The following is a 132,844-nucleotide window of genomic DNA, read 5'->3' as shown; positions in this document are numbered from 1 at the left end:
TTAGAATGTTCTTATCTTTGCTCAGGGTGCGTAAGTCCATTCACAGACCACGTGACTGACTATAAACATGCTAGCTTGTGCTGACCAACCATGCATACACGAAAATACAGATTACATATTTTGGATTTTAGTATGAACTGGCCTAATTAGCTAACAATCTACTAGGTAGTCCATACCCATAAAGCTTGGATTGAAAAGCAGGAAATATTTTTTGAATTTTAGTTCTGCTCTTCATTTTGGATAAATTATTCATTCCCTGGTGCACCTTTGTAAGAGACAATGGCTGATGATTGTGTTTATCTTTACATACACATCACAGAGCTAATTTGAACCATTTAGCCTAAAACTACTGAAACCTTTTTTAGTGCTTCAATTAAGACGTATCGATATAATGGCATAGTGTGCAAAAACTAACCTAAAGATTCTGTTGTTCTCTTTAAAGGAGAAAACGTCATGATATTCCCATTAAACACATGCATGAAATTACCCATATAATATTCTATATCATTCATGTATATGCCTATATATGACATATAGCATCCTCTGAGCATAAAGAAGTCTATGTAGTTGACTAGCAATATTGAAACACTGCAAAACTGAGTGCTTTTCTTACCTGCCATTAGTTCACATTTACTTTCATTGAATTTGTGGGGCAGTGGCATCACTGGACATGCCGATTTTCACTGACCACAACTTCAGCAAACACAGGTCCTGTCCTGCTGGTGTGTCTCTTAAACTCCGGGCTTCTGTGAAACTCCCGCTCAAGCCTGGATGCGCATGGGTTGAGGACAACTAGTTCCATTGACCAGGGTCTGGTTTCCTCTGCTTTGTTTGACCTGGGCATGCTTAGCTTCCATCTGTCTGTCATCCTAGAGCAGTATCCAAAGCCAGCCCATGTGGTATCTCTTGGGCAGGAAGGTTAAGTCCCCTGGCATGAACTGCATTCAGCGACTGAATAAATAAGACAGCTTGGAGATGGGCTTTTATTCATAGGAAACCAGATAGCCTTTCTGATGATAAAATATTTATTCCCTATTATCTTGTTGTTGCCAAGACTACTATGGACAGCACATTTCTTAAAAGGAGCTAGAGTGCTAAAGAGGCTTTAGTAGGTAAATTTTAGGGTATTAGTAGAATACATTTTATTTTGAAAAATATCTCGAATGACATTCTATTGCCCAGAACTGAGTGTGATTTACCACTTAATGTTGATTGAGATAATACCATGTCCCACTTGAAGTCAATACTTTTTCTTTTTTTTAATCATTGCTTTCCTCTAAGAAAGAACTTCACTTTATCCCTTCAGAAAGTGAGGCCAAACATGTGGTCATTTTAAGGCAGCTAAGTAAATTAAGCAGTGTGAATTTATATTAGAGTTTAGAAAAATCTAACTTCTTCAAATGAACATTTTGTAATAACTTTGTTTTACACACTTTACTTATCTTAACTATTTACAAAGTACCAGCTAAGCCTCGTGGGGGATCCAAAGATGTCAGACAGGATCTCTGACCTCCAGGATCATTGTTTAGTGGGGTTCACTGCATACGAATACAGATGGTGCTACACCAGGGCAGACTCTGACAAGCACTGTTTTAGAAGTATGAAGTACTAGAGGGGTATGAAATGCTGGGTGGGGTTTCCAAGAAGACTCTGAGGAAATGTTGCCTTTGAGTTGGACCTTGACAAATAATAAAAGTAGGTAACGTTTATTGAGTGCCTCCTAAATGTTAGCACTGTTCAAAGTATTTTAAACTTATTAATTCTTTAGTTCTTGTGATTAACCTTATAAGCCAAGTTTTGTTATAATTCCCATTTTATAGTTGCATAAACTGACATGGACCCAAGAGAGACCACAGATATATAATTCACTGACAGATGTGATTCGATATTAGGGTGAGGGTTTCAATGGCTTCAGGTTTTGAGCCTGAAGAGGTAAAAAGGAAGCAACCCCATTAACCACTATGGTAAAAGAGTGGAAGCTGGAGGAAGAGAAGGATTAATGAGGGCCCGGAAACAGGAAGAAATTCCCATAAGCACGCAGGCTTTGGGATCTAAAAGCCTTGGGTTTGAACCACAGATGAGCCAATTATCAAACCTGTGTGACAAGTTACTTAATTGCTCCAGCTTCAGTTGTCTTACGTGTAAAATGACAAATGATTTGGTAATGATAAGGATTAAGGGAGATGAGAGAGGTAAATGCTTACTACATTGGGATCATGCAATAAATATTATCACCACTCTCTCTTATAATTATCACTATAACAATAGCAATATAATAATAACAATATCTCTTGGCATGTGGTTTCTTGATATTCATTATTACTAAGATAATAATGTTCTGGTTATTAGTTCCTTTTAAATAAGGCTTACAATGATATTAACTCAGGTTTTAGATTCAACACTCCTTTTTATTACACTTAATCATCAAAACAAACGAAATTATTTATGTACTTTTCCCATATTACAGATAAATCAACTGAGGCTGAGACGGGTGGCATGCCCTTTGTAGCCTCCCTGGAAGAGCCAGGACTCACACCCAAATCTGATTTACTCCAAATAATTCTGAACTCTTTCCCAACTAGTCACTTGTAGCATTAAAAACACCTTTGTATCACTGTCAGTTTTCTGGGATCTATGCTGAGTAAATAAATTATGTTTTATAAAAATGTTATTAGCAAACCACCACATGGTTTTCATAGTGTGAAATCATGTGTCTCTCGGAACTTTCTAGTGGACAGTGTTCTGCTCAAGGCCTGTCTTTGGAGGAGATGAAGAGAGGTCTCCAGTTCTCACCCGTTGACAAATATGGTAAGTATATAGATTGTTCAGACTGATTAAGGGACCTGCCCCTAAGAAGGTGATATTTATTTGATAACAAGGGAGAAAAGATTCTGTTTTATATAATGCCGAGAAATGATGGATGCTTTAAAAGTACTATATTATAAAAGTAAGAACTTTGATCTTATAAGTCTTATATAACTCTGCATTTACCTTTGAGTTTAGTAATGTGTATGGATAAGCGTGTATTTGTACAAGTATATCAGAGTGTGTGTGTACGTGGAAGAAGATACAACTCTCCTCATGAAAACAATCACCTGCGTCTTGTGATACTCCAAACACCTTGTTGCCGCCTTACTGAGTTCACTACCTCTAAGCCCCACATCGCAGGTAGGTCAGGAGGACAAAAACAAGAGAGGAGTCTCCACAATTGCATCATATGCTGGGGGAGCTCTTCCCCTTTAACACGTACCCAAGGGTAAAACGTAAACCCAGCCATCCCCTCAAAAAGCTAGAGAGGAGGTGAAGGTATCATTGATAGTTTCCATTTTGCACAGGACTACTGTAGAAGGAATTAATAAAGCTCTTTGAAATAGTTAACACAGTTCTGTGCAGCCCCTGGAAGCCAGAGGCTGGGTAATCACCCTTATCACCAGCTGCCATATTAATGTGCCAGGCCTGTAATGTCCTTTTTCCAACCTCTAAGCCTGAGAGGCTCTATATTTAATTGGAATTTTAGCACAATGGGCTCATTTATTCACGGGAACTTTTCCTGACAATATGGAGGACTGAAAAAAAATGTATGTCAGTTAAAGAGATCAGATTTATTACAAGAACTGGGTTTAGGGAAGAATAAATTGGATGATGCGTTCCCGGTTCTCTGATTTAGATGGCAATAGACCTTGGAAGCCCTCAGCTTCGGGATCTTCACCAATGCCCCTTGTTTGCCGACATATTATTACCTAAGGCATTAGAAAGCCTTTAAGAAATGAAGAAAAAAAAAATTGTTCTGGATAGATGCAGACAAACTACTTGGGAACATTAAAGAAAGGAAACTTTGTGCTCTGACTCCCAGGACGTGTGTAGAATGCAGCCGAGTGCTTTTTATCATCAGCTTTACAACATAATTGGCCAGTCTGGTAACAGGGGAAAATGTGCTCTAAGTGTCACATCATCACATTTTTTATAGAGATCATATCGTTTTTTCAAACTTTTACAGATGTGAGCACACAACCACAAAACATAGGGCACCCTTTGAAATGTGTGCCTTGACCAGAAGTCTTTCCTTTCATATTGGAGGAAGCATTTCAAGAGGAAGCATTTCATTAACGATCTGTTTCTTAAAGGAATAAGACTTTGAGTAGCATTCCCCAAGATGAAGACAGAAGTGATGCAGAAATGCAGAAGTTGGGTTTTCTCCTGCATGTGTGTACCAGGGGTGGAAGAAAACATTAGGGTGTTTGGATGGAGCAAGAGCCCCAACAGGCAAAAGAGATAGATTTACTATCCCCCTCTAGGAACATCACCCGGTACAAGAAAGAACCTTTAATTGCCCTCCATTTTCATCGCATAAGCCAGTTGTGGTAAAACAGCTACTTTAGGACCTGTTTCTTCCTCTCCGCCCCCAAAGAGCAGGGCTAGGGAATGAAGATAGAATTACAGGCATAGCAATTCTCTCTGTACTTGAGGCCTTTCACCCTAAAGTAACAAAACGTGCGGACATGGTTCTTTTCCTATAACCTATGGTCAAATTTCACATGGGTCCCTCTTCAGTGGAGCAGCCACCCAAGTGCCTGTCGTCCAACTCCGGCAATGATGCATGAATAAAAATGTGAGCACCCACGCCCCACTGACTCTGCCGCCCATCCCCATCCCCAAAGGAGAGGCACCCGCACTGAGGGACGAGCACTCCCAAGGCCATTTCCCCTGGAGTCCCATGGGGAGACGGGCAGGCAGGAGCCTCACAGGCCGGTAAAATCGCATGTGGTACATTAGAAGGTTGATGATAGGAATAAAAGGATCAAGGCTTATTAAAACATCTGTCTGTGCCTGGAATAAAGGTGCAGTTTCAGGCTGGACAAGAGGAAATGTAGATTTTATGTAAGTCCACCCAAAATTAGGAATCAGTGATGTGTATCCTGATCCTGCCTCCCCTCATCTCAGCACCCCTGACCACACCCTCCTCTCTGACCCGGGCCAGCCCCCCCCCCCCCCGTCCCCACGGTCAGCTGCAGTCCCGGGATCTCCGCATAGGGGAGTGTGTGTGCCGCCTAACAGACTTTGACAGAGACCCTTCTTATGAAAATAAATAAACCTATCCAACTGCATACTGCTAGATGCCTTGATGAAATTGTAGATGGCTGAGCTGGTTCTGAAAACTCAGCTATCAAAGGGGAGCAGAAGCGGCAATAGCTGTTGACAAATGTGCCCATTTTCACCGATGCGATGAACGGATGGCTTCCTTACTTGCAGGGGAAAAGGAACTGCTTACCTGCTCGGGTCCTGCGTTCTCTGGGGCAGTGGCCTGATCCTGAGCCCCGAGTTGTGTTCTCTGGACACAGCAGGGGCTGTAGCTTCAATGAGCATCAAATACCACTGGTATTTGGACCTGAGCTTTGATGGCCACTGAAAAACGGGCGCTCAGGGAGGAAAAACAAAACAAAACCTAACCAGAGGCAACCTGCGGTCGCGAGTGGTTCTTTCCTTTTGCTCTGTGCTTAGCTCCCCATTCTTTTTATCACCGCCATTTGCTTAACTCTCACGGTGTCTCACACTATCCGGATGGATGGTCTGATGTATGTTACCAACCTTATGAATTAATGTCCTATTTACAGATGAAGACACCGAGGCTTAAAAATGTTAAGTGGACAAATATCACAGAACCAGTAAGTAGTGGAGCCGGGGTTTAAAGCCAGACTTGCCTGACATGAAAGCCCATTTAGCCGTCACCAATACACCACCTTCTTGAACTGACCCCTTCTTGACTGCAGTCTTGGCCGGCTTGGGTCCCAATCACCATTTGTGTTCCTCCGGTCTCAGCTCTCTGTTTGCATTTTAAATTTTGCCTTTGTTTTACAACTGCTTGCCAGCAACCTCAGCCCAGACTCTGCCCAGGAGCCAGGAGAAGCTGCCTGGCAGCTCTGTGGTGCACTGGGTGAGGCTGGTTAAGAAAAAAATGGCAAGATGGACCGCAAGGCAGGTAAGTAACAGCTGAACTTCTATTCCGATGCAGGCTACGTGTCTGATCCCATGAGCCCGCTGCATTTTCATTCCTGCCGCAATAGCGGCAGCTCTGAGGACAGTGGCTGACAGCACTCCGCGGATACCTAAGGAGAGTTTTCCCCCAGACTGACAGCAACAGTTCCAACCGTGGCAGGCTTGCTTCCAATTATAATATTTTACCCTCTAAGGTCTCCTTAAATTGGCTTGTTGATTCTGGTCCTATTCAATTCCCTACCACAAGCTGGGCTTTGGATTTGTGGCTAAGGGATGAAATGCAAAAGAACCAAGACAGAATGTATTTAAAGAATTGGTTTGAATTTTGTAACTGAAAGAACAAATTTATATCGTTACTTGGAGATAGGGCCTAAGTCTGTGGTGGGCACTTAACAATTGTTATGTTTTCCTAGACGGAATTATCTAGACTTGTGTTTGAGAACTGTGGGTTTGATTTTTTAGAATATTGTTCATTTTCTTATGTTATTATGTTACCTCTAGTGTCCAGCTCTGTGATTAAAGATTCTTTGTTGGCACACAAAATGGATTCAAGAGTGTATTTCGTTCCAACAAGACGTCTTCTGAGTATACCTTCTCTAAGACATATTGGTAATGACCTTCGGATCAAGACGCTTGCAAAATATTGTGCTTAGTTATTTAGCCTCCTTTCTACATCATACCAAGTGCTCCGTGCTTTGTTTGGGCCTCTTGTTGCAGTCAGAACCAAGGTGTCATAGATGCTCTTGGTGTGGGTATGACACTGGCCCACAGATGCGAACCTGCTATTTATACCAGAGTCTGGCACAGTGCACGGGCAGGATACTGAGGTACCAGTGTCCTTCAAACAATGAGAAATCTGGGGGTGCCCGGCTGGCTCAGTCAGTAAAGCCTGTGACTCTGGATCTCAGGGTTGTGAGTTTAAGACCCACGTCAGGGGTAGAGTTTACTTAAAAAGAAAAAGAGAGAAAAACCTGCTCTCCATGCTCATTCTAACCAGGGAGACAGGAATACTTCCGCCGAACAAAATAGTCCTGCCATTGAAAGGCAGATTTGGGGGGAAAAAACAGGCAGGAAACCATGTAAATTCAGTATGATGATTACTGCTTTTAACCTCAGTAAGAGGAAAAAAATTAGTAAAGCAAGATGGGGGAGCCTCTAAATCAAGGTTTCCAGATCTCAACGCTGTTGAGGTATTGGAGGGAATTATCTTTGTGGGTGCTGTCCTGTGCACAGTGGGATGGTCAACGGCTTCCCGGCCTCCACTCCCAGATGCCAGTAACAGCTCCCGGAAAAAGTCGCCAGACATTTCTAAACGTACCCTGGGGGACAAATCTGCCCCAGGTTGAGAACCACTGCTGTCAACCCAGAGAGGACACTGGGGGCTTGAAGAGCAATGGAAGGAATATAGAGCCTGGTTGTGACTGTGTTTAGGCAACTCTGCTTTCTTCTCGTGAGTAATGTGGGCTCATGCACAACTGGAACTAAATGGGGAAAGTGCCGATTGTTCTTTCATGTCTGTGGTGAGCTCCTCCGTCCTCCCCTCTCCTCCTCCTGATTAGAAATTAGGTTTCTTGAGGGCAATTTCTATCAGAACAGCAACCTCACCTCTAAAACCCTTCCGAGCCTTTTCTGATGATCTGTGGTTGCAAAGTCGAAAGTCCTCTGAACAGCCTAGTGATAGCCCAGTGCCAGTCCAGTAGAAGTTAAAAGCATGATACTTCCACTCAGAGTCGCTCTTTTTTAGCTCCCAGCCTCTTCATTTCCCCACCAAATCATTCTGGAGTCATAGGTGCTCTTTCCCACCCAGCAAGTTGCCAAGGCTCTTTCGAATAAGCAGGAACAAGGAGCCTGAAGTGGCCATACAAGGATAAAGCTTTCTGGTAAGGGGGTGGCTAAGAGCACCTGTCTCTCCAGCTCTGTCCTAGGCCTCTGTTCCGGCAGCTGTGGGGAATGAGCCAGCACCGAGCCTGGGGTTCTTCAGGCCTTAAGCCTTTTATGAGCTAGGTTGAAAGGAATACCTTAGAGAGTAAAAAAAATAAAAATAAATAAATAAAAAATAATTAAAAATAATTAAGTAAGTAAATAACCAGTTTTACTAAAAGATTGACAGTAGACGTAATGCCGATTGTATGTATAATCAGGACAGTGCTGGGGTAAGCCAGGCGTCCTCCCAGTTTCCCAAGGAATGGAGGTCCTATCCAGAGGAAGGACAGTTTGCTTCTGAAATACCCCTTTTAGAGGGAGATTTTCGAGAACAAATGTGTGACGCTCCCTTTCTTTGTTTCCTTTAATTAACCACCTCCTCTCTCCACAATGTATCTCCTTAGGTTACTGCTTCCCTCTGGCTCTTGTCTTGTCAAGGATCTGCAAATAATGAGACTAATGTGTCTTGATTCCTGAGAAGGGGAACCTTTTCACAGATGCCAACCTGTAGCTCACCAACCTTTTTCATTATTGCACCTTTAATGGGGCCCAAGGATCATCTTAGAGCTTGTCTTGAGATCATGAGGTTTTGTGTGTGTGCGTGTGTCTTTTCTCCTTGCTGAAAAATGTCTCACTAATTGCTTTCTTTTTCTGCTGGTAAAAATGAACTTCTGTGATCATGTTTTTGCATGCTTAGCACATTAAATTTTTTTTCTATGTGCATGCAGCACTGAGTCGCTTCGAAGATGTTCAATTAGCTATAATTGTAAGCCAAATTACAGCAGCACCAAGAGAGAGTTATTCCAACAGAGTGATTATTTAGGTTAAATTATTTCCAAAGCTGACATTTCCCTGGGAAGGAGGGTAAAAATGGGTGCTGGTGGTAGGAAAAAAGGCTAGTTCTAGATAATCCATCTGAAATGAAAGACCTGATTTCTTTCTCTCCCTCTCTTGTTCCCTGTCTTTACTTAATTTCTTTTCCTTTTTCCTTCCTTCTTCCCTCCCCCTCTCCCTCCCTCCCTTCCTCTCTTCCTTCCTTCCCTCTCTCCCTCAAACAATAACCACTGGCTTTGGAGTCACTCAGACCTTCTTTAGTATTTGTGTGACCTTGGACAAGTCACTTAACCTATCTGAGCTCCAATTTATTATCTGCAGATGGTAATAATAGCATTTCTCTTGAAGAGTTACTGTAAGAATTACAAATAATATAAAATTCATTATGTAGTTCCTGACACACAATAGCAGATATTGTTGTAAATGTTGTTGTTCTTTATTTATTTTTTTTAAAGATTTTATTTATTTATTTGAGAGAGAGATAATGAGAGACAGAGAGCACGAGAGGGAAGAGGATCAGAGGGAGAAGCAGACCCCCTGCTGAGCAGGGAGCCCGATGCGGGACTCGATCCTGGGACTCCAGGATCATGACCTGAGCCAAAGGCAGTCGCTTAACCAACTGAGCCACCCAGGCACCCTGTTGTTGTTCTTTATTTTTGCTGTTATATCGCCATGCAGCCAAAGAGCTCTACTACAAGAGGAGGGTGTGAGAAGAATGGACATTTTTCTCTCTCCTGTGAAAATAACCATCAATGACCCTAAGACCTCACCTCTGCGAACGGTGAGCTTCTGAGCTTACACTTCTGAGACAGTATGAGCCAAGATCCAGCAACCTTAGGATTGGCCCATTTGGTGATATCTTATTTATACCTGAAATCAAATCAGAAGAGAAATCAAATCCTTTAAATCAAATACAAGAACCAAGATGCATTCCCCAACAAGGGGGATGCTAAGTAAAAATAGCAAGAAAAACCGATGTATTGAGCACCTATTATGTGGCAGGAATAGTTTCAGACGATTTTAAATGCAATTATGTCACTTAGTTCTCCAAATAACTCTGGAACGGGAGAATTTTTTTTTCCTTGCTTGCTCAAGTGGATAATGAATCTAAGCTAGCACAGAATGGAACCAGGTTTCAAAACTAGGTTTGCCTGGCGCAAGTACCCAGGATCTGTTCACTACACAGTACTGCCTCTATTGTGTGGAGAAAGAGGAAAACAAATAGCCAAGGTTCACAATCCAGAGTCGTGGTAAAAGCCAACAAATCTGCAGTTCTGCGGTCCTGAAGAAAATTTGAGAATTAGCCCAGGAGAAGTTTCAGGGACCGGAAAGACAAACCTTTCCTGATTGCTGTGGCTCATTATTGCAAAGTAAAACCAAAAATATAATCATCATCATTCTCTCTGTTTTAATTATGGAAAAGAAGGGGCTGGAATAATCTCAAGGCTCAAAAAGTACACATTGTTATTTTCTAGGCAGAATGAACCAGAAATGATTGACAGAAGCAAGACTCTCACCGTGATAAGCAGGAACAAAAAAGCTACGAGGGCAAAGCACAGCAATTAGGGAAGCCAAGGAGTTGCACGTTTTCCTCTCCTCATTAGCACGCTGGATAGGGAAAGCAAGGAGAGACAGCGGAGGCATTACCAGTAGGGTCTAAATGCCTTCTTCCTTCCTAGCTTTGTGGTGCGTGCAGTTACTCAAGGATGCCGACGGAGGAGCTCCCCCTGATCACTTCCCTTCCATAGTTCAAGAGCCACGAGGGCAAAGAGGAGCCATTTGACACCGGCAATCCCTTCCCCAGAATCTGCTGAAGGCTCAGGTGCCCAAATAACAGACTGTGGTCCGAGACTGTCAGCTCAATTAGCACCGCATGCAAAACATGATGGAGAAGCAAAGTTCCTCTCCCTCCTTGGACATCCTGCCTTTTATGAGGCTAACTAGAAATAAAAAGAGCAGGGGTTGCACATTTCTCCTCAGGCCAGAGATCCAAGGCAGCACAGCAGCCGACCTGGTGGCAGGGTGCTAATTAAATTAGGCTTCTTGAGTTAAAACAGTGCCATGGGTGCCAGGCCCTGCTACGAGGACACGTCTCCAAAGCACTCTCGGCCGAGCTTTATGTTTAATTAGTGAGCTCAAAAGAATATTATCTCAAGTATCTGTCTTTGAAGCAATAGGCTCCTATGCAGAAGAAAGGTATCTTCACCATCTTTAAAAAAGGTTTCGGAGCTCACTAATTTCACTAACCTCCATCTCCTCTTTTATCTCAACTAATCAGTACAGGGTAAGATTCCAGCAAGACCATGAAATGCAATAAAAATAGTTTGAATGCTGGTTTGCCCTTCAGTTTTCTACTCATAATAATTGATGGTCTGCTTAACACCACTTCAAAAATTAATCCACAGTGAAGAATATCAGGTTCTTTCAGGGTTTTTTTTTTTTTTTCCTTTCCCGAAACTCAAATTAGTCCAAGGGGAGAAAAAAAATCAATGTCAAGATTGAGGATAATTTGAAGTAATCAGAATAAAAATGAACGGGACACTAGCTGACGTATGTTTATCCTATACCAAGTAGGAGACCGTAGGAAGCAAAATAGCATCAAGCGGTTCTTGAGCGTCAACCCATGTCAGGATTACTAGAGGATTTTTTTTTTAAAGATTTTTTTATTTATTCACACGAGACACAGAGATACAGAGAGAGAGAGAACATGAGCAGGGGGAGATGCAGAGGGAGAGGGAGAAGCAGGCCCCCCGCTGAGCAGGGAGCCCCATGCGGGGCTCCATCCCAGGACCCTGGGATCATGACCTGAGCCGAAGGCAGACGCTTAACCATCTGAGCCACCCAGGTGCCCCTAGAGGGTTTATTAAAACAGACTTCTGGGCCTTCATCCCAGGGTTTTAGAATTGGAAGCTTTAGAGTGGGGCCCAAGAATTTGCATTTCCCACAAGCTCCCAGGGGATGCTGATGCCGCTGGTTCTGGGACCACACTTTGAGAGGCACTGGCAGAGTGGTTCAGGCTGTGAGCTTTCGAGTCAGACTTGAGTGAAGTTCTGTTTTCCCCCCCCCCATTATGGGACCTCGCATGGGCAGGTTACTTTGTCTCTCTGATCCTCAGATTCCCCGCCTGTAAAGTGGATAGATTGATTCTTACCTCACAGAGAAGACTAAGAAAAACAACGCATGGAAAGCACATATCCTGGTGCCAGGCACATGATAAATGTTCCATAACAATTGGCCATGCTTGATATAACATGACTGAGAGAGGAATCAAGCAAGTACCAAGGGCTAATCATTTATTTCCTGGACTCTAATGAAAGGATCTTGGCTGAGAAAATTTAAGTGTTTGTAAGACAGCCCCAAGTTCAGGTCCTGCAACTGAGGCTAGGTAACAAAAAGATAGCGAGAATAACACAAAAGGCACAACGTGGATAAAATTATAACCAGATTTGCAATGCAGTTAAACAGAAGCACCAGGGTCTCCAAGGACCAAGTCTCAGATGCCTCCTGAGTGTCATTTCAGATCTTCTTGCCATTTGCCAGTGAGTCACCCACCATGGAGACAACCAACTTCTTCTTCTTCTTCTTCTTCTTCTTCTTCTTCTTCTTCTTTTTGTTAGGGAATAACAAGTATTATTATTTTTTTAAATTTTATTATGTTATGTTAGTCATCATACATCATTGTTTTTTGATGTGGTGTTCCACGATCCATTGTTTTCGCATAACACCCAGTGCTCCATGCAGAAGGTGCCCTCCTCAATACCCATCACCAGGCTAACCAATTCCCCCCTCCCCTCTAAAACTCTGTTTCTCAGTCCAAAGTCATGACAACCAACTTCTTGACCACACCTTACCTCCTGTCAGGCCGAGAGGCTCCCTACTGCCCCACACCTCCCAGATCACCGCTATGAAACTCCCTTACTGCTCGAGGAGAGATGCCTCTGGCTCTCTAGGCCTTTGCAGCCTAACCTGGCTATTAACTAACACCTATGCAAATGTGGAGGAAACCTTTGACCAATGGGAGATCAGAAGCAGGAAATACATTCTCCTTTCTCCATCACAATCCCTTGTCCTGAGGCACAGTCATTCTTAGTGCTTCAGAAGTCAGTTTGGTGAGACTGACAAAGAAGTCGCCCTTGGTACTAAACAGCATCCAGCTCAATACCACACTGTAGGGGGTGGTCTCCCTCCTTCCCTCCACGTTCCTCCTACTTGCCTCCTTCCTGCTTCCAGAGATTGCATTACTGAAGAAGTAAGCAGCCTGTGAGCTTTTGCCCAGGGTCTGCTTTCTGGTAAAACCAAACTACGATAGACAGTATGCAAATGACTTGAATTTTGACCACTAGTTCCTCCTTAGTAAGGAATGGTTTGTAGAATGAAGGAATAGGTGGTTGAAGAATAATTCAGTTAGTATAAGAATGAATTCACAAAGGACTGGGGGGTTCAGGAGGCTGCCAGGCTAAGATCACCATTTCAGCCTTGTTTCTTTCAGCACCTTCTGAGTATCCTGTTGTCCCTACTGTTAAAAGATAAAGTGAGGCACATTAAAAATGTTAAGGGTTTCTCTGAGCGAAAATCTATTCCAATAGGGCAGCAGCAAACCAGAAGTGGTCAGGAGTGCTCCACCGACAGGAAATAGGAGCAAGACTTTTATAGAAAAGACACCGAAGCAAAGCAAGGAAATTATTTGATTGGCTACAGCTTAAGCAGTTGCCTTATTTGGAAAAGCTTAGTTGGCTGTTTGTGATTAGTTGTTCTTAGGTTTTGATTTCTTACCCTTGAGACATTGGTAGGCTTAGGTTTTGGTTTGCTCATATAAGGTGCTGAGGTATTAGAACCATGTCAAGCTCGTGGCCTCCTTTTGTAATTAACCTAACACCGTTTTCACTCTCAGTCTGTTACACATGAGACGTACTGAGCACTACTGTGTTTGATCATGCCCTTCGTAAGTACCCCTACCACGAGTAAAAGTAGCACTAGTACCCGGTGTTTGCTATCCAAGCTCTAGATTTCTGTAAGCTGATCTTTTTCCTCTTCCTTTTTGATTCTTGTGAGTTCTTTCATTCCACCAATCCGCTTACTCATTTTCCTACTGTATTAGTATGTACCCATTTAGCCATCTCATCATTGTCGGCCATTATTTTACTCCCTTGTGTTCAGTGTCTCTCTGCAAGTTGGAAATGACTTTTTACCTGCCTTTCAGGAAGGTCTATCATTTGCATAAAAATGACTGGCTTCCTGGCATTGGCGGGAGAACACTAACCCCCCAAACAAGTTCCATCTCTATGGTACTTCTCACTCTTTCAGTTTAAGCATGCCTCACCCCCAGGAAGGTCTAATGAACAAAATGCTTTTTTACTGCTTTTTGCTTTTAACTTTTCAACGCTCATTAAATATGAGCTTCATGTACCTTTTAGTACCAGTCCCAAAAGAATAAGGGAGCAAACCCTCAAGTTTTGTCATAATAGGGCCCCGCCTACTACAATATAGCTCCTCCTTGTCCGTCAAGCCAGGGTTCTTCACAAAGAGAACAAGGAAACTGAATTAATTCATTAACAAGGAACGGTCTGGATTGGAAAGGCACCAAGTTAAAGGTAGAGAAGAGGATGAAAAGCAATAGTGTTATCAACACAAGATTGTTAGTCTACTGCTCTGCAGAACCCCAAAATTCTAAAAGTTTTTTTGGCATCCATATATTCACCTAAAACCTTCCACCTTCTAGAATACAAATTCAGGGCATCTGGGGGGCAAGTTCAACTGGTCAAACCTATGCAAAGCAAGCACATTTTTTAAAAATTCTAATAATTAAAATAATTGGCTAGCTTAGAAAAGACTGTCCTAGTTAATTGGTCTCCACTGAAGAAATATTAGGCTTTAGGGAAAATGCATGTTTAATAGAAGTAATAAGTTATTAATACAAATGGAAATTCTGCAAAACGTAAAGTGAGTGGTGGAGAATGTTCAAATTGCTTGCTAAAGCTTAAGTAGTTTGTTCCTGTCTCCCACCCTATCCATTAAGCTGTTAATTGATTTAAAATATTAATACAGCTCAAGAATCACAGAGAGACACCTCCTTATTTGCAATTTTCCTATCAAATGTCTTACTATTGTATTGAAAATGATTCCTCATAAGATAAGCATACACTGCAATTCATCAGAACCACAACCAACAGGAGAGCTTACAAACATTTATAAATGTTATTTATGTTCTTAGCCTGGTTAAAAACAGGTCCTCCTTTACTCCCTTATAATTTTAAACAATATGCCTTAAAAGGCATGCTTCCTCCTTTTTTATAGACTCATGGAGTTCATTTTTCCCCGTGGTGCTAATTTATGGTGTTTATTTTGTAAACATGATGTTAATAACTATCAAAATAACAGTTGAAGGGAGCCACTAGTAGGGTCTCCAAGAAGATGACAGGTTTCTGCACCTTCATGGGGGGGGGTGCTTGTCACCCCACAAAGTCACTCAGGGATCTCACAGCCAGCAAATGATGTTTGCTATCCCGAGTTAGGGCTCTGGCCCCCGATGCCTTTGGAGAACTAGAATAAACCATGAGTGTGCCACAAGGAGTTCCCTTTTCCCACTCTTTTAAGGCCTGGTCAGAGACAGGTCTCCACTGAAGAAATATTAGACTTTAGGGAAAATGCACCTCTTCCTTTACACCCCCTTGCCTCTAGGCCTTACTCTAGTTTGCCGTCTGCTATATTTTTGCTTAACTTTTTATTTTAGATAATGGTCAATTCACAGGAATTTGTAAAAATCAAGTACAGGGAGGTCCTATGTATTCTTCACCTAGCTTTCTCCAGTGGAACATCTTATACTTAACTATAGGACAGTGTCAAAACCCAGTAATTGACATTGGCCTTATCCCCTCTTTATAGGGGTCTGTTACTCACTTCTAAGTAGAAAGAGGCTGGAGCCCTTATTCTACCAGCCTCAGTGGACAAGATACAAGAGAGTGAACACAAATGAAAAATGAGGTACTCAGAAGATAGAATATGTAAATCCTCCGCTGCTCTAAAGTTTCATACGACCTAGTTGTTTCCATGACCCCTGTGTGAACTCTTCCTTGGAGCTGAAAGATGGGAAGAAATACCACCAAGAGTATTAGTTTTAAATGCCACTAAAAAGAGTGCTACAATGTTAAATGCCAATAACAAGAGCACTGCAATTTTAAAATCTCTTCCCAATCATTTTAAGACAGTTGTGTTAAACCATCATTTCAGAAGCTTTAGTTGTTGAAAAGTTTAGTCTCAATTGCTGGTATCTTCATAGTCAATCCAAACCTTATTTTGGGGAACTTGTGCCTATGAATATTTGAAAAAATTTGGTGTTTATTGTGCACCTTTACTCTTACTTTATAATTAAATGATGTAATTATTTTGAAGACTCGATGCCTAAAGAGACTTCCCGCTACAATACAAGTAGATCCTGCATAAAACTTAATTTTGGGGACACCTGGGTGGCTCAGTTGGTTAAGGCGTCTGCCTTCAGCTTGGGTCATGATCCTGGGGTGCTGGGATCGAGCCCCACATCCTGCTCCCTGCTCAGCGGGGAGCCTGTTTCTCCCTCTCCCTCTGCCTCTCTCTCGCTCTCTTGCGTGCTCTCTCTTGCTCTGTCAAATAAATAAAATCTTTAAAAAAAAATAAAAAGTGAGCTAAAACCATCAGTGATCTGGGTAAGCACAAGGGAAGAGCAAGGTTGCCATGATAGCAATGGAATATTAGAACTGAAATTGGAGATTAAGCCTCGAGCCCACATGAGGGGAAGATTTATTAAAGACTGGCACATTAAACTGGATCCTGAGAGAATTATTCACAAATTAAGATTAACTCAATATTCGCAAACAAATGAGAAACAAACCAGTATGAATGAAAGTCAACAGAAATATCAATCTATAGATCCAGAGTGCCAGGGATGCTAGATATTAGAAGAATCTATTTCAGAATAGAAAATAACTACATATAAAATGGTTAAATTTTAAAAACAAAATGACATGAAGTAGGAAAAATTTAACAAGCAGCATGTGATCATCGAAAATGAACAGGTAGATTTGGATTAAAGACTAAATACAACGTTAAGAAATGACAAAATTGTTGAAAGCACAAGCTCAGTGATGCATTAGGCAGAAGATTAGACAGATAAATAAAAGAGAGAATTGTCAGGTAGCTCTGAAGAAATTACACAGAATGCCACACTTAGGAACAGAAAAGTTGAAAAATTTCAGAGCTTTTTGCTCCTCTGTAAAATAGGAATTAAAATACCTGCCCTATTTTCTTCTGTTTGCTACTAGATTCTACTTCATGAGAACAATGCAAGCTCTGTGTGATAATGACCTATAAGTGCAAACTATTATGTACCAACAAGGTGTAATCCAGACTCCCTCTCTTTCCATGTCTTTCCCTCAGGCTACCCTTATCTCATTTCTTTTTTTGTCATTGGTTTTCTTCAAACCATTCTTGTTTATTGTACTCTGACTTTCCCTGGACATAACTTTTGGGAGGCAGGGTGATCTGGCCCTTGCCCAACCCCTTAGGATCAGCTGAAGTACTTGTTTTTTTTTTTTTCCAGGTGTGGACTGGACAAGCGTGAAGCTCTCTATCATACTGATTAGAGGTGCTCAGAATAGTGGTGATCCCTTGGCTTGGGTGGCTCAGGGTGCAAAACCATCTCACACTGAGTCTTAGGAGAGGCATCGGCTAGATTTGGCCATGAGTACCAGCTCTCTCGGTTGAGAGAGGGCACCTAACATGCAATGGCTGACCAGAAGCTAAGCTGGCCACAAATGTCCCCGGACTCAGCTTCACAGATCTGACAGTTTGCAAAGGGAGATTACGATTTGAAAACAACAGCATCTAACAATTAAAGGAGAAGCCGTCTCCTCTGGAAGAGGCCTCTGTGATGAAGGGAAAGACATTTATAAGCATCTTGGGGCCTAAGAGAGTAGGACTCAAATATTGCCTCTCAGATGGCAGAGAAATGATCCCAGGATTATTCTTGGTTTTTTTTTTAAGTTTTTATTTTGATGCCAGTTAGTTAACAGAGTGTTGTATTAGTTTCAGGTGTACAATACAGTGAATCGACACTTCCATACATCAGCGGGGGGCCCACCACGACCAGCATTATTCCTGTAACTGTAGTAGTACAGTGTTCTGGAAGCCCTCATTTCCACATAGAGGGCAGGATATGATGTTGCAGCTAGGTGAGTAGACTGTAAAGCAGTGATTCTCTACCCTAGCTGCACGGGGAGCTTTAAAAAAAGACTGGTCTTGGGTCCTACTCCCCGGAGATGCTAATGGTCTGGGGGTGCAGCCTGGCATCAGGACTTTTCCAAGCTTCCCAGTAGATCCTAATGTGCCGCCCGAGCTAAGAACCTTTAAGAACAGGGGTCCCTCACATTTCTGTGTGCATCTGTTATCACCTGCCTGGCAGGCTTTCGAAAACACAGTTTGAACTGCACATTCTCAGAGTCTGGTCCCCAGCCCAGCAACATCAGCATCATATGGGGACTTGTTAGAAATACAAACTCTCAGGTGCCCTGCAACCTTAATGAATGGGAAACTCTAGCAAATTCTAATTTAATCAGCCGTCCAGGGATTCTAATGCAAGATAAATGTTAAGAATTCCCACTGCAGATGGAGCCATTTCCTTCTGGGTTCAATCCCAGCAGAGACACTTCCTAGCTCTGTGACTTGAATATGTTACTTCACCTTTTTGCTTCTCAGTCTCAACATCTATTAACATGGGGCTAATAGTACCTTCCTCACAGCGTTGCAAGGCTTAATGAGCAAAAGAGTAAAATGAGTAAAATAGTAAAAGCAAAATGCGTGAAGCTGTATTAAACCTGTTAAATTAGGATTCTGAAATCCCATTGACAGGCTACTTTTTCAAATCAGGAGTTATTCAGACTTGAAGTCTCTGGTGCAAAACCTGGTATTAATCACCTGTGGAGGTTTTTTTAAAGTCCTGATGCCTGACTCTTACCCTCAGAGATTTAAAAAAATTCCTCAGGAGGATTCTTATGCACAGCTAAAATTGAGAACAAGAGATTTAGACTTGAGTTTGTTAAGCCAATTTGTATATGCTTAGAAGGTTTGTAATTTGCTGAATTTTGCCACAGAATTCTGTGCTAAGTAGGCAGCCACTAACACTATGATTAGTTCAGTGGGGAGAGTGTTCATTCTCAGAGACTTACTTTTCTTTAAATTCATCCATGACCAGTGTGTGTGTATGTGAGTGAGTGTGCATTAAGATAAGTAGTATAGGGCGCCTGGGTGGCTCAGTTGGTTAAGCGACTGCCTTCGGCTCGGGTCATGATCCTGGAGTCCCGGGATCGAGTCCTGCATCGGGCTCCCTGCTCGCCAGGGAGTCTGCTTCTTCCTCTGACCCTCCCCCCTCTCATGCTCTCTCTCTCTCTCTCATTCTCTCTCACAAATAAATAAATAAAATCTTAAAAAAAAAAAAGATAACTCGTATGTGGGATTTCTGCTCTCTCCAGCTATAAACATCTGCATTGTCAGTGGGGATTACAAACAGGTAGTGGCAAAACTTAGAGACATCTATAATCCAGACAACCAAAATGTTTCACCTAAACTGCATTTGAAAGCTTACATTCCAGTGTCTGCAAAAGCAGGAACTAAGTTATCGGTCCTAAAAACAAAACAGTCAAACAGAAACAGCCCACCAAGTTTTAGAGAATGGATTTGATTAGAAATTAGGGTTTTGCATCTCTAAAAAGAAAATCTGATGAGAAGCAGCACTGTCAAGTGAAATAAGCTCTAGACTAAAAGTAGGAGTTCTAATCCTGTTTCGTCCCCTAACTCATGCGTAGCCCATTCCTCAGACCTTCTGGGCCACTGCTTTCTTAACCTGGTATCTAAAAAGGAAATGGTGGAGTCTTCGATCTCTAGTGTCCCTATTACCTCTAAAGTTTTATGGAAATATCACTTTCTCTTCAGTCAACAAATTCAGATGCTTCCTGCATCTTATCAACATCAATTAAATTTGGAATTAAAAATTTTTAGGACAGCCTATAACAACATTATTTCGACCTGTTTTAGTTCATGTAGTCGTTCATTGACCAGATATTGAGTATGTGCCGTGTGCCAGACCGTGTTCTTGGCACAGTGAATTGAACATGGGCCAGAACAGAGCATGTTTCTTCTCTCCTGAAGCTGACATTCTATTGCAGAACAAGTCAGCCCGTGTTACATGAAGTGTGATTGTCAGAACTCTCCAGCTCCTTTTCCCTTCTTCACAGCATCTCATGTTTGCACCCTAACAGATGTACCAGAGAAGATGGTGAAGGAGGCGAAGGATGGACTGAAAAGCTGGCTAAGATTTAGTAATAGTCTTAAAAAGAGAGAAAGAAGGCACCTGGGTGGCTCAGTCGGTTAAGCGTCTGCCTTCAGCTCAGGTCATGTCCCAGGGTCCTGGGATGGAGTCCCGCGTGTCTCCCTGCTCAGCGGGGAGTCTACTTCTTCCTCAATCCTTCCCCTCAGCTTGTGATCTCTAGCTCTCTCTCTCTCAAATAAATAAATTAAATCTTAAAAAGAGAGAGAGAGAAAGATTCTAATAAATCATTCATTCCACCAAGGGATTAAAGGGCAATTTGTTCCTCACACCAGTCGTTTCTAAACTTTTAAGATTAAGAAGTATTTTTGAAAACTAAAATTTCTGTGGCATATGGGAAGTGAGGATTAGTCTACATAGTTACAGAACTACTTACCTGATTGCTTTTTGGCACAGGTTAGCAAAATACCATCCCCAGGCCAAATCTGGCACTTCACCTTTCTTTTGTAAATAAAGTTTTATTGAAACACAACCATACTCATTTAAGTATTGTCTATGTCTGCTTTTGCCCTAATGTGGCAGGATTGAGTAGTTGTGACTCTGTGTCCCATTAAACCTAAAATATGTAGGATATGCTCCATTATAGAAAGACTTTGCTGACCCCTGCCCTCTAGCACGGAGTTGCTGTTTGAGTACAACAGTTGACCGCCTGACTGTGTACTTGGACACACTCCAGGGGCACACTTCCTTCCCTAGAAACAGCTAGACACCGTGCCAGGACTCTTACTTTTTTCTTGCAGCAACCCCAAGCTGCATGACCCACTCATTTATTTTTCTGACAATCACCTTAGTAGTATGTAGCCAAAACAAACTTCATATATTAATCAAAATTTTAGCAACTCATTTATGACAGCTGCCGTGCCTTGCAGCTTGAGAAACAGCCGCCATGGGCTATTCACCTGGTCCATTTCACCAGTGTTCTGCAAATATTCTTGCTCACATAATACTGAGAGAGCGTTGAAAAGCTGTCAGTACCCCCTGACACATTTTTTTCATTGACATCTACAAATTTTCATGTAAGTTTAAATAGTAGTTACAGATGTAATTTGTAGCATGTTATAAAATGGGATGTTTTAAGATAAAACGGTTTGGTCTCCTTCCAAAATGTGTTCAAAGAAATCAACATGCTGTCGCAACTTCCTATCACCTCTATCCATGTATTGGGTGCTGTGGGGAAGCTACCCCCTTCGCAGTCAGTCAATGCATTCATTCCCCAGCTGCCTGGGGTGGGGTCTGCTGCTGGCTCATATCGGAGTCTCTCTACAGGAAGTGCTTTTGACTGAAGGAAGCTATCTAGTCAAAGGTTAGGCTCTCTCCTGGGGAAACAGCCAACATCAGTGACTGGCCCATTGTGGGGACTCAGAGGCCTGGCCCCTCTGCCATAGGAGCTGCTCCAGAGCTCCCCCTGTGATGGGCTGCAGCCTTAGGGGTAATGACATCAAAGCCCATCTTCTCTCTCCACCCATTCTCTTTCCCTCACTCTCCCATAGTGTTATTCCCAAGACCACATCCCAGTAAACTTTCTGCATACAGACCTCTGTTCTAGAGGGTTTCTTGGGAAGCCTGACCTAAGATATCCATTTTCAAAAGTACATGACTAAGCTCTTCTTTAGCATTAGGAAATCTCACGTTATTTTTTTCTTAATTTCCATTCCACTTTGCCCCCAGATTTTTATCCTACTGTAGTGTATTTGTATGTTTGAAGGTCTTTTTTTGATTGCCTTGTCATACTTCTCTGTAACTAAATTATTATATAAAGTAAAATTTAGGGGCGCCTAGGTGGCTCAGTTGGTTAAGCATCTGCTCAGGTCATGGCTCCAGGGACCTGGGATCGAGCCCCGCATCGGGCTCCCTGCTCAGCGAGGAGCCTGCTTCTCCCTCTCCCTCTGCCACTCCTGTGGCTTGTGCTTGCTTGCTCTGTCTCTGTCAAACGAATAAATAAAATCTCTAAAATTTTAATAAAAAAATAAAGTAAAATTTAATTTAAACATTTTTTAAAATTCCAGTATAATAAACAGTGTTATATTAGTTTCAGGTGTATAATATAGTGATTCAACACTTCCATACAACACTCCGTGCTCATCATGATACGTGCACTCCTGAATCCCCATCTCCTATTTCACCCATCCCCCACCCCACCTCCCTTCTGGTAACCATCAGTTTGTTCTCCACAGTTAAGAGTCTGGGTTTTTTGGGGTGCATGAGTGGCTCAGTCGTTAAGTGTCTGCCTTAGGCTCAGGTCATGATCCCAGGGTCCTGGGATCCAGCCCCGCATCGGGTTCCCTGCTCGGCGGGAGGCCTGCTTCTCCCTCTCCCACTCCCCCTGCTTGTGTTCCTCTCTTGCTGTGTCTCTGTCAAATAAATAAATTAAAAATCTTAAAAAAAAAAAAAGAGTCTGGGTGTTTTGTCTCTTTTAAAAATTTTCTTATGAACGTAAATTTCTATGTGTCAAATTTCTTCTGTACTGAGCTATCATTACAATGATGAGTAATACGCATTTGACCAAAACAACATACATGCGTTATAAATTTTGATAACCATTACCTATAAAAAGCAAGAGTAGAAATGCATCTCTTAAGATGGTGACTTCTATTTTTAATTAATTGATCTATGAACGAATATTATTTACGGCTAAATGAGAGTGTTGAACATCAGTTCTATTCCATTTTCTGTTTTATTTGTAATGCTGTACAAATGTAGTATTTGTGCATGTCACATTAGTAAATAGATAGGAATGGGAGTGGTTTGGTATATTGTGCTGCAGTGTCTTCTCTGACCTACTTGTGAGTGATTTATCAAAAACCACAGACTGATAAAATACCCAAAATTATTTTACTACCTTATCAGCTGACAACTCAACTTAGTTTTCTTGAAAACTAATTCTTTGAAAACAAAGAATTGAAAACCACCTGACTTGCAGAGGGATTTGTTAACCGGTCATTGAGGTCATTCCCATGCTCCATGCCTACACCATATTTCAAATTGTTCATCAGGTGTGACATCCCAGAGACAACACAGCAAGTTGGTAAATGAAGAGTTGACACCTATTATGGGATGAGAATGGGAGACTGGCAAAAGGGAAGACCTTGAGTGCAACTAGTTTTCAGGTCCATTTCATGACAAAAGTGCATATGGATGTTGAACACTTGCAAAGTAGCCTTGGTAGTGAATCCCTTGAAAAGCCTCATTTCCCCTCAGGGGTACACCCCCACCAGCTTGAAGATCTCTATGTCACCTTAGTACCAAGCTCCTGAACAAGTACGAGATTTCTCCTATACTTTTTTCCTTAACATAACCTTAGTTATAAGTAGATACTGAATAAAGACGAGGAAGGATCTGACAAAGGAGGTAGAGAGCTGGTTCTTAAATAGACTTTCGCACAAGCTTCTCTGTCCCAGGAATCTTCTGTGTACTCTATTTTCCCTAATGAAGAATGGGGGCATTGCATCATCACAAAATATTGTAAGGGTTGCACAGATTATTAAACAGTCTGAGACTTCTGGAGGGAATTTCAAAAGGAATGTGTATTCTCAAATATCCAGCATTTTATCTGACAGAATTTATATTTCCTATCATAGTTTTCCTATCATAGGGCATGGTATTAGGAGGAAGGAAAAAACAAAGGAAAAAAAGAAGGGTGGGCTTGAGGGTGACTTTGGAAGAATTCTAGCTATATTTATTCCTTGTTCCCTTGTACCTCTTGCTGCTGGCCATGCTGACAGGGAGATTCTTTTAAATGACACAATCAGGTGGGTATAGAGGACTAGAAAGAAATATTGCCCAAGGTCAGAAGCCTTTCCTGGGCTGTCCTTGAAGTTGTTAGAATATTTTACTTATTAGATGAATCTTTAAGGCTTTCTTTTCTTTCCCTAAGCAATCATTTTCCAAGGGCAATAATTGTGGCAAAATTATTGATTTAGAAGTATTAAGGAACTCAACTTTAAATTTATAACACAAGAATTTATAAAGCCACAGAAAAAGCTTAACTTAAAAAAATTTTACAGGGGCAGCTGGGTGGCTCAGTGGGTTAAGCATCTACCTTCCACTCAGGTCATGATCCCAGGGACCTGGGATCGAGTCCTGCATCAGGCTCCCTGCTCAGCAGAGAGTCTGCTTCTCCCCCTCCCACTGCTTGCTCACTCTCTCTCATAAATAAATAAATAAATAATAAATTTTACACAGCCTAATTCTGCCTACCTTTACTTTGGTTGTCTAGTTTTCTCTTGAATTATTTAAATAACTTACCATATTCTTTGATTGGCCGGAAATATAACTCCCTCTGTGCTGATATAGCATATATTAATGAGATTTGTTATTGACTCTTCCAAACCACCCAAATGCATCTTTTTTTTTTTAAGATTTTATTTATTTATTTGACACAGGGAGAGAGAGAGAAAGAGCGTGAGCACAAGCAGGGGGAGCAGCAGAGGGAAAGGAAGAAGCAGTCTCCCCACTGAGCAAGGAGCCCGATGCAGGACTTGATCCCAGGACCCTGGGATCATGACCTGAGTCGAAGGCAGATGCTTAACTGACTGAGCCACCAGCGCCCCCAAAAGCATCTAGTAAAAGAAGTTTTCTGCCACTGTGGCCAGCTGTAAGAGGTGCAAGAGAACAGGGAATAAATACAGCTGGAATTCTCTCAAAGTCACTCTCAAACTCACCCTTCCTTACTTTCTTTGTAAGTCTTTTCCTTCCTTGCACAAGTAAACAAAAACATGTAGAAGTGCACATATAGTATCTTGCTGTGTATTTACTATACCTCTTCCTAGAAGATAGTGTGTGAGATGAAGAACATCAGAGTTTAGGGTCAGAAGACCTGAGATTGACCATGATTTTCGACAAGCCATTTAACTTTACTGAGCTTTTATTTACTTATTCATGAAATGGTGATAATTTTCTTCTCTGACATTATCTCATGTATGGGAAAGACATGTAAGAATGCAGACGTGTTTGCAGACAGTCAATATAAACAACCCAATGAAACAAACTTTCTCTACTTTATAGAGTTTAAATTCATAAGGAAAGGACAAAGAAGATTTTTCAAAGTCTAGTCTTATTTATAAAGAATCATTTACATGCCTTATTTGTAAACATACAGCTTATTTATGCTTTTAATAATGAAACTAGGGGGGAATCAGTTCAGTTGAACATGCAAATAGTTTTATCAACATAGTATTTGCAGAGAAAGAAATTCATTTAATCAAAATATCCCAACAGTGAATTTCACACTTAAACCCACATGCAGATTGTAGGATTATGTTACAGAATGTTTTGACGGAATGTGTTAAATATAAAAATAATTCAATGCAATTTCCATTTAGCACATTGTACAAAACTCATTCTTCAATAGAATTAACAAGTTTACAATCTTTCTCATAAGGTGCTATGTATTCAAAGTGCTCTGTAGCATTGAGGTTGAGATCAGGAAACAAATACTGTCGGGCTCCACAGTAATGCAGCTCAGTAATAAATGAAATTAGATATACTGTAGATGAAACCCACTCATGAAACCTGACAGACAATGGCGATCTGTGGTGTGCTGTGAGAGGTGCTCATCCTCAGTAGGGGGTGGGGCTGGAAGATGTCATAAACACATCATTACGGTCATAATAAAAATAAGCTTCAAGATGAATCCATCACTTTTAGAGTGAGTACCCTTTCCTAGAGAAAAGGAGAAAAATAGAGACACAGAAAAAGAGACAAAGAGAGAAAGTTCACAATGCTTCTGCAATCCGTTTTCCAGCTGAGACTAATCCTCAGTACAATCCAGAGTCCATGAGAGCAGTTCGGGACTTTAGAGTACATCAGAATTACCTGGAGGGCTTATTAAAACACCCACTGGGAGGCCCCAGCCACAGAGTTTCCAATTTAATAGGTGTGAGGTGAGGGCGGGAATGAGTATTTTTGGAGCAGTTCCAGGGGATGCTGATATCCTCATGAAGGGACCACATTTTGAGAACCACAGGTCCATTATATCTTTGATCATTCAAGGACTCCTTTATTAAAATGCAACATACCTATAAAGATAATATGCCTGGTCCCTAGGGGCCTAGAGTGTAGGGCAGTCAGCATAGATTATATGATGATTTAGGGCAGTCCTCAATTTTAGCTACATAGTAGAATCAACCGAATTTTAAAAAAAACAAAAAAAAAACCCCAAAAACAAAACACCTGACGTCTATACCCATCTAAAACTAATTAAACCCAAATCTCTGTGGGCCAGGGGGCCAGGGGTTGAATCATTCATGAAAGTGCTCCACGCAAGTCTAATGTGTAGTCCAGCTGGAGAATCGCTGCTTTAGGAAATTTTGTTTCACCTCCTCATGGGAGAAAAGATGGCCAAACACATGTGCCCTTTAGGGTCCTGGTATAGGAAGAAAGATGTCTTCAAGGAAATCAAAATCCCCAGTAGGCACACTGATGCACAGCTATTTCTAGTAATATCAACGGGTAATTTAGAAAGTGATTCTGACTGTTGATTTACAATGCCCTGCAAGGTTAGTTCACAGGTTTGAAATAACAGAACTTGGGCAGGCGAGCAGAACACTAATTTAATCCAAGTTTCTTTTCCATCAAATGACATCAACCAAAGAATCCGGAGTCTAGAATGTTGATGTATGTGCTGATGTGCAATGTTTACCTGCTATAATTATTGTTACTCATTTCAGTCAGCTAAATTATTTACTACTTTGATTTACATTTGAATGGACCTATAAATAAGGCCCCCAGGGACAAAATGCGACAAGCATTTAAGTCTACCTTTGAAAGCAAAACGACAGAAACACATACAAAAAAAAAAAAAAAGCAAAGGGCATTTTGAAATAAGTTGCCACTTAACTCTTCTGGCATAAAAAGGATGAATAAATATTTCTAAGTGTAAGTGAATCTACATGCCATAGAATCCCTTTCTGGAAGGATTTACAGGGCTGGCACAATCTTTAGTATTGAGTGTACACGGAAGGACCTTTAGAGCTCATTTTCACAAACCAAGTCATTAAAGCCCCAAGCCACAGACTTTAAATAAAACTCTAATGTATGAAACCGGAACTAATATTTGATTATAAATAAAAGAGGAATTTAAACAAACCCCAGATGTGAGGACTGAGCCTTTCGGGTGATCTTTGGTAAAAGTCAAACATTTGAAAACTATCAATTGGATTTGAATAGAGATACGTTAGCTATGTTGAATACATAACAGCTTCACAGTCCTCCATTAGGAACCGCTGCCCCTAAAGAGGGTCCTACAGATGGATCCAGTTATTTTCAAGGTGCTCACTGTGCTCCTGACCAGCACTGCTAGACTGGGAACCAGCTCAGACAAGCACGAGGATTTAAAAAAAAAAAAAAAAAAAAAAAGGTAAAAATCCAAAGTTCTAAGTGAGATGCTTGGGTTAATCTTTCTCCAGTCTTTAAGTCTTCCAGAAGACATCTTTCAAATATCCTGAAAAATAATAAAAAAGGATAGGACTGTGCGTAAAATCACTCAGGATAGTAGAAACTGGGCACTAGGGATATGATGGCATCAGGGAAATAGCAGGAATACAGGAAATGCTAAAAATAATTTTGGCCCTTAGTTACAATCTGCACTATTTTACATATATTTTTATAATGTGTATATATTTTTCATATTATAATTTATGCTGTGTACATATTAAACTTCACAAAAACTGCAGAAATGAGGGCATCGAGCCCATTTAAAGGTAAATTATCAGAGCCATCTTTTTAAACACTAAACGGGAAATGGATTTGGGAATAGAGTTTGATTCTTTTTGTCTGTGGTATGTCCCTGTGGCCCATTCTCTTTATTTCATCTCCAGGGCCCTGGAAAGGAGACATGGATTTCACCTCTTCAGAGAGCTGTGCTTGCAGAGCAGAGAACATGACTTATGGGTGCAAAAGGAGTAGAAGTGGGTCCCTGTGTGTGCGTTGGCCCCACCACCGTCTTCCCCAGCTCCTGTCCTCAGGGGCTTGAGGCCAAGCAACATTGATTTGAGAATTGACACCGCTGGGTGCGGGTGTATGCAGGGACTGATGAAGGTTTGAGCCTGACCAAAGGGGAGGGAACCTCAGGTGGGGACTCTGTTTAATCCTGCAAACAGAGCGGGCTTAAACTCACCTTCTGCCCCAAAGTCTCTTAGGCCTTCATGTTGTTCAAGGAGACATCTGCGTTTGCACGTGCTCCTTTTCTCTTTGCACTGTAGGCTCTTGCCTCTCTTGGCTTTCCGTGTGATCAGGTTTCACAGGGAGCGTTTGCACGCCCTGCAGACTCTCTCCCCTAGGCTCTGACTTTCTCCCTCGGGACGCTCCTGGGCTGACTTCTTCGCCTGCACCCAACTCCTGCCCTTGGTCACCGCTCCCCGGGCCGGGCTCCTCTCCCACGGCCTCTGCCCGCTGCGTGGTTGCAGCTCCCCCGCCCTCTGGATCCTGCCCTAGCTGTGGGGCCTGCCCTCCCGGGCCGGAAGGTTCTCGTGGAGCCCGCACCTCAGCCTCTGGTGCCCAAGTCCCCGTCACCTCCTCCACCGCCCGCACCTCCTCCCTGCTCAGCGCTCTTTCCCCTGCCACCACCTTCTCGGCAGCTGCCGGTTTCCCTAGTAACTCCTCCACTTTGTGCCCAGTTTCCTTGCCAGCAACATCTGACAGGGGGGAGGCTTTATTTGCCTCTGTTTTCCCCTCAGCTGTCTTCAAATCTGCCAACACCTCCCTCTTCTCTGCGGCCGTTCCTGCCGCTTCTTCTCCTTGGTGGAGATCTTCCTCGGCCACCACCGCGCCTCCTTGCAAGCTCCCGTCCCCCTCCGTGCCCCCGTTCCTCCTCACTCCTGTCCCCCGAGCGCACTCTCTATCTGCCTCCTCATCCATAGCTTCTTCACTTAGCTTTCCTGCCGTCACAGAATCTTCCTCAGAAACATCTTCTTGGGTCACCGCTGTGACCCCCGCTCCTTGCTGCCTTTGCAAAGGCCCTTCCTCATCCCCTTCCAGTCCAGCGAGGCCATCTCGATCTTTGGCGGCGCGCTCCTGGGCCCCACTTGGGGCTGCGATCATTGCCTCCGGTGCCCGCCCCCTTCCTGCTAGCTCCGTTTCGGGAGCTCCTGACGCACCCTCCGCGTCAGGGCCCGGCCCCTGGTCCTGCCCCGAGGCCGCCCCGTTCTCCCTGGGGAGCAACTCTGCTCTGCCTTTGTGCTCGCGGTCCCGGGCTTCTCTCGGGCTTTCCCCTCCTTCCTGTTTCCTCAGAGCAGTTGTGTTTTCCAGGGACTCTTCATACCCAGGTGCCGCTTCAAACATGGCCGCCTCTCTCTCTCTCAGTGCATCTCCTCCTTGCGGCCCTGCGTCGTCAGTCAACTCCAACGGCCCCGTGGCTGCTTCACCCTCGGCATCACACTCCATTTCATTTGGGGAGACTTGGGTCTCTTCCTCAGATCTCACTTCCTTCACGGTTTCCTGCTCTTCCCCTTTAAACTTGTGCTCTTCTTCTAAAATGTCTTCCCCCGGCCGTGCATTTGCCCTGGTCACCTCTTGCCTCTCAGATTCAGTTTCCTGCAGAGGTGATTCTGGCCTCTCAGCTTTCGTCCTCTCTCTTGCTACACCTAATTCCTCGGGTAGCATTTCCTTCTTGTCATCTTCGTTATTGGATTCCGCCTCAGTCCCAATCTCCTCCCTTTCAGCATCTTCCTTACGAAGCTCTTCCAGGCTGCGCTCCGAAAGCCCGGTCGGGGCTGCCTCGGCCTTCCCCCAACTTGAGGAGCTCAAGGGTGTCCCCGGTCCCATAGCTGCCTCCCGCTCTTCGGCCGGTTCCTCGGCCCCGAGCACTGCCTCTTCTGAACCACCTTCTCTCTCAGAGGCTCCCGGGTCCTCTAGGGCTGTAGACGCTTGCTCTTCACTGTTCACCTCAGGCTTTTCAGACCCCGCAGCACTCACGGCCGCGTCTCTCTCAGCCTCTCTCTTCGCCTGTGTCACTGTCTCCCTCATGGCTGCTGCCTCCTGAGTACGCGCTGAGTCTAGAGCGGCTGCCTCACTTGCAAGCACTGCCTGCTGGGAGCCCCGCTCCTCCTCGGCAGCCACCTTCTCAGTCTCCAGCACTGTGGGCAGCAAGACCGGCTCCTCAGGAGCCTCATCTTCTTTCAGACCTCCGGCGGCTCTGGTGGCTTCTTTTCCCCTGGGGCTTGACTCCTCTTTATCCAGCCTTGGATCCCCTTCTGCTTCTGCCTCTGCCCCACTTGCTATGCCCCGAGGGATCTCTCTTTCCTCAGTAAATCGTCCTATTAAAGCTGGGGCTGTTGGCTTCCCCTCCCCCAAGGGAACCTCATTAACCCCCGCTGCTTTTCCCCACTGTGCTGCACCCCCTTTCTCTTTTGTTGTGTGAGCATCCCCGTGCTGGGGAAGTTCATCGCCCTCCACTGCTTCTTTCTTCTCCAGTGTGTACGCTTCCGATGCACCTTGCTTGGATTCTGTGTCGGAGCTGAGTGTTGCTCGTTCCTCCAACACGAAATTCCTGTGTGGTGCTATAAAATAAGGTTAGAAAACACAGTTACTTTAATCAAAGTGCCCAGGGAGGAGATAGTCTATATAACCATATATGAGATACGTATAATATCAAGAAGCTATTGATATTATATATAAAACATTTCCTCGATCCTATGATGCCATCAACTATAACATGCACCATGATTTAATAATGGCTCTTCGAGAGGAAAAGAAGTGCTATCTATTTAATGGACACATTGATATTAAAGGAAAAGTGAACGTCACAAATGTTGAAAACAAACAAAATCTCCTTATCTTAATCTTCCCCTGCCTTCTCTCTCTCTCAGTCTCTCACATACACACACACACTGCCTACTTTCATTTGAAATATTAGGACTTGCAGAAAAATTATGTAATAAAAAAACAGTATTTCATCTTCTTAGAAATCATTATGCCCTAGAGCATCATAATATGTGTGTCCTCAGCTTGTGTTTCTTGTACTCTTGTGGGTATTCAGCAACACAATCACAATACAGTGTGAGCTGATTATTATCCCATATATTACTCCCACATTTTAAAGCTACTATATCTAGATTTAGTCATCAAATAACTTTGTAGCTCAAAGTAAGGCTCTTTACTAAAGACACCAATTTGTATTATAGGTCAGGATACCTTCCGTCTATGTTCAGAAACTGTTTTGCCTTTGGCAAAACAGGATCAGAGAACAATACAGGAGTTTGTAGTCTGGGACAAATTTCAACATAAATAACCTTCTTGAAGTATTTCATAAGTTCTCATCCATAATTCCCTGGCAAATCTGGCTGTACTAGCCATCATAGTTCAATAAATCTAGGCTCAATATGTTTCTTAAAGGCTTCAAATGCATTTCTTGTTATTTAACAAATACATGCATTTCTGTTGAAATGACCCATGCAAAATAAATAAAAGGATGTCATGCCAAATACCCAAACCATTTACATTTTCCAAATGCAGATAATACTTAGGGAGATAGGAACTTCTAAAACAGTCATCTTTTTTTTTTTTTTTAAGATTTTATTTATTTATTTGAGAGAGAGAGAATGAGAGACAGAGAGCATGAGAGGGAGGAGGGTCAGAGGGAGAAGCAGACTCCCCGCTGAGCAGGGAGCCCGATGCGGGACTCGATCCCGGGACTCCAGGATCATGACCTGAGCCGAAGGCAGTCGCTTAACCAACTGAGCCACCCAGGTGCCCCTAAAATGGTCATCTTAATGATTTTACTATCAATCTAATCTTTCTCACTTATAGAAGACCCTAGACTAGGAGTGCCTGGGTGGCTCAGTCGTTAAGTGTCTGCCTTCGGCTTGGGTCATGGTCCCAGGGTCCTGGGATCCAGCCCCGCATGGGGCTCCCTGCTTGGTGGGAAGCCTGCTTCTCCCTCTCCCATTCCCCCTCTCTAGCAGTGTCTCTCTCTGTTAAATAAATAAATAAAATCTTAAAAAAAAAAAAACAAAACACTAGACTAGATGCTAGAAGTTATCATACCAGTGTGCCAACCTCCAAATTATGTAAACTTATAAAGTAGGCAAATATGTCTTCCTCATATTTTGTATTGCTTGTCTTTTTGGCCAGCCATCTAACCCCCACACCCCTCCTCATTACCAAGGATCTATCAGAAACCTAGAGCCCTGATTTTATTCACCACTTCTTCCCTGTTCTGATACCCCATCCAGGACTGTCTGATCACTCCATTTCCTCTCCTAACACAAAACACAGCTGCCCTTTGTTGCATTCTCTTGGCCTTTTGCCAGCTATCACAATAAACCATTTTGAAGTAAGGCAGTTATAGATGATATTACATTTCCGTCAAAAAATATATTTGGAAGGTAACTTTTGGTGACTTCTTTCAAAGAAGTAACAGAAATTTCAGGTCTATCAATAGGGTTGGTGTTGACTTTTATAGGTGGCCCTCAGCACATCACAGCAGTTATTTACTAAATTGTACCTACAAGCTGCCAGAGGGAAATATGGAGCCAAATGTTCATTCAGAGAACATGTAGCCAATTCACCTGAAATAATTTTATTTCATCCGTCCATTGTATTTCATTATGGATTATTGTTGGATTAAAAATTAAATTAAATTAAAATAATGTGTGTCAAGTCTCTTTAATAGTATATCTGTTGCTATTCAAATTCCTGCATGAAAGTATGTTAAAAAGTCAGTTATGAAAAACAAATAAAGTCCTCTGTTTTGCTAAGCTGGTCTTTAAATTTATGGATTAATTAAAGAACATTAAGGAAAACAGGAGAATAAAACTGCTCAGCCACCATATAATAATATGCTATGCCTAAATTCTAGAAGAGAAAGGGCTAATGGCATCCAGCTGAGCTATTATATGAACATGCGCACCATAGGGGAGTCAGGCATGACATTTCTGAAGTAAGGGAGAAAGAGTAATTGAAATCCTTCTAAGAAGTATGAGTGTGAAAACATGACATGGTTTTTGATAATAACCTCCTGGGTTTTCGAGGAAAAAAAAAGAATATAAGAGAGCAAGCGATATTCACAAACAGGCAATTTGATTTCGTGCAATGAGTGTGTACTTAGGGGTCAGACAGAGCTGTATGAGAACGCCAGCTCTGCCACTTACTATTTGTATGAACTTGGGAAACAACGCTTCTCTAAGCCTTCATTCTTTCATCCATAACATGGGAGCAGAAATGCTTGACTCAGAGAATCCTTGTGATAGTGAACCATAAAACGCTTCGCACAGTTTCTGGCACACAGAAGGCCCTACCCAGTCTTCCTTCCATCCTTCCCTTCCACTGTTTATGATAAATTACATTTTCTTGCTCGAACCAGATTTGATCAATAACAGCTACCGTGCCTGCATTGCAGAATGTTTGGGAGGTATACCAGAACTCCTCTGGTGGAATGCTCACCATACAAAGATTTGGATTCCCTAAGCAGTCAGGCTCCTCCTGTAACTCGTCTATGCAGGTTCAGGTGCCACCGGGCCCTCTCCACATTCCCCAGAGGGAACTGGAGCTCAGGGAACCAGCGTGAGTGCAAATATTCTGGCTCCTATTTGTTGTAATAAAGTCCTTTTTCTCTGACCCAGGAATCTTGTGTCTTCTGCTCACACCATGCAACTGTAGCTGGCTAACTTGTTTGCTTGAAAATAGGGTAAAATCTCAAATACTTCACAGTGCTTAATGACTGCCGTTAAAAATCAGAGGTGGGGGTAATGTGACCATATGATGAATAAAATGAATAACTCTCCCCCCCGTATATACATACATATATTCAAATCAGGACAGTTTTAAAAAGTCCTTTACTAAATATGGGGAAACCTGATTTCAAGGACACAGGGTGTTTGACCTGATGGATATGAGTCATGGTCTGTTGAATCACTCTAATTGGCAATCTTGCAGCTGGAATACTCATCACCAAGAGCCAGGTCATATGCTGATGGCAATGAATTCTTCCCTAATTTAAAAAAAATAAGAAATTCAAATAAACCATTGTGAAATGTGTCTTGGCCCTCCCTGTCTCCAGGGCGTCAGTTAGGCAAATCTTCCTACCTAACTGGGAGGCCGACTACAAAATAAGACTGATCTGAAAATCCCTACCAATATATCTTTTATGCTCGAAAGTCCTTTTTTCCCTCCAATCTAGGCACTAATATATTCAAAAAAGAATAGTAACATTCATATCTGATGTCAGCTTTAAAGCTCCCCTTATGGCCTCTCAGCCACCTCCTGCCATCAAATTCACTAGGTGAAAGAAAATAAAGGTGGAAGAAGGAGGAAACAAGGGTGAGGGGCTGTCTTTCGCAGAGGATTTCTAAAGGTCTTTCTTAGGTAATGCTGTGCCCTTACCTGCACCCATGTCAATTTCCAGCTTCCTCGAGTGCTTCTCCTCGTTCGTGCTGCTAACACCAGACTCGGTGTCATAGTGCCGGTGGCTGCCAGGTTCCACAGCCTCAGCGACAGTCTGTCCAACTGATTGGAGATCATAGGAAATATCAAAAGGCATAAAAACGGGTCATGGGAACACTGCTGAGCTATTGCACATCCTTTCAGCAAGTGGGGTTAATTTTAAAGTATTCACATTAAAATGTGACCTTGTTCTTTAAAAAATCTATGAAGATTGTTTCCAAGCTGTGATTTCAAAAAAGAAAACACAATGGCAGATCACAAAGTAAAGAAATCCATGCAAAGAAATACTTTAAAAAGACAACAGCCAGAAGCAGTGACAGATTAGCCAAATGCACATGCAATGAAATGATGGAAAACAAGGTTTAGTTGCTTTTTCCTTTCTAGAAACACATGTTATGGCTTTTATAACACCAGTCATCACTTTTATAACACCAGCTCTTTGAAATTGCTAAGACTACCAGTGCTGACTATACTATGAGCATTTCATCCATTAGTAGATTTTAGTGATTTGACCCCAATACTCACTCCACGTGGACAGAGCAAAAAAAGCTAGTGCATGATTCTTATATATTTGACAGTAAAAGCTGTTGTAGAAATTCCTGTTCTCTGCAGCTGATAACCAGCCACGAAACTTCAGAAACCCAATGACCTAAGTTCAAGTCCTATACTCCATACTAACCATGTTACCTTCGGTAAGTTCTTTGACCTAAGCCTAAACCTCGGTTTACCCATCCGTCAAAAAAAGGTATCTACTCAGTAGTTATTAGAAGGATTAAAGTAATATATGTAGTACATGATTATCTTTCACTTATTAGCAGGTGCCTAAGCATTTAATAAATAATAGCCATGATGATGATGAGCATGCCTACTTTAAGTATTATCACTGAATCTGGTATGATTCTAGGCAACACTGTAATATCAATTAAATTTGTCTATAATTTCTGACATGTCCCTGTCTACATCCCTTACCTATCATCTCATGATCCATGTACCTAAATCCCTGACACCTACCATTATGCCATCTTCTGGTTAATTAAAGCTCACTGGAATAACACTAGACCTAGGTCTGCCCTCCCAGGTAAGAACATATCTCCCTTTTCTCCTTCCCTCCCTTCTTTCTTTTTTTCTCTCTTTCCTTTCATGTATTCTGATTCAGTTGATCCAAAGACTGTACTTGGAAAAAAACAGAACTAGAATGTGGTCTCTTGCTCACTTTAAGGTGAATTGCTAAGGGGTAATTAGTTACTCACTGATTCATCTGTGTTTGGAAGCAAATAGTGAAATGTCTGCCTCATGTGTCTTTGGGGAAAAAAATGGAATGACTTAACTTTATTAATCTTGAGAACAAACATGGAAATGAAAAGAGGTACATAAAATAGTTCAAATGTATTCTATTAAAAAATTTTTTTGAACATCAATTTTCCTCATTTATCCGATAAACAAGTAAAAAAGATTTTCACAATAATATAGTTTAGAGATGACATCAACTCATGACAATTAGATTATAGTTGGGTTTGTTATCAAGTAAACCTTTATTTTAGGAACTTTATAAACATAGTACATAAAAATTAAATATCATCTTGCCCACTGTAATAATGTTAACAGTATATAACTAGTGAGTTTAATAAATAAGCAGTATTTTAGATCCTTGTGTATAAATCTGCTTGGCTGATGGAGCAATCGAAATCCCAAAGATGGTAGGACAGGGGGATGGGACCAAGTCTGATTTCATAGCAATGACTTGAAGTTTTGTTTCATCAGAGCCTATGAGACATCTGGATTTTGTTTCCAGGTAGCCAGACTATAAATAAATATGGTTTATCATACAAATATCAAATCATTATGTTATACACCTAAGAAAATGTAATATACATCAATTATACCCCAATAAATTTTTTAAAGAAATATGGTTTATAATAATAATAATAAATAATAATTAAAATAAGCAATTAGCAGCTATTGAACCAGACTACTCTAAGAAGCCAAACAGTACTAGCATAATTTGGAAATTACAACTCACTCAGAATGGACAGTGAAGCATGTAGTCCCTCTGTCTCAGGACTGTCCTCACCACCTGGCCACGTCTGCTGGCTTGCCCCTGGAGGGTTAGGCTTTGGAAATAGATGAGTAGGCTTTTGGAAGTAGATATACAGTTAGGTGTTGGCTTGCTACAGATTCAGCAAGAATGGGACCCTGGCCTGAGCACCAAGGACTTATTAGGTGTGAGACCAGAAAAGGCCTCACTTGGTCATTTTTTTTCCTCAGATGTTCTGAAACTGAACCTTAAAAGCAAGAACTTGGCTAGGGTCTAACCTTGAGGGTTTCCACCTAGAGGAAAGGAGGACTGTGCCCGCGGAGCCCGGCGCCAGCACTGTGATACATCACTTTGTGTCCTTAACTACTTAGCCCTTCACCCGCCGAGGCTCCTCTCCTTCCCTCTCTATATAGAAAGATGACCATTAAAAGCAAAGGTAACTGTCCATTCTCACAGCCTTCAAAGCAAAGTGGAGAGAATTCTTAGAATTCTTAGAAAAGTGCTTTTTCCACTTCAATGATATAGGATAGTTTAAGATGTTTGTTAAATACCAAAATATTATTACCTGATGTTAGCTTTTTTATTATGAAAATATATTTTAAAATAATATATACAGTATCCCCCAAATAGAAAAATAGTACATATTCTTACTGAAAGCTTTAAAAGATTATAAAGTACAAAGGAAAAAACAAAAATTATCCTAGTTTCACCACTCAGAACTACTAGTTAACATTTGGGTGAATCTCTATGTATCTTTTTTACTCTCCTCTTAGTATAGATAGGATTTTGTACCCCATTTTATTCATTTAGCAATATATTGTGACTATTTCCACATATCGTTAAATAAAAAAAGATTCTTCAGTAACTACATAGAATGTTCTAATAAGTTTTTACTAAAATTTGATTAACCAATTGCCTGATTTGAATACTGAGTTATTTCCATTTGTGTGTGTGTGTGTGTGATTATAAAGCTATTTTAAATATGACTTATAATCATTTTTGTATTTTTTTCTGACTATTCCCTTTGGGCAAATTCCTGGAATTGGACTTGCTCGCTCAAAGAGCATATTTTTAGAAGCTTTTGATATATGTTTTTTATATATTCTTCAAAAAAAGGAGGTATCAACAAACAATTTCACCTGTAATGATGGAAGGCCGTATGTCCCTGTGCTTTGCTAACAATATTACAATTTCCATCAATTCTTTCTATATTTGATAATTTTATAATTGAAAACTGGTGGCAAGGATACTGTTTTCAATGTTAGTAGGCAAGCTTTCTAAATTCATCCCCTCTTCTCTGCTTGTTTTGAAACAAAAGAAACTGATCCCATCTCAAAACATACTAATAACCCTGAGCAATTCACTATCAGAAGAAAGTTTTGCCAAGAACTTTTCATTGGAATTTTAAGAAGAAGGCTATAAAGGCAGAGTAAAGATCTATCCAAGTTTATCCCAAATTCCTGGTGCCCTCGAATACCATGCGTGTGATTAGATCGTTCTCTGTGTAACCAATCAATTATCTTCCCAGCAAGTCACCATGACAAACTTCATGACTAACACCATCTACCTACGCGGTGAAGATGCTCCTGCTTCCCCCCGGCATCAAAGCACAGCCCACACAAACCCAGGATTAATTACAAACCCAAGCCCACAGCTGTTCAGAGACGACAGCTGTGGAGAGCTACCGTCTATCCTCCACACAGTATAGAATGGTATAGAATCATCTTTCTGCAACTTTTAGATCACGTCATTTGTATGCTCAAACCTTTCCAATGGCTCCCATCTCAGAATCAAATCCTCCCCATGGCATACAAGTTTCTCCCTCTGCCTCATCTTCCGCCACTTTCTGTTCATCTGTTTGCGTCTGTCACACCAGCCTCCCTTCCGGATCCTTCACTCAGCTCCGGTTTAGAGGCCCCGCATTTGCTCTTCCCTCTGCTTCCTGCGCGCTTTCTGTAGCTGGCAAAGTGGCTCTCCCCTGCACTTCATTCAGGTCTCTGCTCAAATGTTCCCTCATCAGAAAGGCCATCCCTGAAATACCAGCCCTTCCTCAGCCCATTGCTTCGTCCTCTTACCCTGATTTGTTTTTCTTCTACACTTAGGCCAGAATACCCCAGTACTTGTTTATTTTTCACTTGTCAGGCATCTCTCGCAAGAGAACAAAAACTCCAATATGGACAGGGACTTCATCACGCTCACACTAAGAACAGTGTGGCATAAAGCAGATAACCAAAAAACTATTTATTGGCAGAGGAAATCTATTGGAACAAATAACTACGTGCTTTCACAATTCATCCAGAAATTGCACTTAGACCGCAACTCACAACACATGATTGTCATGTTCTCTCATCAGGACCACCCAACTTGGCTGCATGATAATCAGACTGCATATGACTTTAGCCATTACATTACTTAGGCTTAGACTATCTGGCCAAGCACTATGACCTCTTCTCATTCACATATAAAAGAATAAAATGCCTGCTTCCATATACATTTCACAGTATACTTTTTATTACAACATTCTGTTCTTAACATTTTATTTATATTTGTAATGTATAAATTATACTAACTTCACAAATTAATCTACCTAAATTGTTCTACTATTAGAACATAAAGCAAAGAGCGTGTCATAGTGCATTAAGACAGCTTAAACTGAAGATAACAGAGAAAAATAAACACATTACAATAACACTATGCCCTATCATACTGAATTACCTCCCAAGTACCCTGTCCCACTGTAGCTAGCAATTATAATCTTTTATTTTATCCACTTCACTGTGTATAACACATCTTTTGTATCAATTCACCTGATCTGTTGGTGGACTGGACAAAGCCCAGTTAAGTGAGACATATAAAATAGAAGGAAAAATATCGCTTTATGTTATCTCTCTGAAAGGCACAAAGGTATTGAATGTAGAACTTTACTACTTTAACCACTCTTATGATCTTAAGTGAAAACAATTCAGATTAAGTTGTATTCCTCTGTACACTATAAAACATCATTACCTGAGTGTAATTTTATAGCCCACAGACCTATCCCTAACATAATCACAGTTCATAATTAGCACCAAACAAATATCAGAGATAATCTTCTACACATTATCTCGGCCCCCATTTTGACCTAAGGTTCTAATCAGAGATCTAAATAAAATAATACACATTTCACTCTTTACCATGCCTTCTGATCGAATGCACCATGGTCACCTACATGACCAAGATTCTCTTCAAGCATTAACTTTGGTTCCATCCCTCTCTCCCTGAGCCATCTAACAGAAGACTCCATCAAGAAAGAGGAACTAGCCATAACCTCTTTGCTTGGCATCAGGCAAGTCAAGACCTGGTTTATTTTATCTGAAATTTTCTTAGAAATATTCATTCATATAAGGGACTTTGAGACTATTTATGACCTCTCTTCATCTGTTACTTTAAATATTTACGGATTTATTGTATCATTTCACATCAGCACTCAAGAGTTATAGTCTATGCATCCGTGGGTTTTGAAAGCATTAATCCTTCTACATCTTTCTGAACATTTTACATGTTTTTTTTTTAAAATCTATTAATGTTTTATTTTCCACTGTACTTTATTCCCTCTGCCTCTGGGCCTCCATAACCTAGAAATTTTGTTCTTTTGTGGAAGCTGAGTCATAGAACAAATCTATCAGTTCTTGAACAGAAGGCAACATATTTTTAAGAAAATTTGCAAAGTTATAAAATACTAAAGCAATACAGTAGAATACTATGTACAGTGATTAAGAATAAAGTACAGTTATGTGTGCCAATATGAAAAGGTATTGAAGATACAGTAATAAGTGAAAAAAAAGGCAAGTGGTAAAACAAAATGTATAATGTTTCCATCTGTCTATAAAGATATATGTATATATGTAATATATGAATACATTTATATATGTGTATAGAGAGAAATTTTTCTGGAATCAGGCCTAAAAAATATTCGTAGTTATGACTCTGTTGCATGGGAAAGAGTAGAGGTGGGGCAAGGAACACTAGCTTTCTTTTCATTCTCTCTGTATTGTTTAAACTTTTCAACCAATCCTTTATAAGAAAAAAAATTTATCAAAAGCCTTAATATGTGATCCAGAAATTATACTCTTAGGAACCTAGCCTAAGAAAATAATTATAGATTTTAAATTACCTTAGGTAATAAGATATTAGAGTACTATTAATAATAGTGAAAATAGGGAAAAATATAAGTATCAATAATAGGGGAATGGTTATAAGAAAACCACAGAATGGGATAACATACAGACATTGAACATATTTATAAAGATTACGTAATAACATAAAAATGCTTATGTTATAACAATAAGAATAAAAAGCAGGACATAATATTTTATAAAAAATACGACAACATAACTTTGTAAACCCTAACGTTAGAAATAAAAAAACCTGACCAAATGTTGAAGGTGGTTTTTTGTGTGTGTGCTATATCTATGAGTAATTTTTTTAAATCTACTTTCCTCTACATTCTGACTGTTATTTCATGTTATGTCGTAAGCTGTTAACAAAAAATAAACACTGACAAAGAGGCCTGCGACATTTATTAAAGCTTAAGAAAGATAAAAAGTCACAAACCTTGCCATCTAGTGTTGAACCTGCCTTAATAAAAAGATAACAAAATGCTTTAGAATTATAGATGTTATCAAGTCAAGAACACAGACTTCCCATAATACGTCAGAAAAATGATAAACCTACACACTTTTCATTTCACACATCCAGAAAAAAACACCACCTCGCTTTCTTCCGAGTGGCATGATTCTAACCCAATGTTTCTGCTATTCCATCCATCACCTAAATACAGCCTACAGTACGTACATCTTACTTTACAAAAAGATGTCTGTATACACAAGTCCAGGTAAACAATCTAGTTTTCTGAAGAGGAAGTAAGAGAAATAATGTCACTGTTACTACTGAACTTAGCATCTCTACATTTTTTGGGCGGCAGCTTCCCAAACTGTACAAATTTCCTAAATTGTACAGGATATGTTCTAGAACTGAACAATGAAATCCACGATCAAAGACTTGAATTACTTTGTAAAAGGGTTTCAAATATACTTTAGCAAGAATCATAACTCACATATGGAAAAACCCCTTTGAAAATCTCAGAGGTATTTAATCCCAGGGCAGAAGTTGGTAAACTTTTTCTAGTAAGGGCCACGTAGTGAATTCTTAGGGCTTTGTGAGCTGTCGGGAAGTCTCCGCTGCAACTACTTAACTCTGCCCTTGCAATGCAAGAGTAGCTGTTAATAATATGTAAGCAAATGAGCATAGCTCTGTTCCAGTGAAACTTTATTTTCTGACACTGAAATTTGAATTTAATTTTTTCATGTCACCACATATTATTCTTTTGATTTTTTTCAAACCACTGAAAAATTTTAAAAACAAACAAAAAATTTTTAAAACATTCTTAGCTCACAGGCAAAGTGCAAAAGAAGGAAAAAAGGCAGTAGGCCAGATGGGGCCTGTGGGTCGAAGTTTGTCAAACTGTATATTCTAGAGTTATCTGAATTTGCTACACCCCACTATCTGGAATGCTTTTTTCTTCCTCCATTCGATCTTAAAAATCATATCTAACCTTTAAAGCCTTCCTCAAAAAAATCCTTCACAAAAACGTTCAAGGTATACTTAACCAAATGGGACTTTCCCCTTCTTTTGACACTCCATAGCATTTGTACCTTCTCTGGTTTTATGAATGACTACTGACCTTTGTCCAATTATTGGTGCCACTCCTTCCTCTTAACATGTGATGGGAGGCACCCTCTCTTACACATTTTTTATTGACCATGGTGCCCTGCACGTAGTAGAAGGTGAATAATAATGATTGAATGGAAAGATAACTATTCAACATCCTCAATTTCTAGATGCAGGTCCCAGTGGTTTAATAACAGCTCTTAAGGTCCTAAAAAAAATGTTAGAGACATTACAAGTAATCATAAGCTTTAAAACAGATGATTTTAGTAATATTAAAATGTGAAAACAGATTTTATCTCGGAATCAAGAAGAATGCCCACCATGTTGGCAGGGGAGACAGATGAGAGAGAACAGGGGAAGAAGAGGAGTGACAGGGCACAGGATGCTATGTGAGAGCCAAGCATCTGGCAGGCACGATCCAGCTGTCTACAGGACACAACTTGGTCTTTTAACTGTCCCTCTAAAGTTGAGAGAGGCATCAGACCTTCCACATGTCTAAGGTCCTGGGACCTGATTATTGTGGGACACTCTTCACTCTTCCCACATCAAATGGAACTGTCCTGCATACTCACCCAGTGACCACTGGGTCAGGAAATCGAAATCACTCAGTTTCAGAGAAGAACTCAAAGTAAAGTTTGGAGTTTTGTATGAAACTGTCATATTTTTATCTAAATTTAAATTCCTATTGCACAGATAAAATAGAAAAATCTTTAAAAACCGGAGCCATTCTGCTTGACTTCAAATCCTAGGAATGCTTCTTAGGAGCTATATAATCTTGACAACTTACTTAACCTCTCTGAGCCACAATTTTGTCACCTGTGGAAAAAAAGACATGATGATAAGAGAACCTAACTCAGGGGATACTGAGCTGTTGTAAGGAGCAGATGAGTTAATATATATAAATGTTTAGAACTGGCACATAGTAAGCACCTACCAATGTTAGCTATGTATGCGTGTGTGTGTGTGTGTGTGTATGTATATGTATCTATAAGTGAATATATAGCTAAAAACAAATAGTATTTCTAATATTAAATCACCTCTAAAAAGCCACACATACCTTGCCTTCAGACACATATTGTTTTATTTGATTCTTGAGATAGAATTACCACAGAAGGAATTTACAGAAAATAGGAAACAAGCTATGTAAGATTTATCAAGTAACTTTTAAAATGCAATAGAAGGAAAACAGCAAGCTGAAAGTACATGTATGATTATGTGACGAAGAGAGAAATAAGAAAAAAATTGAATGGCTCTGGCATTATCACAAACGCATTTCCCAAGCTTTGGCAGAAATGTAAGGACCCAAATCAGCTTCCATGCATGGGAACAATGGCAGGTCCGCTCAATGGCCATACTTACCATCTTTTTCCACCCTATGGGGACCTGCCTTTTTGTCCTTCACCTTAGCAGTGCTTCCTTCCCAAAGCCTACTTTTATCCTTTTCTTTTTCTTCTGTGGAAACATGTTCCCTGGACTTCTCAGATAACCCCTCTGCAACCACTTGGGTTCCTTTCTCCGTTTCTTCTTCAAGAACATTCTCCAAGCGTTCCTCTGTGGGCAGAGGCTTGGTCTCTACATCTGCTGTTACGATTTCTTGGTCTTCAATTTCAACTTCTAAGTAATCCTCAGTTGGAAGGTGGGATTTTCCTGGCTCATCACTTTCACTCAACTCCTGAGAAGATGGACTTCTGTCCCTTCTGTTCAGGCCGTTTTCGGTGTGGGCCTCTCTATCTCCCGGTGCAGACTCATCTTCACTGCAACTAGAACATGGGCGACTTCTGGATGAAGATGATGAAACAGTCTTTATATCTAAAAAATAAAAATGATGATATCATTGTTTTTCCATAAAGCACTTGGTTTAATTGTGGGAATTAGGTGAGTAATAATCATACTAAAAATTTTAAATATAGGTTAATAGACTTAGTGCCCATTTCACATATATTGCACATAATTGTCAAGATAAAGAAAAACCAATGTAATCTGTGAGTCTCTAGAAGTTTTCTTAAAAAAAAAAAAGATTTTTTACTTATTTATTTGAGAGAGTGAGCGAGCATAAGCTGGGGGGTGGGGAGGAATAGAGGCAGAGGGAGAAGCAGAATCCCCACTGAGTAGGGAGCCCGACTAAGCGGGGCTCGATCCCACCCTGAGATCATGACCTGAGCTGAAGGCAGACGCTTAACCAGCTGAGCCACCCAGCCGCCCCTCTAGAAGTGTTCAATAGGAAATCACATTTAGCTGAAAACCAACTGTATTTATTTATTTATTTTTGAAAACCACTTTATTGGAAAGCCTTTGTATCTATTTTATTGTAGAAGAAACTGAATAATCTTACTTGTTCAGTAAGAGCGCTTATTCATTATCACCTTGAGTAGCCACAATATTCTCTGTGCATAAAATTTAAATTTTTATCTACCATAAATGGATTTATAATAGATTTATTTATATAGATTTATAATAGATTTATTACCCATAAATGGGTAATACCACCCATACCCAGCTAGCAAGGTGTACTAGAAAGATCGATGCATTTGTATTAATACCAATACACTTTAAAGATATTCTGAGGTGATGCTTGTGTGTGTGTGTGTGTGTGTGTGTGTGTAGGAGGACATGTTGTCTTATTTTGGGTTCCCCCAAAGCAGATGCTGAGGTCAGGATTCATGTGCAAGTGATGTATTAAGGATATGCTCCAGGAGAAACTTGTACAGGTGTGGGGGAAGCAGGGCAGGGAAGGGAAGAAGTCGATCAAGGGAGCTATTTCAAGCAACATCTCAACCTCAGCCTGATCCCACAAGGACCTCTGAGGTCTAAATCATATTAGAATTTTTCCTGCCTTGAGGATGGAGTGCGCCAGTCAGATGTGGCTCCTACTATCCCTCTGTCCCCCGCCCCGCCAGGGGAAGGTAAACTCCTTGGCTCCTCCAGGCTCTCTGTGCAGGCACGTGAAGCAGCTCCATAGCCCAGGGCTGTCCTCTGAAGAAGGCAAAGGGTGCCAGAGCTGGGCAGAGATGGGCACATGGAATCAGTAAGAGGGCTTCTAGGAGAGGGAGGCCGTGTGCTGATGGGATGCTAACAGATAACGCAGTCTAGATTAACCAAAGCCAGAAATGGTTCTGTTCTTACTACCCAAAAGCACTTTCAAAAATCTCCAAGAAAGCCACATACACACTGAATCTCTGGAAGGAAGACACACAGCCTGAAAGTCACGGCATATGCTGGGGGTCAGATAAATACAAACCTGCTTTTGAGTTTTTCATCGACAGATCTGTGTTTACAACAGTTTTTTATAGAATATATTTTCAAATGAAATACCCTACACTTAAATGCTGCCTAGCTTCCTTGTTTTCTCCTCTCTGTGTGCTCCTTACTCTTTTCTCTGTTTCTTTTATTTCTGCTTGGCAGCTACACAGATGGCTGTAGCAGCTGATACAGACTTTAAGGGAAGAAATACCTGTCTTTCCTCTTATCCTTTTCCTTCACACCCTCCAGCCCAAACAATTCTCCATGACAGGGCTTAGAATTTTAAGTATAGACACAGAGACTTATCAGAGTTTCCACAAAGATTTGAGAGATGCTACACAGCAGTAAAAAACAAACTCTAAAAAACCTTTAAGCAACAGAACCCCTTAAGTACAATTCCATTTGTTCTTATCTCCCAACTACCTTGACAAGCACAAGATGACCACTGTTTCTCAAAGGAACGCATACTTCAACCACTCATTCTTTATCTCCATTTTATAAAATCTGTCTCTCAGTAGGGAACACAGCAGATCAAGGACAGTTGTTCTCTATCTTATTTGTACCACTTCAGAAACTTCAGGGACTATGATCTCACCCTCTCTTAAGCATCTCACATTTTTTTTTAAAGAAAAACAACTCCTATTTGCTAGTTGTTCAATCAATGGCTCTCATTAATTGCACAATTAGCTAGAAGGCAATATTATACTTGTTCTGCACTCCCAAAAATATTCATATCTACCATCTTTAATATTGATATGATGACTCTCACTTTTGGCTCTGAGAGTTGTTCACATAATAAGAAAAATGAGCATTCCCCTACCTTTCTTTCGTAGCTTCTATTAATTGCGTTATTTTATTTCAAAAGGCTGAATCACACTCTGGCTCATTTTGAGTCAGTCCCTTAGAGAAGAAAGATCAGGAGAATGAATGGCCTTCAAGAGGCAGGGGTACCTGACCTCCCATATAAACTCATTTCAGTTTTCCAATTTCTCTCTAACCTTGCTGTGCAATTTAGCTTCCCTCTCATTTCTTTCTCTCATTTTCATGCAGACACTGGGGCAAGACTTTGCCTACAAGTAAAAGCTCAAAATGTTTCAGGGCCATGGAATGCGATTTTCAACACTAATTTTATTTATTGTCTTAGAAATGAAGCAAGTTTTTATATAGAAATTTTTGTCTAAAAGAACTTTCTACATGAAAGAACTGCAAGGGCACATACTTAATATTTTTTGTCACTAGGAGGGAAAAAATGATCTTGAAGGCGTGTTAGTAAGCAACTCCGGCTCCCACCCAATTCTACTTGCCTCTGCATGGTTCCCTGCAGGTATTGAAGCTAAAAGCATCTGCTCTTGGTCTTTATGGTAAAGACACGATGTTCACTGGTTGGTGCGGCGCCATGATTCCATGCCCTACAAGGCACCTCTGACTTTCTGCCCTGCACATTCAATCAGGCTCCAAACCCTTCACCGTCTTCCCTCTTCCTGTCACTGATAATTCTTCCTTCTTTTGCATCACTATTATTTCGCACAACATGAGACTGAGGGAAAATAATAATTTCTTCTGTAAGATGAAACGAGGTGTTTCAATCATGACTCAGCTGCTGACTAGCTTTGACGTTGGCTCTTCCAGTTAACCTCTCTAAGCCTCTGTTTTGACTATAAAATGGGGCTAATTCTCTCTGTAAGTCATTGTAGAAATTACATGACACAAAATCAAACAAGGATTTCTTTATGAATTCCAGTCTTTCCCCCTCTATGAAACCATACACATTAAGTATTGTCTAATACATTTCTTTCTTGTGATTTCACCCTGTGTATTATATGAAGAAGAGTAATTGCAGTGACTATTTACTGAGGAAAAATAAATAAAAACCTGATCATGATAATGTATGCACCTACTGTGTTCCAAACAAGGAGGTAAGCACTTTACAAATATCTCATTTAATCCCATGGAATAGCTATTTTCTTTTTCTAGATCTAAAAAGTAAGGGGGCACCTGGGTGGCTCAGTTGGTTGAGCGTTCAGCTCTTGGTTTCGGCTCAGGTCATCATCTTAGGCTGGTGACACTGAGCCCCGCATCAGGCTCCTCGCTTATCAGAGTCCACCTGAGATTCTCTGCCTCTCTCTCTCTATCTGCACCACCTCCCCACTCAAACTCATTCGCTCTCTCTCTAAAATAAATAAATAAATTCAATTTAACTTAATTTAAAAAGAACATAAGGCCCAGAGAAGTTAAATAATACCCAATGCCCATTAGCTATAACGTGGCAAGTTTGTAAAACATTTTTTTTGTAATGACCCATTGTAGTAAAACTAAGACCACTCTACTTGCCAAAAGGCCTTCAAACAGAGCGCACCCACTGTCACGGACCTACTATTGCTTCTCTTAACTAACTTTGCACTGTTACCACCCCAGGATGACAAATGGAAAATTGTTCTCTCCAAAACATCAGAACTCATGGAATTCAGCCTGTCCTCCCTTTTATATCCCTGGGGGTCCTCTCTATCTGGCCACTATCTATATGTATGTATCAGTAACTTCCACAGTTTGTACTTCCTGCCTTGCCAAGTTGATACACACCTGACCAAAGGTGCCAACCGCTCACATATCCACAGTCAACACCAGTCCAGCAAAATCAGGATGAACTCTGCTCCCCCTCTCATAACTGAGGTTCTGAGTTGTTCTTTACCTTTCTACCCACTTCCATAGATTCATTCATGAAATGCATATTGAGCACCTCCTATGTGTCAGGCAACATGCTAGGTTTTAAGGACACAGTAGAGAAAAAGGCAGGCCAGGACCCTGCTTCCACAGAGATTACACCCTCCAGCCAGACAGACACTGCCCCCTTTTGCACGAGCACAACAGCTCAACTGTCCATGTTCACTCAGGTGTTTGTCCATTCTCCTTACAGTGACCATGGACAGCTCTCTCAGGAGCTGCTGTTAACACTCTTCCTGCAATCAGTAGCCATATTGTCTGTTTTGAACCAATTATAAGTCCTGACCTTAGTTTTGAATCATTTCCTCACCCCCTAGCATAGAGCATGGTTTTACTATAGTTTAAATTCACCATTTTCTCCATTAGTGTCCTGATTTTAACTACTTTGTTTTGGGTTCACTAGCTTGAGGTCCCATGGACACTTTAAGTGCACAAACTCAGTACAAATATGTAAATTCAGTTAAAAACAACTAGCTTTCAGCCCAATAACATACCATGCATCCCAACCCAGTGGATCCAATACTCTTCCAAACTAATACAAATTGCTTCTCTCTCTCCCATTCTTTAGTCCAAGGGTTCACAGCAAAATCTTCGTGGATGCTGCTCCTATTGTCTTCAAATTGGCCATGACACATGAATTTATATGTCCTACTATTACTCATATTAATAGTTCTATCTTGATTATACAGATGAGCTCATACAAATCTGTTTATACTTTATATTAGATACTGTGGTTTAGTCAATATTTTCCTGTACAATAATGCCTAATTAGACAAGTGCCTCCGTACTCATAAATATTGCAAAATGAATGTATGCTTAATGAAAATAAAAGTTGAAATCATTAAATTCCAACTATAAACAGTAACTAGTTATTTGTCTTAAGGGAGAGCATATGTCCTCACACTGATAATTTATGACTCAATTCATCAATGAGACAAATACAGACATTAATTACTCTGTAAGAATAAATATCTACAGGTAAATGCAGCTCTAGCAGGAGGAGACGAAAAAAATTGAAAAAGCTTAAAAGTTCCTCCATATCTACCTTTAATTGCACTTTAAACATTAAAACGAGTACTTAAAATACTGGGAATATAATCAAATCCTGTGTCACACTGTGCTGCCTAAGTCCTTTTACATTTATCCACTAAGATTAAGCTTTCATTGGGTTTCTCAGTAATACCTTTGTTGTGTAAAAGGGAGATTCAAACCTGTAGAGACATACCTCATAGGAAAGTGTTTTATGTGGACTAAAAGATGATGCTGCATTTAAATATTCACCTGAAAGCCACAACTTCCTACTTCAATAATCAAAATGTGAATATGGATTGAGGAATTCTTACCATTCAGAAAAATTAAAGTTTAATCATGCAAAAAAAAAAAAAAATCACACATATAGACGCTGACCAGAAGGCCATCTACAGTCCTCCCCTAGTCCTCTCTGTTCAAGGAGCAGTCAAGTTACACTGAAGTCCACAGAATGTGGTTTCACAGCATCTATAATTTCAACACGGAAGAAGCAGCCTCCCCTCATATGCTTCTCTGTGATAGTCAAGCCAGGAAATGAAGAGTAAGATTCTTGAAGTCACTAAGTCAAGTAAATAGAATACTTTTTGTGACTCTGGGATTTTAAAAGTCTATGAGGCCTGTTTCTTCAACAGACTGGAAAAGAGCACAAGTGAAATATTATCTTTCTTACTTGAAAAAGCATTTGCTTTAATTCTTCTATTCTTTGCAATTCTGGGAAGAGATTCTTTCTCTGAAATCTTTCTCATAAGAAGCTATTGATTCTTTACCTCTTACTCATAAGCATTATCATCCAAACTGTCCATGAAAGTATAAAAGTATATTCCCAGCGATACGACACTTTTCCCCTCAACCTTATAACATTCATCTATGACAATGTATTTTCAACTAGTGACTTAGCGCCTGGGGTTGCCAACACAAATGTAGAGAAAAGGAAGCTGTCATTCTTTTTAAATGATGGAAAGTCTCACACGTCATCCCTAAACCAGGGTGCTCTCTTCGTGGCTCTCGGTCCCTAGCATTCATCACTCATGGGCTGCTCAGCACAGAGCATTCATCAAGGCGGGCCCACGCCATTGTTAGCTGGCAGTTTAAATGGGGCCGACTTGTCACCAGAGTGACAGCCTGGGCAATTGTTTGCCCTCTGGGAAGAGGTGCAGGCAGGTTCAAATGAAACACATCCAAATACTAACAGCAAGATTCTTAATCATGTCAATAAAAAGGATGAACTGGTGTCTCAGACTCAGTGGTCACAATATGCCTCTTACACTTTTGAAGATGAAATGCTGTCTGGCTTTTTAATAGAGTGTTCCAAGGAACCCGCTGTGTCATTATCATTTTTAATACATGCTACTTTGTTTGCTGGATGAAATCTCTAATTCAGATATCCCGCATGCTAAAAGGAATGTTTCTGAATAACACAAGGCCAGGTTATCAAAATCAAGGGATGGGAAATAAAAGAGCTGGGAGGTAGAGGAAAGAAACAGTAATAAGCAATGAGATTTTATTTCAAAATAATGACAAAGTTTTAATGTAAATACCAAAAATGCAAAAGAGCTCTTAAAAAGGATAGCTTAATAATATCATTATTGAAACAATAAAATAAAATAGTTGGCAAATTTAATCTCTGGCTCTTAAAATTCCCACTTGCGGGCTAGATTTTATATGTTCTGGTAGCATTCACTACATATCTCTTCAAAAATATTACATATAATAATGCAGCTAACTCTATACAATCTTTATCAATAAAATTCCAAGGTGCTTTTATTCATGGTGAATAAAAGCACCTTAGTATTCTTAGTATTAAAACAATCAAGTAATTGCATAATATTTACAAAATATCTTTTAGGAAATCACCTCTGTGAAAAATAACAAAGACAACATACTGTCCTAGCTTCCATAGTTGTAACAACTTTGTGTTATTAACTCGTTATGTAATTAATTTGAGGGGTGAAATTTAACATATGAAACAAGAAGAGATAATGAATAAGAGAATAATGAATTACTGAACGATAGAGTTTTATGAAATAAAGAGCTTAGTGAAGGCTGGCAAGCTAGGAGTGTGTCTTGGGAGAGCAGGGGCCTCAGCTAGAACTGAGCTCAATGCCTGGGAGTGGATAGGGAAGTCCATCCAGGGAGGAGAAAGGTCAATTTGAGTAAAAGTAGAAAATGTCCACTTTTATCTCCTCTGTTCAAAAACAAAACAAAAAAACAGAGGCTAGAGAAGAAGATGAAGAGCTCACCATAAGTGCCTCTAAAATGCATAGTCTTGAGGAAGCAGAATCCTTTTATTGGGGGGATTTGCTTTACTTTTAAATAAATAGATATTTTCTCATTTGGAACAATATTATATTGTTTCTCCAAAATCCAGGCTCTGAAGTTGGGTAATGTCTGTCTTGGTTCCACTGCTTTCTGGTTGTGTGAGTTACTTAATCCCACCATATCCAAGTTCATTTATTTGTAAAATGGAGATAAAAAGAAACAGTACCTGCTTTTTAAGATTGTTTGAGGTAAATCAGATAATTCATATAAAATATTTAGCATAGCACAGAGTCTTAATAAACAATACCTTTTGGATGCCTTTCCAAACAGAGGATTCCAATTATTTATATGAAAGCAGTATTCAATGTTAAAGCTTACCTATTCTGTCAGTTATTCAATAATTACAGGTCTAAATGATCAAAGCGTTACCTCCAAGGAAGATCCAAGTACTAGCCTATATCCCTCTCCGTTTGAACATAAAAATTTATTCTGTCTTAGAAAAAATCCATCTGATCCTAAGAAAATAAGATGATTATGTAGCACAAAAATAATCCCAGATGACCAAATATTCAAAGAATGTACTGAATCTTCATGAAATCAATACTTGTTAATTCCCCACCATTACTGAAGAAATGAAAAATTGAGTCCCTTGTGTTTTGAACCATTATATTTACATGCAAACACATTTTCAGTTCTTTTCCGGGTTCAAGTCACTCATATAATTTCTTCAAAATTTGATTCATGTGACATCACTTTTCCATAGAATTCTTTAACTTTCTCTATGTCATATAGGAATATAAACGTAAATCCAATATTCACATTAAATTGAGAAAAGACTTATATATTAGGCATGCCTGGAAACATAAAGTGTAAGTATTAAGAGAAATTATAGAAAGGGCCCAGTTTAGACTTTATAAAAAATATTTCAATGCCTGGCCATTAATCTTGAGTGGATCTTTCAACTGTAATAAAAGTGACAGCATATCCTGTTTTCAAGTTTACTGATAGCGAACATCATTCTAAATTTTCACTTTGTGCTTCACTCTTTGCTTTGACTGTCAGGAAACTCAGGATTAAATTTCTAGTTCAAGCTTAGTGATGGTCCCATCTATGGTTCCTAGTAAAATTATCTTCTCTTTTACTCTAAATAATTTCTGTATTTTATTGCCTTTATGTGTGTTCATGAAATTTTAGAATAGGTTTGCTTAAATTATTTCTTGAAGGGAGTGGAACTAAAATATTTGCTCTTGGTTACTGAATTTACTCTTATTTTATATTATCCCAATATACTCCTTCAATTCAAAATTTTGAATTTTATACAGTAAAAAATGTTGAGAGGTGGAAAGAATGGGGGAAATGGACAGCAATTAAAAAAGTCATCATAGGGGTGGCTGGGTGGCTCAGTCAGTTGGGCATCTACTTTTGGCTTGGGTCATGATCCTAGGGTTCTGGGATCCAGCCCCGCACTGGGCTCTCTGCTCTGAGGGGAGTCTGCTGCTCCCTCTCCCTCTGCCTGCTGCTCCCCCTGCTTGTGCACGCATGATCTCTCTCTCTCTCTCTCTGTCAAATAAATAATTAAATCTTAAAAAAAGAAAGTCATCATAATGTAACCTCATTCTCTAGCCCAAAGCAAACTACAAAGACATACATATACTTAAATATGACAGGGTTACTGTTGTAACTGGTAAATGCCCTCAATGTACCAGGAAAGATCTCTGATTAAGAATTACATAACCTTGGGGTGCCTGGGTGGCTCAGTCGTTAAGCGTCTGCCTTCGGCTCAGGTCATGATCCCAGCATCCTGGGATCGAGCCCCACATCGGGCTCTCTGCTCTGCGGAAAGCCTGCTTCTCCCTCTCCCATTCCCCCTGCTTGTGTTCCCTCTCTCGCTGTGTCTCTCTCTGTCAAATAAATAAATAAAATCTTTAAAAAAAAAAAAAAGAATTACATAACCTTGACGAAACCCTTTTACAGGACAAAGCAAGAAATTGGTTCCTTCTTTGACTGAACATTATTTTGGGGAACTAAGGTCTTTATAAAAGTCTTAAAATGTTTGAGGTATGTCTCAGATGATAAGGGTTTCTTTCTCTACCTAAAAACCTTTCTGTATTTTCCCCATGAAAATTCAGAGTCACTTTAGGCTTAAAGACTGTGGCCTCCTTTGCCAAAAGAGATAATCCTTCCATGAAACTAAGATGCCAGTATCCTGTGTGCAAGGTAAGTGAAGACAAAAAAGTGAACCTAGGGTAGGAATCTTCAACTTTCCCTTTAACTGAATGGGAGCTTCTTTTCATTTTTCTAAGGCTACAAAATGGTGTACACACACACAAATGCACATGCATGTGTGTGTGTAAGAGGGGATACTTTGGGATTTAAAAAAAAAAAGGAGTAACTTTCTAAGTAAACAGAGGACATGTCACTAAAAGTTTTACCTGACCCCTGTTGAAAAATCCCAGAAAACTAAGGAAAGAAGGAATTAAGGAATGACCCCATAAATTAGGTATCTATGGAAGCCTGATTGATCATCATTCTCTGGTTAGGGAACCAGGCTCTAAACGTTCCCTTAAAAGAGGATCATCCCATTAAATATAAAGAAAAGAAAAGGAGTGAGCACACTTGCTGAACACCCCATGTCACGTGACCTGGGAAACAACTTGCCTTGTTTATCCTCCTCCAGCTCACTGTCACAGCATCCATCCCCTTCATCCTTCATATTGTCATCAGCATCTGCTGCCTTCTGCGATGAGGTTTCACTCTCCTTTTCAGGGTCTAAATGATCTTTTCCATCATCTGAGGGTGACTTTGACATCTCATTCATTTGATCATCAGCCTGTCCTTCTTCATTAGCTTTCTCATCTTGTTTCTCCTCATCTACTTCAAAATCTTCTTCATATTCTGAGGGAAAAAAAAAATCACCACTATAAGAAGGAAAATAGAATCTCTGACACTTAACCCGTTTTACTTTAATGAGAACTTTGACTCCACTACACTCTCTTCTCTGGGCCTTTCTTTGCTTCTTTTTCACACAATTACTGAACATGGAAAACCAACAGCAAATGATCAAAGATTGCAATCAGTTACATACACAAGAGCACAAAAGAAATAAAGCTCCAAATGACGAGCCTGAAACCTAATGAAAGTTCATTTACAAATGGACATCATCATCTACAATAACCAAAATGGACAAGAGAAGAACTTGATAGAAAAACAATAAATTAGAAATAAATTAAAAATGAAGAGAACAGGATTGTAATAATGAAAGTTAATTTGGAGACCCAGTGAGGTCATATTTCATATGAAGAATGTTCAAAATATTTGGATATCAAGTTAATGAATAGTGAAGTGGAAAATTCAATTAATCAAGTCCAAAGGCCCTGAGAAGTAATACTGTGAATAGCACATTCTTTGAGAACCAAATGGACATCAAGAAAAGGCATTATGAGGCATTCTATACCTAGACCAGAACCCAAATCATATGCATTATTCATCCCTACAGTCAATGAAATAATTACATTCCAAGGATAAAAAAATTCTTATAAAATAGAACATTCCTGTCACAGCCACTAATTTGCTTCATTCCCTACAGAGGTGCAACAAATCCACAGCAGAAAAAGGAGATTGTCACATCAGATAAACTCCAGCTGTCCCTTGTGGTTATAATTTTTCACCTTTCATATTTAATTGTTCCCCTTTTTCCTCCACCAAAACCTAAAAATCTTGAAATGACAACATGCCAAGGATAGAGAGCAAAAGGATTTCATGCAGAACCAATTAACCAAATAAACAATTATCTTTAAAATAAAAATTATAGGGAAAATAAAGCTTTCCCCATTTTGTGTGTTTTAGTTATTAGATATTCCAGCTTCCTTGCCAGTGGTGGGGGCCTGTCAGGTAATTACTTAGAGCTATGCACCCTGCCCCGGTGAAAGAAACTTAATTTAGAAATGCAGGCCCTGTGCATATGAAGAAAGCTCTGTTAATACAGAGACTGTATGAGCAAGATGTAAGAGGAAAAGTGAAATCAGAAACTTAATGTAATGAAGACAGGCAAACAAAGAGAATTCACAAGAATGTTTTCACAAAAAAAATTTAATATGGAGAACATGAAATGCGAATTATTATCTGTAAACCAAATTATAAATAAGCAAAAAGATGAAAAATTTGGTTTATAGTGTATGAAAGAAACAGGAAATACTAATAAAAACAAATATTTTTATCCAAATATTTCAGGCCAAATAATAGGATAGTTCCTCACTTGGCCCAGTCAGCTGTCAATCAATAAGCCTTTTTTGAGAAGGATTTTCCAATTTTTGTGGAGGAAATAAGATGCAAATACACAACAGATACAGTACTCACAGTGGTTTTTATGCATGGTCCTCAGTAATGTTAGTTTCATCACTGCTGGGCTTGATTGCTATGGACTTTCATATAGGACTCATGATTAATTACATGAAATAGTGCCAAATGAATGGAATGGAATTAAAAAAGGGGGTGCAGAAAGTCATTTGGAAATCGTGGAAGACTTCGTAAAAGGGGGAGTTTAGGTTAGCCACAGAACACACAGGCATGAGAAACACATGCATCTATCACTTTACAGATATTTGCTGCTGGTCACAGGATAAACAGGGGGCCAAGTAGAACATGAGTGAACTGCTATAATCCATCAATAGTGTCACATAGTGGTGACATTGAGGGTTTTAGAGGCAGGCTGCCGTGTGCCCAAGTCCAGGTGAAAACACTTGCTAACTATGTCACTTTACACAATTTGCACAACATCTTCAAGGTTTAGTTTCTTCATCCGTGACATGGTAGTGCCTGCCTCCCAAAGCAGTGGTGACTATTAAAGCAATCAGCCCTGGGGCAGGGGTGCCTGGGGGGCTCCGTTGGAGAAGCTTCTCCAGTGTCTGCTCAGGTCATGATCTCGGGGTCCTGGGATGGAGCCCACGTCGGACTCTCTGCTCAGTGGAGAGTCTGGTTCTCCCTCTGTCCCCTGCTTGTGCTCTCTCTCACTTGCTGTCTCTCTCAAATAAATAAATAAATAAAATCTTTTAAAAGATATAATAATCATCCCTGGAACATGCTTAGTACAATGTCATGAGCAATACATGTCTAATAATTATTAGGGATTAGTAGTAATATGGGGGTGGAAGGGGTTGGTCATAGACCAAGAGAAATATACTCTAATGGAGGCACCTGATTAAAACTGGAGAAGTACAATTGTCCACAATCAGGACACAATTACAGTTATATTATTGAAGCAGAGCATAAAATTGAAGGAACATGTACTGAACCATAAGAGCAGTCCCTACATTCTGTTTTGCAGAAGCTTCTGTGTTTTGTCTCAAAGTACGAGATTCAAGGCTGCCCTGGCTTTGCTCTACCCACTACTGTCATTACACCTAAATGTCATCTCTCCTTTAACCATGAGCACTCAATTAGCATGAGAGCTCAGAGCCACCTCCTTTGTGTGAGCTACTCGTGTTCTCAATCCGAGTGAACTGGCGGCATGCTTTCTGGATTCCTTTTCATAATTGCTTCTGTTTCTCCCATCTCATCTTCCTTCTTCCAGAGAATTTAATTAGCTTGTTGTTTACCATCCCCACTAATGAGGAAGTGAGTTGACACGAGGTCGACGTCAGTCCAGCTGCAACCCTCTCTCACTGACCTCCACTCAAGTTTCTTGCTGCCCTTTACCATCAGCGGATGCTCTGCAGAGAGCTGAAGCCTCGCTGCCTCTGTTTCTTCTTCTTCTTTTTTTTTTAAAGGACAAATCCATTAACTAGCCAACACAGAGGAAAGATCTTGGGAAAAGCTACAGCATAGGCATAAAGTACACTACTCATAACCCTGGCCAGGTTGGTTTAAGAAAAAAAAATGAAGAATATAAAAGCCTCTCCTGAGCATGGCTTTAATAAACCTACATGTCTTGAAAGTTAAAACACATAAAAACACGTCCAATTTGTTCATCTCTGTGCTACTGCTATCACCGTAGATAGTTTTAAATTTTCAATCTAAGATAATAAAGACTAGAAGAGATCACAGAGAGAGAGAAACTGGGTCAAAGTGTTAGAAGTGAAATATTTTTTAAGATGATCGCATTCTTCCAGTAATAAACAAAGTCCAGTGCTATAATAGCTCTGTAATTCTTCTCTGGGATTTCTGAAACCCTTGGGCAGCAGCAAGATGAGAGGAGAAGGAGGAATGAGGGCTCTGCCCCTTTCCTGATGCCGGTTCTTCCACAGGTCATCCCAGCCCACAGCTAATGGTCCTTTAATCCCAGCGCTATCTCCTTGCTGTAAGTGGGACAGGCAGGCAGCTCTCCCTTTCTGACTTTGGACATACCACCCACAACCAGGTAACATCGAGGATAGCTTGTACAGAAAAGGAGGTTGTACAGTTGGGAAAGCCTGGGTTTTGGAATTAGACAAGCCCGGGTATTGGAGTGTGGCAGAGTATGCCGGCCCAGAATATGCCACTTTGGCATCCGGTTTATTTTGAGCTGAAGGCAACTGAGAAATAGTAGATACAAGAAGAGTGCTCTACCCTCCCCCTATTTGCCTAAAAGCAGGACATAAACTTGTGAAGGTGTCTCCCCTCCCCTCTCTATCCAGGAAGGACAGAAGTTAATCAAAGGAGATAACTCCACACCCTTATCAGTCCAGAAAAAAACACCGAGGAATCAGCATCACAACCTCACTGAAACCAGCCTTTATCTAGCATTTGTTTCGCCATATATTTGCCTTCCCATAATTTGCTGCCCCAGAAGCTCAGTGCTTTTTCCTTTGTCTTGTCACTTCTTTAAAAGTGTCTTATACTTTTTTTTTTTTTTTTAAGATTTTATTTATTTATTTGACAGAGAGAGACACAGCGAGAGAGGGAACACAAGCAGGGGGAGTGGGAGAGAGAAAAGCAGGCTTCCCGCAGAGCAGGGAGCCCGATGCGGGGCTTGATCCCAGGACCCTGGGATCATGACCTGAGCCGAAGGCAGACGCTTAACAACTGAGCCACCCAGGTGCCCCAAAAGTGTCTTATACTTTTGCTAAGATGCTACATAAGCCCAAGTTCTAACCACCCCCTTGAGTTACTCAGCACTGAATACTCCTGGGTGTATGTGCAATGCACATGCTAATAAATTTCTGTTTGTTTTTCCTGTTTTAATCTCTTTTGTCAGTCTCATTTACAAGGACCCAGTCAAAGAACCTAAATGGGTTGAGGAAAAAGTTTTCCTCTCCTCCAGTGTAAATCCTAGTTCTGCTTCTGTCTGTGTGTCTGAGCCTCAGTTTCCTATCCTGTAAAATGGAGGGAGTAATAATATCTATCACAATGAATGGTAAGGATAAAATGAAATAGTGCGTGTTGAGGGCCTGGATGGCTCAGTTGGTTAAGCGTCAAACTCTTGATTTTGGTTCAGGTCATGATCTGAGGGTTGTGGGATTGAGCCCAGTGTGGGGTTCCATGCTGGGTGTGGAGCCTCTCCCTCACCTTCTGCCCTTCCTTACCACAGTCTCTCTCTCTAAAAAAAAAAAAAAAAAAAAAAGTACTGTGTGGAAAGCTCTGGCCCAGTGCGCAATGCCTGGCACTTCCATTATTGGTTATTATCACTACTCTATATATGAGTGAGTGAGTGTGTGTGTGTGTGTGTGTGAGAGAGAGAGAGAAAGGAAGGTAAGAAGGAAGGGAGGATGCGAGAGAGTGAGGGAGGGGAGGAAGAAGAGGAGAACAGGAGAGGAGAGAATAACAAGGAAGGCAGACAGATTGGCTCCAGGACCCCGAGCCTATGTCAACTGTTTTTACTTATGGAATACTCTTATTACTATATAAGCATATTGTGCCTACCTGATCCCAAGCATCAATTTCACCAAAGCAAGTACATTCAAATACTAAAAAAAAAAAAAAAAAAAGGTAAAACTCTATTTGGTCAACCTGATCTCTCTCTGCAGAAGTGAACAGAGCTTCTGGCTCACGCAGACAGAAATTCTCCTTCCCCTCCTGCCCCTGCAAGCACCTTCACCTCTCCAGAATCAGGCCTGCCCTCTGTGAGGAAGGTGACACAGGCCTCCATGCAAAACAGAGGGAGAAGGTATTCAGGGATCCCTCCATGCAACAGAACTGGCAGAAGACTGTAACTGAGTAACATATAGTAGGTATTGTTGCACATTTCAATAAGGGCATTTTAAAGACTGAAGCAAAACAACAATGGCAACAACAAAAGAACTCTGTGGTATCCATTACCGTATTTAAATATATTTTCCTGGGCATCTTCCCAAACATCTTGTCCTGGTTTTCCTTTAAGTTCCATTTCTTCCACAGCTGTTCTCACTTCTACGATCCCTGTTTTTTCTTCTTGAGCTGAAAAAATGACTGAAGTGGTTTTATTCCCCTCCATCTCACTCCTTCTCGGTATCATGTACCCTCCATCCTTCCTCAGTTTCCCCTCACCCTTCTTCAGTTCTTCTCTTTTCTCCATAGTCTTTTCTTTCTTAGGCTTTGGTGAAGTTGGATTTTTGTCAAGGCCCATTGCAATAATGCACCTATGAAAAATGTAAACATAAGGTGTTTATTAACCTTTATATATAACATTGTGGAACCTCAAAGCTTTTTAAATCACTTATTTCTTATTCCAGTAAGAAATACTGTAAGAAATATTTTATTATAGTACACATAGTTAATTAGAATAAACTTATTTTCTGATTCATAACTAATTCTTGTAAATGAACACAATCAATTATTAATGATTTTACCCACGGTAATTTGAACAAGAAAACAACTTAACAACTAAGAACAGTTGTCACAAGCTAAAACTTGTGCCTTTAAAGCATTTTTTAGCCTTATTACAGAGTCCAATAAACATATTCAAATTCTTAAATGAGAATTACGTGATAAAAGAACATTCAGGTATATAAACAGGGAAGCTGAGATAAAAATAATCAGGAGAAGAAAGATGCCATTCAGTCTCAGATAATTTGTTATTCCAACAACACAACAACAAAAGACTTCTATACAAGGTTGACTCTAAATAAATATGATTGATTTTTTAAGAAACATATATAGTCAAATGTTCTTGTGCCCTTTAAATAAACACCTCGGAAGCCTGCATGCTTATTTTAATAGAACCGTCATCATTGTTTTTAGAATGGCCTTTTGAAGCCCGTACAACAATCTTTTAGTGACTTTTCCTGGCAATAAGCTTTCGTTCTTTGGAGATGGCAATAATTTGTAGAGGTCATGAAGTCATTCAAAGTCAAATCTGGTGAAACAAGCAGATGATCTGAATATATTAAGACATTAAAAAATATTTTAAAAAATCAGTCATAACAAAAGTAACATGAATAAATCCTTCTATAGCTTTTTTCCTATCTCTCAAGTTAATATTGAAATAAGAATTCCAATTATGATAATAATACATATACATACAATAATATGTATGATAATATTATACAATAATGTACAATAATACATTAATAAAAATATGATTATGCTAATAGTAAGATGATTGAGTGACGCATTAAGAACTATCATCACAACTTGACAAAGGAGGAAACTGAGGCTGGCAGGCCTCAATGCCTTGCCCAAGCTCACCCAGCAGGTTAGTGATGGAGCTGGATCCTGGCTCAGGGTTGCTAGACTCCATCCCCTCACAACGAGGTACAAAGATATTATTAGATTACGGGTGTAGCCCTCCCAGAAGGACAGCCCCATGGACAGATGTTACACTGCAGGGCTTCCCACCAGGGAAAGTGCTCACACTCTTCACCAGAAACTAACAAAACCTGGAGAAGTTCGCACCAAGGCCTAGAGATGATCCGTGACCTGAGAAAAGTGCCTGGCAACTGTCAGCCTCCACCAGCCTCCTCCTCTAGAACTACCTGCGTCCCCTTCCCTACACAACTTAGTGGGAAACTGAATCAATAGAGCACACAGGTGAAAACAGATCCAAATGTAGTCAAGATGTATCCATCCAGGAAGAACAGAAATAATATGTAAAATTTGAAAACTGCCTCAGTGTGAATTAGATTTAATGGCAATTTCTTGAGCTAAAGATTTCACTGAATTTCAGCCATCCCCAGTCTAGAAATAGCATAGGCATCAATCCTCCCAGCTTATGAGAACTTAGTTATATCACTTATCTTTTCAATATCCCCCCATAAAATAAAGCTAAAAGGATTTGCACTCAAAGTAACTATCAGGCTGTAAAAAATGAGATAATAAGAATACACTTACCTCCCCCATATTAAGCACGATAAATGTTTCTTGCCTGTAATGATGATGTACTTAGAACACTGCTTTCCTTGGAATAAAGGTGTCATGAATCTTCACAGAATATGATTACTAGCATTGCCTTCTGTTCAAGCTCTTCTTCCCTTATCAATGGCAACACCAAATCCATCGATTTGGAGCTTCTGATCTGCTGTTACTTTTGGTTTATGTTGTGACTACGTAGAGGCTTTGATGCCTCCCTACTGCATTCACAGACTTTTTATTGCCCATCTGCTTAGGGGAATTGGATGAACAAAGTGAGCTACATCTGTGCTCTCCTCGTCACTGACTACCTATTTGACTTCTGAGTCAATTTGAGGTGTTGATTCTGATTACTAAAGCTCAACGCAGTCTGCATTCTACTTGGCTAGGCAATTCTTCCTTCTGTGCTTCACTCTAGCAACTGAAAATAACTACCTTGTCTCTTCAGTTGCCACGACTGAGGGATGGGTACAAGTGTGCAAACTCCACACTTAGACTTGACCACCGCTGAGCCGTTCTTGTTTTCTGAAGACCTTAAACAGGTAATTCCTAATCATTTTTAGAACTAGAACTCCCTATTGTTGTTTTAAATAATTCCCTCCTCATAACAAAAGTTCCAGAGCCAGTACTTTTAAAATGAATGAAAATTAATTTCTTTTTTAACAAATTAGAGGCATTCATGTACACCCCCTTAAAATAATTAAAAGTATCATGGATGTGATCCCCCCAAAAAGGTTATATAATAAGTGAATTATGTTAAATTTTATAAATATTTATTTTATATTTATATTATATAAATAAATTTTTAAAAAGTTAGCAGACCTAACAGGCCTTATTCTTTAATATCACAGTCATTTTATTTTTATTATTTGAAAAGGTCAAAGAAAGAAGCTAGAGGGAATCAAATGAAATCATATAAAAATTGTGCATGGAGTAATAAGTGTTAAATAGGAAAGTAGATGTCATCCATCAGATTTTAGTACTGATTATTAAACCTCCAAAGAAAGTGTTTACAACCAAACATTTACAGCTTGGATTTATACAGCAACTCTCAAAGAATGCAATGTGTTTGTGCATGGATGACTGTATATAAGCTCATTAGCTTTCCTGGGAGGCAAACAGAAATTTGTTAAATGACTTGCCCACAAATATGGAGAAAGTATATTTGAGTTGGAACAGGAAAACAGCCTCAGGTGGGTCCTAAGTACATCTGGGCACTCCTACTATATTGCTCTAGACCATTGACTGTCCCACTTGCTGGATGACTCTTTCACACCTTTTCTCTCCCCTAAAACCTCCAATGCCTTCTTCCTTAAGTCTTAATCTCAGCTGATAAATTCTTGGATGACTGAAAATACAGAAACAATCAGCAGAGAACTTCCAGTTGATCCCAACACTTCCATCTGACACATATTAATTGGTTTACTTGCTATTTGCCTTTCCCCCATTAGAATGGGCTCCACAAGGGCAGGAACTTTGGGTGGTTCACTCCTGTTTTCTAGCTTGGCATATATCAATATTCCATGAGTACTTGCAGAAAAAAATTAAAGAAAGCCTACAAGCAAGTGTCCTAATTTCAAACAGAATATCCAATATGAAAGCTGATAAGCAACAGTCAAAATTGACCCTTTATCATGCATTTCATTATGCCTGAGATTAAAACTAGGGGCATGAGAATGATAACCGGGCCACACCATAATGCAAGCATGACCTGTCACGCCCAACCATATAAGACAGATGCTTGGCACATGCTTTGGGACTCCCAAACCAGTTCCTAAGAAGAATGAGAATGAAACATCCTCTCTCCTTCACTTCATAAACAGAACTTAAAGCAGTATGAGGAAAGGGAGAGAGAGAGAGAAACAGAGTTTGGAACACCACCAGCTTTTATCCCCATGATAGAATACATCTGGAAATCTAACTTAGATCTAATAATTTAAAACACAACACACCGGGTTATAATAAGCAACCATTAACTTAGACATTTTGGGCTCATTTACACTGATAGCTTTGTTAACAAACTGTGGTGAGAAATGCATCAGTAGAAGCATAAAGAGGAAAATGTAGCAAACGTGCCCTCTACCAAAGGACACTGGTTTCCATACTTGTAACAAGGAGATGATCTCTGCACGCACACAAACCCAAAGTAGCCTCCTTTGCCTCCAAGTCTGGAACCTTTCCGATGCTTATATTCACAGCAGGAGCTTAACCTGTTCACCTGCATCCCATTCAGAAAAAAGGTGAGACTGAAGGGGAAACCATGGTGCCTTTTGGAAACAAACTGAAAGGTCTCTGGAATTAAAAAAGTAAATACATCAGTGAAAGCAACTGATTTTGGACTAATATGTTCAAAATCACACTTTTCTATTAGGTAAGTACAATATTATGCTCTAGATCACCTTTCCAACTTGAGGACAATTTTTAATCATAAAAACACATGCTATTATTTTTATTTACAATAAATACTCCAAGGCATTATAAAACTCTGATTTGTAATAAAATAATAACATTATATGAGCTCTTACTATGGCCAGGCATTATGTCCAATAATCTTGGGTGTGTTATTTCTCAACAAACACATGAAGTTTAGAGAATATTATTATCACTAGTTTCTATATGCAGAAATTAAAGTTCAAGGGAACTCAGTCATTTATCCAAGATCATACAGTAAGTAGGGGAGTCAGTGTTGGGAGTCCCAATAGCTCTCTAGATTTCATCTTGCTATTTAGCTACTGATAAAGTATATGGCAAGAGGCTACTGTGAGCTCAGTAATGCTTTTAAATAAATGTGTATTTTTAGCTATGACTTGAACCAGCCTAATACATATATGGATGAGGTAGAATTATTCCATCTCAAATCCATTCTCAGTTCTGCTTGGATTTGGGTCCCCTTCTTGTTCTCCTGCCCACCCAAAAGTCCACCAATAAATTAAGAACCGCTGCTTGGAGTTAATAATTTTTAATCATCCCAAGTCTTTTTATAATGCTCTTTGGAAAGGTCTCACTCTAGAGATCCCAAGTTCTGGATCTAAGAAAACCCTATGTTACAGAGCGACTCAGAAACCTGCTTTTCATGACAGTTCTAATATCACTTCCTACAAAACAAGTCTCTCTGGACTCTTCCACTTGCACAAATGATGGAGTTGATCATTTCATTTCTCTGTACACCTTCCTTGTTGTTGTTGTTATTATAATTGTTTAAAAATATGGCAATACCAGGACTTCTCAAACTTTAGTGTGCATCAGAATACCCTGAAAGGTTTGTTATAACACAGGTTGCTGGGCTTCACCCCAGAGTTTCTGATTCACTAGGACCTAAGAATTTGCATTTCTATTAAGTTGCCAGGTGATGCTTGAGCTTCTGGTCCAGGAACCTGACTTTGAGAACCCTGATGTAGATGTCTGCTGTCCTGCATGTTTGGGTGAAATCCATGAGAGATGGAACTGGTCTGACTCATCTTTGTTTCCCCAGGTCCCAGGACAATGGCATAGGAGGCCCCCAATAACTAACTAATAAATTATTATTTTAACCTATTTCATAGTCATCTAGAAATACTATGTTTATACCACACTCTGCCCCTAAAAACTACCTAGATCAGTTGTTAACTTGTACTAAAGAATAAAATTACTGGAAAGGTAATTCCATCATTTATACCTTAGTATTTGTGATGTAAAATTCAAACATACAAGGGAAGAGAAACTTGAAAAGTTAGCATCTGGGGAAACTAAGATACAACAGATTTAAAAATCCGCTTGTCTTAATGATATATGGACTCCTAAGTATTGACTAGAAAGCGAGTTTGACTGCTTTCTTTCCAGAAACTTGAATTGGACATTCACGTCATATGATCTATTATGCTGCGGCATCACATCCCTTAACTACCTGAGGTCCCAGCCCAGGAAGAAGGTGCAGCTAAGGAAATGCTGAGAATGGGCTCAGGAGGTGGACTTCTCGAGGTGACTGCCCTTCCATTGTGTAGCCATGTGGCTAGAGAGCGTATCCACCTATTATTCCATTCCTTTCTCTTTTTTTTCAAACTTAACTGAACAAGAATTGACACCCTCTGCTTTTCTTCCCTTGTTATTACTTTTTTAATTTTATATTTTAAAATTTAATGACACTTTCCAACCCTGACTTAATGGTTTCTGCATGGAATAATGGAAATAATATAGACCAGAGTTTAGAAGATTTGGGTCCTTGTCCTAGTTCTTCACTTATAAGTTGAATGTCCCTTGGTGGGTCACTGGACTGTTGCACTTCAGAATTCTCATATAAAATGAGGATGGCCGTGGGAGGGGGTGAAGGAGTTGGGTGGAGGGAGCTATCCAGTTTACCCACTTCACTGAGTAGCCTCACAGATTATATAATGTACAGTGTTAGAAGGCATTCTACACTATTTGTAAAACATGGTTATTCATTGTTGACTGGCAGTGGCTCGCACTGTTTTAGGCACTAAAGAGGAACTAAAATACTGAAAATAAGATCAAATATGGTCTCCTGACTCAAGAAGTTATATAATTGAGCAGGAGAGACAAAAACAATATGCCAGATTTCTAGAGTGAGGTCCCCAAATCCTCTCCCCTTAAAATTTTGTCTCTAAAATTGGACCAAAGACTTAAAACAAACTGAACAGCAGTTCAAAAACTACTGAACTTTTCATAAGAACAGAGGGAATCCCCACTCCCTCCCCCTCCCCCACCAGCATTTCATCAGCAGAGTTCCAACAGGGGAGGGCAGGCCATAAATAACCAGCAGCTTCCCTGTCAGTGGGGGCTGACTTTGTCTGGAGCAGAAAACAAAAAAGCCTTGGCCAGTGGCGTTACCAGTAATAAGTGGCAATCTTGGAGGCAAGCTAATATGGAAGTTCAGAGATCCTGCTAACTAAGACTGCAGTTGAAATTAGGGCAAGCACCCAGGCTGGTGGGCTAGCCAGAAACTTAACAGGGAAATACAGGCCATAAGGCAATTATAGACACATTTGATAAGCTCTCCACACATCCCCGGCTGATGGGAAGTGGCATGGATTGGAGTAGGCCCAACCTATTCATACATCCCTGGCCCACCGGAAGCTTGCACCCACGAACAAAGAAAACCTGGTGGAAAATAAAAATTAAAGCAGACCTGAAAACTGCCTGAACTTTGGATGGACTCCTGAACCCATTACTTTGGGTTGAATATTGCCCTCTAAAAATCCATGACCACCCAGAACCTCAGAATGTGACCTTATCTGGAAATAGGGTCTCTGTAGATACAAGTAGTGAAGGATCAAGATGAAATCATCCTGGATAGTGTTTTGTCGAACAAATTCAATGACTGACATACTTATAAGAAGCGGACAGGACACACACAGAGACACACAGGGAAGAATGACACGTGAGGACAGAGGACGTAGAGCTGGGAGCCCTGGGCTACAAACCAGGGAATGCCATGGATTGCTGGGAATCACCAGAAGTTGAAAGAGACAAGGGAAAATTCTCCTCTAGAGCTATTAGATGGAGGATGGCCTGCTAATAATACCTGATTTTAGATGTCTGGCCTCCAGAGCTATGTGAGAATTAAATTTCTGTTGTTTTAAGCCACCAGTTTTGGGGATTTGTTACATTAGCCCCAGGAAAGGAATACACCCACACACAGATCCATGGTACAAGGTGGGGGCTGTACTTTATTCAAAGTCTTCTGACTTTGTACTGGGTCAAAGTTTTTGAACACAACCTCTGACAAATCACTAGAGATCAATAAACTATGAAAACACAGAGACAACCCAAGGAGGCCAGCCTAAAAAATAAAAAGAGATAAAATCTAAGCAGAGACACTACACTGGCTGTCTACCAAGGAGAGGGGGCATGGATTTCATGGATTTCCGAGAAGTTACTAAACAGACAACAACAAAAAGAGTGAGAACAATAACCTTCAAGAGGAAAAAGTCAGAATCCAGAATCCACAGTTGCTGTAACACATGATCGAAAATGTCCAGTTTTCAACAACAAAAAAATCAAAAGACATGTATGTAAGAAGCAGAAAAGTGTGGGCCATATTCAGGGGGGGGAAAGCCATCAAATCCACTCCTAGGCATCTGCTCAAGAGAAATGACCAGATGTCTACACAAAAACTTGCATCTGTATATTCATCACAGCATGATTTATAATGGTCCTAAATTAGAAACAGCATAAATGTACATGTAGTGGATGGAATACATTCGGTGGTATCAGAAGAGGGCAACCATTGATAACGGCTGTGAATAGATGACTCTCAGAAACATCAGGCTAAGTTAAAGAAGCAAGACACAGATGCTGCCTATTGTATGATTCCATTTATACGAAATGTCCAGAGAAGACATATCTGTAGAGACTGGAAGCAGATCAGTGGCTGCCTGAGGCTGGCTACAGAGAGTGAGGTTTCTTTGCCAGTGAGCACAAGGGAACTTTCTGAAGTGACAGAGATTCTAAAACTGGTTTGTGCCAATGGCTGCACAACGCTATACAACGCTTAAAAATCAGTGCATTGTACACTCACAATGGGTGAATTGTGGAATATAAGTTACACCTCAATAAGCGTATTTGTAAAAACTAAAAACTCAATATATATAACAAGTAAAAGAAAAATAAAAAACATTTACTCTAAGTCACAGTGTAATGAAATGCTTCGGGTTTCAGGGGAGATTCAGAGCCCCCGCCATGGAGAGAGGGATGAAACACAGCAGAAGTCGGCTGAGAAAGCCTCAGAGCCTCAATGTGAATCTTACGAGGTGGATAAAATTTGAATTTAAAATCCTATCTTGAATTTAAAATCCTTTGTCCTATTGCAGACAAAGGAATAGCGTTCCAAAAGACAAGATAACAGCATGGGGGTGGGGAACCAGTGAAGCAGCTGGTTTGTGAGGGAGTAACGAGGAATGCACAAATCGGTACAAAGGATCAGGTTATGAAAATACAGGAAAAGGGGGCAGAAAAGGAAGGGATTGTAAGAGGGTCAGAAAAAAGAAAAGTTACTTTGCTCTTTGTACCCACATGAACCCAGGAGGCCAAGGTTTGCCTTGTTTGAAAGGATGAACATGGTAAATAAAAATGCCCGTGAAGAACTGTACTCTTCACAAGTAGCAGAAATACTTGGTGACTTCATAGGTGTACATAATAAACAATCAATATGTGGCTTGATGTCTGAAATCAAACTGAAAGACATCAATGAATTACTAGGGGAATAAAAGATGCACTTGCCACATTCCTAAATAATTAATTTTATTGTTATTTCTCATCCAAAAGCAAGACAAATGAACGAATGCCACATTTTTAATTAGTTTACTGCTCCAAGCAGAACGTTAAACGCCTTTTTTTTTTTTTTTAAACAGAACTCTTCTAAAAACCTATTCACATTTCACTGAATCATGCACAGCTTTGATTTGTAAAACGGGCAGATTCTTTTCAGCCCAGCTAAATTGCTAAGATTGCTGAACCACAAGTCAACTCTGAGCCACCCAACTTTTCAATTTCCAACAATTACTTTCCTGGCAATCAAAGGGCAAGCTGAGCCAAAATTATTATGTGGACAGGATTCAATTATTTAAGTCCCCATTCCATTCTGTTATTTAATTCTGTCCAATGACATAACAAAAGTCAGTCCCAGGATCAATAGGTATGCAAAACAACACTTAGCCAAGTAACACTCTCCCTTACTCTTTGGTTTTGCACTGTTACCACAGAGTATATGTGGTCTTCCTGAAAACATTCAGCTAGCTAAGCCTTGTTCTTATTTTTGTATGTACCATGTTTTCCAGCAGGCAAATAGACAGGCACTGTCTTGAAGAAAGTGTGATCCAAGACCCAGGAAAAGTTTCATTCCGTTCATTCCAATTGTAGACTATAGCTAATTTCAGCAATTCTTCTATATTAACACTTGGAAGCTACACTTTCAAAAATTAAGTGTATCTATCCCACTATCATTAGGGGTTTCCTACCTCTCATATTATGAAAATGTAGGAAACCCTTTGCCACTAAGAACAGCTAACTGAGCAAGGGTTCTGCGCCTAATCAGAGGTCCAGGATCTGCTCTTGACCAGGCCCCAAGCTGTGCGTGCGACCTTAAGAAGCCATCGTACCTCTGGACTTCTCTCATTTTCCTCATCTACAAAATGGCAGGAATGAACTCTCAAATGCTATGACAAAATGGCAAAGTAAATTACATTTCAGCCAGGTATATAAAATGGGGAAAAATAGTTTCTAGCATTATTTTTTATAAATAGGTTTTATAAATCTTTATCAAGTTAAAACATTCAAATGTTTACTCTTTCTTATGTTGGAAAGTTTTAAATATTTAATCCCTAAATCTGTCTAGTTTCTTTTTGAGTACTTAAAATTTTTAGAATTAACAGTCACTATTTTTGAGTGATGAGGGAAATCAGAAAAGCCAAAAGTAACAATTCCATTCTTGCCCCTAACTCCTAAGACTCCCTAAACTTGTATCAAGATTGCCCAAATATAAGTATTTCTTTTACTTAGTAAAAATGCAATTGCTTTCTAAACAGAGTTTCTTAAGCAAGGAAATAACAAATATAATCCTATAACAACTTGTCTTTTTAATTGCTATTCCACACAACTAAATATTGATGAAAACCACTTCAGTACAATATGTGAAACCCTATATTGGATATAAAAATTATCTTCTGCTAAGAAACATGGATTTATGATCAAATGAAAGCAGAAATGTACTAAAATCCATCTAGCCAAATTCCGCACCAAGTTATTTAGGTGTGATTCATCCTGAACTTTATTGGATTTGTGATTTTATCTCAACATTTTTCTAAAGAACAAATTGCCAATCTGGTATTTTTCTCTTAGAATAACGTATGATATAATTCACTATGGCAGGCCAAATAGTTAACTTGTAATTTGGGGGACAGTTTATTCATGCAACATTTTAATGATCATATATCTCTATCCCAAAATTAATCTGTTACAGGGTTAAATCACTCCAAATTCTTTCTTCCACAATCTGCAAGAGTAATTGCTGCTTCGGTTTCAATCATGGAGCAGTAAATCTAGATTTACTTTGAGGCAGCTGGTTTATAAGTCCCTGGATACGCATAATTTCATAGAGTGATTGAAGTCATTTTGATATGATATCAACGATAGTTTATCTATAGCATCAACTTTAAGCAACTTAAAAAAATTCAAATTTTATATGTACCTTTTTCAAGTAGTTTGCCTTTGTAGACACAAAGGTTTTCCCCACCACAATGCTGTTGATAAACTTTTATTTCATCCCGAAAGTCTGGGTGATCATGAGACAGGTGCACAGTTTTCCCCAAATAGATCATTGTAATAGCTGCATTGCTATGCGGTGGTGTTTTATGAATCTTTCTTGAATCCTAGAATCAACAAAAGAAGGGGGCTTATTAATTAATTACCTTCTAATCAGAGAGAAATGATACTGTAATAGGAGGAGTAGAAAAGGCTCTTCCCTAGCAATAAAACCTTGATAAAATGTCAGTCTTCCTAGTGTACAAAAAGTCAAGCCAGTTACCAAAGAAATCTCTCTAACAATTATATGCATTTTGGCTTTGTATTTTTAATATAAATGCCAGGAATCTGGACAAAGTTTGTCTCTTTTTATTTTACCTGTGTGTGATATTTTACATAGTATCAGTGACACTAAGAGGAAACCGCTCTTAGTTCTTTCAGCTGGTTCTCAGATAAAGATTCAAATCAAATTAATTAAATATTGGTGACATAATTTTGTTCTAATTTGATTGATTTTGTGATTTAGCAACCGTTTTTTGCAATTGAGTGCTTTATCTTTACACTTGAGCACTGACAATGTATCCTTCCCTGATCTTCTTCTATGTGAGAGGGGGATGGCACATGTTTGATTGATTCCTTCTAGGGTCACTCTGAGGATTAGAGATGTGTGTTACATGCCTAGGACTATCCATCTTTACAGGAAGCATTTATTCAATGAAGAACCAACATTATTAATATTATTTCTCATATCAAACAGTAAACTCAACAACAAGAGCAACAACAAAAACCCTGTTCTATGGTGTTCACACATTCATTTATAAAATAAACAATGAATTGAGGGGTCCCTGGGTGGCTCAGTTGGTTAAGCGACTGCCTTCGGCTCAGGTCATGATCCTGGAATCCAGGGATCTAGTCCCGTGTCGGGCTCCCTGCTCAGCAGGGAGTCTGCTTCTCCCTCTGACCCTCCCCCCTCTCATGTACTCTCTCTCATTCTCGCTCTCTCAAATAAATAAATAAATAAATAAATCTTTAAAAAAATAAAAATAAAATAAAATAAAATAAACAATGAATTGATATGCCAGAGATGAAAAGAAATGTCCTCTGCCTGGCCTCCTCATTTATATTCTGAAGTATTTTCACAAGAGTGAATGAGCAAAGTGTTTATCTAACCTCTAAAAGGAAGAGGAGGAAAGAAGCAGGAAAAGGAAGACGAGGAGGCAGAGAAATAGTCACGGCTGGTTGAGAGACTTCCAAGAGAGCCCAGTAAGAATACTGTCGGCTCGAGAATTATACAGAGGCCAGGCAATACTTCTAATCTACTTCATTTTTCTAAAAATCAATTTTCAAACTAAATGAAAAATGTGAAGAGACCAACTTTCAGTGAATTCAAAGCAATTATCTGCATTTGATTTCATTGAATTATGGGGGCCTTGGAAACATGCATTTTTATTTTTTTAAATAACAAAGCTGCAACAAAAATTTCTGAAGGAACTACTAAAATATTTCCATCTCCAAACCCGTCCCCTTCCACTTCAGAGGAATTTTTTTTTTTTTTTTCTCATTCAATTCCATTTCTCTGAAGCAAGAACCAGAGGAAGTAAATCTGATTAAATGAAATTCTGCAAACGACAGTCTGGAAAGTGTAAACGGGAAAGGAAGTCCAAGATTTAAAATTTAAGTAAATTGTCTTGCCTGTGGCAAATAGAGCTCCCAAATAGACAGGTAATCAACAACAATAGTTCAGGGACGTCAGTAGCCATGAAGGTAAGTCAGCAACCTGGATAATTCTTGGCAGATTAGAAACATCTCCCTGAGTCACAGTTGAAAGCAAAGGGATGGTGGCAGGCCTGGCACCAAGTTGGAAAGTCATGCCATGTTTGCTGTTGCCTAGGCCGCTGTGCAGCTCGACATGCATTTGTTCAGTCCAGCACATAATCACCAGCCTACGGCAAATCCGGCTCCCAGCTCCCACTAGAACATTTAGTGATAGGATGGATTAAATAAGAGCGCCTCCTTTTTTGTTAAGCAATACTTTCCAAAGTGGCATGGATTCAGAGGTAGCCCTGTGAGCTTCTGGGAGATAAGCTCTATATAAATGCAAGGTAATAGTGAGATTAGGGTGGAGGAAAAGCCTGCCTCGTATGTACAAAATGAGGAAGGGGAAGTTGAAATGTTTAAAAGTAAAATAAAGGAAATGACAGCTCTTCACCTTTTCATTTACTCTTAATCATTTTTTTTTTTTTTTCCTGCTAAAGTGTGTTCCTGACAGCAACATCTCTTTTCTCTTGGGTCTAGTTACTTCGTTCTTTTTAAAAATATTCCCCAATTATTGCCACCATGTAACCTTTTCTGGATTCTAACAGGAGGCCCGAGTGACAGCTCATGATTAAATACATGCACTAGGAAATGAACAATTGTTTCTTTCAGTTGACTAAATTGCCTCTATACTTACCATCTTCCAAGGTTACAAGGACCCAGAATGATGAAACTTTAGCAAGATTTCACAGCCCTTTCTGCCGTCCTCCAGCAAGTATCAAAACCTTCCATGAGAATTCAGTTCCATTTCAGGAACTGGAGCAGGGCCTCATGCCCACGCATGACTAAGGCTTATCTTTCTTACTTTCCACACCACTTGCTTACGACTTTCCTTCTCATTTCTTTTCAAGTTATCTCAGGCAAGTACAATCTGAGCTGACAAACAGTAAGCTGGTTGAGTGGTTAACTGGTCAGTTATTACATATTTGTAATATTTAGCATTCAATTAATATACTAAATTTTCACTGAGATCTTTTATCTGTGCTCAGGCCTGAGTTGGGGGGGTGGATTTAAGAGACTATAAGGGTGTCAGAGGGCCTCTTCTTGCTGATAGCATTGGGCAACAATTCCTTTTCATCCACTTAGCTAAGCCCTGATGAACTCCGGGCATCATGGAGTCTTACCTAGACCCCTGCAATAAATCTCTAGTTAGTAGGGCAGCCACAGAATTTATCATCCAAACTGGGAGACATAGTGAAAGAGATATTATTAATAATTATGCTAAAAGAAAAACCCCACAAATTTGAACTGTTCCAGGAAAGCTGGGATGCATAGGCACTCTACTAGCTGATCTCCCCACTTCTAGCCTGGTATCTCCCCAAATCTCCTTCCTCCTGCATATGAGAGTGAACTATTATCACTGAATAGATCATGTGACTCTCCTGCTGGAAGTCTTCCAACAATCCCCAATATCCATGGGATAAGGCTCAACCTTCCTCAAATAACAACAACAACAACAAAAAGTCTTATATTTTCAACTCCTCCTATCTCTCAACTACTTGCAATTTCTTTTGATACGTTTAAAGGTCCAGCAGCTGCATAATTGGAGTGGCCCAAACCCTACCCACGTGTTTTTAATCTCCAGACCCATATAACTCTATAAATCACATGGCCTTGAAACTCTTCCCTTGTATTCCTCTCACTCTCAGTAGATAAAGATGGTATCTTACTGATCTTTACGCCCCGGTGTCTTGTCAGTGCTGACACCTAGCCAGGGCCTAATAAACATTGATCTGACTGGACACAGACATGGAACAATTAGGGATTCCACATTCTGTCCTTTGCTGAGACAAAAGCGGCAGTAAGTGGACCCCGCCCTACATCAGAAGCTTTCTGCATTTATAGGAACTCAATAGGTACCACAACATGAAAACTGATTCATGGTGTCCTGTTGAACAACACCTTTGACAAAGATTGATTAAAAGCCTGTATAGCATAATAAAAATAAAATAAAATTTTTTTAAAAAAAGAAACAAGGCAGAGGATCATAGGACAAGAGAGGGAAAAATGAAACAAAATGAAACCAGAAAGGGAGACAAACCATAAGCGACTCTTGATCATAGGAAACAAACTAAGGGTTGCTGGGGGGGGGGGGGGGGGGGGGGGGGGCTGGGGTAACCAGGTGATGGACATTGGGGAGGGTATGTGTTGTAATGAGCTCTGATGGTATTATATAAGACTGATGAGTCACAGACCTGTACCCTGAAATAAATAATATATGTTAATTAATTGAATTTAAATTTTTAAAAAGGTAAAAAAAACCCACATAAATCATGGGAATAAAGGGCACAGCATAGGGAATATAGTCAGATATTGTAATAGCATGGTATGGTGACAGACGGCAGCTAGACTTGTGGTGAGCACAGCATATTGTATAGAGAAGTTGGGTCACGATGTTGTACACCTGAAACTAATGTAATATTGTGTCAATTATCCTCAAATAAAAAATTAATTATTTGGGGGAAAAAAAAAAAAAAAGCCTGTATAAGGAGCATCAGGCAATTGCCATATTGGCTCTGATTCAGGCCTCAGGGGGAGAAAGTTCCGAAATGAGCCAGAGGAAGAGCGTGCCCGTGTTCCCTTCCTCAGACTTCAGGAAGCCCCAGGTTGTAAGAGAAACTTCTCACTATACTCAATTGGTTCCTCTCTTTCTCTTCTTTATCATGCTGGTTTTTCCTTGTTCTCTCCTACTCCCTCCTTTGCTTTTCCTATGCTTCCTACCACTGTGTAACCCGTGTCTCATGCTTATTCCTGGTCTGTCCCCCAACGCCCCCATCCTCCTGGAGGTATTGGAGCTCCAGGTTTTGAGGATGCTGAGTTGACACAGGAGCCTTCCCTTCTTCATCTCCTCAGTAGAATAAATTCAGTAAGTCTGCTCAGAGGTAGAAATTATCCAGCTGCATTTTGCTTGTGTTAAGAGGAACTGAAAAGCTTACGAGGTCTGCCCTTAAACTCCAACTGCTGCAGACCCCCAGAAGCATCTTTGGTTCTTTCTCTCGTCTATTGTTTAATTCTGCAACACCAGCTGCTAAGATATTTTGACTGTTGAATTGACATTTAAACCATTTTTCAAGTCCTTTCTAGTAATGTAGTTACCAAACCGCAATGTTAATTTTAAGCAAAAACACTGTTGAATGGAAAGGGCCTGAAATAAATCAAGCCTATATGAGATATGTTGAATTACCCTATATTAAAATCATGCTGATGCTTTCCTTTTTCATTCTCAAATCTGAGTCTACTGGTGAGGAGAACCAAGAGTAAAAAATACCGAGATAATACATTGACTAAGATGGAAATTTTTAAAAAATATTTTTAAAATAAAGTCAAACAAAAGAAATATGCAATCTCTCTGGCAAAACTAACATTTGTTAGGCTCTATTTGTTGTTGAAGAAAAGGGGTCTATGTCTGAAAGGCATAATTTATTTCCAGAATATTTACATAAATTAAATAGTATAATTAAGAGTTTAATTTTTTGCATGGATAACAAAGGAATACCTGTTTATGAACACAGTACTAATAAACACTTGATTAAATGTAAGTAAAATCAAATGCCTGCCCTCAACAAGCTTCATAATCTAGGAGTAGAAGTAACAAATAATAAAAGTAGATGAGTATTGATACTAAGCAGAACAGAGTAAGGGGCATAAGAAAAGTAAGAAGATCCTTTTGAAGAGAGGAAGAGAAGGGACCCTATTCTGTTGTGCAGAAATCACTACAGAACATAAAGCCTCTGACGGAGGCTGGGAAAGGCGGGTTTGATAGCATCCTTCTATCTCAGGTGCTCACAAGCAATTCACAGAGAAAGAGCATCTCTGCATTGAGGAAACACCTGACTGACTGTGATTAATATCTGCAAAGATTTGAGAGAAACAGGCTCATAGATAATTTCCATATAATTTGGGTTTGAGGATTATGAATGCAGGCTCTAAGTGTTGGTCTACTGAGTGTGTATACTTAGCCTGTCACTAACTAGTTCTGTGACCTTGGCCAGCTTATTTAACCTTACTTGCCTCAGTTTCCTCATCTTTAATATGGAGACATTATTTTATCTCTTTCCTGAGTTTATTGTGTGTATTAATGAAAGAATGTATGTAAAACACTGAGCAAAACTCCCAGCACGTGCTGAAGGTCCACTAAATAGAAGGTAGAAGCATTGTTGTTAACAGTGAATATAAGCATTTTATTATATTAAAAGCCAACAAAAGCAATTGAATAAGAATAAGTATATAGATGATTTAAAAGTGAGTGAATATCCTGCCAAAAGTAATAATAGAAAAAAGCACAGATCAGAGATGGGGAAGTGGTGAACCAACCAGCTGAGGGTCCAGGGAGTAGTTGGGTTTGGCTTGGATGGGAGCAGAAAGCTGGAAAGGACTCAGTATCTGAAAGTACTTGGATGCCAGTGTCTAAGCATGTCTTTGTATTCTGACGTTTTGACATCTGGGGCCTTACTGACCCTGGGGAGACTACCCCTCCCAAGACTAACCACTTCCTAGAGATGGTAAATGATTTGCCCGAGAGAGTGCTTTTCATGGACAAACTAACCAATGGAGATCTCACATCCACCCTCCTGCTACCTCTGCTATCTGGCTCTTAAACTCTGGGCCAGTGTTCCCCTGCCCTAAGCACCTCTGGAACAAGCAGCAGACAAGGGACAGCCTCCACACCCCAAAACCTGCCAAAATGATTCATACTATTCAATCCTAAACCTGCTTACCCTGTCTTTCCTGTTGCTTCTCTCAGAAACCACAACAAAAGCTCTTGCCCATGTTTCCCTCCCACTTCCCTAGTCTCCTGGCCAATCCTGGTGCTGCCTGTGTGGCCCCATGTGACACATGTGATGGATAACTTTATCTCTCAACTTAGCTGGGCCACAATGCCCAGATGTGGTCAAACATTATTCTGGATAGAACCCTAATATACATGGCATGTCCCTCCTTCTGGGAATTATAAGTGACAAACTGTCTTCAATGGTAATCATCTCTTGATCTATAGGTCTCGACACACCTGAATAATAATAAAACCTACATTTTAAAAGAACCAGGCAGAAGAATATACCTGCTTTCATTAGGAAAGAAGCTGGTGAAGGTCTTAAGCAGGGGAGGAGCATGTTGGGAGCTATTTTCTCAAGCTTCATTTAATTTCATTACATAGAATCTGTCAATACTGAGATGGACTTTGCTTGCTCTTGTTTCCGCTTCCTGCCTTTGACCCTCTGCACCCTGATTCTATCTGCTAACTTCCTACTTGTCTTTCAAAGCCCATTTCAAATGCCACCTTCTCTCCGAAGCACTCTTCAATCTCCTCAAAGCTAGCATTTCCTTCCTCTGATTTCTCATCGTGCTTTATTTATACCACTATGATTGTACTCATCACAATGTGTCATGGTTAATTGCAGATATTTCTGACTCCCCGGCTAAACTGCAATCCTCCTGAGAACAAGGATTTGGCTTTACTCATCTTGGTAACCTCAGCACCTAGCCCAGTGCTTGTCATAATCAATAAAAGCTACATCGAGCTATTTTTTGATTTAAAGGAAGAACGTAAGTCCATAGATGACTGCAACAGCCCTGTGAAGAGTTAAGTAGCAAACCTCTGACCTGGGGCTATAGCACTGAGAACGGAAAAGGATTATCAGACACAGGAGCCCTTGTCCAGGTGCTAGAGCTCTGCAGTCTGAGACAGCAACCGCTTACCCCATTTGGCTGTGGGGCATTTGAAAGGGGCTCATCGGAATGAGATGTGCCATAAATATAAAATGCTTACTGAATTTCAAAGACGTAGTATGAAAAAAATTGTATGATACTCATTAAAACTCATACTGATTACATGTTGAAATGACATTATGTTGAATATACTTGATTAAACAAAGTATATTAATAAAATTACTTTCACATGTTTCTTTTTACATTTTTTAGTGTAGTTCTTAGAAAATTAAAGTTGCATATGTGGCTTGCATTACATTTCTATTGGACATCTCTGGAAGACTTAGCAATTAACTGATGTATGATGCAGACAGAAGGAAGCCTAGGTTTTGAGCCTAGATTTTGAGATTTTATTGGGGAAAAGGTCGTGCTTTATGAGATACAAGGCAACTGAATGGAGAAGCTGGCTTAACCATGTCAAATTTGAGGGGCAGTATAACCTACCAATCAGGCACCAGTAATTGCACAGGGCTCATGGGAGGTCTAAGAAGGGGGGGATGGGGCCTGGACCAGATAGAGAGAAAGCCCAGACTAGTTCATGCCTGGAGAAGCTCCATTACACAAAACACGTAAAAAATAAAAACCAACTTTGTTTTGTTTTTTTAAATTAATAACCATAATGATTAAGTAGGCTCTTATTTGAAAGCCTGTATTTTCACATTTATAAACACTATTACGGGGCCATTTCCATTTTAATAGGCTGCTGTATAGAGTAGGTGACCAGCAATACAGTATGAGGACATGAAAATCTGGAGATGTGGAGGTAAACCTCAGAGCAAAATCTAACTAGTCTCGTGGATTCTGTAAAAGCAGTATAAAAGCTCTGCTGGTCTTACAGTGAAAGGAAACAAAGCAACAGGGCATAGTAGCAACTTGCTGGGCTGTAAGATCTACCACACCTTGTCATTTGGCTCCATGGATCATCTCCTAGAGACACAGAACACAGAAGGCAGGGACTGTGCTCTGCACATTCCTAGAGGAACAGGTGGTGGGTCACCAGCAAGCCATATCTCTTTGCCTTTTCCCTCCTCTTTTTATTTTCCTTCTAAGAGTATTTGGAGGATGTTTTGAGGATGGCAGTCATAAAATGAGTGAATTTAATGTGTAAGTTACATGCTACATAAATACATTTAAAGGCTAAAGTTTAAACTCAAAGATATTAAAAGGCTGAATGTAAAAGGAATATATATTCTTTGCTAATATAAAGAAAATTATTACTGTGAGACAAAGGAGATTTCAAGGCCAAAAGTAATGTGATTAAGAGGATCATTTTTTAAATCATAAAGAATCACCTCACCAGTAAGATAGAGTAATCCTAAAGCTGAGAGCATACAACCAGGTAGTCTCAACATTTACAAAGTAGAATTTGACATAATTACAAGGAGAAATGGACAGATCTACGATTACAGAGAATGAATTATCTCTAGAACTCAGGAACTGAGAAAGCAGATAAACAAGAATGCTAAGCATATAAAAACAGGAATGACATAATTAACTTCTTATCTATTGGGCATTTGTAGAACTCTACTCCCAACAGTAAGAGACTCATTTTCTTTACAAAAACTGAACATATATTAGCCCACAAAGAAGTCTCCACAAATACCAAAGAGTCAAAATCCTACAGAGCAAGATGCTTTTGAAAAGTAACATTTAGTGAATACAAAGGAAGGTCTTAGAATTTAAAAAAGGCACCAGAAGAAAAAACTCAGAATGTGTGGAAGATAAAACTGAAGAAATCTCCAGCAAGTAGAACAAAAAGACAAAGAAATAGAAAATAGGAGAGAAAAAGATAAGGATATTAGAGCATTAGTGTAGTAGTTCTATCATTCCCCAAATAGAGAGAATAGAAGTTTGGAAATGGAAACAAAACAAAAGACCAGCTCAAGCTGAAACCTCGTGACTCAGAAAGACAGACATGCTAAGGTCTGTCGAAGCCAGGATGCCAGCTGACACCAACCCATGTTGCTAACCTCGGTGCAGAATGTTCAGGGGAAGCTGGCTCCCGTGCCTATCTGTGCTTCCCTTGTCATGACCACAGACTGGAGAAGTCACTTCTCTCCTCTGTGCCCAGCTACAGAAGCCCATTCCCCTGACCATATTCCTGCTGGGCATCCGGTGGCCACACACTGGTCCACACTAGGACCTGAATAGATGCCCTGACCCTGGTGAGCCCCATTTTCCTAGGAAACACTCATGACTTTCCCTCTCCGACTTCTCCAGAAAAGGCTCTTAAAACTGTCAAGGAACCAGACTCAGACTCGGAGGTTCCATTTCAGCTTATTATTCCTGTAAATATTGTTCTTTCATTACAATGCTAGATTTGAGCTTATGTCTGAAGTTTTGTGTATATAAATGATAGAGCTTCAAAGAAAAACAGGACTCAGTTAACATAGAAGTCAGTAGGATGGTTGCTCTGGGAAGAAGTAAGAGATGTGATGGGACAGGAAATGCGGGCTCAAGCTATGCAGCAGGGCTCTACTTTGTTAAGAAATAATGATGTGTACATGGCTGTTTGCTTGATTACTGTTACTTAACTTGCACATATAGATTTTTTTTAAGATTTTATTTATTTATTTGAGAGAGAAAGAGCACGAGCAGGGGGAGCGGCAGAGGGAGAAGGAGAAGCAGGCTCCCTGTGAGCAGGAAGCCCGATGCAGGGCTCGATCCCAGGACCCTGAGATCATGACCTGAACCAAAGGCAGACGCTTACCCGACTGAGCCACCCAGGGGCCCTGCACATATAGATTTAATATGTTCTTATGGTTTAGGAGATATTTAAATCTTTTTTTAAAAAAAAGTATGACTAGGTACAGTTTATCTCAGTAATACACTTTAACATCCGAAAATCTAATGCTGTCAGCATGTGAATATGATGAGGAACTCACTGTTTCCACTACGCAGAGGCCACATCCTTCAAGAGCACGTGTTTGCTGGCTTAGTGGAGGGAGAACACCACCAGCATGCATAGTTCAGAAGTAAGTTAGCAGATGGGGTAGATTTTATTATTGCTCCAAATATTCACTGCCCCACTCTGTGAGAGGATGATACTTCCTACTGCATTGCCGTCATGCTTTGGCAATGGAATTCAAGTATACGTGACATGTTTCACACTGAGTGGAATCTTAGAAACATTCCGTGGTTCTGTTGTCCATGAGGGCAGCATGCCCCAGACCGGGTCTGTCCCTCCAGTCTGGGTCCCTGAATTGCAGCAGACCAACACAAGATGATAATGGGACCAAGCAATAAGCCTTGCTCTTCCCTTGTGCGGCCATCGCTGAAGTGCCAGTGGCCAAAATGAAGCTCAATCCCTTTGTGACTTCTGACCAGAGCAAGAACCGTAAACGGCATTTCAGTGCACCTTCCCACATCGTAGGAAGATCACATCTTCCCCTCTTTCCAGAGAGCTGAGATAGAAGTACAGCGTTGGATTCATGCCTATCTGAAAAGGGGGTGAAGTACAGGTTGTGGGAGGACCAAACTGGCACAGCTGTCCAGGCTGACAGGGAGAACAGGCCATCTACACTGAAGGAATGCCGCGAGAGAAGGCGGACGGCACAACCGTCCACGTGGTCATTCAGCCTCACAAGGTGGTCATCACTGGACTGAAATTGGACAAAGACCACAAAAAGATCCTTGAACGGAAAGCCAAATCTCGCGGAGCAGCGAAGGAAAGAGGACAAATAGAAGGACGAGACAATTGAGGAGATGCAGGAATAAAGTAATCTTATATACAATTTTAAATGAAAACTGTTAAAAAGAAAGAAACCTTTGTCATTGTAAGCTGAGTTGCCCGGGGTGGTTTGTTAGATGAAGCTACAGTCCACCACACCTCAGAGAACTTCGCAGTAAGAGAAGAGTAGACGACTCCAAGGCTACAGCCTGTGAAGAGAGGATCCCGTCACTCTGTGCAAAGCCTGGGGATGCTGACAGACAGCGACTTATTTTACAGGGAGGAGGAAAATCCAAATCAGAGAGAATGATGGGCAGTGGAAAAAGATACAATCGAGGACACAGGGTGGAAGTGGGCCTCAGACACCACGGATACAATGCTTTGTCCAAAACCGTAACCATGGAAGAAAACTGGGGAACATGGAATTGAAAGGAGACAATTTGAGCAAGTGCATGCAAGACAGGTCCAGTGTTTTGAGGCCCTTGATGAGGATAGCTGCCGGGTCGGAGTGAGGCGGGTTTACAAGAGCCAGCATGCAGTCTGCCTGCCGGCCAGCACTGATTCTCAACCAGTGAAATGCAGACCTCCAATCCGCTAATAACCACAGAAGTTATACCTAATTACTATTAGTTGTATATTTACACAGTAAAAGCTAAGAGATCTGCCTTCATACCAGCCTGTATCTATATAAAGTCTAACTGGCCGTAGGACTATTTTCTTCGCATTTTGAGAAAATGAGTACAACCAGCTACAATATTTTCAAAGAACATTGAAAGAAAATATTTTCTAAATATTATACAGTAATTTTCCAAAAATCATTAAAAGGAAGCTTTGATAAGATATTTTATATGGCATATTATGCTTGGGGGTATATTTAAGTTCCTGAATTTTCACAAATTAAATGTTAAAATACTTCTGACAACATGTGATTTAATGGGCAAACTGAAGGAAATAAATAATTTAGAAATGGGCAAAGTACAAACTAAATTTGACCACAAGATTTAGTGGACTTTTTAAATTAATTGTGCTAAATTAGTCACTGAATGGAGCTACTCAAGTATTTGATTTCAGATACATCCAAGCTTACAATTACATTTATGAAATTATTATATTTATTTTTACAAGGCATTTTGCATTTGATTTCACTAGATTCATTTGTATCTCACATCTAGAAATTTTTTTAAAAAAAATTAAATTTATTTATTTTTAAAGATTTTATTTATTTATTTGAGAGAGAGAGAATGAGAGACAGCGAGCACGAGAGGGAAGAGGGTCAGAGGGAGAAGCAGACCCCCAGCTGAGCAGGGAGCCCGATGCGGGACTCGATCCCGGGACTCCAGGATCATGACCTGAGCCGAAAGCAGTTGCTTAAGCACTGAGCCACCCAGGCGCCCTCTCACATCTAGAAATTTAATAGCACAATGTAATCTATGCTAAATTAATAAAAGAAAACTTGATTCCATATTCACCCTGGTAAAGAGAGGATCTAAGCCATCTGGAGCAGTGGTTGGACGAAATCTTCTCCTTCTCCATGACTCAAGTCTATTTTCCCTTATGATTCTTCCACTGGGGGGAGGAGGTGCAGGAGGAATAGGCATCATGTAATTGTTAATGTTTGGAAGTTGATAGCGATTCACTCCCTGTGAATTGTCCATGGAGTTCTTGAACTTCATCACTGCCTTCTTGCCCTGTAATCACATTTCACGACATAACAGCCAGTAAAACAGAAGTAGTCACCAACGTAACCCAAAATTAAAGACAAGACCGCATTATTTACATTGCACATAAATACAACTGACATTAATAGGCGAACTTAAACACTTCATTTTTTTAATTGAAAAATGGCATTTTGTAGTATCCATAGCAAGTTAAATTTTCATGACTTTCTAACCTTATTGAAGTATACTTTTATGACAAATACACAGTGATGGCATTTTTATAGTACTTTGGGATTTTTCCTCAATAACCCATTAAATCTATGGGGACCCAGTACAATTAAACAATTTAAAATCAAGGAGTTGGAAGTATTGTACTTTGAGGCAGGGTTGGATAGCCCATTTAACAATGGAGTATTAGTACTTTTTCCACATTGATTTCATCCATGCAGGGGTTATAATATTCCTTGATAATATAATATCACGGAACCAAATGCAGATTCTGACCCAAAGATTATTTTTTCCTACAAATTCAACTTGTAGGAATAAATCCTACCAAGATAACTGCACAATATGTTGATGTAAATGTGTAAAAGGATACACACACACCCCAAATTCAGTTGAGCCATCAAGTCCATCAATAGGAGAATATTTAACTAAATTTTTTTTTTGTCTTTGTAATAGATTCTCATCAGGCTTCAAAGAGAATAGTATGAATCTATTCATCCTGACATAAAAAGGTCCATGAGATGTGATCACAATTTCTTTTAAATAAATTTGTATGTGGATTTTGATAAAATCAGGGATGACTGGAAGACTTTAAACTAAGGGTTGCCTTTGGGGATTTGGATTATTGGGAGATATCATTTTCCATCTTACATATCTTTGTATTATTTGAAAAACTGTATCTCTGTATTAATCAAAAATAGAAAAGCACCAAAGGTGTAATCAATAATCATATCACATTTTTCAAATATATTTGAGTCTTTGAATTTTCATAAATTGGTCATTTTGTGCATCTGAGGTAGTTTTCCAAACTTTAAGGCATCTTTAATCACTTTATCCATTTACCCACTTTTACCAATTTATTTGGTATGGTTTTTTCAGCCAGTTTATTCTTTGAGATGCTTAAATATAGTGAAAAGTTATTGTTAAGAAAGGAGAGTCTTTCTCCAAACATTTCTCACTGCTAAGTAAGTAAAAGCAGGATAAATAAAGGCACGTATAGGCCATATTTTGATTGCAAACATTTATGTGAACAGAAAGGGATTTAAATAGATATTCACCAATGAATTTAGAATTGTTAAAATAGGTGATATTACAGGTGCTATTTATGTTCTCATTTTTCTTTTCTCACATTTTCCAATTTTTCTGTGATGGTGTGCATTGATACTGTAATAACAAATATAAACTAAGTGAAAATAATAAGAACAATAAAATCAATGAATCCAGAACTTTGGGACTTGGGAGATTTTTTAAATTATTATTTCTAAGTAGTTATCGGTCAATTGTATGCCTTACTTGGAAATGGTTTAATAAATTTTTAAAAAATTAACATGCCATTCCTTACCTTGCTTTTTTTAGTCCACAGTGTCTTAGACATCTTTCCATGCTGGTAAAAATAAGTTTACCTTTTTTTTTTTTTTAAACATACTTTCATAAACTATGTTTTTAAACAACATCCTATTAAATTGTTAGGTGTCTTAAATTGTTCACTATTATGAATATTATATTACTGAGTACCCTTGAATCTCTTTCTTTTCACATATGTGTATATTCCTAAAATAAATTCCTATATATAAAAATGCTTGAGCATGTTCATTTAAAATATTGAGAGATATTCGCACATTGCCTTCACAAACAGATATGGTAATTTCTATACTTATCAATAGTGTATGAGAAACTCTCATTGTAAGGATAATCATTTTTAATTAAGTCACAATTTTTACTCAGTCGCATCTTAACCACCCTGTTTTTGACCAAATTGCTTTTGCCTAAACTGAAGACTTTCACTCCTGATACTTAGAAACTTGCTTATGTCTGTTGTCCCTTCCAACAATTCCCACATGTATAACTTTTACTTTTTAAGAAAGCAGTAGGAATTTAGTGGGTAGTCACTACATACTCAGCAATCATGAAGGCTACTATTCTTTAGAAATTTTTTGTCTGATTTTATATTAAATCATCTTCGTCATCAATGCCATGGAAAAATTACATGTCTTCTGGCAGTACAGTTTGCCTATGTACATTACAGTATAAGCTCCAATAAATTAGAGACTTTTGTCTGCCTTGATAATTGATGTTATCACTAATGCCTAAAGCAGAACCTAGTCCATAGTAAGTGCCCAATAAATATTTACTGAATGAAAAGTGTAAGTTTAGCTAGTTTAAATCAACATGGAATTGATCTAAATCTTGTCAGCCTAAGTAAGCTACTATTAAGTGCTTATCCCTCAATCACTCATACCCCAAAACTTGAGAATAGGAAAATAAAAGGCCCTATGCAGATTTAACTAATAAATCCACCCAATGGCTCAGAGCAGAATGGGAAAATCAGCTAAAGGGGGAAAAAAAAATCCCTCCCTAGCCAGCAGAACTTGAATATTACTTAATTAGTAGTATTTACATACCTAATAGGAAAAAGTATCTATCAAAGTATAGGAGCTTAGATAAAATAATAAAATCACCTTGGCAAATGTGGAACGTACCCATCCAAGCACTATCTAGGGGAGAGAAAATCCCACCCATTGGGCTTTAAATATTTCCAATCCTAATGGCAAAGTTACCCCTGGAAGATACAGGGATTTAGCCAAAGACCTTTGAGTTTTCTGGTACCTTTGGCAAGCCCATTCCTAAGATGATATAGGTACATCAAGCCATTTTAACCTGATTCCATTCCCCTATATACCCCCATTCTGATTCTATGCTCACTAGGCAACCTTCTCATTGTGATCTGGCTTCTCATGGAGGTCTGTCTATAGGGGGATAATGAACTGCTTCTACAGCTTTGATTATTTGATATCTGGTGAATTAATGGCCCCTGATTATGATTTGGCTGCTGATTTTGGTTTACTATAAGGAGACAAATGAGCTTGTTCTGTGTTATTCTTGTTAACTTGAGACAATCTCTCAGGACCTGTCTGTTCCTAGACACTAGCTGAAACAGGAAATCTCTAGGCTTTCAATGTGGACACCAGATCCTAAAGTGTCAGCCTAATTGACTTATGACCCCACAAGCTTCTGCCTAGACTTAAGTACTATTCCCTAGACAAAGCTCTACCACTCTTGGTTTAATTTTTCCTGTTTCTAGGAAAGTACTATTAAATTAACTAAAATAAGGTTTGTGGAAAGTGCTTCATAAGCTGAAAAGCATATTAAATGGATACAATATTAGTTATTATTTTTAGAGTTATATTATACTTTTATTATGAAACACAACCATTTGTTTATCTGGATTAATTTCTTAGTATCAAGGTTATCTGTCAGTTCTAGACAGAAATATCTTAATTTCAAAAAAAAGAAAAATCTTAATTTCATATGTCTTATTTTTCTAATAAGAAATGGAACGAAATTCATCCATTTGAACACAGTGACAATTGTTCTCATGACACAGGCTCTTTCTTAAGCTGGCAAATGTTTCTTCTTCATATTAGAAATACAATCGATACCCTCCCTAATTACTGAATGTCTTAATTATTCATCCTTGTTTGAGTAACTTGTAATTTTACGTTTACCATGTTTCCCTCCAGTACTCTGTTAAAATAAAATTACCAGAGACATAACCTTGAAAAGGAAGCAAAGTCAAGCTCCTATGTGGATTAATTCACCATTTTTTAAAGAGGGACATTCTTTTTCTTCTATATCCAACCTTCTCCAGAGTCAAACTTGAAGCAATTTCATACACTGATGGTAAAGTAAGTCGGCATGCAAATGCAAGCCTATTCTTGGAAAGTTTCACTTTCTAGGTTTCATGCATTTAAAATTTAGAATCAGTCAACACTGGGTCTATTCTGATAGAAGTCATATCTGGCTACAAGAAGTTTCTCTTTGTTTCTCATACAATCGGTCAGATTAATGAAAGATAACTTATATTATTACAAATCTATTCCTTACTCATTTTGCTTAATAGCACAGAAATTATAGGCCTTCCAGTTAAAGATATAATTAAACAGAAGTACATAGTAAATGCTTAATAAATGCACAATATAAATTTCACAGAAGTACACCGTAAATGCTTAATAAGTGCACAATATAAATTTCACTGAGTAGATTAATTGAATTTTCCATCTTAAAACCTGTGATAATCTAATACTCTAATGAAGAATAAAAAGAGATTTCTTGAAGAAGTAACATTTACCCCAATGGGAAATGGAGCTTCATTTTCCAGCAATGAGGTTTTCGATCTGGACCCCGAAGTTATCTTTGGAACAGTTCCTACTGCAGGATTACTGGGAAGAGGCTTTAATCGAATTGGAGGCTGCATATTTCCTGGGGCAGTGTATGGCCGAGGGGCTGTCTAGACAATTAAGGAAAAAAATTCCATTTAAATTAGTATCTTGACATGTTTCCAGAACCAATTAATAACCCAACAAATTGCTTAGAGTAATTAATGGTGCCTTTTTACTGAACAGATTAAACTTTAATTATATCCTTCCATTATACATAGCCTTATGACCCAAAGTATTTGTTAAAACATATGGCGTGGAAGTCCTCTACATAACTAAATGCCACAATTATAGAGTATTCTAGACAAAGGAGATGTTCTCTGTTAGGGTCCTGTATTTTATTCATTTTGTAAACTTGCTGACAATGCCTAATTTATTCAGTGCATAAAATGGCTTTGCGCAATCAAATGTTACCTTGAATAATGTTCCTATTTTAGAGATCTAAAGGAGTATGATTGGAATGGACTCGTTTCCGTTTAAATGTTTTCAACATAAACTACTGTAAGTCCTTTACATCTCCAGAATGGTGAAGTAAAAGCAGACGATACGATTCAAAAAGAGGAAAGGCGATGCTTAACTATAATATATTACCATTCATTCAACTTCTCCCTTGAAATACCAGGAAAGTAAAAATGAAAAACAGTAACTGGCAATTAGAAAACCCTGTATGAAAATGAAGATGTTTTCCAGACTGGATATTTTCCATTTGCTCCTCTTCTCTGCCTTCTCTGCCCTGCTCTGCCATCTGAGAGTCATTTCTTTATGGACTATACCTACTATCTCCGGATTCCAGTTGGACTTGGCCAACGAAAGGCACTGGCAGGAGATCAGAAGACAAGAGGCAAGGGTCTTAATTCTCCTGAACCCTTCCCACCAAGGTTGTAATGGGCCAGGTGGGTCCCTCTACCCGAGTCCACAGCTCCTGTCAGGCAGTCCTCTCCTAGCTTGTAAGGACTGCCTGCTGGTGCTGGTACCCAGTCCTTCCCTCCCTCTCTCTGGCTTAGGTGCTTTGCTTCCCAGGTGCTGACCCCAGCATGCTTAATCCCCAGTTGGTTTTCCTTAACCCTGACGGCTTCTTTGTAAATAGTTTCTTTATTAAACTCTTCCTAATTACCCTATTTGTGTGAGCCATCTGTTTCCTGCTGAGACCCTGACTGGTGCATTTTCTAATCAAGAATGTACTGCAGAGAATACCAAAATTACCAGTACGGAGCATTAGAAATGCTGTTTGTGGCACTGACAGAACACTGTAAGTTTAGTATAAAGATCAGCAATTATTCAAAAAGAAAAAAAACAAAAACAAAAACAAAAAACCAAGGCTTTTGGCCCTGTTGTTCTATTACAAGAAAAAGTTGGAAACCTGTTAAGAATAATACATATATATTTGGGTAAGAGGGTTTGAAGTCTGGCATGTAAATGACTCATGAATAAGGCTTAATGCACTGACTCAAGCACAGTGAACAACAAATATTCAACTCTGGAAAAGTGTTGTGTAAATCCATAAAAAAACGATGATAGGGCAGCTCCTACCACCAAAAACTGGTCTGAGTGCCATCTTGACAAGCATGTCATATGTTGCCAAATGTCTGATTTTGTTAAGTCAACATTCATTGGATTCCAACTATAGGCAGTATGAGAAAATTGAAAAGTAATTTTTAACATCTAAAGGCAATACACGACAGTTAATGCCAAATAAACTACGCAGATACTGCCAAACAGACAATAACAAAAATAACAGAATATCTAAGACCTAATAGAACTTAGAACTAAATGTTATTTGGAAAAAACCAATGAGACCAGGAAAAATTCAAGTTTTCACAGAAGCATTTTATCCAAATGTATAAGCAAGAGAAGAAAATGGATGAGCAGAGAAGAAGAATGATAAATTTGAAAATCCATAGGTAGAAAGCCAGTTGTTAGACAGACGTGGGAAGGGTAGCGAAAATAATATTCCCCAATATCTGTTTTTCTTTCTTCACTAGTAATAGAATTTTTATCAGGGAACATGGCTATCATAAATAAAGGCTATATTTCCCAGCATCTCTTGCAATTCTGTACAGATATATGCCTCAGTTTCTTTCAGTCAATAAGATGTGAGCAGAAGTGATATATGAAACCTTCAGATCATACCTTTAGAAGAAGTGTGCTGTCACTTTCCCTTTACTCCCTTCCCTGTAGCTGAAATATCCACATGGTGATCTGCAATCTTGGCTTATGTAAATGAAGACAACAAACTAAATTTGGCAGATTAATGACAAATTAGGAGTCGGAGCTTTTGAAGACTTGATAGAGTAGAGATGAGCACACCAGCTGAGATTCACAAAAGTGTGTTGGGGTGGGGAGGGCATCCTTATGTTTAAGTCATTGTTATTTTGGGTCTCTGCACAAAAACCTATTTATTTCATGACCAATACAGAAAGCCAAGTGGATTGACTAAGGCAACATCTGATTTAAAGAAACAGGACATGAGACTACATGAGCCAAAAGGCAAAATGTCTTTAAACCCACAAAGATAAATCAAACTAAAGGTTTCTGAACAAGGGAATCAGTTCACCCAAAAGAATTCTTTTGAACTCTGTAAAACAAATACGCCTAAGACTTTCTCCTGTCAAGTAATTCCACTGAACACAAACACATTGAAAATCTAACGTAGGAATTCAAGAAAGCAGGTTACTATAAACTAGAACATGATCTATTGGCTTCTGTGCTCTAAATTTTATTTTCCACATTTGCATACAGATATCATTCAGTTAGATGAATATGGCAGTCAAATGTTTAACTGATTACATTTATATCTAAAAACAAATTTGCATCATTCAACTAACAGCTGTGAGCTACGAACTGTTGTAGTTCACATCAGAAGCCACCTTAAATTTGCTATATTTTAAACTGTTTGTAATATATTTTCTTGGAATAAATATGACACTCTAGCTTAACATTTTCAAAACTGTACCGGAATGTGAATTGAAATTGACTACCTGGTGATTACCCAGCTTAGCTGAGCATTTCTAATGCTTACTAGACGATCTCTGGGGGTGACTTTTCCAAGCTTGTGCAGAATGAGTTGAATGGCTTTCCACAATTCTAATGGGAATGATGCAGCTAAAAGCCTGTACGTTACTCTGAAGGTTTAGGTTCAATTAGTGACCAAGTGCAATAACTGTTCACTGGATGCTTTCTTTTTTTCTTCAAGAAAGTTCAAAGAAAAATTGATGGCAATATCCCAAGAGGATTACTATCTCCCATCTCCATGGCACTTGGAGGTCAGGAGTCAAATTTAGAGGATATGGATCCAGGTCGGGAGAACGAAAAGGAAGATTTGCATTTCTGTAAAATGGGAACTACACTTCCAAGGTCACAATAGGTATCCCTTACAGTCCGGAAGCACCATAGGGGGTGACCAAGTGGAGAACTGAGGCTTACCAGATAGAACGGTTTCTGAGGCGCTGGTATCAGTGTTTCCTGTGATTTTTAAATTACTTTCTCACATTACTTTGCCACATTAAGATCTCCTGGCTGTATCATAAACTACTTATTGAGGGTGTTCAGCTGGAAAAGTGAAAAGGAAGCCTTTCAAGGGTTTCTCCTCTTTGAAACAGGTGGGAAGAAGATAGAAAACAGCACTTGATTGTTTCTTTTGTTTCAACCAGGTTAAGCTTTTGAGAGCCTAGTGAATTTGCCATCCAAAAAAAGAATTGTTTGTGTACGTACACATTTAAATGAAGCTGGGAAATATGGTAACAACAAAGGGAAAATGGTCGCTTTTCATAACTTGAGCTGTTCATCGGGAAATGTCAAAACATATTTACCTTTGAAAAATGTCAAAGCTTAACACTATACGAGATGAACCTACTTCAACAATCTGTTAAAGCTTTGCAATTTCTCTATAAATATTGTGCAATCAAAAAAAAATGTTCATGCTAACAAGGAAATATATTAGGCCACACAAAGCAAGAATAAAGATGTGATCAAGCAATTCATTTACAACTTAAACCATCAACCTCCCACAAATATTCTGCAAATCTTTTCCTGTACCTATATTGTTTCAAGCTACCTCACCTTCCTTCAGATTAATCCCATCTCTATATTATAAATGGATCGAACTGGAATGAAATGTCAGTTTGTGCAATTTCTTTAAATAGAATCTCTGCACATTTAACTATGTTTATGTTAGAGTATGTGCCCGTGCTTTTGATAAAAGAAACACAAATATAAGTATCTGGCCCAACATGCTATACAGTATGATTGAGTTTGTGTGCATAAATAAGTTTGACAGATAAGGTGAGAGTGGAGGGAACAGCAAGGACAAAATCTAGAGGTCAGAAAACATAGGACATTAGTGGAATGACTAGTGGTTCAATCTTGCTGCATTGTAGAGTGCTAAAGGGTAATCATGAGGGAAAATATTGGGTTGGCTAAATTGAGGTCAGATGGCTTAGGGTCTTAAATGTTAGGTGAGAGAGTCTAGGTTTTTCTAAAAATGTCACAGAGCCAGTGAAGGCATTTGGGTATGTAAGTAACAAGTAATCTGCACTTTAAAGAAACTACTCTAGCAGTAACAAGCAAAATGGATTTGACAGGGGCGATACTGACTGAAAGTGGGACGTTCAGTAAAGACAGTTGAACAAATACAAGACCACATTGGCATTCAGTAGGATTCACAGGATTATACAGAGAAGCACTCAGAGAGAATTCCTTCTGAGAGTAACCAGAAATTATATAATATTTAGTCAGAATGGTACATGACAGAGTGTTTAATATGACTCACCAGTGTTACTGGACTGGAATGTCCTTCATCAATCAGGACACTATGGCCACGGTTAGTCTTTGGGCCAACTGGGGGGTGGGGAGACAGGATTGGCATGTTATTTTCTATAGACCATCTTGTGGGTTCTCCCTAGAATAAGAAAGTGAACAAATTGATGCATAATTAGCAATTGAGGTTAGGTTATTGCCTGACAGGTTAAGAGATACTATATTACTAAAGAAGTCCTTTCTCATTGCTTTCAAAAGTGTTCCTTCTGAGGCCTATCATGACAGTCAGAAAACGTTTCCACAGCTGTAGTGGGGCATTGGGTGTGGTAATGAGAGGCAGGAATTTCAGTCTGCTATGTTGGAAGAAATAGCTGTACTCAAAGAAATAGCTACAGAAACAGTGTATCCTGAGTTTTAGCAATAATATTTATGAATCTGCTTAAGCAGATCACTATAAGAAGTACAATATTCCACACAGTTCTGATCAGTAAAGACTACCAGAAACTATTACTTTTCTACCTTAAAAAAATAATGAAATCATGCCCCAAGCAAAAGGGTTGCATATTATATAAAAGGAACCTAAATCATAGGTCTTTTAACCAAATGCAGTTATAAAGTGAAAGTTGTTATGAATGAAAATCATATAGGGAGGAACTGGAGTGTCCATCAGGAATTTCTGCCAATGTTGTAACATGTTCACGTGCTTAGTCAGCCTATCTGGCAATCTGGGTGAAAACAAATCCCACACGGCTTTAGGCAATGTTCGTTGCTATTTCCAGGGACCATTTTTCTCCATCAACATTTCAGCACTAACTTATAGAATCTATAACTCAGTCCTTGATGTAGGACAATATTGGCAAAGTTGAATTAGCCACAAATCTCTACACACCAACATTTCTGATCTTGAAAAACTGACCTATCTGCTGTTATTTAACAACACTTTTGTAACAAGATTATCTTTTGACCATGATGAAATAGACAGATTTGAGTCTATCAGGCAAGAGGGAAAAATCACCGCCTTATGTGGCAACTTATTCTCCAGAAGATTTACAAATATTCCTCAGTTTGTGAAATGTGTCTTGGGCCCCATGACACAGAAAATGAAGAATCACCTGCACATTTGAATGGCTCGAGAAACTGAATAAAACTGCCAACCTAAACTGAAATCTTTCAGACATACTTAATTGAGTCTCTCATCTCCTGATTCAAATTTATATGTTTCATAAGTTCACTTCAAAGAAGGGATATCAAATATAAAAATAAAAATAAAAACAAATAAGGAATTTTTAAATGCCTTGTACAGAATGTCTAAATCTTATGCTTTTGTTTGCCAAGGTAGATCTTTCCTACCATCTATTTTCAAGGGTCACATTTGCATGGAAATGTGCCATTGGGTAATTCTTAGAATGCCATTTCCCATCACATTGGCAACATCACCATCTATTTTCAGCTTTTTAAGACACAAAACAAAAATCCTTGGGCCTCTGTCACATATCAATCAAGAAAAGACAAAAGCAAAATTTCAAACTTGAAAAGAGTGTTTTCCACGTTTCCTTTGAAAGCTTTGTACCTTATAAAAGTGTGGGAGAATCTCCTATTTTGCCATGATCTTCTGAAATAACGGTGGCCAAGATACAGTCTTGGTGAAACCATCACCTGACTTCAACTATGAGTTACTCAAGAGTAAAGTACCTCAAAAAGCTTCAATAATAGTGCCATTGACTTTTAAAATCATAAAATAATATTATGAAGTAAAGAGAATTATGTAGCTCCTTACCTTAAATCTCTGAATTCGCTCCTTCCTAGCTAACGTCTCCAGTTTTTTTTTTATTTCAAGTTGATGATACCGCTAAGCATACGGGAAAGAAGGGAGGAGAGGATCATGTCAATTATAGCAAAGATTTTTTTAGAGGAAAATAATCCCACCAGCTAACTGTATGCCCACTTACTCCCCCCTTGTCACTGAGATGGAGAAGAATCACCTGAATAAGTGTGCAAGTGGGAATATGAATTGGTACAACTCTTTGGAAAGCCAATTCTTAACATAAAGCAGTGAAAAGTGTCCCTACCCTTTAATTGATAAATTTCACTTCCTAACCTAGCAGGAAATCGGAATTAAAAGAAAACATCTGTGTTATACACAAAGATGCTATCTGAAAGGAATTTTTTCTTCAAGGCAAAAATTCAGAAGCAATATAAACCTTATAGAGAATGGTTAACTTTGGGGCACATCCATATAATGGAATAGAATATAATCATTAAAATAAGATTCATAAAGATTTTGTTTAAAAAAATGAAAAATGCATGTCATGCAGGAAAAATGTAAAATACAGAATTGCACAGAAATACAGTTTAATTGATCAAGCTCATACCATGTGGCTGCTCCTGTGCCAGGAAGGGGCATCATGTCCGTCATCTCTTCTTGAACAATACTAATTGCTAAGCAGTCTCATTCTAACAGTGCAGAAACTGAGGCAGAGGACCACGAATTTGCCCCAGGTCACACATCTAGTCAGTGGTGGAACTGTCATCTGAAGCTCAGTCTACTGGACACTAACTTCCTGTTTGTTTGCTCTTTATCTGTTTACTTATTTTTCACAAGACCCTGTCCCTTTCACAACACAGCATGTTTTTATTAATGCATAAATATGAATAGAGACTAAAAGGAAATGTGAGTATGTCGACAGCGGTCCTCTCTGGGAGGAAGGATTCTATGCGGTTATTTTCCTTTTTGTATTTTCTTGTGTTTTCCTAATTTTCTGTAATATTTTAATTAGATAACTTAAATTTACATGAGGTTTATTCATGTAAAAGTAAGCTGCTTACGATTCTATCTGAAATCATTCAGACACATTTGAGGGCATTTGAAAAGTGTTTTTTCTGTGTTCTTGATCCCCTCGTGCAGCCTGTGGGATCCTGCGGACTCGATCTTTCCCTAGCGAGCATCGTCAGCCCTCTTCAGACACTTCCCTTTCTTCTCTCCCTCTTCCTTCTCTCACCCACCGATCACCAAACCTCATTACACTCACTACCAGCCATTTTCCATTTATTTCCAAATCTGCAGCCCTCTCTCGCACGGCCCCTCGTCTTCACTAAGGCCACCAACGTCTTTGTCCCTGGGTCAAACCGAATTCCTTCTTTTCCCCAGCACTTCTCGGTTTCACCATTGGGCACTTGTGAGAGCCTGCCGGCTTCCAGGACACCTCTCGGGGGCCTGGTTTTCCACCGCGCGAGGGCTCTTCCTCACCCCGCTGCAGTCCCTGAGCTCCTAGCACCCCCCCTCCCCCGCCCGCAGTCCCTGAGCTCCTAGCACCCCCCCTCCCCCGCCCGCAGTCCCTGAGCTCCAGCAAGCGCGCGCGCCACCTGCCGCGCTAGCGCCCCCAGAGGTGCTCTGGCTCCTTCTCCCCAGCCCTCCTCATTCAGGCAGCGTCAATCTCCCTCCCGGTTCACATCTCATCTCATCTGGGACAGCGGCCTCCCCCCAGCGTCTCCACGACCGCTGTTAGCCCTCACCTTTCGGCAACAGCTTCCTAATTGACCTCCCACCTCCAATCTTTTCCAGCTCATTAATCCATCTCCCACATTTTTAGCAACATCATCTTTCTAACACGGCTCTGCTCATTTATTTCACGCCCCTGCTGAAAAAAACATCTCATCGCCTCATCACCTACGCTCCAAACCTCGCTGGGGTTTGAAGGCCCTCCACAAACCCGGCCCCAGCTTACTGGACAGTGTCACTTTCTGCTGCTCTTTCAACCAACCCACTGTGTGGTCTGGCCTCAGTGAGCTTTCCTGCCCATCCACGATGTCCTTTCTTCTCTAACCTCGCGCCTGCTATCCTCACTCTCTCCGATGCCTTTCTCACGCTTTCATGTGACGCCTCATTTAGCCTTTGAGGTCCAGTTCAAATAGCAAGACCTCGGTTCACCCTCCTCTGACTCTCACAGAGGCGTCATCGACCCCCTCTTCTGTGAGCCCAGTGTTTTTCCTCTCTCTAGCTTGTGATCACTTTCTACAGTAGTTTTTGTTTTTTGCTTTTTTTGGCTTTGGGTTTTTATTTTTATATCTCACAGCTACATCACATAGCTTCATACTGGTACACGGTAAGCCTACAATTAATGATTGATGTTTCTTGTATGCACAAATACATGAATATTAATATAACATTAGTAAACAGCATCGGCATAAACTAAATGTGAGACAAATGTGACAATTTAGAGACAGCTATTCCATTTGTTAATTATATTAATATATTACATATCATAATTATATATATATTACATTTTATAAAATTATATTATATATTACATATTAACACTTATTTAAGGTATCTATTGCAAACTTTAAGAATGTATGAAGACTCTTAAAGAATAACATATTTAACAGTTATGATGTGTCAATTACATGAAAGTTTGGAAAACTAAACTTCAAAGATCAAAGCTAATACCTAACTTGGTGCCTATTGGTTAAATTTGAAACTAGGTATAGATTAATTTACTGTACTATTCTTTTAACACTAGTTGCAGAATTCCAACTAATACTTTTATAAGCAAGAGAATTTGGGGACCATAAACAATGATTCCATATAATTCATGCACATGATATAAAGCATAAAATGAATTCCTAAATTAACAGATCATATCTTATTTTAACGCAGCACTTGCTCAATATAATGGTAGCATAATAATAAATATTTTCAGTGGCGCTCCGCTTAGTATTGGTTTACTCGTGATTCTACAGTTGTTCATAAATGTTTACTGCACTTACAGGTCAATGATTTTATCAGCCAAGTTCTCTGATTTACTGCTGTATGGCCAAGCCAGGAAGTGACATGCTTTTTCAAGGAGATTAAAATGGTGTTGATGCTTGAAACTATAGGTTCCATGGAGCAAGGATAAAATAATTTATCAAGTTAGCTAGATATCCTACTAAAAATGCCATGTCAGACTTGAAAAAAAAAGTTGTTGATGCTTTAGTTTATGAATCTATGCTGACCAATGTGGCCTAAAGTAGGAAGGACAGCAGATGTTTCAATGCCTCTTCCCTGAAATTTAGCATACGGCTCAGCTTCAGAACCTTAAAAGAATAACAAATCTGAAATAATTCATGGCAGTGGAATTACTGATATTTAAACAGATGTCACTTTTTTTTTTAGCAAATGGAAATTGAGGTACAGATGGTGAGGGCTGGTATGTTTTAGAGTAGCCATTATGGATTAAAAATCTACATTTGTTAAATACCACAAAATATATAATGATGTCCATATTTTTCCCTAACTGAAATGGAGAAAAGCTTACTTCAGTCTCTCGGCTCCTTGTTACCTAGAGAGATGTAGAGTATTTTTCAGGGTACCTTGTTCCATTCATTTTTCATGAAATACAGGAGGAATGCCTCCGCTTCTGGGTATGGGAGTATTAATTGTCATATTAGAAAATATCTGTTATAAAGAAAATGTAAATACTTTACCTCCATATCTAGAACCTTATGGAAAATAGCCTGAGCTAGGCAATCCCGGATATATTTTTGGTGATCCCTCTTCATGATATTTAGCTTGTATTCTTTTTCAGAAAGTATTCTTCCACTTCTTGTGATCTGTCATGAATAAATAAAACATACATGGAAATACAAATCAGAAAATGTATTGTTCGTTATCAAAAAGGGAGAGAGAGAGCGACAGAGAGACACAGAGAGAGTAGCGCTATCTTCTAAGCATGAGAGAGTCCACTACTATGGCTGATAAATGTTCACTTTTAATGAATATTTCATAAGGAAAAAAAATCAGTCCCATATACCCATCATTGAGAAAACACACACAGGTGGTGCACTTGACGTTTAAAACAAGGTTTTCATTAGAGTCACAATGTCTCCTTGATGGAACCCAGGTGTTCCTTTCATTTCTTTTTTTTTGAACACATTTGGGAAGAGGAGGTAGGGTGTTACCTTGAAACAATGAATAGGAGCAGTGATCACAAGACTGATGATCTTACAGGAAATAACTCTGAGGGGCAAAACATGTAAGCTACAGAGGTGCTCATCAGTTTGTCTTAAAAGTAATTGGTTTCATTAATTTATTTCACACTGCTTTTTCTCCTTCCACTCTCCAACCCAGAATGTAATTTAATTTGTCCTGATTCAGATTTTTTTTAGATTATGCAGTGCTGCAGATATAAAATATTCCAGACTGATTTCAATTGGTATCATTGAAAATGCCAGGAGTGGTAGTTTCTGTTTTTTATTTACTTGTTTTTCTTTTCTCTTACTCCTTCCTAAGGGCATATTTGTTGTATTTTTCTGTATTTTCTGTAAACAGAGGGTGCTATCCTTCTTGGATTGTTCATCTTCTTCCTTTCCACTTAATTATGCCCTGCTCCTTCAGGTCTGATCCAAGCCCACATATTTCTTGATTTTGATAACTAATTTTATAACACTGTTGTGGCAATGTATTGGAGCTCAGAGACCAAGGAGAGTTGTGTTACAAGTGACTGGATACAGATGATATTTTTATATATATATCTTTTTTTTCCCCCAACGGAAGAAAGGGGTATGCTTCTAGAAAGTGTTTCCAATCACAAATAACTCAGTTACAGTCTTTGAAATGTGTTGTCCATGGGATATCATGCCATTTGTTTCCAACAGAGAAAAAATGTTGAGAGCATCCTGTACTGTGACCCCCTCCCCAGTTAACAGGTGTCATTGTCCTCTCCCCTCTGGGAGATCGGATCTCCCCAACTAGACTGGAAGCTCCTACAGGGCAGGAGTTCTTAAACTTGAGCCTGCACCAGAATCAGAAAACAAGTTGAAAAAAAAAAACAGATTGGTGGGCCACGCCCCACAGCTTCTGACTCAATAGGTCTGGGGTGAGGCTCTAAAATTTGCATTTTCTAACAAGTTCCCAAATGATGCTGAACACTGCTGAGTCAGGAACTGTATTTGAACCACCGTTCTAGAGAAATCTTCCTTATGTGAGTTGTCATGCACATAACCAATGTCCAATAAATGCTTGTTAATGATGTTGATGAGTAAATACAAAGTCCTTCCCATTTATACATAAAGCTCGCAAGACTGTTATCCAAAGAAGTAATGTTAATAGTCACCACAATAATTGCAACAAGCATTTATTACACATCTCTTATTGCCACAACAATCCTGAGGGCTGGGTATCATTGTCTTCATTTTACAACTAAGGAACTGGAGCTGAGAAAGTGAAGTACATGAATTGCTCAAGAGTCTACGACTTGTAAATGGTAGACCCAGGTTTCAGCCAGGTCTGTCTGATAACAAAGCCCCAGGAGACAAAAAGCAAGCTCTCTTGAGATCTACCCAACCAGAGTGCCAAGCACATAAACAACAATTAGAAACGCAATGCATAATCCTTTCAACACCATGGCAACAATAGTTAAGGAAATCCACTGTGTTTTAAGAAGGTAAACAGCTAAAATCGTTACTTACACTTTCTGTAACCACGCCCATTTCTTTCAATGGACAACTATAGTATTTTTAAAAGGTTTTCACATTAAATACATTTAGAAAAATGGAAATCCTGTGGAAATGAGAGTTTTAGAGCTAAGGAAAGACACTCATGTTACCAATAAACAATCTGGGAAATGAAACAGGTTTTTAAAATTCAAGGGGAAATTTTGAACTGTTCATGTCTTGCACACCATATTCTGTGATTATTAAAAATAGTATTTTTTCCTGAAGACAGTAAAGTCTTCTCTATGCTTAATCCCTAACAGTTCCTTGTTCATACGATGTGTTCAATAAATATGTGTTGAATAAATGAATGAATAAACAAGTAAAATATGCTATTGGAAGCTCTAGGGTTTTTTCTCAATAATTTATAAGTAGCCTTAGTGGTCACTGTGACCTCTCTTCCTACCTTTTGAAACACAGCTTCAAAAAGATAAATCAGAGCTCTGGAAAAGTAGTAATTTTTCTAAAATGAGGGGGAGGGGGGTGATGTCCCTGATTAGCTCAAAGAGAAAACCAGAAAAGGGAGCGAGAACTACTGGATTTAACGAAACAAGAGGGCAGGTGGGAAGGAAACCAAATCTTACCAGCCCTGATCTTAAGAGATGCCGCCTTATCCTTGTGTTGTTAAAATATCCAGTCAGGTGTTTGTCGGTAAGACTATTATATGCTGCAAGCAATCTGGAAGAGAAAAATGAAACCATTTACGTTTTTATGAAGTGCTGCCTGATAGCCAAGGTGATTCTTGACTCTCTCATCCCCAAACTGTGCATAATCATTCACTCCTCCAGATCAGTAAACAGGTATTGAGCACTTACTGTTTTCCAGGTTTTAAGATAAGAACTGGGAGACAGTCCTGACATTGTTTATTTTGCAGACAAGTATGGAAATCAGACATGAACAATTAAATTGGGTGTGAAAAATCCAACAATAGAAATAGCAAAACTCCTGGGGACACAGAGAAGGAGACTACCAACTCCGGCTGTCAGGAAAGTCTTCTCAGAGGAAGCCTGATGGGAAATTTGGGCTCTTCAGCCTCCTGTTTCACGCTAAATTCCAGCAGCAAACTTACACGCACTTCCTCAACATATTCTTTCATGTCTTCAGAACACAACACACGGTCCCTCTACTGCCAAGGCCTCTCTCTGACCCTTAGCTAGTGGATACGACCCGTGATCCACAATCATCTCTTCTCCCAGCAAACTTTCCCCAGGGCAAACTGGATGCTCTGTGTTACCTTCCACTCCCCCACCCTAAAACCTTGAGTTACTTACATTACATGTCACATAAGATTGGAAGGCCAGGATCTTGTGTTATTCTTAGTATCCCTATGGAATTATTTATTGTGTACCCAAATAATGATGTGTTCTATAGGGGAAAACACAATTTTGTTTGGGACTCATTCTTGCTGGTATAAACTTCTAAGTTTAAGCTCAGCAGCTTAGAAGTCTTAACTTCCATATATATATCTCCACACAATTCATGAATTCCACATCCAGAACTCCCCACCCTCCCCGCCAAAATTCATAGATTACTGTTGATTTTTAGGGTCTTTTATTTTAAGAGTTAAAAGAAAACAAATCGGTTCCTTGAGTACATCTTATACCTTGGTAAGTGGTCAATCTGAGTCTATAAATCAAAATTTGAAGCTATTTTTTTCTAAGTTTTAACTTACCCTCCACTGCTTATTATTACCTTACAAATGCATATGCACATTTACATGTATGTATACAGTTAGGCACGTAAGTTCATCCATATACATAAATGTGAGTGTAGATACATGCATATGTATATATAGAGAGATGAAGAGAGAGACAGAGACAGGTAGAGAGAAAGAGGCAAAGAGGGAGAATTCACAAGCCTAAACACAGCCCTAAAATAAGGCTATCTTAAAAAAAAATGTATACCTTATTACCTGCAACAAAGATTTACAATCTGTACATATTACGAGCAGTTGATCCTTAACTTATTTGGAGGCCAGAGCAGGGACTCATATGATACAGTCAAGTAAATGTCATTAGTGACAATTTTATTTAGCTGCCTTAATTACATGGAGATGGTATCGGTGACCTTTTCCTGTCTCTTTTCTCCTTAACGCCCATCTAGGAAAGTTATATGCTGTCAAATGGTAAGGAAAGTTTAATTTTGTCCACAGAAGACACTGAAAGCAGTTACAAAGCCCAGAAGCCAAGATGCCACATGAGAAGCCATTATTTCACGGGGTTTATGTAAAAAGACAACCCAAGGGCTTCAGTAATGCACATACGAAACCAGCCCCAGATAATGCTTTGAAACCATCTTTTAAATGAACTGTCTTGGTGTCCTATAGTTCATCAAAGGTTTCCTGTCTCCAAAAGGTCAACACTGTATCCCTTACCCTTTCTGAATCTCAGAATATCTTTTCAGCAACTCATTTCAGAAAGGTGAGCAGGTGTCTCTCGGTCCTAACAATCATGATTCCACAGTTCACAGATTCTTAAGATAAATCATTAGACAGATATCATCTATAGTCTTTTGTCTGTTTTTCAGGCTCAAGTTTTAAAAAAAATCAATAGTTTTGGAATAGCTGTGAGTGCTAAAACCCTGATTAAATGAAATAGGGTCAAAAAGTTAGGGTAACATTAACTTCCCTACTGGCTGAAAATAATCCCCTTATTTCATTCAGAATTCGTAACTTTTTCAATATTTAGGTCCTAAGAATAATGCTTAGCCAGTTTTGGCACCACCTCATCCGAATTCTGCTCCCCCAGGCTCGTACTAAATGAGTATGTGTCCACAATGTCCATGAAGTACCTACAGTCTTACCGAAAGGTCCGGTGGAGTTGAAACCTTTAAACACATCAGCTTTCTCACCTTTCCCTGTTTAGGAAAGATTGAGAGTCCCTGGTTGGGATGCTATTTGTAAAGCAATTCCTTCCTTGATATCATATACCTGGCCTTGGTAGAAATGCTGAAAAATAACTAGCTGGGTCCATCCGGGGTCAGTAATTTCTTTTTCAGCAGTGCCTAATTTTTTTAACTGAAACTTTAGATTAACAAACTGTTTGATAACAAGAAATTGTACTAGAGTAAGTTATATACAGAATTAGTAAAACTGTTGTTATGGAGTGAATGTTTGCTTCCCCCTAAAATTCATATGTTAAAATCCTACCCCCCAATGTGATGGTATTAGGAGGTGGGGGCTTCGGAAGGTGATAGGGTCAGAGGGAGGAGCCCTCATGAATGAGATTAGTGCCCTTATAAAAGAGACCCCAGAGAGCTCCCTTGACCCTTTCACCATAGGAGGATATAGCTAGAAAACAGCCATGTATGAACCAGGAAGCGGCTCTCAAGACACTGAATCTGCTGGCACCTTGATATCGGACTTCCCATCCTCCAGAACTGTGAGAAATAAATTTCTGTTGTTTAAGCCACCCCGTCAATGGTATTCTGTTACAGGAGCCTGATGGGACTACATTAGCAGTCAGTGCAAACATTTCTATTGTATACATATAAATGTCACCCTCGTTCTGACCATGAGGCCTCCTCCACAGGGAGATAGTAGTAATCGTGGGTCTCAGCCACAACCGTAGTCTGTCTGATGCTCTCTGTTCTGCTTCTCTTCCTGTGTGCTTGGTATGGGTTGGTAGCCTCCCTTTGCACTTGCTCAATTATAAGAGCTTTACTGACCCGGCCACAAATTTAGATTAGTAGAGCTTTTCTGATGTTTCTGCCTTTGTCCTCTCCATTCACTGCCACTGTTTCCCCAACACACACACCCTTTTCTTTTCTTTCTTGCACTCAGCAGAGCCCTGGGCCAGATGAGGTCACCTCACCTGAACTTGATGATTGTGTTGCACCTGCAGCACTCCACTCCCTTTGTAAGTCACTCTGCATCTCTGGTCAAAGCTGGACTTCTGGTCCTCCTACCCAGTCCCATGATCCTCCCCTGCTGCGGTCCCTAGGATCAACAACTGCACTGATCACAGCAATTACCAGGCCACTGTGACCCTATCATTCAAAGGCCATGCTGTTCACACCAAGTCCCACAGCTAAATGCCAAAACAGGCCTAACTCATTGGCTTCATTATCTGATGGACAAGACTACTTACCAACCCTCTGGCCACTGGGTGGAGAACAACCCACTATCTGGCTCAATGCACCAGGGAAGAGAGCCCCCCCAGGAAACAAAGCAATGATGGGTCCTGTTTCCTCCACTGTGATACACACCCACATTCCTGCAGTGCGGAGGGACTGGAGGAGCAGGCTGCTGAGTCCCTGGGAGTGCTGCCTTCCCAGCTGCAGTCCTTCAACACTTAACCCTCAGACCCCTGCCTCCCACTGTGTAGAATATCTAAATGGGGCTCTGAAGTAATAAAGTCGGTGATTCCTATCAATCCCTCCATCTGCCCCCAAAGAGAATCTATCCCATAAAAACCCCATCTGAAAAGACAAGCACTATAATATTATTAATCACAAGCATTTACTGAGCACTGACTCCTTTCAGGGCATTCTGTAAGATGCTGGGGATTCAGAGAGGGCACAGACACTGAACCCACAGAGTTCCCAATCTAGTGTACATACAGTGTGTGTGTGTGTGTGTGTGTGAGAGAGCATGTGGGCATACTTCATTTCTTCCTGTGTCATAGGCTGATTCATTCACAAATAGATAATGAGTGTTTTAAGTGTCTCCATGTCAGATACTGTGCTGTAAGCTGGGCAAGAAGTATATTATCCCCATCCCATTAGCAGATTACAAAGCACCTCCACATACACAGTCTCATTTGATTTTTTTTAGGCCCCTGGAATGAAAGCTATTACAGCTCTTCCATCTTCCTAAAATGGAAAAGCTCTAAAACAAGATTATCATTTAATGTGAGGCAGTCATAGAAAAGCCTGATTAAGGTAACACTTCATGATCACAGTGATAGAAGAATTTCTTCTGGCCTCAGCATTCTTGAACCTAACCCCTCTCCCAGAACTGCCCGTCCCCACACTGTCTACCCTTGGTGGGAGAGAGGGATGTAGTGGTTAAGACTCCAGCTGCAGTTCAATCCTGGCTTCAGCATTACTGGCTCCATATCTGAGAGCAAGTGACTTAACTATACCTCGATTGTTCTACCTTCCACAAAACATTAGAACGTGAATACAACGCGGCCAAGTTCTTTGCCACTTTATAACAAGGATCGCTTTTCCTCCAGTTTCCAATAACTTGTTTCTCATTTCCATCTCAGACCTCATCGGAATGGCCTTCACCATCCGTATTTCTACCAATGTTCTGTCCATGATTATTTATGTGTTCTCTAAGACGAAGGAAGCTTTCTCTCCAGCTCCCTTTTCTTTTTTGAGCTCTCACCAGAATCACAGGAAAATCCCTTCACAAGAAAATATTTGCAAACCGTATGTCTGATATGGGGTTAATATCCAAAGTATATAAGGAACTCATACAACTCAATAGCAAACAATAATAACAATAACAATAATCCAATTAAAAATGAGCAGACCTGAATATACTTTTTTTTTTCCCCAAAAGCATACAAATGGCCAACAGGTATGTGAAGGGACATTCAACTAATCATCAGGGAAATGAAAATCAAAACCACAACGAGGTATCACCTCACATCTGTTAAGATGGCTATTCTCAAAAAGGTAAGAGGAAGTATTGGTGAGAATGTGGAGAAGAGGGATCTCTTGTGTGCTATGGGTGGGAGTGTAAATTGGTGCAGCCACTATGGAAAACAATATGGAGGTTTCTCAAAAAACTAAAAATAGAATTCCAGCAATCCCACTTCTGGAAATACATCCAAAAGAAATGAAATCATGATCTTGAAGAGATATGTGCAGCCGCATGTTCACTGCAGCATTATTCATAATAGCCAAGCCACGGAAACAATCTGTGTCCATCAATGGATAAATGGATAAAGAAAATGTGGTGAATATATATGCAATGGAATATTATTCAGCATGAAAGAAAGGAAATCCTGCCAATTGCAATAACATGGATAGATTTTAGGGCATTATACTAAGTTAAATAAGTCAGAAGAAAGACAAATACCAGGCAATCTCACTTTTATGTGGATTTTTTTTTTTTAATGAACTAATAGAAATACTGAATGATGGTTGCCAGGGATTGAAGGCAGGAGAAATGAAGAAATGTTGGTGACAGGGTACAAATTTCCAGTTACAAGATGAGTAAGTTCTGCAGACCTAATATACAGCATGGTGACTATAGTTAACAATGTTGTATTATATACTTGGAAGTTGCTAAGACATTAGATCTTTAAAAAAAAAGCAATTATGTGAGGTGATGAATGTGTTAAGGAACCTTATTGTGGTAATCATTTTGCAATATAAACATACATCAAATCATCACATCGTACACCTTAAACTTACACAATGCTATATGCCAATTCTAGCTCAATAAAGCTGGAAAAAAGCTTTTGGACCTCAAAACTTTTCCAGTCACTACCCCATTACCAGGTCCAAATCCGCTTCCACGTTTTTACGTATTTGCTATAGCAGCATTCCACGTCTCGGTACCAATTTCTATCTTCGTCTGTTGAGGCTCTGTCACCAAATGGACTGAGTGGCTTAAACAACAGCTACTTATTTCTCGCAGTTCTGGGGGCTGGAAGTCTGAGGTGGACGTGCTGGCACGGTCAAGGCTCTGGGTGAGGCCCTCTTCCTGGCTGATGAATACCCATCTTTTCTTTGTATTCTCACGTGGCACAGAGCAGACAGAAAGGCAAGCTCTCTTTCATCTCTTCTTGTAAGGGCACCGATCCCATCATGAGGACTCCATCCTCATCACCTATCTCCCAAAAGCACCAGCTCCAAATATCATTGTACTGGGGACTGTGGTTTCAACATATGAATCTAAGGAGGACACAGGCATGTGGTCCGTAACGGAAGGCATACTTGTGTCCATTTTGTGGATAAGGAAAACGAGCCTTAGTTTAAGTCACTTGCTAAAGATCACACAACCCAAAACTTGTTCCTGATAATATTTGCCAAATCACAGTGAAACACCACTCACCAGGGCTTGCTAAGGTGGGGACCAGGATGCTAAGTATGATGTCAGAAAAATAAGAATCATGAAATATTCACAGGAAAATCTAATTCCATAAATTCCCCAATACAGAAATAGAAAAAATTTAAATGAAAATACTTGTAGACAAAATTAACAAATACATACTTCCATTTGTAATTAGCCATTTCATTAGCATAAAAACAATACTCTGAAATCTTTAAATTATCTTTTTTTTTAAAGATTTTATTTATTTATTCATGAGAGACAGAGAGAGAGAGAGAGACAGAGGCAGAGGGAGAAGCAGGCTCCCCGCAGAGCAGGGAGCCCGATGCGGGACTCGATCCCAGGACCCTGGGATCATGACCTGAGCCGAAGGCAGACGCTTAACCGACTGAGCCACCCAGGCGTCCCTCTTTAAATTATCTTATTCTCTAATACATATTTCTGCAATCTGCTTTATGATACAAATTTCCTCAGCAAACTTGTTCAGAGAGAACATAAAGAATAATTTTGACACAGCCAGTTTTATTTAGATCAAATTGTGACTTTGCCCGTCTGAATTAATGAAGCTTGCACTAGTTTATTATTGTTGCTGTACCAAAGTACCACACATTAGTACTTAACACAAATTTATTGTCTTATACTTCTGGAGGTCAGAAGTTCAAAATGTGTCTCACTAGACTAAATTCAAGGTGTCATCAGGGCTACATTCTTTCTGGAGACTCTAAGGAAGGATCTTTTCCACATTCTAGAGGTTCCCCCCATTTTATTTTAGGGCCAGCTGATTAGCAACCTTAATTCCATGTGCAAACTTAATTTCCCCCTGCCATGTAAATTAACATATTCACATGTTCTGAGGACTAAGACATGGACGGACTTCTTTGAGGGGCCATTATTCTGCCTATCACAAGGCTTTTCTTTTTTTTTTTTTTTTTTTAAGATTTTATTTATTTATTTGAGACAGAGAGAATGAGAGAGACAGAGAGCACATGAGAGGGGGAAGGGTCAGAGGGAGAAGCAGACTCCCTGCCGAGCAGGGAGCCCGATGCGGGACTCGATCCCAGGACTCCAGGATCATGACCTGAGCTGAAGGCAGTCGCTTAACCAACTGAGCCACCCAGGCGCCCACAAGGCTTTTCTTATATGCCAGATGCCAGGGAGCAGAAAGACTGGATGTTGAATGCTATGGTAGTAATATATATTGTCCAATGACCATGTTCAATCATGCCAGTGATCCTCACTTTCAAAAGGGACACTTCCCAGATGGAGGAAGGTAGTTCTTGACACCATACTAGGATATACAAAATAAATTGGATCCTAAGCTTTGACGTGAGCTCCTATGCCAAATGTGAGCAGTAAGACAAAAGAACAGGAGGTACACTGAGGAACCAATATATTCAAACAATAGATTTTTCTCATAAGGATAACAGAGAGAGAACTTTTTTTTTTTAAGATTTTATTTATTTATTTGACAGAGAGAGAGAGAGAGACAGCAAGAGAGGGAACACAAGCAGGGGGAGTGGGAGAGGGAGAAGCAGGCCTCCCGCCGAGCAGGGAGCCCGATGCGGGGCTTGATCCCAGAACCCCGGGACCATGACCCGAGCTGAAGGCAGACACTCAACGACTGAGCCACCCAGGCTCTCCGAGAGATAACTTCTTTAGGTGAATGTAATATGTGAAAAGACAGATTTGCCCACAGGATGTAATTGCATTCGTGTGAAACGTGACAATAACATGGATAGATTTTAGGGCATTATGCTAAGTTAAATAAGTCAGAAGAAAGACATACCATGCAATCTCACTTTTATGTGGATTTTTTTTTTTAAATGAACTAATAGAAATACTGAATGATGGTTGCCAGGGATTAATCAGCACTGAACATATTTCATTAAATTCAAATAATGATTATATGAAACACTAAGAAAGAAGAAGATTTTGCCAATACACCATAGCATGCCACTGATGTAAGCATGGATGAGTTTAGTAATGTTAAAATGTAAGAAAATCATCTTAGTATTGATGTAATAGGTTACTACGCATGCTTAATTACTGCCATACATAGATATATCTGGGGAAGAGGAAAGAATATGGCAGGTTCCCTACCATTAAAAGCCTCAGAATGAGGTTAGAGAGAAAGATTTTACACATAAAACAATTAGAAAGCATACAAAACTATATTTTAAAAGTAATAACTGTGGAGTGTTGGAGCAGGCTCCCATTGGCTCTAATGAAATAACTTAAAATTTTCAGAGTTTTGCAAGCCATTGTTAGCTTGAAATTGGCCATTGTGGGAGTATTTACACCACAGAAACTAACAAACACTATGAATCAGGGCTTTTTTTCTTTCTGGAAAGCCAGTTTACCAGCACACCACTAACTAATTTCAAAAGTAAGTAGCAAAATACATCACAGGAGCTATTAAATAAAATTGATTGATTATATGAGTCAACCTACAGAAGTATGCCTTACATAGTTTTATCCAGAAATTCATCTTCTATATGCAGTATTTGACCAAAGGGGCTCATATATCCATTCAACCATCTCCTATCCCCAACAAAAAGAACATGAGGACTCTAGCAAATACATTGACATTTTCAGTAGCATTTCAATCAAGAAATGTTATGCACGATATCTCTTTACATTGCCACAAATGGAAAGGTTCAACTCAGCTACCAATCTGGAAAACTGATTACATCATTTTATGCTCAACAAAATCAAATGAGACTTAGGTGAATGAGCACAGTTTTATTACTGAAGATGAAGAGCCTAATCGAGAGGTGCTTTGCATTTCAGAGGTCACTAAATCTGCAATTTGTAGAGTTTGACAGTGTTCAAGGAGGGCCTACATCAAACCTCCACTGCCAAGCAATGACAACCAGATGAAATGTTTCTGCAACTCACTTATCAAGTCCTTGTATTGGGAAAGCAAGTTAAACAAATCATAGGATATTGTGGTTTGATTGCCATTATGTTACAATTCACAAGCAATGGAGCTCTACCTCCTGACTTATATGCCTTTCTCACTGTCCATCAAAAAGATTTGTAAGAATCCACAGAATTTTAGCTCTATGAGGAAACTCATCATACTCAAGTCAACCAACTAAAACTAAGATTTTGAATCTCAGCAAGATTCTTAGCAAAGAAGTTAATAAAATCTAAATGGGAACAACTTCTCCAAATAAAATAACTGAGAGCAGCACAAATAACCAGAAAAATAAAGAAAAAATAAACTATGTAGCTTCCCATCACTGAAAACTGCACATCTGTCATTTAAGAGTGAGAAAATTTAAGAATAGACACCTTAACTCCTAATAGGTGCAATGATTTTCCTGTAGTTATTTAAGGCAAATAAATCTATATCAAATACTTCAGCCCACAGTAAATTTGATAAGATAGAAAAGGATGAGATTTGGGGCTAGAAGGCTTGAGGTCAAATCCTAATTCTACCCCTTACAAGGTGCATGACCCTGGTGAATTCAATTTTCTTTTTTGCAATTGTCACCATGAAGTCAAATGCTGTGACTGCTTCCTGAAGGGGATGATCTAAGTTTACTGGTCTGGAAATGTATTTACCTGGATCCACGGGATTATAGAAATGACCACATGAGGTCTAATCAACTCTCTCATTTTACATTCAGGACACTGAGGTTATAAAAGTAGGCAAAGCTCATCAGTAAACTCAGACCCAAGGACTCAAAAAGAAGATGCCAGAATGTCACAGGAATTCCCATAGAATTGTACCTTTCCCCTTCCTTGGGCCCTTGTCTCGCTACCTTGCACCAGAATTTCTTTTATCATGTTTGATCACTCCCTTTAGATTCATATAAGATCCCTCCGTGTATCCCTCTCACAAGTTGTACAGTGGTGCCATATCTACAGTAAACACTTCACCAATATTTGTCGAATGAATGAGATTATAAATCAGTTAATGTAAACAAAATATACTGGTCCAATTCCTTGATATAGATCCTTTAAAAAAAAATCCATGTGTAAGGATCATAACCTCTCTTCTGCTTCAGGATAATAACTGAAAGTAGTTTATGCCAAAAGAGGTTCAAAAGCATGCTTTACATATTTTGGCTTTTTTAAAAAAATTCAGAGTGCTCAGTGTGGAGGATCATGCTGACAATGTTAGTTTTGTTGTTTTGATTTTGTCAAATAAATGCTTTTGCAGTGTGATACAAAATTGCATTGAAAGAAAAGTTCCTAGGGAGGCAGGAAAAAAAGAAAAACCTTTTGAGGAAACTTGAAGAAAGACCAATACAGAAGAGTAATTGACATAAGGGTCAATTATTTTCCAACCCTTTATAAGAAAATTCTTTGCCAACTCAAATTAGCCCATGAGTCTCTGCTGCCTGCCACTTTATAGAGGGTGATTGAACTAATATTATATAAATGATTTTATATTATATTCTTCATTCTTTTTATTTGTATCCAAACCTGCCAGATCTTAGCAATTATGCTAAATATTGATTTACAATTTCTCTCAGCTTATCCCAACGATGTAGACAGATGAGAACCATAATATTATTTTATTTATAGCCTTAATATGATGGTTTGAAGTGACTAGTAAAAACAAAACTAGTCTCCAACTGTGCTGACTGCTGGCGAGATAGTTTTGCAGTGTTCACAGATGAGGCAATAGGAAAACAGCGCATGGGAAGTCGGTAGGCCTGGGACTCCCTAAGGTGGACAGTTCCCAAAAGAAGAGGTTTGAGCCTTTAAGCTCTTCTCTGGAGACTTAAGAATTTCAATACTTTGGACAGAAAAAAATAAACTGTGGCCACTTAAAGAAATATGCATTAATAGAAATATAGTATGCAAGCCAAGGGAGATTAAGGAGGCTATTTGGAGAAAAGGTGACAGGAGGGAAAGTTCTAGAAACCAATAATTTTCATCACTAGTATTTATGGATCACTGAATGGTCTTGTAGTGCACACAGTAAACACTCTATATAACATGAGCTATATATTTTAATTCTCAAAACAACCCTGCAAAGTACTATTATCCACCCTCTTCACGGAAGAGTAAACTAAGGCATAGAGTGCTTGGATGAGCAGCTCATAACTAGTTAAAGGCAGATCCACAATTCAAATCAGGGACTGTTCTGCTTTAACCACTAAGCTGAACTGTGTTCTACAAGGTATAGTCTACAGTCCAAAGAGCTCAGCCTAAAGAAGAGAAAGCATATAGGGGTCAGATAAGTGAATGGTTGACCTGTGAAAGATGCTAAGAAGGCAGGATGATCCCAAATGATGGTGGAAAGTACAGAGAGGACAGTTTGGCTTAATAAAAGGAACAACTGTTTAAAAGTCAAAGGAGTGGCCTTTAAGATGGTATGCCCAACGGGCCTGGGACTGGCCAGTTTTCTAATAGCCATGGAGGGTTTTAAGCATGGAAACATCATGACTAGATTATTCTACCACCAATATCCTCCTGCGGTGTCTTGAGTAGGCAGAGTATGGTAGTTAAGAGTTTCACTTCAAGTCCAATTTCCTGAGTTTGAATCTTAACTATTTAACTATCTCAGCTACTGAGTAGATTAGCAACAAGGGGCAAGGTACTTAACTTCCCTGTGCCTTATATTTTCCTCTGAAAATGGAAATAATAATAGTGCTATTTTCTAAAGTCATTTAGAGCATTAAATGAGTCATAGTAAAAACTTAGCAAATTACCTATCACATACTAAATGCTCAATGGATTTTGGAAGTTACCACTGAGTTGATGTACTTTAAGAATTAGATGCTAAAGATTTAAGGATGTGCTAACTAACCTATCATTTCATAAAACATACATATATAAAACCATCACACTGTACACCTTAAACTTAAATACTGTTATTTGTCAATTATATATCAATAAAGCTGGAAAAATTAAGCAAGAAAAAAACAAACAAACAAAAAAGACTTAAGCAACATATGCTTTTCACGAAGATCAATATAAACACACAATAGCTGCCACTCACTGAGTCTCTACTATGTGCCAATATTCCTGCAAGGAAGGTATTTATTAGCCCCAATTTTTGAAAGAGGAAAGTGAGGCACAGAGTAATTAACTTTCCTATGTCCCCATAAGGCACAACTGAGATTCAAACCTATGTCTCTCTGACCCCAAAAATATTCCTCTTTCTACTATAGCATGTTCATCTCATTTTTTTTTAATGAAACATTGATTTTCCTTGTGGAATATCATTCCTTTTCATTTAGAAGAACACACAAAAATAAGATGATTTTCAGACTGTTCCAAACTTTCAGAGACTTAAAGTCCTTGTTTGTGCCCCCTATGAAATGCCCTAACCTTCTGTCCACACTCCCCCGACAGTTTCTAAATTTCCTTGGACCTTGTCTCCCAGCTTGCTTCTTGAGCTCCCCTACTGCCTGAAATAGGATTTTGGGATATCTGGTTCCTGCCCCAAGCTCTTGCATTTGGTCCTGAAACTTCAGACTTTACCTTTTTTTCTTCTGTGGGCTGATCTCTTCACCAAGGACTGGAACCTCAATACCCCTCTACATAGACTGCAACCTCAGGTTGGCCTCACTCACTCCCTAAGCCCATTTCCTATTCTGGAAGATTCCAGCCTGGGCCAAAGCTCTAAGTCTCAAGTTTGAGAGGAAAGAAAAATTTAACAGTGATAACCTTATATAAATCCCTATGAATTACGGTGAAAGAGCCATTTGCTGGTAGTTTGAGAGATTCCAGACTACTGATTTCAAGGGGAAGAAATATCCAAACTCACTTTATGAAGGTTTACAAGATGAACAGAAATAAATCTGAAATTAATTTGACCTAGAATTAAAGGCAAAGATCTTTCACTTAAAAAAAAGAACCAAAAAACCAAAACCAAACCAAAACAAACCTAGTGTGTATATTTAGTGTTGTATCTGAGGTTCTAAAAATGAGCAAGAGACAATAAGTGGAACCTAACGGCAAAACCAAATTTGAGGTATCGATTTCTCAGGCCAGGCCAGATTTCACTTGGTTTTATAGCATCCTTGCCTGCTCCTAAGACGATGTCAGCTCAATAAATAAGCAAATGTTGTCTCCTCTCACTTATTCAAAGTCATAACAGGCAACTACAATGATACTACAGGTTTCCCTGCTAACCGAAAGTAGAGTGTTCCTGTGAAGTCTTTCGTAAACCAAAATGGCGTAAAGCAAAGAAGCAATCACCATTGAATTACACGAAAACATTTTTGAGTATTCCCAGACCCAAGAAGTAACCTCCCGTAAGCATTTCTGATACCTTAGGACACATCTTGCTAATGAATGAGCAAACTAAATCAATATAAAGCACAGATACCAACAGAGAGTTCAAAGCTGTGGTGGCTAATGCCGACATGCTGAGTGTAGTTCCCAGAGAAAGTGCTTGGCGGGGCCACTCTTGCTGCTCAGCACGTGTGCTGCCTCCCTAAAGGCTCGCTGCAAACACATGCTAGACCCTATTTTGCTTTTCACCTTGATTTCTAAAGGCAAAAATCTTCTTCAGACTACTTTCTGTTAGCAAAAACAGGTCCTCTATGGGTCTTTAGAAAAGTGGTTTAATGCAAACTTAGGAAAAGCAGGGGATATCTGTACCATGTACTTACAGAGTACTTTTTATTCTCTTTAAATGTTTCTGGATAGTGTATCTGTATGTATCTTTTATATATGTATCCAAAATTTTCCCCCAAAATTAATCTCTCCAGGAATGCCTTGTCCAATTAATCCAACTCTACATCTAGCTCAGGACTTCAGTGTGCAAGTTCTCTTACAGAAATTCGGGCTTATTTATGTACATTAGTACCTGTCCCAGTGCTACCAAGCACTAAGTTAGCATATTTAACACTTACTATATGGGAGGCCCAGTGCTAAATGTTTTAGAGGATTTTATTTAATCCTCACAACCTACACAACAGACGTATTTTCCACATGGATGAAAAAAAAAACCAATCAAGAATCAGAGGGATTATGCAGAATTAATGTAGGGCCACACAACAGCTGTGTGACAAATCTGAGCTCAGATCATAGTATGGAGCTAGACAGCTAACTACTGACGCACTGTGCTGCAGGACACTGTGGACTGGTCCCAGAATCCATTCCCAAACCCTTCTCCTTTGTCTGTCTCCCACTGAGCTTGTAAAGGTCAATACACTCTTTCCCACACTCCCTTGCAGGTAGGCATGCCCACTGATGCAGTTCCGGTCAATGAGATATTAAAGGAAAGTGTTGGAATGTTCTGGAAATGTTTTCCTCCTTGATTAAAAAAATTCTTCTTCGGGCACCTGTGTGGCTCAGTTGTTTAAGCCTCTGCTTTCGGCTCAGGTCATGATCCCAGGGTCCTGGGATCGAGCTCCGCATGGGCTCCTTGCTCAGCTGGGAGTCTGCTTCTCCCTCTGCCTGTCCCCCCGCCGCCCACTTGTTCTCTCTCTCTCTCTGTCTCTCTGACAAATAAATAAAATCTTTTTAAAAATTTCTTCTTTCAGCCATCTTTTTCCTTTCTGTTTTGGATGCTTTTATAAAAATATAATGACTGGATCTAGGGTAATCGTCTTGCTACCATAAGGAAAAGACCAAGAAAATTGTACAGGTAAGGACCCAAGTCCTGATATTACAAAAAAAAATTGAATCACCTACCTCCAGACTACTTGTGAAATAAATAATAAATGTTGTTATGGTTTAAGGCACTGTTTGTTTGGTTTTCTGTTACCTACAGTTGAATGTATTCTTAACTGATATAATTACCCTACTGCCCTTGGACAGCAAAACTCAATGACGTTCAGTGACTTTTGAAAACTTTTTTTTTTTTTAAAGTCACTATTTAGGTTTTCTTCAAGAACTCAGATGAATTTCTGGAGCACAGTAAGTGCTTAAAATGGCAGCTTAGTAACTAGTACATACTCGCACTTGGTAAATATTAATTGAATGAATGAGCAAATGTATTCTTGAAATTAATCACAAATGATCACTAACATAGGAGACTTATGTCAGCAATTATTGAGCTAAGTGCAGGGCATAGTCCTGAAGTACATGAAGGACCAAAATATGTAGAGAGGTATGGTCTCTACCCTCAAAACGTTTGTAGTTACAAGGGAAATATGAAGACAACTGGAATGCTATGAGGGAATTGCCCTCCTGGTACTTGTTGGTGTAACTTTAAAAACAGTACTGTCTTAGAAACAGCTTTTCAAATAATATAGCTTTGTCAGTATAGCTTTAAAAGTAGGATAATACATAGGAAAATGAAGAAAAACTATAATGACCAAAAAACCTAACTATGATCATTAGTGGGAGGATTTCAAGCAATTTTTCTTTTTTCTTTTATTTTTTGCTCAAAGTAGAAATTTTTCAAAATACAGATAAATATAAGGAAGAAAATAAAAAATAACTTGTATACCTAGTACCTAGAGACTTGATATCCCCTCCAAGTCTATTATTCTCATTTACAGCAGATTATTTTTATTTGAATCTAAACAACAGAAACATTATTGTAAACATCTTGGAGCAAGCTATGAAGAGAGACAAGTTCTTAATATGAGAGCCACATAATATTCACAAATATAAAATATTATAATCCATGGCATATAGAGAATGTCAGATTAACTGCTACTATAAAACACTGATTCAATTCAATTTAAAATCCTTAGTTTTTAATGCTGTTTCATAACTACTATGTGCAATTTATATTGTCTGTTTAGTTCCCTGCTGTCTTTTCCTTTGTTTCAGTATTTTGCCCTAAGAATTTTCATTAATTTATAAATGTTTATTACTATTATAAGAAAATAATAACAGTCACAGAAAAATGGATCACCAGCTTAAAATGTTCAATTTTCTATCCCAACTAGTGTAAGATGCTGAGAGGTAGGGAGTAATTTGATTACGAATCAGACTAAACAGAAAAGTTCAATACTTACCAGTAGAGACCACTGACTTATTATCTTAATTACTTCTCCTCACTAGTGCTTTAATCATACTTTGTTTGCTTTGAGTTTTATCTCCCTTTTCAACTTTTGGCTTCCAATCTCCACTCTTTATGAGCCTCATATTGTTAAATCATTTATTTCCAGTGACTACATTTCTCATAAAGGCCATCTTTAACTTTTGCAGGACCAAGTAATAAAGAGCATCAGCAGTGACAAACAGGTTGTATTAGTGCCGGAGGGCTGTCATAACGAAGTATCACAGACTGGGGGGCTTAAACAACAGAAACTTATTGTCTCACAGTTCTGGAGACTAGACGTCCAAGATCAAGTTGTCAACAGGGTTGGTCTCTTCTGAAAGCCATGAGGGAAAGATCTGTTCCAGGCCTCTCTCTTTAGCTTACAGATGGCCATTTTTTCCCCTTCTATCTTCACATGGTTTTCTTTCTGTGTGTGTGTCTATGTCCTAACCTCCTCTTCTTATAACAACACCAGTCATATGAGATTAATGACCCCACTGACCTCATTTAACCATAATTACTTCTTAAAGACCATATCTCAAACTACAGTCACATCTGAGGCACTGGGAGTTAGCATGTTACATATGAATTTGGTTGGGGGTACAATTCAGCCCATAACATAAGCACAGTGAAAAAGACAACCAATTGAAGTATGTAACTTGGATTTAGACATAAACAAGGAATATATTTCTTGAGTAAAAAGAAACCCACACTTTGATTCCAAATTATCTGTGTTGGCAAACAGAGATGGGTCATTGATGATCCATCCAAAAGGGGAACAGATACTTCTGGATCCTACCATATCCAGGTAGGTAGTTTGGATGGATATGGAGAGGATAATGAAGCTCTCCAAAGAGATCCCCCAAAGCATTGGGCAGAAAAAGAAATTGCACCTCACAGTAATCTGTCCATAGACCAAAAAAGAGTTAACCATACAAAAGAGATCGGAAGACAAGAAGAATGAGGGTCAGAGGAGACCCTAAAGAGAATGAGAAGTTATTAAGGAAGCCTGACCCATATATCTACACTTTGAAATGTTCTTCACTTTTAAAGTATGTGTCTTGTGGCTCAATATAAAAGCAATGCTTTGACAACGACTCTCAAAAAACTTCTAATCCTAATATTGACAGAATCTCAGTAAGGCATGATTTTTCAAGCTGCATCTACTGAACTTGTAACATCTTTTTCTCTTTTCTCTGGAAAGACATTAACCCAGAAAGGCAAGCTCTCAGGTGAATTACTTTAATCCAAATATATTTTCTAATATAACAACCTGCAGCAATGATGTTGTCAATGAAGGATGTGTTCCCTAATTGGAATTCTTGGAAGAGGAGAGTTATTTAGAGCTTCTAGCTAGTAAAAAAAACAAATGGCTTCTGATAAGTTAGAAACCAGAGGTATAGTGGAATCCTACCTAACATTTGGGTTGACTTTTTTAGTTAGCACAAGATGCAAATGTTTTATACGGTAAAAAATATTCTTAAAAATCATGAGCTTAGGGCGCCTGGGTGGCTCAGTTGGTTGAGTGACTGCCTTCGGCTCAGGTCATGATCCTGGAGTCCCTGGATCGAGTCCCACATCGGGCTCCCTGCTCAGTGGGGGTCTGCTTCTCCCTCTGACCCTCCCCCCTCTCATGTGCTCTCTCTCTCAAATAAATAAAATCTTTAAAAAAAAAATTATGAGCTTAATCCATAAAGTATGATAGTCATGGTTTTGTGTATGCCGCACCACTCAGTAATTCTTTGTATGCATAAGTTTCAGAACCACAGAGGTAGGCCAAAGCAAGGAACTAAAGAAAAATCAAAATGCAGTGTCTATACACTCAAGTAAGTCCCCTTTGAGGGCATTGCCCAAGTCTTATTCCATGCAATCAGGACCAGTAATTGATCATTCAAACCAAAAATTAATTAATTAATTAATTAATTATTTTTTTAATGTTTTTTGTTTTTTGTTTTTTTTTTAAGATTTTATTTATTTATTTATTTTGAGAGAGAGAATGAGAGACAGAGAGCATGAGAGGGAGGAGGGTCAGAGGGAGAAGCAGACCCCCCGCCGAGCAGGGAGCCCTATGCGGGACTCGATCCCGGGACTCCAGGATCATGACCTGAGCCGAAGGCAGTCGCTTAACCAACTGAGCCACCCAGGCGCCCCCAAAAATTAATTTAATGAGGTAACTATATATAATACATTTACCTTAAATAGTTTATTTTAACTGAAAGCATAAATGTCCGTCAGTTCACTATATTTATTTTTGTTTGTAGTGCCAAGGGTTTTACTTTGACTGTGACTCAAATGATTGTCCTCTTCCCTTCGCCTTTTGAAAAATATAAATCATATTCATAATGTATCACTTGGGACTTCAAGTTTAGGGAAAGGTGACGAAGATGCTTGCAAATCTATATGAATATTGAATCCTAGATTTTTTTTCTTTTTTACAGGTTTTACCCCCACCTAATTAAACAGTTTATTTTAAACCCATGGACATTTACGGAATCACTCCAAAGCCTACACTATTTTCAACTATTTGTGGGGGGAACTGAGTAGGTCATTGGCAGGAAAGATCCAATAATTCAATCTGCATACTACTTCTCTTGGTCTGTACCAAAATTATTTATTAAAATTAAAAAGATTATTTCAGTACTATATTCCAGAATCTAAAATTTCATCGAAAATGGTATCTCTGGAAACTTAAAAGTCCTGAAAATACATAAACAACCAGACCCAGATTATTTGAGGCTGATTCTGGGTTTGAAAATTGGGTCACAGAAGTTTTATTTTCTTATCCCCTGAAAAACTGTTTGTAGTTATTAATAATCAAAATAAGTTGGGGAAGTCTCCACTTTTTGCAGTTAGAGAGGCCTTCCTTCAGCAGAGATTTTGAGAAAGGAAGTGGGGTGCTACAGTAGACTGCATCTGACAGTGCCCTGTTTTCTACACAAGAAATGTACATACTGGGATATGCACATTCCTAGGATACCTAAAGACTTTCCTAAGGGAACTTTCCTAAGGGCAAGGATAGTTTTAGGGGAATTAATTTCTAGACCCTCTAGTTTCTTCTGTGCTCTCCTAAAACTGATCTGACTGCAAATGCACTTCCACACCATATTGATCCATACCCCCCTTCCCTTTTATAATCACCTTTCCATTTTTACAAAAGAAAGGCACACCTCTCACCACCCAGTGTCTTATTAGGGTGCACTAAACTTAGAAGGATATCTGAAAAGTAAAAGGACTACCTGAACTATTGCATAGATGTTAATACAACAAGTGCTTTCACGACTGGGCAACAGATATGATTGCAAGTGATGTCCAACCCTCTGCTTTTAGCATAAGTGAAGGATCACATTTGAAAGATCACTGAAAACATTTTTTGGCGATAGATCACTATGTGATTTTTGGCAATATAACTCTGAAGAAATTCAAAGAATTGAGTGATGTTGTACAAACAAATCCCTTTCCAATCCCACCTATGTATGTGAACAGGTTTGTTAAGCAAAGGGATAAGAGATGACATCCCATCTATAACAAAAAGAGCAGATTCTATAATAGATGATCGGAGAAGAAGCCAAGACAAATGAACATATTCAATTCACCTCGTTTAGTCAGAAACAATTTATTCCTGAAGTTAAATTGTTAATATATAACAGGAGGGTGAGTAGAAACTACCCAATTTGAATTCAAATATTTAATGACTTCAAGTCTGATTTTCTGTGTAACAAAGATAATTTTGGTGGTGGGAGAGTGGTGAGCAACGAACAGACTAGAATGTTACTATAGCCATATAAATCACTACACTTTGCTAGGAAGGCAGAGACACCACAATAAATCTAGTTAGCATTCATCACCACACAGTTACAAATTTTGTGTGTATAAGAACTTTTAAGATTTACTCTTTTAGCAACATTCAAATTTAAAAAAAAATAGTCTTATTAGCTATTATCACCATGACGTGCATTACATCACCATGATTTATTTATCAACTGGAAGTTTGTACCTTTTGACTCCCTTCACTCATTTCACCACCACCCTCCCTCCACCCAGCCCCGTCTCTGCCAACTGCCAATCTGTTCTGTTCTCTGTATCTATTAGTTCATTTGTTGTTGTTGTTGTTGTTGTTGTTTTGGATTCCACATATAAGTGAGATCATACAGTATTTGTGTTGATCATTTTGCGGGACATAACAAATATCGAATTATTATATCGTACACCTGAAACTAGTGTTATATGTTAATTATATCACAATTTTTTTAAAAAATACCCTGTTGAACCAAACAAACAAAAAAGGCAGAGACAAAGTGCAATGAGAACTCCAATTGTAAATGACATGGTGGGTTGATAATTTGTTGTCACTTTTGGATATATATATGTATATATATATCCACTATCTAAAAATTGACAGTTTTACTCCCAGCAGTTTTCACCTGCCTTTGATGAAGAAGGACTGAGTTATCAGCAAGTACTAGGGATGGGTTAATTCTTTCTATACCACACTTCAGTATACAGATGGTCCCCAACTTACAATGGTTTGGCTTATGATTTTTTGACTTTACGACGGTACATAAATACGACCCAGGAGAAACCATTTTGAATTCTGAATTCTCATCTTTTCCCAGGCTAGCAATATGGGGGATGATAGCCTCTGGTGATCCTGGGCAGTGGTAGCTCCCAGTCAGCTCTAAGTCACCAGGATAAAAAACTGATACACTTATACTGTCCTGTATGTACCCAGATAGTCATTCTGTTTTTCACCTTCGGTATATCATTCAATAGATTGCATGAGATATTTACCACTTTATTATACAACAGGCTTTGTATGAGATGATTTTGCCCAAATATATAGGCTAATGTAATTGTTCTGAGCACGTTTAAGGTAGGCAAGGCTATGATGTTCAGTAGGTTCCGTGTATTAAGCGCATTTTGGACTTACATTACAATGGGTTTATTGGATCGTAACCCTGTCATAAGTCGAGGGAGATCTGTACTCCGCCAGTACAGAAACATTTGTTTACATTAAAAAGACATAAAATAATAAGTCTAAATTTTTAAAAATAAGTGTGTCTAAGCCTTGGAGCAATCTTTCCAAGCATACATCTTCTGCATTTTTATCTTGTCATAAACCATAATGCCCCCCATTCTTCCAATTCCTTAAAGCAAATTTACAGATGAGTGTGACTATCTCTACTTAGAGCCAAGCTTATCTTTCACACAGGGAGTCAACTTCACATGGATTCAGTGATGATCCTTTGAAGGAGTTAGAAGAGCCGTATCATTTCATCCTCATGCATGACTGAGGGGTATAAAATCCCCATTCCACCTCCAGGACTAGAGTGCAACCCACAGACACGTGCACGTGCACAGAAAGAGCAACTCAGGGTGAGATTTAGCAAACCTGAGGGACTATCAGTTGAAATTTTCCACTCTAAAACAATTGCATCAGAGAGGGCAGTGCCAGGAGCCGTGTTTTATAGTTGACTTCCCCCAAATTACAATGCAGCTCAGATTCAAAGTCTCTATTGTAATCTTTGGCAGAAGTTTTTAAGACCATTTTTATTTACTCCAAACTCTATCTGAACTAAGTCAGCACAGGCCCTTTGCAATTTTTACATCAAGTGTTTCAAGCTGTAATTAAATGAGCAGTGGAACTCCAAGGAAGCACCGAGAGAAAGCATCAGGGCATCACTTATTGATTGGTGGAATTTTAGGGATTCGAAATTTCTGTTTTATTGTACCACTGCACTTCATTACCATTTATCCTTAAAATGTAATAAGTACAAACTGCTTCAGCAATGATGGAAAAGCTTTCTCAGCTTTAATGAAACCTTTTATTTGGTACTGAAACTTTTATTATTTCCAAATGGTGGCATAGGCAAGAAAAATAATCCCTACTTATATTGACGAGAAACTTCAGCAATTTGAATAATTTTGTTCTTGGATGAATTCTAAGGCATTTAGAGTTGTTATTCTTACGTTTATTGTTTTCATTTACTTTTGATGAACTAAAAACAAAAAAAATACACATATACACGTTGCTACAAAATAATTGTCTAATTATATATCAAAATGCTAGATAGCCATGTACAGCAATCACTTGTCAGATGTTGGTTTGATCTGGATAGGAATTTCTATATATCTAGGGCTCCAATACATCTCAGCTATTGGCCATGAGACGCAATGCAGTGTAATTGCAAGTGCACAGGCTGTGAAACTGGACAGCCTGGTTTTGCTTTCCAGCCCTGACACCTGCCTACCTGTGAGACCTTTTGAAATTTTCAGACCTTAGTTTCCTTCCCTGTGAGAATGAGGGTGACTAGAACCTGCCACATGAAATGGGTGGGAAAATTAAACGAGGTATATCATGTGAAGCATTATTTTACAGCGTGGCACATGGTAAACACTTGTTCAGCTCTAGTATGCTTTTCATATGTGAATACGTCCACCTCCAGACTGGAGGGGGTGTCAGAACACACCATTCATTCAACAAACATTTACTGAGCTTTACTTTACGCAGAACATGGACCTAGGTAAAGGAGGCACAAAGATTAATAAGATAGTGCCTACTCTCCAGGAGCTTACAATTTTAGTGCAAAATTATTGTTACCATCTTAATATCTTTCTCGAAGACTACCATGAAGCATACTCCCTCCCTAGATCATAAATTTTCCTTTTTTCCAATGTGCTTGGAACTAACGGAGCTTCAAAAAAATTTCACTTCAGTTTCTGAAATCTTAATCATGCACAATTTAATAAGCAGCTACAGGTTTTTCCACATTTTAAAATGGATGATTAAATGGCCTAATAAGATTCTAACTTAGCCAAAAACTTGAAAAACATAGGAAGACAACCATGACTGACACATTCATTTTCCCGAATGTGGACATACTGCAAACAGCAGCTGCAGAAAAATAGGGCCATTTACAACCCACATGACCCACGGCTAACTAAAATTGCACCGGAGTTCAGCATCAAAGTGTTAAAGTACCTAAACTAAATTCAATTTGAGATAAAATGAGAAGCTTGTTTAGTTGGAGCTACACTGCTTTCCAAAAAAAGTTCTGAAATTAACTTCCAACATGGCACCTTGTATACCTCTAGTTTTTCAAACATTCTGTTCACATCATTACACTCAGTGAATTCATTAAAAAATAAAATCTTGAAGTTCGACTATAAATCCTAAACACAATGACTAATGTGGTATTTCAGACATCACAAACTCCAAATGATCTTAAATATGTTGTCCTCTACTAATTTGCTGCTCTTGAAAATGTGCAATAAATCCAATTAAAAAGGAAAACATTTTCAAATTAGTTGCAAGATCAACTAGAATATGATCTGCTTACTAGATGTATCATAATAAAAAAACCACCTAATATGCATTACATTGTTTAATTTAGGAGGACATTGGATATTCTCCCTTCCAACAAAAGGACCAAGACCTTTTATTTCTTAAACAACATCCAATAATGACTGTGTTAACTTTCTAGAATAGATTAAATAATTGCCAAATACATCTTCTGAGGAGGCACCCTGCCCAAAGCAACAGGAGATCATGTGTAAACACACAAGGACACAATTCCTTCCTTCTCTCCTTCCTCTTCAGTATCATACCACCTTCCCTGGTCAAAACCCTTTTAAGGATCCCTATGACCCTGAAATAAGGGGCACTCCTCACACTAGAACCTGCTTCGACATTAAATCAACTCACACCTCGTTTCTCTGCAAGACGCCACAGTGAAAATTTATCTCTCGTTCCCAAAGCTCCAAACGAATGCATATTTTGGTGACCTCTACTTCTGCATTCAAACACACAAGTCCCACGCCATGGGATCTTTTTGATCCCAGCTAACGTCCCTGCTTAATGTATGCGTTTTTCACATCCATTTTTTAATCCTTCCAGAGTGAAAATTTCAAAGAGGCGAACGTCGGTGAAAGAAGCGAGGAAAGGGAGGGAGGAGATAGGAAGCCTGGGATTTCTGCCATCCTCAGCGCAACCCAGAATCCGTATTATTTGTTTCTTCTTCCCCAGCCTCCCTCTCGCTTCCCCCTCTCGCCCCTTCCCCCGCAGCGGGAGGGAGGAGGAGGGGCCGCTGGCTGAAGCCGCCACCTGCCGCGGGGTGGAAAAGCTCCAGTTGTCACTTACCCAGCCGGGTGAGAATGGCTCATTTTTGCAGGATCCCTTTTGGACCCCGCGGCAGGTGCGGAGGTCGGGTGCGCGGGGCCCTGTGCGCGCTGGCGCAGCGACACTTGCGCTCGCAGGGTGGCTCCGCAATGCGGTCGCCCGTGCGCGGGCCACCTGAGCTGGGCCGCCGCCGCCGCAGAGCTGCCCTGTGGCCTCCCGGGCCCCCACTCGCTGGCGGTATCCACAGCCTCGCGGTTGCTAAGGGAGGAGGGAAGGCGAGCGCGGAGGTTCTGGAAAGGCCCAAGCGCTGCTGGAGCGGAGCCTGGGGAAGCTGCAAGGGCAGCTCACTTTTTCTGGGTCCTAATGTGGGAGGAGACCCAGGCCCATGCTCTGTTGCCCTGGGCGCGGGTTCCCCAGGCACCTGTAATCTGGAAACAACACACACACACACACACTCACTCACTCACTCACTCACGCACACCCATTTAGGCTGGTGTGCTTCCTGCTAGGCCCTGGGGAAGAAGGGCTGGGTGGTGGCTGCAGGTAGGGTAATGGAAGTCCAGAGCTGCTCCACGGTGATGCATGGGCTTTCAGTTGTAAAACAGTCCCTAGATTGCAAGTTCAAGGGAAAGAAAGAGGTCTTTCTCAATCTGTTTGGGGTTTTGATTTTGATTCTGATCTCAAAGGCATGGCAATCCCTTCATTTCCTCTTTGGAAAATCTCCATCCTTGCTCCTACTGAGGTCCCCACTCCCAGCAGGCAGTGCCCATAGGTCTGAAGTTCAGAAGGTGGAACCGTGCAGTTTCTCAGGAGCATGCTAGAATCGCCCTTGTATGAATCCAGCACAGAGAAGGCAGGGCTTCCGTGAAGAAGCCTGGATTTACAGGAGAGGCCCTTGGTGTGGAGGAAGCTTAAAGCACTGGACTTAGATGACCTTTCCCGCATCCTGTTTTACTTTGTCAGGTTGTTTGTTGCAGGACTTGATCTCTGGCCTCAGGTTCCTCCTGTGTAAGGGACAGGCTGGACACATCCATGGTGACTGAGCCCTCCACGGATCTCCATTCTAGCTCAAACACTTGCAGGCATTCTGCTTTCCCACACATCATAAAGACCCACTGAGCATGTCAGAGTCCGGTTTCCTTCACTTGATATTCAAGGTCCCTCATCACTGGACCCCTGCATCCCTCATCAGTCCCACTGTGACCACTTTCTCCCCCTCTGCTACCCTTACCTCTAGCAAAACCAAATCTTGAACCATCCTGTGAATGGGAACATACTCCTTCCCTTAACCACTGGACTAACTTCTATGCATCTTTCAACACTTACCTTGCACACCACCTTCTCTGACGTCCCCAGGTGTGCTGATGACTCCCATGTCTGGGGCCCCGCTCTCCCTGGGCGTACCTCTGTTTTACACCCCCACTCTGCACGACTGCCCTTGCTGGCAGATGGCTGTCTCTTCTACTTGAACGTGAGGGCCTCTAGTTCATGTGGTACATGGATTTTATTTCTCGGTCTCCTCAGAAGCAAACAGTAATGTTCAACAAACATTCGGTGTATAAATGAAGGAAACAGATTTTTTAAATCTTGTCAAAGTGGTAGTCTTTTTATTGACCACTTACTCAATGCTCTCCTCAGCCTTTTATGATCATTATCTCATTTAATCCTCCTCTCTATTCTGTGAGGAAGGTTTTCTCCTCCATTTCACAGCTACCCAAGCTAAGACACAGAGGAGCTAATTATTTTGCTTGAACTCTACAATAGCTCCTAAGTGGAAAAACAAGGATTCAAATCCAAATCTCTCTGATTCCAAAGCCCACAGTGTTGTTTTTTAACAATGACAACATTCCTTCCCCCATGATTCCTGTGAGTTGCCGCAGGGGTCAAATTTCCTCCGCCATCAGAATTTTCTGACCTGAAAGATCAGAGCCATCCCAGCAGGGGGAAAATAGAGTTCTAGTTCAATGGCTTAGATCCTGAGACTGAGGACTCAAGGCTGCTTTGGGGACCAAGGCTGGAGCTAGAGAAAAGCAGAGGTTGTCAAAGAAAAAAGATGTGAGATGTGAAAGTGGCATCTTACGCTTCAACAAGGAAGTTCTATAGATACCTAATCACTGTGCAGCCACAAATGGGACTTGAGCCAGACCTGCCCCATAGATGTCTACTCCTACTGCCTGTGGTTCCTATTTGATGGTGTCCTTCTTGCTCCCTGTTAACTACATTTCACCTGGATAAAAATTGGCCAGGAGGGAAGGGGTACTAGAGAAAGACATTATAATTTGCCCAAGCGCTGCCAACCCCTAAGGATGGTGTAAATAATATAATCTCATACAGGTACTAGTTGTTACATATTAATTCATTTGTGCAAATAGAAAATGGTATTTGCTCACTGGTGGAATGAGAAAGGAAATTAAAATACACTATGTAGATACTCAGGATTCTGTAGAAAAGAATCCCTGGCACTCAGCAGACAGCAAGGTACTCTCGGCAGCATGTACTAATTCATAAATGGGGTTTGAGTTCTCCACCCCTGTGAGCTGCACAATTTCACATCCCTGATGAAAACTGCAAGGAAGCTACTAATTTTCACTTCAGAAAATGCTCACTGTGAAATTGTATTGGGAATTTAGCCAGAAAGAATTTTTATGTTAATTTCTAGTATGGAGATAGAGAAAGGGAAAAAAAGGAAAAAAAAGGAAAAAAAAAACTAAAGCTGTTTCAGAGACCAAATAGTCACTGGGGTCATTTTCATTTTCTCACAGGTAAACAAGTCCCCAGATGTCCCCAGTAGTACCATAAATTTATAAAAAGATTTTTGTTTTGTAGAAGACCTGTGGGGCTGGGGTTGGGGGCAGGAGACAAGCAGATCTCCACTTTGGTTGAACAGGAGCTACACTTGGGAATCACAGATCTAAACTACCAGTGACCATCTCCTAGGTCAGGGGTGGGAGATCTATGGCTCAAGGGCCAAATCCAGTCCCCTGCCTGTTTCTGTACAGTCCACAAGCTAAGAAGAGTTGCTATATTTGTAAATGGTTCGAAAAAATCAGAAGAAGAATATTATATGATACATGAAGATTACACGAAATTCACGTTTCCATAACCTTAAATAAAGTTTTAATAGAACACAGCCACACCCATTTGTTTATGAATCATCTATGACCACTTTGGTGCTATGAAGGCAGAACTGAGTAGTTACAACATCAACTCATGGCCCACAAAACGGAAAATATTTACTGTCTGGCCCATTACAGCAAAAGTTTATGTTGTTACTGCAATCAGAAAGGTAATTGACCTTTCGAACTCTGAGAACAGATACCACATCTTTCACCATTTTATCGGAGCACCTGTCACAGTGCCTCTCACAGAGTAGGTGCTCAAGAAGCAAATGAGGGAATTCACAAATGGTTGGGAGGAACACGTCTTCCCACGGGTTTATCTTTCTCCCACAAATAAAGGTGAAGAGAAAGACATGTATCATATGATCTCACTGATATGAGGAATTCTTAATCGCAGGAATCAAACTGAGGGTTGTTGGAGTGGGGGGTGGGGTGGGAGGGATGGGGTGACTGGGTAATAGACACTGGGGAGGGTATGTGCTCTGGTAAGCGCTGTGAATTGTGCAAGACTGTTGAATCTCAGATCTGTACCTCTGAAACAAATAATGCAATATATGTTAAGAAAAAAAAAAAAGAAGAAGAAGAAGGTAGCGGGAGGGGAAGAATGAAGCGGGGGAAATCAGAGGGGTAGACGAACCATGAGAGACGATGGACTCTGAAAAACAAACAGGGTTCTAGAGGGGAGGGGGGTGGGAGGATGGGTTAGCCTGGTGGTGGGTATTGAGGAGGGCACATTCTGCATGGAGCACTGGGTGTTGTGCACAAACAATGAATCATGGAACACTTCATCTAAAACTAATGATGTAATGTATGGGGATTAACATAAGAATAAAAAATTAAAAAAAAAAAAAGAAAGTAAAAAAAAAAAAAAAGGTGAAGTCATCCAGACTTCTTCCCAGATAAAATTACTATGCATGATGATCTGATGTCACCCAGGGCTACTTTCTTTTATCAACCCATATAACACCACAGTCAGTAAGGTAAGCATCTCATCAGGTCCCAATTGTGCAGATGGTTAAGTTTGTAAGAGTGCTCCCTGATACCTTACATCCTCCAACATTAGCTTAGGTCACTCAAAGCTACAGCACTGAGAAGCTGGAGAATGAAAAGCACCTGCACAAGGACTTAACTTCAAACCTGACTTGTTTTCCAGCCTTCCCTAATAAGCTTCCCTAATTAGCTTAATTCCAGTAAGCCACTTAGTGAAGCATGGCGTTAGGGATAGGAAAGGCTGAGAGAGCATGTACGACAGAGTGACAGACTTAAAGGGATATCCCTCATTCAGAGTTCTGAGTAACCCAGACAGGCAAGATGTCTCCAGATCCTTCTATTCCTACTTATGAGTTGGATTGAATCCGCAGACAGATCAATTGAATTGTAGTCAATGAACTTATGTGGTGGCCACGGGAAATCAGTGGTATTTACTACACCCGAGGTCTCAAAGATGACCAGAACTCCTGTCTGCCCTCAAGCTTGAAAGCTATCGGCTCGATAGACATGTGGGCAAAGAATGACAAAGTGCTAAGTGCTATGATGGAAGTACGCAAAAGGTGCAGTAATGGTGCCTTTTAACTAATGCTCTTGTCCTATCCTCGCCCCCCACCACTTCCAGCCATGTTCCCACTCTTTGTAATGCTGAATATCACTTCTCAAGGAATCACATTATTATTCTCTCCAGTCTTGACACCCCGATTCTTCCTCACCACCCTCTCCCAGGTATTATATACCAGGAGAGGAAAAAGATTGGCCTTAATGGAGGAGAAGAGAAGGAAAAGAGAAAAACATAAAGGCTACTGGGGAGGCATAACCATGAAGAAATCTGCAAGAAAAATAAAGGATATTCATTATTTTTATTGTTTTCGAGTAATTACTGATAAATACATTCTCCAGCCCTACCCCAAAAAAGTTTCTCTAGGGAAGTCAGAGAAAAACTCATGGAGGAGGCAGTTCTTACAATGGGCCTTAATAGCTGTGCAGGAGTTGGCCCGGTGGATGGGGCCTGGGGAGAAGAGCTAACAAGCTAACACCTCCCTGCTTAAGCTTCTCGAGCAACAGTGGACTCAGTCAGTGTCTACAGACCCTGTTCTCATTCTTGTAGCCCAAACATTAATGGAGGTTGTGATCTGGAATAGAAAAAACGAAGAGGAGAAAAGGGAGAAAAGGTAGGAAGGTAATGGCTTCATCAAGGAAATGGGGTTTGAACACGGCTCAGTTTTGTCAAGCCCCATCTGTGGGGTCACCTCCCTTTCTGAACACTTTGCTCAATTCCTCCCCACATCCCAGAGGCAAGGAAGCATGACCACACAATGGGGAGGGTAATAACTGTCAGGTCACTGATCCCAAAGGAAGACTATTCTCAGTTGTACCAACTGTTCTCCTCCCAACTTTCTCTAAGAACAGTAGCTCAATAATGTGACTGGTGAAAAGAAACTGAAGAGCAGGAATTTCATTTATTACCGCACATCTGTTTTCCGACAGAGCAAATAGAACATTCCACATCCTCTAGCCTTTAAGAGCACCCATCTCTAAAAAACTTTACAGCTTCATTTGGTTTAAATGACAATGGCCTTGGCTCTTCTGCGGAAGCAGAACGGTACTGGTCTTCCAGAATGCCGGCATCGCAAACTGCTGACTGAATTATCTTGTTCTCCTCTTCTCTACAGCTAGAGGGACAGGGGGATCTGTAACTCCTTGCATTGGGTCATATAAACAAAACTGCACTTCTTTTTTTTTTTTTTTTAAAGATTTTATTTATTTATTTGAGAGAGAGAGAATGAGAGACAGAGAGCATGAGAAGGAGGAAGGTCAGAGGGAGAAGCAGACTCCCTGCCGAGCAGGGAGCCCGATGCGGGACTCGATCCAGGGACTCCAGGATCATGACCTGAGCCGAAGGCAGTCGCTTAACCAACTGAGCCACCCAGGCGCCCCAAAACTGCACTTCTTAACCTCAGGTTGGAAGTACATTCTCAGCTTTGAGCAGAAGACTGGGATTGTTCACATGGGAGGTAGGTGATAGTCAGCTCACAGAACAAACCATCTAAACTATAGTAACTTTTAAAATAAAAACGTAGCTTTCTTACTTACAAATTCATACTGTAACTCAGATTGAGAAAGTGCTACCTGATAGGATCCTGAAGAATTATTGACTAGATAAAGATATTTTTGGTAATTAATCTAGTAGTTTCATGTAAATAAGCACCCCTACAGGAGTTTGAGTATGCTTTCACTAATGATTGCTCAAGCCAACAGTTTCTCCCTAAGAGCGCAAAAGTTAAAAAAAAACTTTCATCATTGTTGGAGGGATCAGAAATTCTGAATTAATGAGACTTATCCTATTGTTGCAAAAGAAATGCAAGTGTGGATGAAGCATCAAAAAACATGCAAAACATGCACACAGGAAAACCATTCTGGAGTGGGAGCTGGAGATCAAGATTATCCACCCGTCAACTGCAGGAAAACCCAGTGCAGTGAAAAAAAAAACAGCTCCTGAGCTGTATAAATGCATTTGGAAAGAAAAACGTGGCAATTCCTTGGAATATGTATAGTTCAGTAACACAACCCCCACTGCTGGCCCAAGATCAGAATTGTGGGATTCCTCCCTTCCTTCACATTTTTTTTTAAATAAGTTTTTCTCTCATTCAATAAAGACCACTTCAGATTCCACATTTGGGTTGAGCAGGAGGAATCGTGACTGCAGGGTTGATTGTCTGCACCTGTGCAGGGCTGTCTCCACAGGGAGCTTTTTTTTTTTTTTAAGATTTTATTTATTTATTCATGAGAGACAGAGAAAGAGAGAGAGAGAGGCAGAGGGAGAAGCAGGCTCCCAAGGAGCGGGGAGCCCGATGCGGGACTCGATCCCAGGACCCTGGGATCATGACCTGAGCCGAAGGCAGACGCTTAACCATCTGAGCCACCCAGGCGCCCCCTCCACAGGGAGCTTTTATCCCTGAGCTAAATGGTTGGTCGGGCAGGGAGGCTGGAGAATGCTCTTTTGAGCCCAAGTTCCACAACACTGGAAACAGAAGCACAAAATGTCATGGCCTCGTCCCTCCGATGTGCCCTATAGTCACACACAGCAACTGAGGCTATTTCCTCAGCTGTAAGCCAAAGGGTGGGGGGAGGGGAAGCAAAGTTTTTTTATTTTATTTTATTTTATTTTATTTATTTATTTATTTTATTTATTTGAGAGAGAGAGAATGAGAGACAGAGAGCACGAGAG

General features: G+C 39.7%; 3 protein-coding genes and 1 pseudogene across 6 annotated transcripts in view; 2 read left to right on the top strand and 2 right to left on the bottom strand.

Annotated features, from left to right (window-relative positions):
- The window catches only part of LOC118019268 (serine/threonine-protein kinase TNNI3K), a 306,409-nt gene extending 299,877 nt beyond the window's left edge, over positions 1–6,532 (top strand). For all 4 annotated transcript variants that reach the window (XM_035018269.1, XM_035018271.1, XM_035018270.1 and 1 more), the window contains 2 exons: positions 2,732–2,808; positions 6,011–6,532. In XM_035018269.1, the coding sequence (XP_034874160.1) occupies positions 2,732–2,808; positions 6,011–6,087 (154 nt within the window). In that variant the 3' untranslated portion in view covers positions 6,088–6,532. The remainder of the gene's footprint in view (positions 1–2,731; positions 2,809–6,010) is intronic.
- Positions 6,533–27,655: 21,123 nt separating this feature from the next.
- ERICH3 (glutamate rich 3) lies at positions 27,656–96,258 on the bottom strand. Its single transcript, XM_035018260.1, is given in 13 exon segments — positions 27,656–28,280; positions 28,283–30,600; positions 34,424–34,546; positions 43,587–44,036; positions 54,135–54,371; positions 59,709–60,007; positions 63,821–64,007; positions 70,897–71,077; positions 83,610–83,828; positions 88,153–88,311; positions 93,009–93,137; positions 94,773–94,844; positions 95,368–96,258. Coding segments are annotated over 13 exon segments (4,419 nt in total). The 5' UTR covers positions 95,371–96,258; the 3' UTR covers positions 27,656–28,238.
- LOC118019266 lies at positions 81,765–82,187 on the top strand (annotated as a pseudogene).
- Positions 96,259–98,499: 2,241 nt separating the features above from the next.
- The window catches only part of CRYZ (crystallin zeta), an 80,609-nt gene continuing 46,264 nt past the window's right edge, over positions 98,500–132,844 (bottom strand). The window contains exons 9-10 of the transcript XR_004681639.1: positions 101,053–101,146; positions 98,500–98,587 (exon numbers count right to left, since the gene is read on the bottom strand). The gene's annotated coding sequence lies outside the window, so the exon portion shown is untranslated. The remainder of the gene's footprint in view (positions 98,588–101,052; positions 101,147–132,844) is intronic.

The sequence above is a fragment of the Mirounga leonina genome, unplaced genomic scaffold, assembly GCF_011800145.1.
Source record: "Mirounga leonina isolate KUSES-001 unplaced genomic scaffold, KU_Mleo_1.0 Mir_173, whole genome shotgun sequence".
Lineage (NCBI taxonomy): Eukaryota > Metazoa > Chordata > Mammalia > Carnivora > Phocidae > Mirounga > Mirounga leonina.
The sequence above is the reverse complement of the archived record's forward strand: the minus strand, read 5'-3'. Positions and strand labels throughout refer to the sequence as shown.